Raw genomic sequence first — 135263 nt, 5'->3', positions numbered from 1 at the left:
TTTCTTGGCATCTCTGTATGAATAGAGAAAGCCAAAAATATTTTTAAGCAGGAGATGGTATTTTTGTATCACAGACATTTAATTTCCAAATTAAGAATTCTAGATCAGGCATGTATAATGGCAGGGGAAAGTTTCTATACCAAAGCAGACTTCAAGTAGTTTATTTTTTTCCTGAAACTACCAGACGGCTGAATATGTGGAATCATAGACCAAAATACATTGGCACCAACTTCAATGTTGATATTTTTACAGTAGTAGTATAATTAATTTTTGTAAATCCCATACAGCTGTACCATCAATATAGCATGGTATTTTTAATAGACTATTTTCATCACCTTATTTTTAGATGAAGGGTCTGATTCTGTTCTTTGGTTATTTAAAATTGATTAGATATGCAAGTGAGAATTACTGCTGGTAGGAAGTAAAGGACAGGGTCTTTCACCAGGTTCAGAATAACTTCAGAGCAACCCTTCCCCACTCCCATATTGCAGCACTTAATGTGACTCCTCATTATGCCAGGGTAGGGACTGTTCTTGGTAAGGAAATAGAATAAAATAAAAAACAAACAGAATCCCCCCCTAAACCCTTATAATAAAGCCTAGAGAAAAATTAGGCATACGTCTGAAAGATGAGAAATTTTCTTTCTGCTTGGATCAAAGATAAGTTCATTAAGCCAAATGTGCCTGGATTATCCTTGTCACAGGGAGTCATTAAATCCTCATGGCTGTTTAATTACCCAGCATTGGCTTAGACATAATCAAAACAGTTGAACAACAGATGACACAAGAAACTCTGTACCATGTTGACCCCAAACCCAGCAGTTTGGATTAAATGGATATCATTAAGCTTGAAAAGCCAAGAACTTGTAAGTGCCGGCGCTAAGTTTTCAATGCAGCCGTGCAAGCGCCCACCAGAGCCTTTACCTGGCTGCATGTTATCTATTTCACAGGGCTCCAGCTGGTGCTCGGGTTACACTAGAGACAAATCCGGCTCCTACCAATTCCTTCCCTTGAGCTCCTACAAGACACTTTTACTCAGCCTGAGAAAGGGGGAGAAAGAATCAGACCCTCCTCCTCCTCCTCCTCCTGCTCCCCCCCGAGCCGCACAGGCACCACTGCGGTGCCCATGGGGCGTCTCGGGGCAGTGCTGCGGGGAGGAGACCCGGCAGCGCAGCGAGGCCCCGCCGGCTTTGTCTCAGCCGAGACAGATATTGGCGCAGACCAAAATCCAAGCTTTCCCCAAAACCAACAAGAAAAAATAGATTAAAATTCTATAGTTTGTTCTATTTCTGTTTTATAGCTTGGGGATTACTTAAGTATTTGTGCCATTAGAATATACTTGCAACAAAGCTGCATTTGGGGTTATCAGATGTTTAGCTTTGCTTTAAACTGATTACCTGACACATGTAAGCTAGCTGCTCTTTTCTGAAGTGGAGTATTCTCTTAATAGATAAGTCACAATGATTTCAAAATTATGTATGCAAGTATAACAGCACTTATTTGCCTGTTGGAGAACAAAAATAGTTTACAAAGATTTTTCCAAAAATTGGTATTTTATTCCTTGGCAAAGAACTGCAAGGATAACCTTTCTTATCTTGGGAAGTATTTTTGTAGTTTAAGTACACCTTGAAAAGTTGGATGAATAGCCCTAGATGTTTTCAGAAGATTTGTATTATTCTTGAAGTGACATTATTTCTTACCGTAAAATCATTTCCCTGAGCTTAGTGCTCATTACAACTTAGATTTCTCCCCCCCCTCCCCCCGCCTTTTCTTTTGTTTCGCAGTTCATGGGGGTGGCTGGGGCAACATGAAGTTGATTATAAGCAGACTTCCTGTTAAAATTTGGGAGATCGCTTGGAATATTCCCAGGGTGCTACAACACCACATTTGTCAAATACCAAAGCATACTCCAATGGAAAGTGGCAATCAAAAGGTGTTAAATTTTCTGGGATGAAAGCCTTCCCTCAAATTTATCCAGATACATTTCTCTATATGAGCAGAACTCTCCTTTTTGCCAGTGTCGCCTCTGCCAGGTGGAGTTTTCCTTAGAAAAATCCTAGTAACTGTCAAATGAGGCCATGGGTTTTGCAGAAGAACTCCGAATTTCTGTATGTGCCAGACTGCCAGCAGCTCCTTGATGCCTTTCCACGGCTGTTTTCCACGCTTTGGAGGATGGAGTAGATTTAGGCTCTTTAGTACAATTCTGCTTGGTGACAACAGACTCTTTGCTGGATTGCTGGGGGACCCACACATGCCTCTGACAGCCCGGCACGCTTACCTTCTCCTGTCCTGCATGCAGGGTACATTTCATTAATCCATACAGAGCAAGGCATGAAGCTGTTTGAAGAACAAAACCATCATTTTATTACCTTCAGGATATTCTTGAGGAAGTGCTGGAGCCTGCAGGAGCACTAAAAGATCTCACCGTCAGACCATCACCAGGCAGCCAAGGGATGGGGCAGAGCAGATCTTCTCTTTGACCACTCAAACACATCACCTGAGCTGCAGAGCTGAAGAAATTCAGCAAATACACACTCATTCCCAACTCCTCTGAGGGCACTGATTTACTGGAGCTGTATCACACATTGCACCAACATCCCCCTTCACCCTGGCTGGGGACATGGACAACCCAATAAACCTGTGCCAGCCATCAGATGCACGATGGGCTCTGAAGCAGCCTCATCAGTAGAGCACTGGGGAGAAAAACCAGCTGCTACTGTGATGGAGCTTGCAATGCCTCTGGAAGGGCTTGCCGAGCACGACTGCTGGCAATAGCAGCGCTGAGCCCGGGGCACAGCTCCACTCCCGAGTATTCACTGCTATGCAGTTCCTCATAGCACCAAAGCTGCTCATCCTATGCCATGGGATTTTAGGCACGAGAGACATGTATGTGGCAGTCAATCACCTGGGTTTAAAGCAGGAGAAAACTTGGTTCTTCAGGTGCTCATTTCTCAATCGCTGGATTTAAATTACACACAGGGTCTGTGAGCAAACCAGAGCTGCTCATGGCTGGTGCTCTAGAGCTCAGCACAAGGAGGGCTGCCATTGATATCAAAAGTCCCATGGGCAAACTTGGATCCCAAAGGCCCAAATTAAGTAAGTTTGGCTGGATGGACATGGAAACCAAGTTATACAATCAGTACTGGCATTAGTCCCTCCTGAACAGCCACGAGGCTGCTTGGCAGAGAAGTGCCAAGAAACCCATCGCCTCCTCGCTGAGGGCCATGGAGCACATCGCTGCTCTCGGTCCTCAGCAGAGCTGGCTCAGGGCCTGCAGCCAGTGTAAACATTTTTGCCTTAAAAACACACACAAGCAAAAAAAAGCTCTGATTGCATATAGCAGCAGGTAACATTACTCCAAATTCATAAATAATTTATTAGAGTTGACATATTTACTAACAATGACAATCACTTCCTTGTTGATGTTACATGATTTATTTTCCATTCTTTTTCTCTCTAGTTCAGCTGCTTCGGTCTTTTGACAATCTTCCATAAAGAGATGGAGGAAAGCGATAGCACAAAGCATTTGGAGAATGGAGTGTTTACAAAGCATATAAATAGACTGTGCTGTATCCAGAGTAATTAGTTGCAAGCACAGTGACAAAAAGTGTGAAGCATTTACACCAAACATGCCAGATGACTGAAACTCCACATGTTAGGGGTAGGGATCATATGTATATACATATGATAAATGCCACTTCATAATCTGAAAGCAAATATAATAAAAGCCTTAGCAACCTTGGAATTCCTCTGAATTTCTCCAGCACTGCAAATATTGCTGCTTTCCAGAAGAGTTACTCAAGAGAAGAGCAATCACTGGAAATATACCTTGTTTCTATTGTGGCAGCAGCTGCTTTGCAGTGAAAAACCCTGGGCCTCCTTGCCCCTGCTGTCATGTTTTAAGAATTAGTGCAAAACTCCCATGAGATCTGTGTTTACTTGAGACAGTGAGGTTTTGGCTGGGCTGCAGCTAGAGCCCTTGGCACGTTCCAAGTAGTCTGACCAAAAAGGATTCATCATGATATACCATCTTATTTAGATATGGAAAGTGCAGTGAGGGGACCTTTAAGGAGTAAATCTCCCCTTTGGGAGGCAATTACATGTACCTGTGCAGAGAGATGCAGCTGGGCAGCTGAGTGAATAGCAGCTCTAGGCCATGCCTCTATACACACAGGTATCTGATGGTTTTTCTCTGGTAGGCAGGAGTATTAACTACTTCGCTCTCACCATGTATTTTCCAGAAAGACGTTGTACAGCAGAAAGCCCTCGTAATTGTCACTCAAGCCATTTCTAAGGTTTTATGAGGGTCTAAATGCATGAAGGGCTAGCAGGAGCCTGGTGTCATTTCTAGCCTCAGGCAGCAACCTGGCTGCGTAGGGATGAGCACACAGCCAGGGGGAGGGATTAAGCCCAGCTCTGGCTGCCGCTCAGCTACTTAAGGTGAGTGTCAAACATGTAAAACATGGCAAATGCTGATAGTTGCAAGAAATATAACCGAACAGTGACCGGCTCCCCCTCAGCAGCTGTCTGGCCAGGGGATCCCTCCTCACTCCCAGAAGGGCACTTTTCGCCTGTTCAAAGCAGGAGGTAAATGTGGCAGCAGGAGATGGATGCCGACTACGCTGCTGGAGCTGATCAGGCACCGTCAGCAGCAATGTGGCTTCCCACGGGTTCAGGACTCACCTGGCATCTTTGCAGGCCTCCGCCTCCCTTCCAGGAGCTGCTCTCCCAGGATCATAGCACGTCCCAGCCACCTCCCAGCAGCCCCGCTCATCGCACCGGCGCCGCAGCAGCAAGGTGCTGATGGTGGTCACTGCCCGGCCAAGCTGCTGCAGCCTTCCACATGTGGACATGCAGCGAGCCTGATGGATGCTGGCACTCACAACCACATGGGGTTTTTTTTTTTTTTTTGGTCCTGCAGTCCTCAAGTCTCTGAAGAGATTATCCTCCCAAACAACACCAGCTGTGTTAGTGTAACTTTTCCTAGTTCTCAGTTGTTTGGATTGATATTTCTGCCGCCACGTGAGCCTAAGCAGTATGGGCTTGTTATTGTCCACCCCAGCGCATACAGCTGAAAACTGCAAACAGCCATGTACTCCAATGACATTTCTGCTCAATTTTAAAACCAGAACAGTCTATTCATAGAAAATCATTTATTTTTCCTGTTTAACTCAGTTATATCTGTCCCCCAAGAGCCTGTGAGAATCTCATTCTTTTGCACTTTGTTTTTACTGCAGCAGGTTTGGGCACCTTGCATTATGCCTCTCCCTGCTGTATTTCCACCACTTTTTGCTGTGCGATGCTGTAAAGCCCAGTTACTTTGCTAAGGGTGGCACTGGTTGGGGTGCTGTGTGGTATTCAGCTTTCATTGACAAAGCAGCTTGCCGGGGCTCTCTGGAGAGGGAGGAACGCACAGGGGCACTTGTCACAGCCAGCCACAGCGCTGCAAGCCTGAACTTGGTTAACTCCATAGCAATTCATATAGCTCTGTCCTATATGTGGCATTTATTTTTCTTTAGGTTATATGAACCTTATATAAAAGCCTTATTGGAGTCATTTGATAATCTTTCATAAAAGCTATCAGCACTGCCAAATGAGGAAGGTTTTGGGGGGAAACTCATCCAGTGTTTTATGTTCTGGTTGTATACAAGCATAGGCTTCATCCTTTTTCATAATACAACGATGTGCTTTCCCCTCCCACTAGTAATTCTTAAAGTATATTACATACCCAGCTATCTTAAAGAAAAAGTTTCTTAAAAAATACACTAAACTATATATCAGTGTATGGGGATTTAAGATGGGGCAAAATTATTTTCAGATCAATTCAATAATATTAATTCAATTACTTACATGCATCCCAGTGGTCTTCATTCAAAAGCCGAGATATGCCATCAGCAACTCAAAGGGAACTACAATGATATTTTGAAATCATTTTTTCCTATTATATTAAAAGAAAAAAGTTCTTCCCCTTTCTCCAGCCAACATACTTAAGAGATAAGAAGTCAGCTTAGCCGGCTGGACTCTAGCTGACTCTAGCTCTAGCTTTCAAAATGTTTTTGAAATGTTAGAAACAGCTTTCCTAATAATTCGCTGGTTCTCATGACAGATCATACAATAGCTTCATTCTGCCCTTGTACTTTTACAGTTTGGGGTTTTTTTTTCCTCTTGTTTTTGCAACATGTCCTGACATTTGTTAAATTACTTTTATGCTGCTTGTTGACAGCATGACTTAGCTCAGGAAACATTATAGCCAATTGTATGAATATCTTTAATTGCTCTCCCAATGCCAGGTAATGATATCCCACACTGGAGGTTTATTTTGGGAGGCTTCCCTTTGTCAGATTTGGTTTTATTTTAGTTTGCTGTTGTGCAACCCTGGATGTCATACAGTAGCAATTTACTGTGAGGAACAGCAAATCGTTTATGAATTTCCCACCAGACCTCGTGTCTATCACTGAGCAGGCTGCTTCAAATGCAAAGAAATAAATACATGCAAATAAGTGAATTTTAAGGAATAGATAGCCGGCCAGCAGAGAAAGGCAAGCTGCGCGCTGGACAGCACTGGCAGAAGGAGCTCACACGTTGCGGGCGCTCTCCTCAGCCAGCGCTGTCAGGAGCCCCTCCTGCTGCGTTCGTAGCACACCGCCCAGGCAGGGCTCGGGGCGCACCGGCCACGTCCCCGTGCCATCCCGCAGCCCCGGGCTGCTTGGCAGCTGGTGCACGAGGCTCAGCGCTGCACTCAGCCTTGCAGCTGCCAGCGGTGCCAGCCCGGCTCCTTCCCCAGCGCAGCCCACGCGCGGGGTCCCGGTGCTTCCCGCGGTCGCCGCCTGCCCGCCAGCCCCCTGCAGTAACTCGGAGAGGGGAGGCACATCGATGCACTCGCTTGGAAACTGCGGGTAATGTTACAGCACTCAGAGCCGACAGCAATGCTTCAAACTGCAGATTTAGGAATGGCTTTATCTTACAACACATTACCTTGTTTTACATGAAGTTGGACCTAACGAAGTTGGGCAAACATCCTCTTTTCTGTGATGTGTCTACTTGCAAAAAAAAAAATTGTCTAGTGCCTTCAACATGTATAGATTTAAGAAAAAAGCCTTCAAGCCTATAGCATTTTTTTCCAAAGAGACAGATTTTTAACTGGTTTTCTGCAGAGATGCATCACAGGGACACAGCACAGATCTCTGCACCTGAAATGCCCAGTTTAACATGGAAATATTTACTACAGACTGCAAGTGCTCATTAGAGGAGTGACAGATCTGTGTTTCACTGCTGTGTTCTGGATTCAGCCTCAATGAAACCAAGCAGCTGCAACTACTTCTCCATTTCTTTGGGTCATCATGACTTAGGCAAGAGCAGCCAGTACATTATCAAGGGCCCCACACCACCATCCAAAACCACACAGACATTTGTGGGCAAGGAGATATTTTCAAGAAGGTGATGAATAACTGTCTGTGACAGATATAGGGGAAAAAAATCTAGAAGAAACCATGAGAGAATTGGCAAGAAAGTGCTGGCAGTTGGAACTGAGGTAGTATGACTTTGAGAAGGTCTCAGTGACTGTTTCAGTCTGAATATGGACAGAAAAGAGTATACATGTGAGGAGAGATACTTTCCCTTCTTCAATTGCTCAGGTACTAAGTCAGATTTCATACTTGCTTTATAGTTAAATGAGCCTGCATCAGAGAACAGTTAATTCCACCATCATCCATTAACCTGAGCAGAATAGCCCTTAAGGCCTTACACTTTCAGCAGAGCTGTCAGGCAAGTGGAAAAGAAGTTGTGTGTATTTGCCCAGAGCCTTTGAAAGGGCAGTTTATAGTATCCACAGTTGCTATACAAACAATTTAAAACCTTTTTAAGTCTGGAAGAAGATAGATGCCAAACATGGAAGTCAGCAGTGTCACACACATTTAAGAGAACATCAGTCTCTGAAGAAAGCATTTCTCACCCAGAGCTTGACATCATTTGCTTTCTCAGGGTGAGCACCACATAGGTAAGCTACTTCCAGGACCTTGCCGTCGGGGCTGCTTTACAGCTTCCTTATCCAAAGAACTGGAGATAGACAAACCTCACCCTCAACTGCCTTTGGGCTTAGCTGCGTCTTCACCCCAGAGGTGAAAGGTTTCAGGTTTCTAATGTCATATAGCTATGGAATAAGCACGCAGGCAGCATAACAGCATCAGTCCCCACACACAGGCTGGAGGGGTCGGGGCAGGAGCTCTGCCGAGAAGAAAAGGCAGGGGAAGGTGCAGGCAGTTAGGTGCACACAGACTCCATCCCACACCTTGCTCTACAGCCAGGTCAATCAGCTGCGTTACAGGTGAAAACACAGCCGTGGTATAAGGCATAGGTGCACTAGGATTCGTACCGTTGCTCAATGAACTTAGAGGATTATTCAGTATTACTGTGATACGGAAATATTTTCTAACCCAAGGAGAATGAAAAATCAGAGCTGAAAGAGGAAAAAAATTTAGGATTGTTTCAGGTCACCTTCACACCCTCCTAGTTCTGGGCAGTATAAGGGATCCCACGTGCCCAAAGGATGGCAGCTCACTTTGGGCTGCCCATGGCTTTGCCCTCAGTGATTCCTTCCCCCAGCAACCACCACACTTGCTGTGGGGCCCAAAAGGCCACTCATAAAAGGGCACTTGTGTGGGTGCTGCTGAGGGCAACTCCCAACAGCTGGGCACAGGGTTCGAGTCCTGTGCATCACCCCTGGCAGCAGGGTCAGCTGGGAAGGAGGATCCCATCTGATCAATAGGGCATCGTAGCTGCAGAAGCAAACATGGGTTGACCAAATCCTGCAGTGTTCAGACATCCCCACTGCCTCAGTTGCTTTAGCAAGGATTGTAGTTCTTTGTCATAAAGGGACTTAGCCAATATAAAACTGAATCAAAAGAGCATAACCCACAGCACAGTCACCATGAGTTCAGCTGCTTGCATTTCTCATGTAGTCGATTCTGTTCTCACTTATTTTGTTTTGCACTAACTACACTGACTCCCATGATGATATTCTAGATTTACATCAGTATGGATACAGTAGAATCAAGTCTGCTGAACTTTGCTTGGCAGTGGTCCTTGTTTTCTGGTTTCAGCTCATCTAGTAACAAGACATAGCACTGACTTACTCAGAACTGTTCTTTGGCCAAGTGACATTAACAAGAGAACTGAAGGAAGTATCATGCTTAACAAGAAATTTGTAAATGAACCAAGAAATTCTTTGCTTTGGCATTCTAGTTTAGCCAACAGATACTTTTTATCATTTGCTAGGATGTAATGTCCATCATAGAAGGCTGATAAATGATTTAGCAAAAACCACTGCCATCTATATAGCATATTAAATATTGATGCCTGAGCTTGAGACACAGGACTTGTTAAAGAATAGTGAATTGAAACTGTCTAGAAATGGCTGCTTAGCACAACTTATATAAAACTTGCTTAGCATGAGTGGCTACATTTGCTGAAGCCTTAGGCTGAGCATGGGAAAGGTAACAAATCTTTACTTAGTTTAATAAAAAATAGTGCCTCAGAGCTCGTTCAGGCTGGGAAAACAAGGAAGCCACACACAGTCTGTGCACCTGTGTCACCGACTCCGAGAGGGAAGACGCCAAAACAATTGGGAAAAATAAGACCTTGGGATACAACCGCCAGACCCAACAAAAACAGAAGTACAACCATCATCAGAGACTGCAAAACAACAAAAATAAGAAGAAAAACAGCTTGCCTCAGAATCACGATGAGACCCAGTAAGGAGCAGGAGACCCCAGACCAAAAAATTACCATTGGTCTAACTATCACATGAGGGGTGGGAAATGTAAGTCAAAAAGACTATAATTACCCAGGATTTGTTTATGTTGGGGTCCCTCTTCGGAGGCACCCAGCTCGAGCTGTAATTACAGCACACGCGTGATTAAAATCATCTGATTTGTTTTGATTTGACTCTGAACTTTTCTGCGGGAACCTAGGGTCGAGCCCTGTTATGGAGGCCAACAAGCCTAATTTCCATAACAGACTGAACTGGTGACAAAGCATTCAAAGGAACCATCTCCCAGAATATTAAACAGTAGAAAACACTGAAAAATATCTAACTGATTACTTTTCCATTTCATTTCCTGATTCAACAGCCTCTTAAATGAACAAATGCATCTTCTTGATGAGTTTTCCAGTCTCATTTTAGAAGGGGAAATGGAAAATACTGTGGTTCATGCATTAAAGGAGGGAGAAAGCCATGCAAGTTTTTGTCACGTTTCCTTTTCATTCCAAAGGAAAGTGAACTCTGACCTTGCAATAGGAAGCTTGTTGGGATGGACAAATATTACAGATAGTTGAAAAATGACAACAGGTGGTGGCTGGTTACCTTTCCATGGATTATTTATGGGGAAAAAAAGCAAGTATCTACACAGGTGCTGTAAAAAAGCCAAGGAAATAAGACATGTTCAAAAAGTGTAAAAGAACTGTTTGACTGAAAGCAACCAGGACTCTAAAGCCACATCTTATTGCAATATGTTTTGTGCAGTTAAACACTGCTGAAAGGAACAGGTACAATGAGAAATTTGTAATGATTTCCACTGGCTTTAAAGCAAGAAGTTTCCACTATTTTGCATTGGGCTTGGTCCTCCCCTGGCTTTCTCAACTTACCTCTCAAAACAAGAAAGTGAGATGTGCTTCTCATAAGTCACACTAGCAACAGTCAAGATGACATCCGAGTGTCCCATAGTAATATTATGGCAGTTCCCAGTCATCATGCCTAAAACCAGGACCATCACAACATCTTAACTCTGATGGGTTCCCATTTCTGACACAGTCCCCCAGCATTTCTTTAGCAGAAGATATTATTCATGCTTCAGATTCCCTTCTGCATTCATGTAAAGCAGCCTTACCATAAAGGAGAATCAGTCCCAGATGTCTTTACGGGAAATACTGGATGGGGAAAATGCATAGCCCTACAAATATAGCAACCTTTCCTCTCCATCCCTTTTCAAACCTGAAATTTTCCTTGGACATATAAAGACACATATAATTAAAGACATTGTGCTGGCTGTAGGGGTACAAATATGTAGTCCTGCTCTAAGTTAGGCAATTGAAACAGAAGTGGTGAGACAGGCCATTCATCAAGAGAAAAAATTTATAGAAGGAAGGAGGGGACATTGTGTCTGCCCACAGCCCTTTTCCCCCCATCCCAGCTAGGAAAACTACACTTTTTCCAGCTGGATTGTGCAATGGCCTTACATCCAAAAAACACACCCCGTTACAGAAGCAACACCTTCTCCAAGTTGGTCCTTTCCCTACCAGTATCAGCACAGGCTTTGCCCAGAGTCAGCCTTCATCCAGGTGCCCATTTAGTCGTGTCATTGATGAGGGACAGGAAGCAGCAGCTTTTGTATTTAGACAGGGCAACGAGGAGCTCACGTGCGTTGCTGACGTACCGCAGCCAGGGCCTCTCAGATGATGGGGAGATCAGCCTGGACTTAACTGCAGGACTGATTTGGATTCATACAGCATTTCTGCGTTGGGGAAGGAGGGCTTCATGGCATGTACCTGCTCACCGTGAAATGAGCTGATCCAAGCCACCCTGTGTTTTGGTGTGGGACAGGACAGGTGCCCCAGCTAAGGGCACCACGGGGTCCCAGACTTCCAGGCTGGAGAGAGTTGGGCATGGCACACAGCAGTCCAGGCTGGCAGCAGGTGCCCAGCCACTGCGCCTTGCCATTGCGTGACAAAATCAGTGCCACCACACGCACTGAGAGATAGATCTGGGCCCACAGCCTCTCTGAGCTGACATGAACACACACAAAATCTTCAAGACCCCTGTTAATCTCTGCTGGCTTAGCTAAACACACAAAAGCCCTAGAGGATGTTTACATCATTCCCAAGCACATTCAATAAATCACTACTTTTTAACGTAAGTGCATTGCACAGTAAATACATGCAGCTACAGAGGAGCTGCACATGCTGCTCTCCTTTGAGCACCTACAGCCCTGGCAGGTCTCACCCAAGGGAATGGGGAAATCCAGGGCATTTGCCATCTTGCTCCTTTACTGAGCTGTCTAAACATACCCTGACAAGGCCAGTGGGGAACACCAAAGCTGAGAGCTTTTGGCAATTGCTTTTAGTGGAAAAGCCCTGTGTTACACAGCAGTGCAAGCTTGCAGTATTTGAAGGAAATTGGTTTGGGTGAAAGAGGGGCTTGGTGCAAGCTGGAAGCCTGCTGTGAATCCTGTTTCTGGAGCAAATGAAACATCATTAGTGACAGCTTTTACGTAATTTACCAAAAACTCCAGTTTGCCATGGGATACCAGTTCAGTTCACTGGAGCTCCTGGGAAAGCCTGTCCCCTCCCAGTGACAGCACAGGGAATGTCAGGGTAGTGGCCCCCCAAAGCACTTGCACTCTTAAATTAGATGTGAAAGAACAGGCAATAGCACTGGGTAAACAGACAGGGAATCACACATTTGGTAAAACCCTCTGCTCTTTCGTATTTTTTTTCCCCTTCTTCCCAAAGGCCTTGCTTTTTCAAATCACTCATTTAAACAGAGGGCAGTTGTGATAAAAGCAAAAGCAAACAGGGGCTGGATTTCTCCCCTGGCCGGGGACAGGAGCAGACCACACAGCAGCAGGCAGCCCTCTCCCATGCCGCAGCACAGCTCCCTCCACGGAGCCAGGGCAGCCGCAGGGGCCGGACACAGCAGTTACTGCGGAGCAGCAGAAAACCTGCCACTCTGCTCACGTCATCCTACATCTGGGACAGGTAATTCTGGGTCAGCCCTACAAAGCCCACTGCACTGCAGGGAGAATTTAATCTTGTGTTTGGGCTCTTTGGCAGGAAGTAAACAGAAGGCACACAGTAGTTACCAAGAAAAGCCATCTTTAAGTAAACATTATGATTCAAATCATCATTCAAGACAAAGCTTCCCTTCACTAAAGCACAGCGTTTCAGATTGCTCCCTTTGCCTTGGAGCTCCTTTCTCCAAAGATCACACTCCTCCTTCCCCGCGCTCCCAAAACGATACTCCCAGAACGAGCAAGCACTGGAGCCGCCGTGCCAAAGCAGTGGGATGCTTTCCTCCGTCAGCTTCTTGCCAGCTGATGAATTCAAGGGAGGAGGAGGTAAAGCCACCCTTGCTTCATTCCCTACAGTGGTGGGGGGGGAGGGGGGGAGAGCTGCTGTTAAGGTTTACTAGATCGGCTACTTTGCTGTTCTTCATTGACCACGTCACCTGCCTTTTCAAGAGCATCGGAGGCATTTTTATCACCAGCTCAGTGAATCCAAACACTGTCAGTGGTGAATGGGGATGAAAGGCAACACTAGTTAACGAGCAGTCCGAAGATGCACCTAGGTGCCAGTGTTTCAGCTCATTTACTATGGATTCAGAAGGGCAAATCCAATTATCATTCCATTAAATACTGCCCATCCAGTTGCAATGGTGTGAAAGAAACCTGAACATGTGCCTCATGAGGCGCCCATGCGGGGCGAGCGCATGCGTTGCTGGTCTTGCAGGAAGTCACTTTGTGTCGAGAGCTGTAAACACTCGTGAATTTCTTGTCAAGCCACCAAAACACAAGGCCCTTAAAGCTCTGTGAGCACCGTGCATGATTTACAGGATAAACTTTGTGATCTGACCAGCGAGTAGGACTGCTTTGGCTTGAGTAGCTGTTCCCACATTTACCTCAGACGGTTCAGCCCCGCATGCCCATTCGCACTCTGAAATACACCAAGGACGCCCTGCTTCTGAGAGCAACAACAGCATTTTAGTATTGCACCTACGTGAAAATACTCTGGTTTTTTTTTTTAAATCTGCAAAGAAACCCATATTAATAAATCAACATTTTCTCAGGCACCAGCAACTTGAGCTAACCAGCAGCCAAAAACACAGCTGAGGTAATGAGACATATCTGGAGAGAGCTTTGAGCTATTTAAGCCAATTCGCACTGTGCTGCAGGTTGAGGCAGAGGCACGTTAGATGTGGAAAGCAGGGGCTTATTCCAGCAGGCAGAGGTCCAAATGCTTTACCTGGTAGCACAGCGCTAGGTCGGACGGGGGTGAGCGCGGGGAAGGGCGCTTTGCTCCACGCGCCGCTCCGGGAGCGGAGGCTGCGCTGGAGACGCACGGGAGCCCATTTCTCCCATCAGAGACAGGCTGAGAGACAGACCGCAAGGTCTAACGACAACAAAGAATGTCAATGCTGTGACAAATTGAAGGCCTCACGTGTGGTATAACATGACCAAATTTAATGGGGGAAGCAGAGCACACAGCTGCATACCACCCGAACAGGCAGCAAAAGCTGTCTTCTTTCATCTAATGGACATTTGTTATGGGCCAGGACAGATCATGGGAAGGCTTTAAAAACAACGCTGGGTACAGCATATTCTCTCTATTGGGCTCCCCCCTCTCTTCTTTTGATTTTCACCAACTAAAATCTACATTTAAGAATTCTTTCACACACTTTCTATAATTAAGAGAATAGAAAACAATAGGATATTGTATGCCACAGCATACACAATATAAGCATAGCACTCTTTCAGCTGTTTCCCAAAGTTTTAAAACAGAGTTATTGCTTTGTGTAATTTCCATTGTTTTTATCTCAGGACTACAAGAGAGAAATTAGGGAAAAATGAAGCCCTTGCACAGGTCTGCTATCACAAGCCCATGTAAAAGCATCCAGTGGTACTTGCATATAAAGCTACAGTCACATGAACTAACAGGGCACTGAGATAGCAAAATACTCATTTAACTCCACAGCCTTTCCAGAATGAACTTCCCAACACTCACATACAAATATCACAGCAGAGGAAAAAAAAAAGAAGTAGGCAGAGAGGAACAAAAAAGCACTCAAAGCCCACACCTGCACACTGCTTTAGCAGCTTCCATCAAGGAGCTCTCAAACTAAGGCAGCAAGCACATCCCTTCTCCTCCAAAAGGGAGGACAAAAAGCTAAACAACATCATTCAGCAAAGTAACAGCTTAGTTAAAACACATCAACCCCACCAAGGCGATGCTCCCACCAGCACACATAGTAACAGCCTTACTTACGCAATGCTCCGTACAGAGATGCCCACAATAGCACAGGGCCAACTTTCACTTAAGCAAAAAAAGCCATTTCTGCAGCAGGACATTGCAGCAACCTCACCCCCAGCAGCAACCTGCCACATATCAGACATGGGGGATATATAGCGAGAGCGGCTACTTGTAGGCCTGAGCCTGCTAATTGTAATTAGAGGCAATGCAGCCCAGGTGGAGCTTTAGCCAGGGCTGCTGCTGGGGTCACACCTGGCACAGTGGGCCGTAACATCTGCCATCTGCTGTCTATATTTTAGGTCTTATCCACACCTACATTATTTATGTTGTCCTCCCTCATCAAACTCACAGCACCTTCAAAAGCTGGTGTTAGCCTCGAGATGGAGGTTAAAAGCTCTGGCAAAGCAGTCACCTGCCCCAGCTTTTGGAAAAAAAATAAAATAAAAGAGGATATATTTGTGTGGCCTTTGAACTTCTAAAGCAAGCTGGAAGGGGTTCAAGTGCCCAGCAGCAATTTATTGTAGCTGCTGGGAGACGTGCAGGCACATTGCTATCAACGTGAGGGAACCCGCACAGAGCAAAGCACATCCATCTTTATGCTAGACTGATTTATGAGGTACCAAACCTCTGTCTGTTAGCACATTTTAAAAGCGATTCAGCTGATAAGGCAGCTACTTAGAGAAACAAATACAGACATTGGCGTAAGGAGGCTGGCTGGCACCGCTGAGGAGGAGGAGGAGGAGGAGGAGGAGGAGGTGGCTGCGGTGGTGGCTGCGGGATGGAGCCTGTCTGGCCAGAGTTCCTGCAGGAGCAGGGCACGAGTAGCCTGCAGCCCTCCTCCTCCTCCTCCTCCTCCTCCTCCTCCTCCTCCTCCTCCTCCTCCTCCTCGAATCACGCCAACAGCAGCCACGCGGGTGTTACAGTTCCGAGATGTGTGCGCGTGGCCCTCACCTGCCTCCCGAGCCTGAGGGACGCTCTGCGCTCAGCTGCCGCCGGCTCCGGTGCGTCTGCGCAGAAAAGGGTCTGGCGCCCGTCTGCTGACGCTGACCTTGCCTCGCCAAATTGAGCACAAGGGGACAAATAGGACGAGTGCCCATAACCCCGGTTTGTCTCATTAAAGGTGGCATTATTAATCAAAGCTTATTTAGCTGATGAGATTTCTTTCCTGCCAGGCTGCTGCGCAGCATTCAATACAATTTGCAACAAATGCCGTGCACAAGGGAAGCTGTGCCCGAGTGTCTTCCCTGTGTCTTTTTAAACCTATGTATTGAAAGACCATTTAACGGGGGGGGGGGGGGGGGGGGGGGTACTGCTTTTCTCAGACTTTCTGTGTTCCCGTGTAAATCCTTTCTCCCCGGCCCCAGGTTTCCCGTGGTATCGGGCAGCAGGAGCCGGCCGAGCTCTGCTCGCTGGGTTTCAAATCACGCCGTTCTACGCCAGGTACCTCCAGCTCCAGGGAGATTTACACATTGTATATATTACCACCAGCTACAGACCTGATAATATCTAAACACCCACTTTTCACCTCTTTAGGTGAAATGGGTTAAATCCATATGTTTAGCTTTGACTTTCCCACACTCCACAGTGTATAAATACCCACCAGATGTGAGCGAGAGGAGATAAATCCTTGTCAGAGTGAGAAAACTTGTGTCAGAACCTGCTGCTAAATCTCCGGCTGCTTCCAAGGATGCTCCTGCTGCGGCCGGTGCCCGCACGGTCCCTCTGCGCGAGCGCCGCGATGCCGGCACGGCCCCCGGGTGCCCGGCTGCAGCTGCCCCGCTGGGGCCCGTCCTCCCCCCGCAGCCGAGGGGTCTGGGCACCAGTGGCCCCGTGCAGCTGTCACGGGAGACACAAGTCCCTTCTCTCAGAGAACGCACACCACGGAGGCAGCCTCCGTCCCGGAGGAACATGCTCCTTTTTATCAGGTGCAAGTCAACAGTGAAAGCAGCTGCAAGCAGCGTTTTCCTTGCCAGCCGCGGTGGGTGCACCACGGGTTCATGCCCTCCTGCCCTCGCAGGGGTATTCGAGAGGTGCGGCGGCGTCATTAGCTGCGGGAGACAAAGCGTCATACGAAGTGCTGAAGGCTGAGCCGCGCTCGCAACAGCTGGATGGACGAGGGATGGCTGGGAACAGAGGGAAAACGTTCAACTTGCCTCTCGTGATGAGCCTATGCTCCGTAAGTATGCTCTGCTGTGGGAATTTCGAAAGGGCGGTGATCCATTGCTGCGAGGGCTATAGCTCAAATCTCAGATCACAGCTCAGATCTCCGTGCAGAGCGTTTGCTGCTGCATAAGCCAGCTGAGACGGGATCTCGATCCTTATCTTCCCTCCTCCTCCCTCCTGCCCCAGCAGCAGGCCTATGTCAAACTCACAAGGCGTGAAGATATTCGTGCCCCTGGGGCTCGGCGGCTTGCAGAGGATTCACGTGTGCGAGGACGGTCTGCCAGTGAGAAGCCGTTGGATCTTTTCATCCCTTGAGGCAAGACATTTTGGGGTAGCCAGCTGCAGATGGCACTGAAGCATGGTGGGCCTCAGCATCGCTACCTTCAGGGGTGGCATCAACCCACTCAAGATCAGCCCGCGAGTAAGGCCGGAGCTTGGATATCCGTAAGGCCTAGACTTGCTAACGTTGAGTTTCTCAACCTAGAGCCTTTCAGAGGGCAGGTGGGACAAGCCAGGCTGACCGCGGTCTCAAAGCCTGATGATGACACCAGCAATGCAAAAGTCACATAAATGCTAGTATCTCATGGCAATAAAGTCAACCGCGTGGCACGTCTGGAATGAGGGTGGGCACAGGCAACTTTATGCCTTACAGCTTGCTCAGGCTCTGGATTAATCATCCTAATTGTGACGCTTCCAAGATGCATTTCAGTGCAAGTTGTGCCTTTTGGACTGTCTCCTACAATTAAAATACAAGTAAATTAAAAACTTCAGATACAGAAGACAGAAATAATATGAATATTTTAACCAAAGTGAACAAGAGCTCACAGTTTCATGACTTCTATGATACTTCCATATCTCGCTCTGTTGCCAATAATTACTGATGCATAATACAACGTAGGTGAAATTTTCATGGTAGGTATGATGGAGGCGGAGAACAAGCACCTTAACTCGCAAAATCTGATCTTCCTTTTGACGTGCCACAATTTTTATTTTATAAAATCCATATATGCATTTAAAATTCAGCAATCATTCTTGTCTGCTAGTTTTAAAAGTCATATTCCTACATCAAAATGGAAAGCCAGCTTTCTACGCTACTTCTTTTTAAAGTTAATTACTCTTTGTCTAGAGAAATTATCTTCCTACTCCATTTCAGAAGACTCATAGCATGTTTAAAATTATGAATGGCTTGTTTGGGGGGACCAAATTTTTAAGTATCTGAAGATTTTAGCTTATTTTCTTTTCTGTTTTTAAGCATTAAAAAAAAATCATTTTTTCACATCTCAGATGTAAAAAGTTTTTCTCTGTTCATCTCTACAGGTTACAAAAATCTAAGGGATTTCTTCTGCTATAATGCTTTTGTAAAGGGAACAGCTGTCTTCTATTTTCAGAACATCATATAAAAGTATTGTGCTATGTATGAGATCTTTATTCATAATAAATAACAGTTAATAATGGAAAAAGTACACTAAACATAAGATTAAATCATTGAAAACAATAAGAACTTCAACCTAAATTGTTCTGTGCTGTTTATTAGACAAATATTACTAATAAGGAATGATTCCCAAAACTTCCGTGGAAAAAATCTTCCCTGGGCTTAGTAGATTTCAGTACTGATTTTGCTGAAAATCTAGTGTATTTAAACATAATGCACAGTACAGGTAACGCTCCTGCTTACCACAGGACACACTTAGCTAATCGGGAGTGCTCCAGAAACACTATCCGAGTTCCTTTGTCTGACTGAGGCCAGCTGGGAACTCAGCACAGAGCATGCATAAAATTTGCAGTTAATCAGCAATAGCCGGCTGAACCTGGAGAAAGGTTCCTCTGCACAGTGGATTATCCATGTCCGGTGAAAGTCAAATTTGACTCATAAATGCAGTTCCAGCTTGAACAAAAGCTACTTCTGACTATTTTCAACAGAGCTGGAGCTTAAGCATGTTCTGCTGTTGCACAACTAAGCCTCTTTTTGCAGCTTTTCGGGATGGAGACTGCGCTCTCCGACACGTGCCACCGCACAGGCAGCCTACCTGCAGAGACACCTGCACCAGCAATGCAGTCAGAGTGACTTTTCTTACATAAAAATTATAAAAAATAAATTGTTTTGGTAAAATAATATTTACTGGAGCCATCCGCTTATGCCAGAGAGAGCACAACGTAGCTACGAAGAAGGTCTAACCCAAAAGGATATTTACAGTTCAAGGTTTCTTTAGTGCTTACAGTATAATTTGTGCCATATGTTCTCTTATTTGCAGTTTTCCAAGGAAACCATTTTCTACTCGATGCGGAGTGCGGGAACCTTTCCATAGGGCAGCAGCTCCGTGCCTTCCCACACAGCGTACCCTTTCATTACAGCTGGGGTTGCCTCGCTATGGCAATTCGTAACGGGATAACATGTTCCTTGAATTTTTATCTGATCTCTAGCAGTAAGAAAAAGTTGCAACTGATGGTCCTGATTTGCTGAGATGCGACAGCCCTGGGAACGTATGGAATACGGAACGTTAATTTGGTTTTCTGATGAGCCTCTGTATCCATCTCTGGAGAAGCCTTCCTGCAGAGGCAGACTCCAGCTGTTGGTAGCCTGGGACCCTCGGGAGTTAGTCTTTTAATGGAAATAGGCATGTCCCGTGTTATTTAAAGTTGTACTGAGATTGCAGCAGCAATAATAATCATTAATTGTCTGCAGCGAAGGGTTGAAATTGCCATCCCTGGCAGAAGTCTTCTTGCGTTTGTGCTACGCTCTCTGAAGGGATGGAGTTCCACTCTTCGGGCACACGAGGGAAAACCAGAGGATGAGTCACAAAGGCACGGCGAAGAGAAGACTCGAAATGCCTGAAATGTCAGACTGGCCAAGGAAGTGCTTTTGTCGCATTTCTGCATGCGCTTGCGCTCCCGCGGCACACCAAACCCGTCCCGTTCCGCTAGCAAGGACGGGTGGCTTTCCCTTACTAACAGAAATAGATTTCTGCTGGCCCTTTCTAATCGTTAATGTTTTATCAAATGGTAACGCTGCAGCATGAATAAACATGGAAGCTGGACAACTCCTAGCTTTTATATCACTTGAATTTTAATTAAAGAATTTATAATTTTTAATAGTAATCCAGGAGGATTTTTCTTTATCATATGCGAATAACAGAGGAGCTGAGCTGTCGGTTATTTGGAGGCAATGACAGAAACAGCAATTAGTTTTAAAAAATTAACAGTGAGTAAACTAGACGTACAAGTCAGCACCAATAAACATGGAAACCTCTGGTATTTTTCTAAAGTTGTTCTTCAGCCTGCCTCCGCAGTAAGCGCTTCCTTAGATGCTCGATTGCAAGCATAGGTATGCAACTTCAGCCTAATTAATTACAAGCTTTATATGCCTCCAATGCGCCGTCTTTGTACCTGTGCTCATGTTATGTTATGGGTATGTGTGTGCATGCAGATTTTGTGCCTGTGTGGAGGAAAAGCCCTTTAAAATTTTTCTGTAAGTTTTCTTTGAAAAGTTGGATGCAGCTAGTCCCAAGCCAGTAAGTAATGTTTCCAGCTTGCTGGGCTGATGGTTTTGCAAAACCCCGACTCTACCCTACCCTACCAAAATACTCCTGTTGGCATCAAAAAACGTTTTACGCATGCACGCGAAGGCTTCACCCTCCATCTGTCCTCCCGAGCGGGCTGGATGCCTCCCCCAGCCCCACTCGCGCCAGGCGGGGGGACAAATTTGTAATTGCCAGACTTGCAGTGTTTCAGTTCGTTTCCTGCTTGCTGTGCATTCCTGCTGCGCTCCCCACTGCTGTCCGTCCATAAGCCTCCTCATGCCGAGGCTGCTTCCTCTGCACCAGTCCCCTTACGGGCAGAGGTGGGAGACTGTTTGGGCTGACTCTGCCCAGGGCCTTAGCGAGCACTTTCCCAAGCGGTGCAGGACTCTGCTTTATTGTAAAAGAAATTATTTTTTTCTTCCTGATATTCTTGATAGCAATGTTTGTGAGCTAGTTAAAAAGGAAACAGGTTTTGGTGGGTTTAGGTCAACACAAAAATACAAAAGAGGAGTTAAAAACAGGAAAAAAGTGGTCTTGAGGTGCTTTGAGTGGTCCCTTTTCTTTGTTCTGCCACAAAAGAACGATTGGATAGGGGAAAGGCGCTCTGTGAAAAACGACTCAATGAAAACTTCCTCTGTGCGTTAAGCTCATCTTTCTCGCACATTTTTCCTCGGCTCTGGCTTCAGCAGCACCCCCTCCATGTCTCGTCTCCGTTACACAACTCGCAACCTGAAAAAACACAGCTCTGAAGACAGGAGCATTTCTGTGACTCTATTTCCATTTTGTTTGTTTTAAAAAGCCTCAATACTGAATTTAAAGTTTATGGAGATAGGTAACAGGACGCCTGCGAGCAGGAATAACGGCAGACCTTCAGGAATTGCTTTCCTGCAGCAACGCAGCGCTGTGCGAGGAGTCCCGCGGGAGGGGGGCTGCGATTACGCGGACGCGGCTCAGGTGTGTCCAGGTGTCGTGGCGCCCAGCGCCGGGGCCGGGAGAGGGTGCGGGTGTCCCTGCAGACCGTGCAGGTGTCCCTGCAGACCTGCTGCTTCACCCCGGGCCTCCGCCCCGTCCCTGCGCCCACCAGCTGCGGAGGCGGCACGGGGAGGTGGCGGCGGTGCCCGGCTCTCTCCACCGCCCCGACCCCACGGGGCTCAGACCTTCGCCGTCCGCGAGATCCGGGCCCTGAGCGGCCGACCGTCCCCCCGGTGCAGTGCCGGCTGAGCTGCTGCGAGGCCCCGGGCTTGGAAAGGCGGAGCGGGGCGCAGGCTACGCACCGCACACAGAAACCTGATTTTACACCTTGGAAACGAAGCTGCAGATACCTTCCCTGGGCTGTGTCTCAGGGATGTTTCTACTGCTCCTACCAACCCCCGACAAAGGTCTTCTGGACCTTAGAGATAAATAATTACTACTCAACCAAAGTCCTTTTATTACACAGGTTACAAGTGTCAGTTAATGTAATCTGCAGGCAGAAGAGATCACCTTTAATTTCACAAAATGGAGAAAAGTGAAGGTCCGTACTGAAGTACTGTGTAGCAGTATGATTTAATAAACTGTAATTCCTTTTGATTTTATTACAGCCTATCCTCTTGCAATATATACATATTACTCTTGCAAATATACATACATTTTTAAAGGCTGCTCACTTAAAAATAGATCAAGAGTGGTAATTTAGCTGTAAACATAATCCATCTGGCATCTTTGAAGCAAGTTCTTTAATGATTTCGCTGAAATCAACACAGCTCACTAACTGTTAATTAAGCACTTTTATCCTGCAGTCCATAGTCTATAGAATTAAAACTGTAGATAATAAAGCGAAGGAAACATAAAAGAGCTTCTTTTGATCTGGAACTTTTCCCACCAGAATGCGATCACAAACGCTTCGTTATGTTTTATACACTCACAGAAGTTCAAAGACAACAGCAGACAGAAATCGGTTGTAACCGCTGCATTAGCTCTCTATGATTCAGTGGGATATGGTGATGGGTTGTGGTTGCCGGCCCTGGTACTTCCTGGAGAATACAGCCATGAACAGAAGCAGCAAGCAGGGTAACCATGGTATTTCATTTCAAACGTACTTGGGGTGCAATTACGTCCTTCACTGTTCGCACACATCCTCAGATATCGGGTAGCGGCAGCTGCAGGAGGTGGCTGGTGCCCACGCGAGGGGGCAGCTGCGGGGGCACCTTGCGGGCAGGGTGGCATGTCTGCAGTGACTCGAGCTAGCTGCTGTCATGGACGAGAGCCCAGCTAACGTCAAGGGGAGGACATGACGGTCGATAGCGAGTGCCGCTGGAAATACCTCCAGGCATTCATGCATTTTTAGCATGAAATATTTTATTAAATATTAAAAAGACGACAGGTACCTGATGACCTGCTTTGAAAAACAATCATAAATGGAGAGCCTACAGCTTCCTTGGGAACTGCTCAATGTATTTCTATCCTCAGGACTTCTTGGAAGGATTTTTTTCACATCAGTGTATTCACAGCTTTATGTTGGCCAACGTGAATGAGTTCTGAATATACATATGAAAGTATATATAACTGCCTATGATGGTTAAAGGAAACCTACAAGAAATGCTTGTTGATATTAAATAAATGAAGAATTTTTTTTAATGAACATCTGGTATAAATGAAGCTGACATAAATCGCATCTAGCTGGAATCAGCTTTAACTTAATATACAAAATGCGTTCATATTAGTTTGTACGAAGGATGGAGAATGATCAAGTTTTCTTCCGTTTGCCCTGAGAACTTTCTGAGGATGTTGTAGCAGCCAAACTTTTTGCACCAAAAAATATTTAGAAAGTTCATAGATATGTTTGCATACCTTCATGACAAAAGCACTTATTTATGTCCCTTTTTGGTACCACTGCTACCACAAATTACTATTCATCTGGTATTACAGTTAGTTTCATGGGACATTATGGTACAACAGCCTATGACACTTGTCAGCAGTTGTATCACGTTACCTATAGGAGAGCAAACGTTTTGTCTCAGAGTGCACAGAACAGTTTTAGGAATTTGAACAGGATCAAACCAGTCTGAGTTCACACAGTTTAGAGAGAGAATTAACACTGTGCTTCACTTCATTTCCCCACCCATCACCAGTGCTAGCACTAGCATACAATATAATACCATACTGTAACTGTATATACTAATATTATACTAATATACTAGTACCAAGAATATTCCTTCATAAGCTACAATAAGATAGTGCTCCCAATTTCGCCATGACGTAAACACATTATGCAAAAAAAAAAATGAAAAGTTTGCAGACCAAAGACAAAATAAATGCTTTCTTGCAACTACACAAAACAGCTTCCCCGCCCCGAGGTGTTTTGATGGCATACCTCTATGGCACAGCTGGTAATTTCCGTTATTCCTGCTGTGAATACACGCTATGAATACATCTAAAATGTTTCTCCACCTGCTAATGTTTCTGTAAGAGCAGTGATTCTGGAAGGAAGATTCCTCAAGGCAGGAAGCAAAAGGATGGATATATTTTGCAAGGCTCTGCCAGAGCCCTTACGCCCCGGCTGTGCCGTGGGGGCAGAGGACATCTTTGCCGGGGCAGGACAGTCTCTGAAGAGAGAAAGGGCACAGAGCTAACAAGCCTTAGTGCTGAGCACCAGCGCTGTTCCTGGGCCTGTTTCAGGAGGTCAACAAGGGGGCAGCTGTTCCTCTGCAAGATTTTCTTCTTTTTGCAATATTATGGTCCCTCTTCTCCAATTATAAAAGTCTACTATAATGCCCTGCTTGGCAGCATACGGGGGATAGTAATTGCTTGAGCTGGTAACATTGAAAGACGCATTACATGCAATTTTGCTGAAATTAGAGCCTGTTCACTTGCGGGCCCAGCTTTACAAGAGCTAGCTGATCTTTTCAAAGCAAATGGAGGAAAATGAGCAAAGTCTGATATGCAGCAAGTAATCAGGAAGAATAAAGTAGAATAACAAACAGGTAATTTCCACAGAGGTATTACCAGTAAGTCTAGGATTTAATGGGTGCCTTACATAAAGTTTTACTGTTAAATGTGTAACCAGAATCTTCATCTCATTTTACCAAGCTCAGTCATTACCTCCTTTCTTTTATAACATCAAAATACTGATTAAGAAGAAGGGTTTTAGTTAATGAACTCAATATAATTGAAAGGATATTCAACATCCTTTCTTGATAGCATGCTTCAGAGAGAAAACCCCAATTTATCATTTGGTTTCTTATAGGCTAGAATACGCTAAGAACTATAAAAACTCTGCTTAATTATTTAAAGGAATCTAAATATAGTTTCTTTTAATGCTTTAGGACCTAGTGAATAAAACAGCTGTCAGCAATATGCTCCTCTGAGAGGCGTTCATATGAACACTTAGTCTGTTGTTGCTAATTTCAAAAATATGGTCACAGTCAATCGTCACCCAAAGGCAGGTGTGCAGTCCAAACATAAGTTTTGTATTTGCCGATACGCACATTAAATAGAAAGATGGTAACACTGAGTTTTACACAGTGGAACAATAAGAGCTCCAGAACTAAAATCAAATGCATAGACACAGGTCAGATGGTTACCAGGTGTCATAACCTAGGAATTTTACATTATTAGGGACATATTTAACAAGCATGATTTGTGGTGCAATAACTTACTGATGTTGCCAAATTCAAAAGTTGAATTATGTTGGGTGAAACAATTTCTCATATTTGACAGATTTAAGTGGCCTAACGCATGAAAGTTATCTCTGTCCTATGGGCTAGACTCTGCAGCTAAGAACTGTGAGCATTTAATACAGTTATTTTCAAGTGGGCAAGCTAAGGATCTGAAACATGATCACGGACTAAAAAGGTATGCACTTATTTATAGCCAGGTTGAAACTGGCCCAAAAATCTCTCTAGTATAAAAGAGAAAAAGCCAGCATCAGCTATAAATTTTTACTCCAAGGACACTGAGTAGTTGAGCATACAACAAAGTTCTGGCCATGTTGAAGTCACTGGCAAAACTCCTATGGATTTTTAATAAAACCATAGCAATACCTCTAAAGGATATTATTAAAATTAGAATATCAAAAAGTATATTACGCAGAGATAGAGGCTAGGAGCAGGAGTTGTCTCATTTAATGGACAGCACACTGTGTAGATTGTAACTAAGTTTTTGTTTCTTTTCAGCTAAGAACAACAGCATGTCTGAGGATGTATGGAAAGAGTTGTATAAAGCTTCCAAGAGACTGAAGTTCACAGATTTGTGTGTTTCTTTCCTGAGGAAACCCTATGTAAACATCATTAGTAAAGAAAGAGGGAGAGAAGTAAGTAAAAGAACAAAACCAAGCAGCTCTAAGACATTGCTGCATGTCAGTATTATTTCATTTTAACTAGGAATACCAAGTATACCAGACAAAAGGAGAGTATTTTGAAATGAGGGCACAATAGCTGCAACCACAGCATTCACACTTTCACTTTGTTTGCAAAACTCCTTTTCATGTTTGTGCGTACACCTCAGATACCTCACATATGCACACATGTATTTCTCACACAAATATGGGACTGTGAATCTGCACCACGTGCGCCTTCATCCCTGAGCACCTGGAGAAGCGCTAGCTGCTAGCAGCGGTTAGGAGCACCTTCGGTTAGCAAAGAGAAGGCCATCAAAAGCCACAAGAGAAGCAGAATGAACAGAGCACTTCACTTATTTTAAGGGTGTCTCCGAGGCTGGTACTGACCTGGAAAGCCTTTTTTAAATGACCTATGGATTTTTAATTAATAAAATTTTGGTAAGTCTAAGTTAATCTTGAGTAATGTATTGGTATGGAAACAATCTAGTTCAAAGAATGACTAATCTGTTCCAGCGTAATAAATGTTAAGCAAGGATAATTAACTCCAGACTTCCAGATTCAAGGACTTAAGTTTCTGAATGCATAATCAAATACACACAACAGTAACATAATTCAGGAAGTCTGACCACATATCATAGGCCCCATGAGAGGCCTCATCTATCATAACAGAAATAATCTTATTTTGAGAGCCACTTGACAGCAGAATCAGACATTGTACCCAAAACTCTGTCCATCCCACATCTAGACATCCATCCATCCAAAACAAGATGCTTGAACATTCACCTTGAAAGGATTTCTGCAACCCACATGCTTTCATGGAACTTTACAAGCGTATATGAGTCTTCATTATGATCTCCGTTGTTGGAGTTGGAAGTACTCCATTTATATCACACCAGACCAAAGTAGATGTTAAATCACTAAAATCTGGAACCAAACCTAGCAACCCTGGAGATGCTTTTAAATCCCTCATCCATGTGAACAGTTCTTAGCTGCATCTTTTCATACTTTGGGAAGTGAAGTCTGACACGCAGAATGAAGTATGAGGTTCACTACCATAAACCAATATTTATCCAGGAGGCAATAGTTACAGCAAAATACACTTTTCCCCTATTTAAGTAAACAAAAGTGTGAGACCAATAACCATAACCATAATCCTGAATAACTAAGGAGATTTGTAGAGAATATGTTGGGGAGGACAGCTGCTGTTATATGCCTTCCTTTGGGATTTGGGCTACTTGTGCTGGAGGCAAACAGTAGAAATTCAGCCTTAGAGAATAATTACTGAGTTCACACTGAGGTCTTTTTGGCATGAATTTCTTGTTTCCAGTACTTGATTGGCCAAATTACAGCCGTCACTGAAACATGCCATGTGAGAAAAAATGAAAAGGCTATTCAAAACAAAGTCTTCAATGTAGAGTTGTCCAGTCTCCGAGAAGTATATCATCCTGCATTTCTGAAACTTCTACAGCTAATGTAAATAAGATGTAAAAATGTAAATAAGAGGTAAAGCAAAGACAGAATACAAATGAGCAACAAGTCTATGGGCTAAATTCCATCTTCACTTACACCTCAGCAGCTGCAGTGAATACAGAACTCAGACATTAGGTTCTTATATGAGTAAAGGTATTTCTAATGTAACTTTAATCTGACTTCCAAAATAGAAAATTTATTTAAAAATGTGTTTGTTCCTGCCTGGAGAAAAAGTTTGAAGGAAGGTGTTCACTTCAAACATTACCCAGTGAAAGGACAAACTCTAGAGACTAGTTACATGAAGTAACATGAGTTTGCCAAAAGACACAGTTAGAGGCCTTGTGAAAAACCGGGTGCTCATATTCGAGTTTTCCATGCTTTCTTTGACTGTTCAAAAATGTAGTCAATCTTAGGGAGAAAGCTGTATCTGGAAAGACACCTTCACAAAAAGGGCCACTATTTTGCTGTTGTGTGGCACTAAAAAGGCTCAAAATGAGGCAGAATTGACCAGAATAGAGTTCTCATTGTAACACAGAATTTTATTTTTACTAAAAATAGTGAGAAGACAGAAGGGAAAGGGAATTCTTGATGTTTACCATTCAAAGCCTGATATAATGCCAAGAACAGAGAAGTGATTAGGCAGCTAGAAAGAAACAAGACTTATTGTACAAAAATCATAAAATAGTCCTGTTTCCAGATGTCAGCTTGCTAACTGGAGCCAGAATAGCAGAATCCTAGCAAGCAGCATTTTATAAAAAATAGGAACTGCAGTTTACATCACTGCCCCCATTCCCCCCAACAGAACACAGAATCTAAACATTGCTTAAGCATTAGAAGTTCTGTAGGGAAACTATGGTGAAAGTGCTATCAAAAAATAATACCTAGGAGGACCCAAACAATGTCTTTCACAGAACAACAATGTGGAGTTCTCGTTTTTCTCACTGGGATTTATTGCATTCTGAGGAGCCTGCTTTGTTTCAGATCTTGGGATGATGGGCCTACTAGAAACATGTTATTAGAAGACAACCACATTTCATCTCCATTATTATACATGCACACTGGAAGAGAAATCGACACAACCAATAGCTCTGAATGCTTCTATCTGGAGAAAACTGCCACAAAATACAAGTACAGAAAGAAGTATTTAAATGTCTACTTCCAAGTCACACATGCTTGACAGAATATATCAGGGCTTGAGTCTAACTGCATCGAATTACTAAGGATTGGATCATCAGTCAATACAACAACTATACTGGAGCTCTTTATTTTTTACACTTACAGAGAAATTACAGGGTCCTCTTTGGAAATATCTATGTGAAATTTCTCCTAAACCATAGTCTTAGTAAAAGCAAAACTTAATAAAAGTAGGAAAATTATCTGAAATGAAAAGAAACTTTTTTTTAAAAAAAAAAACCTTATCTGGAGGCAGAATTCTTACAAGATAAACCAGATCATTCAACTTCCATTTAATCATGGAGAAAGGCAAATGTCTAATTTTGTATTACTTAAACACAACTCCTCTCTCTTTATTGTTCCTATCAACCCAGTAGCCCCAGGCTGCCACCAACTACAGAGAAGCTGTCTTCTGCTAACTCCAGGATATTCTGATCCTGCTGATCCGCATCTAGAGCCAATATCCTCGCTTTCCAAAAACATCTCCCTTCCAGCTCTGGGGTTTCATTAAAAAGAAAAAAAGAATGGAGGCCAACAGCCAATGAAGAAAAGAAAAATGATTGATCTTAGACTGCTTTGTCTCCCTTGTAATAGTTCTCAACTAGGCCTCCAAGCAAACTTGTCCAATAGTATTGTTTTTTTTTTTTTTTAATGTAGAGGAGAAAAGAGCTATTTAATCCCTTTGGTGACATGATTTTGATCCTTGCTGTTTTTTAAACAATTAGACAGCCTTGTAACTTCTAAAAAAAATAAAACAGCAATACTTAGGACTCATGTGCCACAGTATCAATAGAAGATAGCAGAAATGAGGTGGCACTTAAAAATATTTTACGTTTTAAATAAAATAATCATAGACATATAGGAACAAACAGCTTTATAAAATATATTGTTAGCTTCTATAAATAAATCTGTAAGAAAAAAATTGGCCTCTGAATCACTGACTACCTCAATGGGGTTATTTGTATGCTTTAAGCTAAGTACATATAAATGACTACCAGATTCGCAGATAAAATTTGCTACAGCAATTTCCATTTAAGTTCAAAAGTCATCTGTGTCAGGACACAACCCAATCTCAAAACAACTAAACAGCGGCATGTAAGCAGCTCTTCATGCCGCTCCCATGTTTTGTGCAATTCATAAAACACAGGGCCTAATATTCTACTGTAGGGTAAGAAATTCAGGAACAAATTGCAAACAAAGCCAAGGAAAGAATCAGCAAAGCTCGCCTGTACTCTGGTAAAAGATTTGCAAAAAGATCTTAAAGCTTCTACATGGGTCCTTCTTCAGATTTCTTAAGACTTGCCACATCCTCCAGAAACAGAAGGAGATGTTGGTACAAAACAGTTCACGTTTTGCACTATATTAACGTACTGATTTTTTCAAGGGGACGGGGAGGGGAAAACACCACTTTGGAAGAACAACCAGTGTTCTGAGAATAACCTGAATGCCAACTTGGCAATTTGCATTTCAAAAATGTCTTCAACTTTCATAATACATGCATGATGGCAAAATTAAGGCTGTTAAAAATACATGGTTTACTTTGGTAGTTTATAATTCACAGTAGCATTTAGTGGGTGGAGTTGTAAATTGGTAAGTGGACCCTGCCACAGCAGGGTATGCTGCTACTCTGCAAAGAGGAACCTTTACTAAGAATAGGAATGTGGTCACAGTGATAATGAACAAGGGCTTAGCATGCCTGAAATGTTGATGGGAGATCTGCAGATGGTTGCTGGATGTATAACAGCTGCTCCAGAAATTAGATGTTATCAAAGATTTCTGAAAGACTGAATTAGGATGAAAAGCATACAAAGCTTAACCAATAAGGCTTAGTTTCAAATTTTAGTAGTACCACTGAAGGGAATAGTGACATAGGAAACATTTACATTCTTGATAATTTGGAAGGCACAATTTTACAGACAATAAAATGAACTTACTCTGCCATGAAAGGGAGGCAAGACTGAAGAACAGTCTCTACACATAAAAAGACCCTTTTTCATATGACTTTTCAAATAAAGTAGATTAATCAGCCACAAAAGCAATGTGATATGTTAATCAGATATTTGATCTAGTCTGTCAAACAATCAAACAAAAAAGGCCTGATTTGTAAGTCAGAGACTTCCTGGAAAGAAGAAATATCAATGTTCTAATGCAATCAGAATTTTAAAGATACCAGATTACTCTGGGCAGGAATAATTTACTTATCACTTGCTAGGAAGATATCCCTTTGGCTTATTAGTAGCTCTGAAAACTTTACCTAAAGGTCACAAATCAATAGAATTATATTAAGAATCCTGAGTGAAAGGTGCAGGGTTGGTAATCTAACACCCTCTACCTTCAAATATTTTGAAGCTTTACTACTGAGTCACAGCTGCTACCTGATTACTTATTCAGCCATAAGTATACAAGAAAATACACTGAATCCAAATGCGTAACAGGGTACTTGAATGACTACCGTAAATTCATGTTTCTGGCTGCCTGAATTCCACAGCAGAGGACATCAGCACAGTAGTTTTACTTCTCTGGCCTTAAGGAACATGCATGAGCTATGTGTGTAGGTCAGCCTTAAAATGATCCACAGGAAGCTTTTCAACAAAAGCAAAAAGAAATCTGCCTGAAATCACTGCATCCACTTCATGCTGTAGCACAACCGCTTCCTATCGGGCCCTGCTTTGATCACTGTTTGTGCTGGCCAGCTCTAAGCCTCCCAGCCCAGCAAGGGTTGTACACAGACCTCCCACTGCTAAACAGTTTGTCAGTGGAGGAAGCCAGGTCACTTCTCCTGAAGGAAGACACTGACAAAGTGATTTTGTCACAAAAACAGTACCTAAAACTTCTAATCTTGCTTCTTTCCAATGCAGAGTGTTAGACAACTCTAGTAGAAGGCATGTTGAGCTGCATGTGAACAGGCCCTCTTTAAAATTTTCACAAAAATCCTAGCGTTGATTTCATTTACCACTGAACAGATAAAAGGACTATTCAAAAGAAATTTTGTGCTAGTAACCTATCACACTGGACTGGTGAGTCATCCACATGGAACTCGATGATCCCTACATGCCTTCTGTCAAGAGACTGCTTAAGGAGGCAGCTATACAGAGAGAAATTAGAGTTTTATCATCTTCCTGGAAAGACTCCATCAGAGAGATCTTACAACAGGATTTACAGCAGTTTTTGCGCCCGAGATAGGAAACAGATAAAGTTCTTCTATCAGTCTTAAGCAGCTAATATTAGGCTACTTGGCAGACAGGATTTAACGGGGTAGGACCCCAAGTAGCGTTAAGACTTACATGTCTGCTTTAAAATTCTCTGTTCCCATACATTAACAACTCTAAAGCATATGATAAGATAATGATCTGCTTAAAATCCTTCCTTTCCCAATAACAGCAAGAAATAAGGCACTGATGTGTTACTCTCCATTTTATCACAGATAAATAACTGCAAGAGTAGGGACTTCAGGCCAACTATTTTAGATCTGCCAATTTCAGCACTCTACATGCTTACAATCCATCCTGATTAATGTTCTGAAATTCCAGCCGGATATGGAAATTCGCTGGCCTGAAAGTGAATCTCCCAACCTCAAGGCACCTTGTTCTACAAAACACTGAAATTCTGTCACATGCATGTGAAGTATACACGGCATTGACAAGGAATACCAAACAGATTTTAAGTGCAGTTACAGCTCTTAAATACATCATAAAAACATAAAATTAGAATTACACTAAGTATTTTGACCTGATATCTTATGCTCTCTCTAGGCTGTTCTGAATTCCAGTGTTCCTTCAATGGAGCAGTGCTACCCCCAGCATCAAAACCAGTCTCTAGCATCAAAACCAGTCTCTCTTAAGTAGGTGTGTCACACTTGTATGCCTGACTGATTGCTCTTTCTAAAGTGCTCAGACTTGGATGTAGTATTCCAGGTACAAGTAGGCTACGTTTTGCATTGATTCCCAAAGTGATGTTCCTCTGTCTGCAATCTAAAACTATGTTGGCCATGTAACATTACAAACTTATGATACTATACAGCAGCAATCAACCTGCTTTTCCAGGCCCACAGCAGAAACTTTTCTAGAGAAGAACTAACATTACAGTGCTCACTCCTGAAAAATACCACAAGTCCTCAACAGCCTTGCCTCTAACAAGTGTAGATACAAATGTTGTAAGGTTTCTTTATTACTAAAATAAATGAAATGAAAGAATTCAGCCAAACATTGTTACATATGAGGCTTTCAAAAACTCCACATAATTCTGCATGCTCTGGGTCTTGTTTTCTGACTTCTGCAGGCTGTTCTCCAGCTCTTTCAAGCACACTTCCTGGTGCTTTTCATTCTAAAGAAAACAAGAGAAATACAATGCAAATTAGAAATAAAGCACAAATCAAAATAATAAAGTTTAGGTACTAATTCTATTACAATCTAAGCTTTTATATGCCCATCTAAAGTATTCATTGGATCTACAAACCTGAAGGCTCCCAAAAGAACCTCAAGATATTGAAGATTTATGACCGTTCATGACCAAAATGAACCTGCTTGAATAGGCTTACAATCCAAAAAAGGCCTGTGAATGTAGAAACTAACTTTTTAAATTTTTATCATAAAAGATTCCTAACAGCTTAATTCTACTATGGACTTACAGCTCTCTCTCATGTTGATTTAAAGAAGATCTGCTGATAGGTTTTCTATCTCCAGCAACTAAACCAGCTTCAGAGTGTAAAAGCCCCAGTCTCCTTCATAAAACAGTAGGTTTTGCCTCCACTCACTTCCTCTCACTTGTTGAGAATCCAGGGGAAGAATAATATACCTTTTTAGTGTCTTTAATTTGATTTTAAATAGTGTCATAGCTTATTATCACTGATCAAAGGACAAATTTCTAACTGTATCAAAACTTTGATTAAACAAACGATATGCTATTACTGGTTTAGGGAATTCAGACAAGTCTTCCATGGTATTAACAGAAAATGTTCTGCAATTTTCTGGATTAGTTAAAAAAGAAATCAGACATAACCAGTTTTAGGTTGGTTTTGGTTTCTAGATTTTCAAAGAATATTAACCATCCAAAACATCTGTTCAGCAGAGCCACAGTCTAAGAAGGGAAGTGTCAACTTATCAAGCCCTAGGCATTTAAAGGCTTGACACTTTCAAAATCAGAACATCTGCTTAGTTAGTAACTATGTACGTGCAACATGCTACATAAAGTGACTGCTTTTCACAAGTTCCAGTAAAATCAGATTTCCATATCAACTCAGAAAAGTACCACTATGTTGTTATGTAACTGTTAACCATTTACTCAAATGTAGGTAAGCTTACTGAACTGAAAGCAGCCTTGCTGGCAAAACTGGATTGAATAAGAGATGTAAACTCAAACTTCTTCCAGTGATTTAGTAAGATAGACTAGTCATCTGGTAAGTATTTTAGATATGTCAATATACAAAACACATTGTCAAGTTGAATTAATTTGCTATTCTCTAATGTATGTATCAATTCCATTAAAAATGTATTTTTCAGTTAATTTTATGTAACTTATTATGTAAAAAAAGCCAGCATTATTTACTCACATGATGAAACATACAGAGAAGTTGTTTTTTCTCCTCTTCTTTCTCTCTTAATTCAGTTTCAAGAACTAGCATTTTTGTCTGTAGGACTTGTTGCTTGTATGATATTTTTTCCATTTCTTCAGATACCTATAATGGTAATGAGAGAGAAAATGATGTATTGTAATGATTAATAGCTCTGTTTCCTATTCAGCTATTTCCCACCATTTCTCACTTCACAGATATTAAACAAACCTGGGAAGCATTCTGACTCAATTGGACCTAGTTTCAATGTGGAATAAAACATAATAATTAATGAGAGGGGGACATCTTGGTAACTCATTTGTAAATAAGCCAAACTTGAGATTTTTTTTTAAAACCAAACAATACCCTCAGATGGTACTGAGAAAATTCAGATAGTTAATTTCAATATGATTAATTTGAGAGAGAAATTACAGCTTCATACATATTTTCTGATTAAAGTCATATAATTCACAGTAATCTATATTCCTACATTTCCTTGCCTGTACGATTTAGTTTGCATCCTTTCTGCAAATGTCATATCTCTGCTTAGTATTAAAAGTGTGCAAAGCCTTCCTCTAAAATTAGAAAGATTTCAACACCAAAGTCCTTGAGGGTTGCATATTCCAAAGAAAATGAGAAAAAGGTAAGATTAAACTCTTATTCTGAAACTTTTTGTTTTATGTGTGGATTTAAATATTAGGTGGTTAAAGCATTTTGTTTGATTTGTTGATAAACACAATGGCAAAATATCGCTCCACTGAACTTTGTCATTAATTTCAATAGGATCAGGATTCCACCACGAAGTCGAATAGTGCAATACATATTTAAACATGCAGAATTTCCAGCAGATAGGCTTTTCAGCATTGCTCCCTATATGCAAAATAATCTTGTCCCATCTTTCCTTCTCAAGCATATTTGTTTTAAGGTTATTTTTTATTTCTAAATAGAAAATCACAAGTAAGATGAACAGACATATTAAACTGTCAATACCATTTTTCTCCCTTCCTCCAAAGCAGCTTCCAGTTGTCTGGCTAAACCATCACACACTGCAATTTTCTCTTTAAGCTGCAATTTACTGCACTGAAGACTCTCATCTTGTTTTGCAAGCTGATTAGCAAGTTCTTCATTTTGACATTCCATCTTTTTTAACTGCCTTTATGCAAAAGACATTAACATATTACACTTCATTATAGCAAGAAATGTGTAAAAAATTAATTGCAATCACTTTAAAAAAAAAGTTACCTTTCAAGATCTTCATATTTCTTCTGAATGTTACAGTTTTCTTCTTCCAAGGAATGACTGCCCAAAAAAGCTATATTGTCTTCCTCCTGTGAAAATAACAATTCCTTTCCGCTAAGAGACCAACATTCAGGATACTACAGACCAAAGCAACCTTGCCTCTTAAAATCCAATCGAATGACATAATTGTAAAAGCAGGCAAAATCTTATATTTAAAACAACTAAAATACAATCAAAGTAGCAGACTTTGGGTGAACACTTAGACTGAAGACCTGCTATGTAAAAAAGTGAAATCCGAACAAGACTCTCATAGTGCCCATGCAATTTTTCGTATTAGAGTTGGCCAGGTCTACCTCACTGCAAACTTTGACTCTTAAGCTTTAAATTCCCTTTTAAAAGGAGTTTCCTCACACTACAGTCACATGAAGCAGAAAACAAACAAACAAAGACATATATACCAGTTGTTATTACAGAAGAACAGCTTAGCATTGGCAAAGGATATCAGAAAGTGGTGAATATTTATAATCAAAAAAGACAATCAGTAGCAGAAAAAAAGGGGGAAGCCAAACTGTCTTCCCCCTATCCAGCATCACAGGATCACATGATCAAGGGCCAGATCAGACTCTCTAAAGGACATCACGAAGATTTAACACCAAAATTTAACTGCTTTTATTCAAATTAGTTGTTCCACCAGACTAGTGGTTACATCCACAATTACTCCATGATACTTAAGAAATTTTTTGCATTTTGTCAGGAAAACCTACAGTTAGATTAAAATTACATACTTAATTTTATATACATACCTCAAAATTGATTGTTGCTTAAGTGCTTTCCTAGGCAGAGATTGATTTATGAGCTTATGAGCGTTCCTGGTATGAGTGTTTAGTATGATACAACAAGAATAGATTTTGATGCTATTTGATGCTATAAAGATGATCTTGACAGGAAATTTAATACAAAAGTCAGAGCTATTTTTTATAGGCATATAAAGCCTGTAGGGACACACAGAGACTTATTCTGTTTCAGCTGAAGCCAAGGTAAATTTTCCCCACTGATTAACCGATACAGGAAGATCAAATCCCTTTCCTCTTCTACTGATTTGAACATCTTCATCAGTTATGCTGGCGGAGTATTCTCTTCTACTTCAAAGCACATTAATAATAATAAAAAAAACTAGCCGTACCATATAAATTGATGTTCATACACAAAACAATCTATTTGAATTCATTTTAAAAATGAAATAGATAAAACATAAAAAATATTCAGATTCAGGCTTCAAAAAGAAAATACAGGAAATAACTAGAAATTAGCTTATCAGAGCATATTTTTGTTTTGTATGTTATCAGTACAATATAAGCATTAAAATATTGAAGTTTCACAGCATCAAAAATATACGATTACCTACAACGATTTATCTGAGCAAATATTGTCTGGTTTATAAATTATGCATTAAAAATCGAATGAATGTGGAATTAAATTATTCCACTAGATATAAATAATCACTAGCATTGCACATCTATTTCCAAGGAAGAATTCTGCAACAATTCTCACAACGCAGCTATTCAAAAGGTCCAAGGACTTACTCATTTAAAAGACATAGAACCTGAAAGCAAATATAAGTACTAGACTTTCCTGTCACATACTGAATCCACCTAAATACACTTGACAATAGCTTTATTTGCATTGTGCTGTTTCTGCAGAAGGGGCTTTTGCTTTATGAAGCAAATAACACAGGGAAGGGTACAAGCACAGAAAGGAAAAAGAAAAGTGTTCCAAAGACTTTCTTCCACATAATTTTCTTACTTATCTTTAAAAACTATGTTCTTAGCACCTGAACCTGCAGCTCCCTAAGAGTTTTGCACCTCTGTGCATGGATCCTTTGACAGGACATAAGGTTTTCCTGATATTCTTGCAGCTTTTCTTCAGCTGCTTTCAGCAAGTCACGAACATGTTCTAACTCCTTTAAGTCAGCCTCCATTTTGCCCCTCACCTGCATGTTAGCATCACAGGAGAAAAATGTAAGTGAAAAACCATAAATTAATTGTTGTAATACTTGATGGCTTTCCATGTAAGTAATAAATCTGAAATTCTACATGTTACATAACATAACCTATTCTATAAAATACTGACAAGGTGACAAGTTCACCATTGGAGAAATTTCTCTCTCTGACTATATTTCAATAAAGAATCAGTAACACTGATGGTAAACATTTACAAATTATGCAAATTTTAGCAGATTATTGAGAAAAAAACCATTTTTTAAAAAAAGTCATAATACATTTTGTAAGAAGGCATACAAGCGAGCTAAGCAGCTTACAGGAGAAATTCAGACCACACAATTATTACAGTGTTTGAAAAGAGGGCAACAACTAATGCCACAAAAGCCACTCACAATGCTCTGCAAGTATGATTTATGGGATCAAAAAGCTCCATTCTACAACCAAATTATGGAAAAATGAATAAAGTTTGTATAAAATAAAATAAGTATGCAAGGCACTTCACTGTGAGGACTGATCCTATTCTATAAAACCATGGCAGGCAATGCAGAACCTGTCCTTGCCTCAGAGTCACTGCTTAAAAAAATATGTATTTTGATGAGCAATGGCATTGAGGAAATTGATTTTCCTAACAATTTTTTGTATTCTGGTGCTTATGAAAGTGCTATCTGTATTCTAGTATTCAGCTCCACCTGCTGAAAAAACTTAAAATTAGTCCATGGATTCTCTGTTTTAACTGCTAGTTCAAATGAACAACTTATATTGCAAAGCAAAGTCTTACAGTAGGTTGCCTTCCCCATCCAACTTTTTTTCTACAGATTTTCTGTAGAGAGATCTAGCTTTAAAACCAGCAACAAAATCCTATTTTTAGAAGCAGCAGAAAGGATTCTCAAATTCTAAAATAACTGTCCTTAATAACTAATAACTTCTTAGTCACGATGCTAGGAAACATTTCTCACCTGTTTGCAATTGTGTAGCATCCAAAAAAACCACAACTGCTCATAAGCAACATTTAGGAAAGCATTTACTGCACTTAAATTCAGCTTTATAGATGGAAAAAGAAAAAAGGAAGACAGACAGTACCTTATGACTCCTAATCAGTGGATCTCAACATATGAAGAAACAATGTTCTACAGAATTGTGCAGAAGCATACTTTAACACTGCAAAACTTACCTTATCTACTTCTAAGCATTTGGTTTCTGTTATTGTTTTGTTTTCATTTAACACTGTTCCATATCTAGATTTCAGTTCTTCTGCTTCTGTTTGTAATTTTTGCACCTAGGACAAAACACATTTTTATATATATTTTCAAAAGTTCTTTTTTTAAACAGTAAAATATAGAAACATAGTTATCAAGTAGAAAGGAAAACCTTTTGTTTCTAAATACAATCTTAGTCTTTGTCATCATCCACCACAGCAAATATAAAATGGGAGACAACTAGCTAGAGAGCAAGAACAGAGCATTTGGAAGCAAGAGTGCAGAAATAAGCTAAATTAGTTAACACACTGATGCCATTACACTAAACACCAACTTTTAGATACTCATATGCATTATAACAGAGTAGACTCCCTAACATGAGCCAAATCAAAGAAGAAAGCACTAGAATCTATTTTGTCATAATGCAATGATAATTGTATTGTTTCCCCCTTTTTTTCAAATGTATCCCAATTTGACAGATTCATGTAACATGAAGTAGTCTGAAAGAAGAAAACTGAATAACACTCCCCACAACCTAACAAGCCCTTAGACCCCCATTTAATTTTCAACAGCAGAGAATGAGCTACAGTTGTGCTACAGAAGTTGCCAACATGACTCACTCTTCTCTCCTAAAATAACGAGTATCAGTCAATGACAGTCCTCACCTGAAGTCACCAAAGCCAGGGGTTAGGGAATTTCAGCCTACTTCCTTGTTAAGGTTGGCTCTTCCCTGCAGCCACAACACCCATCTTGCAGCTGGTAAAGACTAACTGCGGTACTACGTGCCATGGACAAGGCACACCGATTGTACTTAAGAGTTTGTAACAAGTCTTTTCTCTTGTCAGTGATTTCAAAAAAAGAGGTGTAAGGACAGTCAGTGAAATGGGGCCTATAATACAGCAGAAATATATAAAACTTTAAACCATTGCTCTAAAATTGATTCTCTAAAAACAAAGCCAAATACAAAATAGGAATTGATAAAAAGCACATTTTTAAGTCTGTTTTGCATCTATTGCTGGTGTTTTCCTATGTAAATAAGGACACTCTCAGACTGGTACTTGAACACTGTTTTACTATTCTTAGGAATGTAAAATACAGATATGAGTGATGAGAGGTAAAGTATCACTGAAAAGTAACCAGTAAAGACTTCAGACTGAAATTTAATTTTTTAAACTGATTTTACGGTGTTGCCAATTTGCCTATTAGAAAGCAAACCTTTTCTAAGCAAGTATGCAATCAGTTCTGTTGGCTCCAACAAAATCACTCAATTCAATAAGGATTATGGGTACTGGCAAAGGTGCTGATATTACTCTTGGATATGATTTGTAACGGTACTGTCTTCTATGAGCCTCAATGTTACAGCAGTATTACAATCATTGCAACAACAAATCTCTTTTATTACAAGTAAAACCTTTATCATTTCCTCAAAACTGTTTATAGATCTAACACCTATACTTGAACATTCAAATATGCTAGTCACCTGATTTTTATACTGTTCAACAAGGTTTTCCTGCAGCTTTGCTTTTTCTTGCAGGTCTAGCAGTTCAGTTTCAACAGAAACAGTACTGGTTTTCAACACAGCAAGGGAAGCCTTTATTAAAACATGGAAAAAATAAAAATGTTAAGAGTGTTATTAAAATATAACACAATCTACAATATTATATTACTACCAAAAGAACTGCAGACCTTAAAAAGTGTGAAAAAGTTATTTGTCCTGTCAATTAAAATGATAGCCTGCAGTTCATTTGCCAGTTCATGAGGATAGTTACTATGAAGGATAAATACAATACAAAACTGTAAATCTTTTAAAAATTGAAAATAATTATCAAGCTGAACTCAGTTCTTATATTTATAAAACTTTCAAATTAAAAAGAATAGTTTCTAGTTAAGCGATTTTGTAGCTACTGAGAGTAAAATAAATGGCATCCTGGTTAAGCAGATAGTGTTCTTAGCTTTGCCAAAGGTTTCCTCTGATAAATTTTCAATGTCTCATTTTCACCTACCAGATGGCAAAACTTGTTCTTCAGGTTTGGGATCTCTAGACAGAAAGCCAAAAGGGAACTAACGGTGTTACTTTACGAATATATCAGAAATGCAGAGTCATTCCACTGTGATAATAGTCTCACCTTTAATTTTTCATTTTCCAGGTTAATGTTTTCATTTTCAGAGTTAACAGAATTTAGCTTAACAAGAATTTCCTCATTTGAGTTTCTTCTGCACTCCTCCTTTTTCTTCAGATCTTCCAAAAGGCTTGTAATCTGCCTTGTTAGATAGGCAAAAACTTCTGCATACTTCACACATAATGCTTCCAAAACTTGCATTACACAGATTAAATTATACTTTACTATATAAGCCTTCATTGTTCTTATTTCAAATATCTTTAAAAACACACAAAAAATAAGAAAACAAGGGAGAATACATTTAAACATCCCAAATAAGCAGTAACTATTGAAGTAGGAAGTTCTCTGGAAGAGAGATGTGGTACAATTAAAGGATACCCAACAAGTGGACCTAGCTTAATTATAAATAAATTTATTAGCTAGAACACACAAACATATTTCCAAGGCAACTATGCATATACCACTACACAATAAGGAATTTATAGGGGCTAGCAGATAATATCTTACCAGGAACATATTATAATGAGCTTAGGAATAGCACTTCCAATTATCAAAAGCAACAAATACTTCTTTATACCATTTGTCTTTTGAGCAAATAAAGTTAGACAATGAAATCTGTTTTGCTCTTTAGTTAATCATAGACTGCCTAGTATCGCAGGTCTTGTTAGAGACATTATTACGTTTCAAGCAAAGATACATTTTCAGCTAAAATAAAAACAGCAAAAAACAGTTGCAGGTAGAAAAAGTACTTGAGGCAAGTATCATAGTTGTTTCCCTTTTCTTATTCTTCTCTATATTTCTCCTTATAGACCGGACCAACAGTGGGCTAGACAGATTTATGGCCTAACTTCATGTACCTGTTCTTATCTTAAATTTTAAAATACACTGAAAATATCTTCTTAAAAATTAGGTCTTTGAAACAAAAATAAAACCCAAGCCAAATTAATGTGAGCTATTAAGTATTTGAGCACGAATCAAGTTCTTCATAAAATATATATTCTGCCCTAGACCTAGCATAAAGGGACCTATTAGTTTCTTTTGCTTGTTTGAACTGGAATCTGTATTTCTATTCATAGAAAAAATAAAAGGATATGTTCCACTGTCTGCCAAAGAAAATGGCATTTCCTTTGTGTACATTAAGATGTGACTGAGTAGTGGATTAAGACTGGATAGTTTTGTATTGCTTGCCAGTACAAGAATAAATTAACTGAGCATCTGAGGGGAAACCCCATTCTACACTCCAGGGTTAGTGGGGTGAGGCATTAGTGCAACTGGAATATTTTTCTGCCGTTAGCCTGCAGTAGAAACTGGAAGCCAAAGTGAGGAGCTTCTTCTATATTGCTGTAGAGACCAGGATTAACACTCAGGCTGAGTTACTAACACTCAGGTTACTGTTGAATCAGTTAGTAAATAAATGATTTGGAGGAAACAGCATAGTAGCTACTGGCAACCCTAGGTTGTTAGGAAGTACGCAGGGGAAAGAACACATTCCTTACTTGTATGGTAGACTGAAGTTATAGAAAAGTTGTGGAATACAGCAAAGAGAAGGTTAAAATTCTTAAATTTGTTCTAGTTTCCAACTTCTAAATTCTGCTCACAAGTTTAAAATATGAAGACATACATAAACTTGTTTACATGTCAACACTGAGTACTACACAACTAAATATCAAGATCATTATGAGACTACAGCACTAAAAAATAGACCATCAGCAGTTTAACTTACTTCTTAAGATCTTCTGTTTGAATTTCTAACATTGTCTTTTCTTCTACCATCCTTTCATGCTGTTTTTTCCAGACATTGGAAGTGGACAGTATCTCAGACAGTTTGACTTCCTGGAAAATACATGAATTATATATCATGTAACATAAGAATGCCATTAAAGAATGCCATCTAATTCTAAAAAAACTTCTAAACATAAGAAGTATTGAATATAAGCCAGATGTAACTGGATCTACATAGTACAAAGCAATGTAAATTTTTTCTTCTTGTCTCAAGAGAAAATAAACAAAACTATACCAATTTAAAAAAAATTAAGTCTAAATACAGAATTAATTTTAAAGCAGAGCCACAGTTAAACACTGCTACTGTATATCAACTGTAGAACACACTAATATTTCAAAATTTAAGATGAAAATCTTTTCTTACAACAAAAATACCTGTCTGCAATACCTCTCTAAAACACAGAAATTATATAACTTAATACCAAAATCGAATTCTTGCCAAAACTCTTTATGAATAAAAAATAATAGCTAGATAAGAAATGCATAGTTTGGTTAAGTTCCTCACAGAAGTATGGGTGACTAAGCAACACATGCTATCTTGAAAGTACACTAACTCAACTAGCGTATTGTACTTCTGAGCGTAGTCACTGTACCACCACAAAGGTCTTATAGGAAGATCAGGAGAGGTATAACTGAAAGCTGATGAGACTCTTCATATTTACTACAATTTGAAGTGTATAACCTCATGGTTTAAGACATTTTAGCAAAACAAAGACCACAAATGTAGTAATAAATTGCATGTCACTTAAATCAACCTTTCCCTTAATCCGGGAGAAAAAAGAAAAGATACAAGCACAGCATGATCAACCAACTTTTCCTATTTTCTAAAGGTGAGTCTCCTAATTCTTCATTTTAAAACAATACAATACAACATCGTTCACAATGTAGCCACTCACACGTTCTCTTATTCTGGAGGTTATATTTTCCACAACTGCTTCAAAGTGTTCAGCTCTTTGTTTCTGGGACCTGGTTGCTTTTTTCAAAGCAGTCTTCTTTTGCTCACTTTTTTGCCTTAAGGCTAAAATCTGGTGCTTGCATTCACCAGCTTGAAGTTTCCACTCTGCTATTTTCTTTTCTAGGGCCTGCAGTACAAATAAACATCAACTCTGTTCAAAACCTGACCTTATGGATCAGGTTTTGACTTATCATAATCAGGAACAGCAATTACATTTGTGACTTGTTTGCATTAAAGTCTCTGCATCTCAAATCTTGCAGCTGACAGAAGGAGCTAGCCCAGGGATGTACACAAGGAAGAAAGAAGAAATACGGCTAGGGAAACTCATGAGAAAGATGAGCAAGAGAAGAGGCTGAGGAGGTGCAGAAACAGGAAAAGGCAGGAGTAGGAGGGAAGACAACAATCTAACCATCATAATATACTCTTGAAAATGAATGCAGAATTTCAATGTTGAAGGCACAGCAGAGCTGTTAAACTGACTGGTGACGAGAAAAAAAGTGGCTTCATGATCCTTTAGTGACTGATCTCTGTAAGAAACATCTTAATGACGCTACCAGTGATATTCACTGATGTAGTAGCAGTCTGTGCTCTGAACCTACATAGTGAGCATGCATATAACTAAGGCTGGAGATCAATATAACTTCATATGAAATGTGCATATGAATGTTAAGATATTGGATTTAGGTTTTTAAGTCAAGAAGCTAGGAAAGGCTGAGGTCTTTTCTTGAATATATGCATTATGATATGCTCTCTGATTACATGACAATATACTATTTTCTCACAAGATCTCTGACTTCTTCCAGTGCATATAATGGCCTTGCTCTATTAATGAAATAGAATTATATAAAGAAAAAACTATTTCTTATGGAAATACTGCCTTACATTTTGTATTCTATGGGTAGTGAGTGAGACAGGAAACGCAAAAAAAGGATAAAGTGATGCCTTGCCTAGTGATTAAAATTGATTAAATATAATTAATACAGGCTATTATAAAGCTTAAGCACAAGGAGGTAAATCAACCACTGCAAGGACAATTAATATCTACCACTTCCTGAGTGTTTAATTTTGCAGCCTCCACACATTTTTAATGTATTTATTTACACTATCAAATGTATACAATGCAACCTAGATTAGGGCTGGGTTCCACAACTGTCATTACATTACCATTTCTATTGTTTTTAATGTTTCTGACTAACTAGATTTTTACATCTGATGAATGCAGTTGTACAGATCCCATCCAATCCAGGGAGCTGACCTCTCTAACTTCCTGACATTTGTATTTTCATCAGCCTAACACTTTTTATTTAAATGTGAATGCAAAAATAATAGACATTAAAAACCAGTATGATGACATACAAGAAAAGCAATACTGCACCATGCTTCAAGGAGGATCTCAGATACAATTATTTTTAAGGTGCTACAGTTTATCAATAACATGAACAAGGTACCAGCAGACAACTACTTCCATAAAGAGAAGTGCAAGTTCCATTCACATCATCTATTACTCTTCTGCCAAACTATGGCAAAGTAAATATGCCAGCTACCTGTAGCACTGTAAATAAATTTGTCTCAAGTCACTGATAAATATCCTAATTTGTCAGACTGATTGAAAGGTACAATAAAAACATGCATTGGTTTTTTTTCATTCGAGTCTCAGTCTGATACTTAACCTAATGTGTGTTCTATATCAATAAAGATCAGAATGACATGCCATTTACTTAGTGACTATACTGATTCGCCACCCTTATTCATGATGCTATTTGCCAATTGCTATAAAATGTCCATATCATGCATGTAAGAGTACATCAGCCAGTACAGGTCCTGCTAACGGCCCTAAAACTTACCCATGATCAATGCAAAATGTAATGTGAAAGGTGGTCTCAGATTACTGGGACTCAGCAAGAAGGAAAAGTACTACTTCCAGATATGAAAAGCAAATATGTAGGAAACACTTTTCATATATACATGCTTATATGGTATTTAAAAAAACAAAAACAAAACAAAAACTTGGAGGAAAACATGTTCAATGAATGGAGCAAATAGAAAACCTCAGTCTATGCATGGCTTTCTTTAACTGTTGATAAAAGTTGTTGATATAACTGCTATCCCCTGTTATAACCGCAGGAGGTCATACTCACGCTAAGAATGAGTGCTTTGGGCAGTATTCAGTGGGTCAGGAAAATTGAAATTTAGAATTAATTTCATAAACATAAGGTTAAGCTGCCTCAAGTTTCTGTCAAGATAATAAATCATCACCAGGATTTGAGCTGGCAACAAACTTCAGCATTTTTTGAAAAACAAACAAACAAAACTTTTAAATAAAGATTGTGTGAAAACAGTTACAGATCAAGCTACTTTATACAGACATCATTTAATAAAAATGTTGTCCAAACTCTAATAATTTTACTAACTAGAACATGAATGCAATTTTTCTTCAGAAGAAAATATGAGTTTATAGAGACAAAAAGTGATTTTTTTTTGAAATTGAGTTGCTGAAGGTTCCTGAACAGCTTCAAATGCTAACAGCTGTAGGGGATGTAAGCTATTGAAAAAAACATTTAGAAATTAGCAATACATTGTTTTGCAACCAACGCTTTTTCACTTATACCTGTGTTCTTTACAAGTTTCAAATACTAAAATCTAAGGCCACATACAGGTGCAGTCTCCCTGACACAGGATCTGTTCCTTGTTATCTTCTAAAACTGGCAACTGCTAAAAATGAACAAATTTGCCTCTTGCTTGTTAGAACAGAAAAGGGAATTCATTTCCTTAAACCTACCTTAAACAAAGTGAGGTTACACTTTAGTCTTAAGTGTTTCTGTCTGTAGGACAGAAGTTTATTGACTCCTTTACAGTCAATAAAGAGAGACAGATAGTGATTCGTCACTCATCTTCAATCATTATAACAACTCACCCTGATAACATAGCTATCTCTTTCTATGGACTATACATGGAGCTTAGACAATTGCTTCAGAATAGCTATCTAACTCCTAGAGAGTACAGTTAAGGGAGTGCAAATGCTTATATGCGTACATAACTTCTCTTCAACAGAACTACTCGTATGTGTTCATTCAGATGCATTCCCCAGGATGTTCTCCATGAGTCTATAGTAAAAGCTGAGAGAAGCAGAAAAAATAATTTGCAATTAAGATAATGTGTTTATGTAGATTCTGAAAACTATAAATGCTTATGTTTTTTACTGTTTGGGATTTTTCTTTTATTCAGAGTTTGATATCAAGTGATATTTTAACACTTAACTCAAATCTGAATTAACCTCTGACCACAGTACGGCTTCACTAACTTATAAGTAAACTGAAAGAAGGGAAAAAATACGTTGACCTGTATTTTCACTTTTAATTCATCATTCTCCACTTCTTTTTTCTGAATCTGACATTGCAGGTGAGTTTGTACTGCTTTTACTGATCTTGTCAAGTGGTCCACTTTCAGTACATTGACCTAAGAAAGGGAAATGAGCACAAATCTATTAGTCTGTGGAGATATGCCATACAACGCTATCTAAATTCCTTCTACTGTGCTGCACAGTTTCTAACTCACATTTGAACATCCTCAAAAGCTGAAAAAGATAAAACATGCTCTATAAGTAAACTCACAAGCAGTAACTTATTAGTAATGTTATGTAATGTTAGTAATGTTACCAGTATTACAACTGGATAGAAAGCTAACAATAAACCAAAATCACAAACTTAAAAGAATGTATGTATAATTGATGTCTCATATTTAATTTGATTCTACTAGTAGTATGAATGGGGCCTAGAAGCAAACTCAGAAATCCAAGGCTGAGCAAAGGCATCTAGTTAACAGGCTCACTAGGACTAGGCCACACTGATCAGCTCTATCCTCACTAATGAGGCCTGAACCAATCTTCATTAAACACCAAAGACCACCAACTGCTATTAGATGTATTGAGCATCTACATTTAATTCAAGCTCTAATTCCAGAAGGATATATAAAAGATAAGGGAAAGGCAACTTGTATGTCACCAGAATTTACATCAGCTGATTCTATGAAACCCCTTTCAATTGGATTCCTTTGACTTTTTCTGAATGAGGAATAATGAAAACAGGGAAAAAGAAATCATATTATCAGTATAGACTAGAAGCGCATTGCAATGCACTGGTGCAAGTGTTTGTTACAGATACCAGTAAGAAAGCACTCAGACTCCGTTAAGGTAATGATTAAAATACCATTTATTGGAGATAACATGAGAAGAGAGAAGGGATTAGCATAGATAATCTTTCATCCCTTTCTAGTCCAACCTTCTGCTCAAAACAGGGCCAGCTATGAGATTACTCAGGGCTTTATCCAGTCGAGTCTTGAAAACATCAAAGAATGCAGACTATACAGCTTCTCTAGGTCCCTGTTTCACTGCTTGATATCATGAAAAAGTTTCTCCTTATATCCTCCTGCTATGCACTTCTGTGGACAGCCTGGCTCTTCTCCTTCATAACCTTTGCGTAGGTATTGGGGGGCTGTTATTAGGCCCCTCCCAGCCACATCTTCTCCAGGATGAAGAAGCCCAGTTCCCTCAGCTTGTGCTCCAGCTCCTGACCATGTTGAGGGCCCTCCACTGAACTCATTCCAGTTTGTTAATGTCTTTCCTGGTATTGGGTGGGCCACTGTATCTAGATGTGGTCTAATGAGTGCCGAGTAGAGAGAGCAATCACTTCCCTAGATCTACTGGATCCGCTCTTGTTAATACAGTGCAGGCTTTCTTTACTGCCAGGGCCCACTGCTGGCTCACATTCAGCTCGCTGTTCACCAGACCCCTGAGGTGCTTTTCTGCAGAGCTGCCCCCAACGAGCTAGACTCAGCCAGGGGTTCCTCCTTCCCACAGACAGGACTTTGAAGTTGTCCCTGTTGAATTTCATAAGTCATTGCTCCAGCCTGGCTAGGTCCCTCTGAATAGCAGCCTGGCCCTCAAGCATATAGACTGGTCCCCATAATTGTGTGTTATCTGCACACTTGATAAGCAACCACTCCACCTCCTCCTGGAGGTCATTCATAAAGATGTTAAATAGGAAAGGTCCCAGGATAGGTCCCTGCAGTACTACTGGCCCTTAGGTAGAGTTTAACCCATTAACCACTACCCTCTGAGATTGATCACCCCTCCGGGACTGATCATCCCAGCAGCTTTTCATCCATCTGGTCGTCCATCCATCCTGACCACAACAAAACATATTTTATTGGCAATGATTTAAGTTCCAATTTTGTACTAAAGTGTTTAATCCTGTGTCCAATTAAATATAATTGTTTTTTATTTTACCAGGTAAGTCTGTTTGACATTGGAAGCAAGGCACACATGTTAAATCAACAAATTTGGGGTGTTCTGTCTCTTTTGGAGCAGTAAATTGGAATAAAGTGATAATGTGCAGGCAGGCCTAATGGACTTGAACTCCAAGATGTATTCATGGAAGCTAGAGGCTGTAGAGTGCTTTCTCTCAGACTGTATAAGACTAGTGGAGGAAACTGCATTGAGAAAGTGGTGTGTTCTGAAACAAAATTCTTTGTTAAGCACAGAAAATTTCTTAAAGCCCCAAACAGTTACAAAGATCAAGGTACAGCCTTTTCCCATTAAAGATCTAACTGCGCCTACTCTATCCCACACCAACATTGAGTCACATTGCACTGTGTATACCTAAAGCTCACAGTAGGTATATACTACTGTAACACAGATTGCTAAGCTAACATCACACTACTTCTGAAACTGTCGTCATATTCTCTTAGAAGTAATACACTTCTCTTCCCTTGCTGGTTCCTGCACTGAAGCCCTTCCTTTGGTTCAGAGAATGAATGAGATCATCCTAACCTTTGGAGGTGTTAGGTCTGTTGTCAGTTCTACCCTTCCCTGTTTGTTGAGTTTATAGTCATGAACACTAACTGTGAACAGCATCTATTTCTTTTGCCCTGTATATCTTCATGTTATGTACTTTTTTCAGGACTACTACAAATTTGTAAGAAAGAAGCCACAAGGAGGTCCAAATCCATAAGTCTACCTACATGCCTCTCTCTGAACTGTGGGGCATTAGTGTTAAGGGTAATCTGTACTCTTTGCTCCTCAGTAGGTTTGGATACAGTCTTGATGAGTTTGAAATATCTGTGTAGAAAACATGTCTTTCGGGGATTTTTTTTCATTTATCTTTAAAATAATTACTTTTCTCAAAATTTAAAATTTGCAAATAAGAATCTAGTACATTAGGACAACACATTCATTCCTAAGGAACTGGTCACTCACTTTTTCAAGCTGAAGCCTGGATGAAAGTTCTTTAACATGGTTTTCTCTTTCAAGCATTTCTCTCCTGAGATTCTTCATGGAAAAAAATATAACAAATAAATTATTTTAATGTCTGTACGCAACAATTGTACTCAACACAACAGCACTGCACACTGATAAACATTTCAGTTATAAAAATAACTGAGATTTCATTTGTAATGACACACCACAAACATTCCCATGATATTTAACATGGAAGAAATTATGACCCCAAATAGATACTTGAAAATGCGTGATGAAATGTAACATTTCCTGTAACTGCATATATCATCATAGGTACTATATTGATTGATATCACTAAGATTTGTTTTGGAACATTTACCACAGTTTCCTTCAAATCAAATTGTTCTGAATATTTTTCTTGTCATACTATTTTAAAGAAACAGTACTATTTAAAAAAAAATCACATTACAGGCAGTAGGAAAAAAAGGGCAGAAAGAAAATGGAAAAGATGAAAGGAACAAAACAAAAATTTAGGGACCTCTCCGGAGTTTTTAGAAAACAAAAAGCAAATACGATATAAACAGATATAATATACATTTGTGAACAAAATCCAACTAATGCATTTTTTGAGTGGAGAGCTCCCTAATTTTAAGTCTTAGGTTGCTCTATACAAGGGTGTTTGATCTTTTCACCAAACAGAGAATGATTTTCAAATATAAGAGTCATAGACAGATTGTTTTCTAAGCTTTACATTTCCTGGTTATGTTACCTGGAAATCACATGCTTTCAGTTGCATTCTGGTTATCCATTACTGGGTTAACTTTGGATAAATTACAAAGTGTAACTTGAGGGTTTAAGGTGATCAAACCATAGGCTACTGCAGTGACAGTCCTCTCTTCTTATCCCAGGTTACAAGGGATACCCTCACACTGAGAATGCTCTAGTGAAAGGACAGGAACGCGGTTGGGAGCAGAGAGCACAGAATTATCATTTTTGGCAGCAGTTCAGTTTGATCCATGGAGGCAGGCCATGGAACTGCAGGATAGCAGCTCTCAGTGCCTTGATTTTCCTCATCTGTTACATGAGACTAACACCTTATTCTAATCTTAGCACCAGTGTTTTTCATAACATCAGTGTTTAGTCATAACATCAGTGTTTTTAAGCAGAACAGCTTGAGTGACAGATGTCTCATTCCTTTTTGTTCAGAATTTGGGCACATTTAAACTTCCAACCTTTTCATTCTAAAATCAGAAAATTACTCTTGGAAAAAATGTTATATTTCTGTAAAAAAATTAAGTGTAATAAAAAGTATTAATATTTTTCCTGTCATGAAGCAAATTGTCCAGAGTCAACTTTCCTGTTTTAAGCTTCCCATTACTAGGATATTTCTTTCCTCATTGCTGACAGATGACAAATATATGAAACCAAATCAGGGGTTTAAATTCTTCTTCTTCCTTTTGCATTCAAAACTGTCTTACCTGATCAACAGCACTACTGTTTGAGTTATGGTTGTAACTTTGTGGCAGAACCAGACTATAAAATTATTTTTAAATAATCACTTTGGGCAGAGCAAAAAAACAGAAAAGCTACAAGTTCATTGTGTTACCTGCTCAATCACATCAAAATAAAAGACTGGCTGTACTTGCAAGAATATTGCATAATGCAAAGCCAACATGCAATCTTAGGAAAATGTTTATCTTATTTACAGTAACCCTAATAATTACTCTGAGTCTACTCTACATATAGAACAATATACAGTGCATTCAACACTGTAACAGAGGTGATAACAAAATCCAGCAAATATCACTTCTAAACTAGGTAATAATAAAATAAAGTGATGCTGACAGTTCAAGGTTCAGTGTTCATATAAACAGGAATTCAAGGCAGCAGTACACTCCCTATTCTCACCCTTGCCACTGCCATGTGAAATTGTATGATACCACGATCTAGTCATTTTTAGCTGTATGGCATAGAAAACAGAGAGGCAGAAATTTTAATTTACTTACAGTATTTTGGGTTTCATTTTCACTTAACTTCTGCACCAAAGTGTCAATGTTTTTACTGCTTAACTGCAAGACAGAAGCAGGAGAAGTTAATAAATTACTTCAGATTATAATTGATTTAGGAATTTTCAATGGCATTTGGTACATATAAAATCTCTCACACTCATGAGCTATTTAGAGTTGGTGGATGGGTTAAATCTTAAAGATTCAACTTATTTTTGGCACAGAATTTCTCAGAGGGGGAAAACAAACCAGGGTTATTCCATATGCCAGGTTCCTCATATATTTTAACTAAAAAACACTCTAAATGCTATAAATACTTAAGTTTTACTTGAGCAAGTAGTTAAATAGTAAAAGCACTTGTACAATTCAAAATAGTTTAAAGATTAATATCAAGCATTAAAACTTTCCAGGAACTTCACATAGATATGAGAAGTTGAAGGACAAAACAAAAAAGATTGTTTGTGGTCTCCCAAACATCAACCTGCATTAACTATTATTACAAATCCAAAGAATGTATGTGACTATACCATTTTAACTATTATTTTCATTTAAAAAAATCAAATTTTTCAGAAGGGAGGCAGCTAATTTTCAATGAAAAAAAAATTAGACTGATGGGACTTCCATCTTGTAAATGCCAATTTCACTAGTGAGAGGATAAACCTACTGTTTCCAAGGACATAAGATGAATCAGCATCCCATACTATTAGACCTAATCCAAATTCTGAATGACAAGAAGGTAACAATCAGCAGCATGACGTGTCCTGGATCATGGATGTACCAACAATGAAATTACAAGCTGCAGAATGATGGCAGAGCATCTCTCAAGTCAAATTGCATTCTAAGCCTGGCATATATGCTCCAGTATGCACTGTGCTGGCTCTCAGAAATATACTGAGCTTTGTATTATGAATTAAAACAGCTCTTCCCAAGCTACCTGGCTCCCCAGACCCCTGGAGAGCACTTCACCTCACTGATGTCCCAGCACTTCCTTTATCTTAAAGCAATTCCCTGACGGATGGCCCTCTTTCCCTCCACAGCCCAGGTACTCTGAACCTATCCTTGGCACTTTATTTAAGGCTCCCACAGGAAGCTCATGATTGCTTCGGATAATCTTACATGTTTATGTTCTGTTGTTTGCAGTAAAAGCCACAACAATCTTTTTGTGCTTTTGAGTGTTTCTAATTCTTTTATCAGCAAATCCTCTTGTATAGCAATAATTGTCATCTCTGATGTCGAAAGTTTACATACCTGTTAAAATATCATAACCAAAAATATATTATACACAAAGGAACTGCAATATTCCCTCAAACTAACATCTATTACTAATATTTAAATTTTGTTCTAAAATACAGTCACCACAAATGCATAAATGTTTGCAGCTACACAGCAAAAAAACAAGACAAAACAAAAAAATGCTGCCTTATTAGTGTTTAAACAGTGTATGAAACATACAGATTCCTCTCCCGCTCTAACAGAAACAGCAGTGGTGTGCTACATTCAAGTAGAATATCTAGCTACTGCACAAATATTGCATGCAAAGTCTACAATTATAAAGGTAATAAATGCATGTATTCAAATCTGCTTGTAAAGGATACAAAAAACTCTCTCTAATAAATGACTAACAATGCAGTAGCTTGAAACATTGACCATACACTTACGGCCTTAGGGTTTCCGATAACATCTAACTCAGGTTAAAAACAAGAAATTCACACCCCTCTGTGCCTTTCAAAAAGTCTTTTCTGTAGCCTCTGTAAATGTGACAATCATTTGCATTTGATCAAAGATTTAAGCTTTTCTGAAGTAAAGAATAATAATTCTACAGACATTGATAGAAGCAAGAACTTGAAACAGAACACCAACTTATTTTGAATTCAGTGCTTACCATGCATACAAACTTTTGGTGATGTTAAAATATACTTACATTTGTCTTTCTATCAACGAGGTCTTTAAAATTTGGCAAAAACTCTTCTGCTAAATTAACTGCCATTTCTGCTTCCAAAAGCTTCTTCTGCAAAGCAGTGTTTTCTTCCATCTGCCTGATCACACGCAGAATAATAAATACAATTTGACTTCTGTTAATAAATCACCAAATAAGCAAGACGTATATACTTAGTTAATAATAAGAAATTCTACAACTAAATTCTTTTAAATCTGCATAGTGAAACTTAACTCAGGTATGAACCTCAGGCTTCTCTGTGGCATTGTTCTCAAAAATATATTTAAATTTGTTTGCTTTGTACTTACCACTCAGAAGAACACTTGCCTCCTACAGAGACATATTCTATGCCAAAGATGAAAAGTTCCAAATATGATCTCTAGCATTAAAAATGTATTCCAGGAAAGGCTACTATGGCTTCCTCCTAACCATAAAATGATTCTTTAAAAACTGAAGGAACTTTTTACTAATTGAGCTTTTTATGTTTGTATTAGGTGGTTATATTAGCTAAATACACTATCATTCATTGCTGGTTTTCATTCATGAGTAGCACTGCAAGATTTTCACTGAAAATGCAGTTTCTCACAATCAAAAAATGAAATCAGTCTTTCTTCAAAGGGCCTACACAAAACCCAATATATCCCAACACCAAACTACGTCAGCTCTCTATCCAGGCACTCACAGGTCAATACTTAAAGAATGAGCACATACTCTTAGACTTCAAAAACTAAAAAAGCCTACAAAAACATTCTTTATTTCATGAAATTTTATAATCACATTTCTCTTTGCCTAAAGCATACCTTCTCACCTCACTTTCATTCAAATTGTGTTGTACGTGGGGTTTTTGTAATCTTTTTTTAAGCAGTGGTGACGGTTCTGTAAGCTTGAGCTCATGTTTATCCACACATTCAGTACACGGACCCCAATTCTGCTTCCAGGCTTCCTCCTCAGCATGCACTGCAAACTTATAAAAATTTTATTCAGTTATATTTTAATTCTTTCCTGGCTACACTGAGTCAGATCTGCTACCATAAAATAATAAAGTTGTAAACAGGAATTGTAGTTTTTCTGCCCACACAGAAATTAATCAGAGGAAAGGGATATGTTTAGAAGACTTCCCAGAACTGAGAAGTAAAGGGCAACCTGAGGCAGTCACATTATCTTTCAGTTCTCGGATAATTACGTTCCCCATAACTTCTCTATAAGCTCATCACTTCTCTATAAACCTCCTTTCTTTCTCTCTACCAGTGAATAAAAAGCCTAATGCTGTAAGACAACTACCACTGTCTAGGGAACTCAAAGGATCAAGAATATTATCTTCAAAATTAAAAAAAGTTCAGAATAAACATCCATCTGTTAGCTTGCAGGAAGAAGAGGTTAACTTTTGTGACTTTTGAAAGAAAACTATGAAAGTTAGCAATGAAAAAATATATTTAAAGAGCTTTCTATTCTTCATTTAATGAGGCTTCTGTGCAAGTCTGATACTACACTGCTGTTAAACAAGACTATATTGTGATTTACTTCCTGTCTGAACATACATAATCCTGCAAGGACCTTCCATGCAGGAACTCAGTGCACAGGACATAACAAAGAAAACTTTCAAATATATCTAATAAAGATGATAAGACTAAATGTCAGTTTAAGATTTACATAAGAAATTTATATTCACATTGCTTCTACATTTATGTCTTATATGGTTTCTTACTTGGTGTTCTAGACTGTCAGATTCTTTGCTTAGATCGGTGAAATATTTTCCATCTTGGCCAGCTTTTGTAGTGATCTGATCATCTTTTTTAAATGGCTGAATCAGTGAACAGAGTTTTGCTGCTTCTCCAGATGTAACACCCGGCACACACATTTTTCCCTGAAAAAATAATCATAATTATATAACATTTAGCATCATCACTGTTAGGATATTCATCTTTTTACTTCGGGGTATATCAGCACAAAACAAGTCATCTTTTCAGGAGAATTATTTAGGAGGAATTTTAAAAATAAAATAAAACTGTCATGGGTAAAATCCTGTGGTATTATAGGATGCGCTCTCCAACTGATAGCTCATGAAATACACCTACCGCATAAGGCAAAGGCAACTAATTTACCTCCAGGAAGCTGAAGGCTAAGCCTTGCTCAGACACTGGTAGTACGTTTCACAGCAGAGTTTATCCCATTTGGAGGCAGCAATGGCTTTTCCCTTTTCCAGAGCTGGAAAAGGCCCTCACTTTGCAGGGCTGCACGGGAAAACAGTCCTGCCCCAATCACAAGTCCAGACCCAGCCGTCAGCACCCGTTACACAAACGCATCCCACTCCCCTCCCATCCTTGTCGGGCACTGGGAACCTGCCTTCTCCTGTCTTCACCATTACTGCAGCCTGTGCCCACCCCTTCTCCAAACATCTCTCTCTGACCCTCTACCATCACACTAAATAGTATAACTGATGCTCCCCCAAGCACTAGGTTATCACTGTCTGCTCTGCTCCATGCTGCTCTCATCATCCATTTCTCAGTCTTTCTGAACTGGATTTTCTTTCCTTCTCCACTGATCTGGACCTATTTTTTCCAGCTTCCATACTGTGACAGATACATGCCCTCCAAAAAGATCTGTCAGGCTAAGGGTTTGTTTTCTTCCATCCATATCTCCTTAGTAACGTATTTGAAAAGTCGTATGATAGAATTCAGGGAGATTCCCAACTAGAAAATTCACTTCCTCGCAAAACCAGAATGTAGACTGTTCTGCTTCCAACTCTTGTCATAGGGTAAGTAACTACACTCAAATCACTTAACTTCTATTTTTTATACTAATGTTTCTTGTTTTATTACAGTCTTATATTTCCTGGCGGACTTCAATTTGTGTAACACAGTGTAGGTCGCTGTATCTTTTTCTTGGCTACATAACCAAAACTAACTTGTTGAATTTGGTCACATTCACTGAAAGCAGAATCTTAGAAGAGTAAACATTGTATTTAGTTTATCTTAAGTCATCTATATAGGCAGAAATGAACAAACAAGATTTTTTCCATAGTTTCAATACACCATTTTTATATCCACCAGTCTCGCCCATTTTTTGAAATATAGTCTGCTTCCCATCTGTGGTCAGGAAGTAGTTTTTGAAAAAAAATGGTTTGAATCTTGGTAACAAACCAAATAAAAGGAAAAAAATCAAGTTTAACAGGAATAGAACAAACTTGCCTCAGTACCATCTGGAAGGAAATGCCTTTTCTGAAAATCAGAGTTCAATAAAGGAACAGTGCAGTTACGTGCAGGTAAGGAGGATGATGATGGCGATGATGACAACATTTTGTTCTAATTCTGTAGGAGAAGTTTGTATATGTTAACAGGTAATACTATTCCAAGAATGAGTAACCGAAAGAGGAGGGAGTGGTATCCCAAGTCAGTCTCACTTGAAAATATGCTGTACCAGAGCAATTAAACCCAGTCTCACGACAGACTTAACACACACGTGCATACCCGGTGAGGCTGTTCGCTTAGTAATCACGTATGCAGTACAAAATTCGCACATTTGTGTCAAGAAAACTTAATCATCCCCCACATACAGAAAACTGAACACACATGTCGGAGAGGGCGAAGCTTGCCGGGGAGATTTCCCCCTCCCGGCGACGGGCCTGGGGAGTGGGGCACAGCGGGGCACGGGCACCTCCAGGGGCGGCCCGGCCCCGGCCCCGGCCCCGGCCCCCGCCAAGCCCCCAGCTCCTGCCCGGGGCTGCGGCCCGTCCAGCACCGCCCCTCGGCCCTCACCCATGATCCCACGCAGGGCCCCACGGCAGCGCCCCTCAGCGTCCCCCGCCATGGGGCAACGTCTCCTCAGCAACCCCCGTGGGGCAGCATCCCCTCAGCACTACCCGCCGTGGGGCAGGGCCCCCCTCAGCATGCCCCCGCCGTGGGGCAGCGCCCTCGCCCCAAGCCCAGGCCCCGCCGCCGCTCCCCTCACCGGGCAGCGCCCCGCCGCCGCGGCCCGCCGGGAGCCGCTGCCCGGGCAACCCGCGCCGCCCCCACGCCGGGCCCGGAGGCGGCGCCGCCGCGCAGGCCGCGTCCTGCCGCTCTCCTGCCGTGGGGGAGGCGGCGGCGGCGCCGCGGGGGCCCTGCCCTGCCCCCAGCTGCCTCGCACCTGCGGCCTCCCCTCGGCCCGGCCCGCCCAGGCCCCGCAGCGGCGGCCGTTAGGGCTCAGCACCCTTTCCGGGGGGGGGGCGCGGCGGTGCGCGTGCTGCGGCGGCGCCGTCCGTTATCACCTCGCAGCTGAGCAGTGAGTGTAGTTACACAGAAGCTTTCACTCCTGTTCATCCAGAGAATCTGAGCACTTTTTAAGACTAAAGATTCATCAGGACTTCTAGGATACCTCTCCTTCCTCTTTCTAAAGACATTTGTATGGCTCAAAACTAGATTTCATACAAGCGTCTATAAAGAAACACTGAGTCTACTCTATGCAAGCAGAAATTTCCCATAAACTTGAGTAAGCTAATACCAAAGAGAAAATTGTACAGTGACCTCCGATGTAGGAAATTCTACATCCTCCATCCTCCATTTCTGCTTGTTTAGTTTCCTTTTTTTTTTTTTTTTTTTTTTTTTGCAAATCACTTACCTACACATACTGTAACTTCTATAGCTACAGCTTGCACGTACCGAATGAGTTTTAACCAGGTACTTCAGTCAGTTGCTTGTTTGAATATAGTGTACAAAAATGCAATGTGCAATATAAAGACCATGTTACGAAAATTGCCGCCAACACTTGGAACACACATTGCATTGAACAGAGCATGAGCAAAGAGAAATGTATCGTTTCAGCTTCCCTGCCTGCAGACAGCCTTGCATTCATCCACATTCTCCAGGTTATTCTTACAACAAAAAGGACTAGAAACCTGAAAAGCCCTGGAGATCTTTGCAATGGAGATCCTCACTTGCTTCATTGCCTTTGTTTTCTGTCTGAGTGTTTCAATTTGATTTTTAATCTGAGATTAAACAATAATTATTAATCACAACTGTATGTAAATCTTTTTTGTGAAACACTGTTCAATGCTGTTGAAAACCCAAATACTTTTAAGTAAACATGTTCTAATGAAAGATAAACCAATTACTCTTGGATCACCTCACATGACAAAGCATTAGTGATGCTTTATAGAAAACCCAAGACATTGCAGCGGATGTATGGATAGATAGCTTTCAAATAAGCGTGCAAATGGCATATCGCAAAACGTACTGATCATGTGATATAAATATGATCGTATTTATAGATACAGATGATCATAAATAATGATAATCTGCACATGAGTGTTGTTTTGGAAAAGTTATACATTAAGTAAACATCAGTGTTAGCAACTTAAGTTTTTTTAAAACTTGGGAGAAATAATCAAAATAAATATGAACCACATTCTCTGACACCATTTGTAAACATTCCAGTACAGCTGTATTTTCCGCTCTTGCTGGCAATGGAAGTTTCGAACACGGAACAATTTCTCCTTGTATGCACTCTTTAAATGATATTATCTAGCCTTGTGTGCACTGTTCTCCATATACATACTGCAGAGACAATTCTAATCCAAAAGTCTATTGAAGTCTATTTTTCCAAGAGTCTGTTCTTTAGCTACATTTTCAGCAGGCCATTCTGTTATGTTAAGGCCAGATGATTTACTTAAAATTTAGTAATTGTTAGATTTTCTTTTTCAAAAAAAAGGACTTCTAGAACATTAACATGTTTATGAGGTCATGGCACTGGTGAAAACAAGGGTTTTATGGCATTATCACTAGTTTATTGCAGCTCATGCTGTTCAGTGCTACTTACAATGCATGCAGATTCCAGGAAACCTCCTGTTATTCTGCACAATATTTAAAACCTTGGAACATAACTAGTAAAATAATTTCTGTATTGTGAGTCTTCAGTGACGGGCAGACAGGGGCTGTGAAATGAGGACAGTGTAGCAACTAGGACTGTGCATATGATAACTAAGGACGGCGGGCAGCGTAGATCCAGCCTGCAGCAAGGTTTTGTCCCCTGCGAGTAACAGCTGGTTGGGGTGCCAACCCAACCGCAGATGTTTCTGCATGTACGTGTTGCTGGGTGGAGAGCACAGAGCCACCAGACAAGCCGGGAAAGCTGAGCAGGTCAGGAGCAGTACTGTGGAGACTTCCATATTGCTCTTGCCCTGAGTGTGTGGCTAGGAATAAAGTGGTCACAAGTTTACATAAATTATTATTCTTTGCTATCGATCATTATCCAGAAGTGAACCTTCGTGTTTCAGCTCCCATAGTCACTGACCTTTATCAACAGGCATTTGAAACTTGTACACGAAACATGCTTAGCTGTCAGGAAGTGGTAAGTTGTGACAATCTTTAGGACCAACATTAGATGGAAGCACAATCCTACATGCTTAGTTAGCAGTGTGCTAGGCCAGCAGAGATGAGAGTTGCATTCATTCAAGCTGACCTCCTTCTACTGTAGCCTGGTGTACAAGCCTCAACATACTCCTGAATGTGCTGTGGCCTCTGCATAAGGAAAAAATCATACACAAAACTTTTATAGCTCCCATATCAAAATGGTATTGTTTATATAAGATAAATAATGTTTGAAAATTATTTTGATGTATACCACAAAAATGGAATATAGGTAAATATTTTGTTAAAGTATGACATGTTGGATTGTTTCCAACTGAAAGGCCTTTCTCAAATGACATTTAATGCACTTTCACAGAATCACAGAATGACGGAATAGCTGAGGTTGGAAGGGACCTCTGGAAAGGGTCAGCTGGAGCAGGTTGCCCAGGATCATGTCCAGTCGGGTTTTGAATATCTCCAGGGAGGGAGACTCCACAACCTCTCTGGGCAACCTGGTCCAGTGTTTGACCACCCTCACAGTGCAGAAGTGTTTTCTTGTATTCAAGTAGAATTTCCTATGCTTCGATTTGTGCCTGTTGCCTCTCGTCCTGTCACTGGGCACCACTGAGAAGAGTCTGACCCCATCCTGCTTACACCCTCCCCTCAGATGTTTATGCACATTGATACGATCCCCCCTGAGCCTTCTCCTCCACAGGCTGTCCAGTCCCAGCTCTATTCTGAGCACCCATCCTTATGAACTGGGACTGAATAACAATGAAACATGTAAGTTTATGTTTATTTAAAATAATTCAGTACATTTTTTATTAATCATACAGAGAGTACCCACTGTGACTGGTTTGTTTGTTTTTCAAAATTTGTCTTGGTAGTTTAATTTTAGAGCTTTAATATTTATGTCCAAGTTCATTCTAGGGCACCTGAGGTACTCAGGTCAAACTGTAGTTCAGGCAGGTAAACCTTTTCCCCAAATACAGTTGCACTTCCTTCCCTGCTGTTCATGTCCTTTTCCCACCTTTTTAAATAACCAAGACTTTATACTGCTGAGAATGAGCCTATCAGTGACTCATGCACCTGTCCCGGTTCCCATTCTTCACAGAGAATGCCACGTACCGCAGGAAGATTGCTCTGCTCACCGTGTGGTGAAGCACAGCAACCTCCAAAGTTTGCAAATTTGATCCTAAGTATGCATGACAGTCGGTATCATAGCATACTTCATTGGTGTTAAATGCCATTCCAGTGCCACTTGTTTGTCAACACATTGGTAGAGTTTCAGAAAAAATGAGTGACTATATCCTAATGTAGCTATGTTACTTGGAACATGTATTTGAGCTGTGTAAGAGAACGTGGCAAGAAGAGCTTAGGGAAGGATTATTCTTTCCTCTCTCCACAAATGCTATTTTGAAGAAAATGAGGCACAGACTTTTAAGCAGAAAAGAAAATTTCATATAGCCCCCCCAAAATGGCAAAGGCTGAATTTTGACCTTTCTAACACTGTTGGAAGTGAAGTTGCTCCTTATCCCTTGTGGAGGGAGTGCCCCTTTATGCCTGTACGACAATGGAGACTTTGTCTCTATATGTGCAAAGGCCTGTTCATTATAGCAAACAGCTGTGATCAGCTTGAATCATCTCAGTAAGACCTTTGCTTTGGCATGGCAGTTTATTAGCTATGGCCTTGATGGCTCAGACAGAATTCATAATTTTAGCTTATCAGAACTTGCTATATGATCTAAAGAATTGACTTAATTTTAAAAGAAAGCAATAAATTTTTGCAGTCAATTAGAAGTGAGGTGATTATTTGTCTAATAAAATAACCACTATCTATTGGCTGAGGGCTAATTAGCATGATGTCTTCATCAAAATCTAGCATGTCGAGCAATTCATCTGAGCAGGCTTGTTAAAACAAGAGAGAGGAAATGGGGAAAAAGTGGAGTGAATTTAGCACTACATGCACCGAATGTGGGGGCAGCGCTGCATTCAGCACCTCGGAGACAATGAGAAAACCACAAGCCTTAGTCCTCGAAGTTGCATTTAACTGACTCTGTGGCACAAGCTACAGAGTGAAAAACAATTAAAGGAAATGTAACATCACGCAATTCAACTATCACTTAATTAAAAGTTTAATAAAAGAGGTGTGCTGGAGAGAGAGGCTTCTTTAAACCTTACAGAAGCTCTGCCGAGTGTTTATCAGAGCTTGTGACTTAACCTGCTTTAAAGGTGTGACAGAACTTTTTGTTCCGGGCTCAGAAACTGAAGACTCCAAAGCCTTACTCTGTTCATTGTTTAATCTTGGCAACAGCATCTTATCAAGAGAAGTCTCCATTTTCACTTCTCAGCCATGGAATTGGCTGCTTTTTAACTGTACATAATGTGCTCACAATATTGTGCTAGTGCTTCTGAAGGCAGCTGCTTCATTTTTAGTTAATCTTTCAGAAAAGGAACTAGCAACCTTTAAAAAAAATTAGGCTACCTGCTAATAATACTAACATGGGAAGATGACCAGAAAATGGGAAAAAAACAAACCTGGTTTAGCCAGGAGATAAAGAATTTACTGAAAAGAGAAATGTACTTTCAGTTCCCCGGCCTCCTCCCCACATTAATTAGTGCATTCATTCTCTGGGCTAGCACATCATTTGCAGTAATACGTTACACAACAGTCAACATTTCATGACATGTCTGCAGGAAGGACAGGGATTTCAGATAAATACTTTAACAGCTCCCAAGTCCAAAGCTCCTGAACGTGGGACTATACATTTGTAATGAATAGCAATCAAGTAACCTGTTCATCAAGGCACCTGCCTAGTCACGTTTTCTGATTCAAGCTGAAGGATTTCCTAACATTTCTGGGATGAAAGAAAATACAAAACAGAGTTATTCCCTTAACTGCACCACCAGTGGGTCAGTTTCTTTTCTTTTTTTTCACGACTTGATGCTGCCTTGTTTATAAAACATGATTCCCCATCCTTTTATGCACCATATTTTGCAATATTTACCAGAATACCTTTCTCTCAGTGAGTCCTTCTTAGACAATCACTCTCTCTTGTAAAAGAGGTGTGCTGCCCTCGCCTCCTTGCCACCGGCAAGTCCCGCTTGCAACGGTGCGTCCCCCTCTGCTGCAGCCTGCCAGCGTCCCACGCAGGCAGACCAGGAAGCTGGTGTCTCAGCAGAGCAGGGGGAAGCTGGCGCCTGGAAGCTGGGTTATGATGCTGTGATGCTACTGAATTCTGCAGGCCCAACTAAGGAGCCTCCTCGCTTCCTACAGAAGTCTTAGCAGAAGTGGTCGATCGTCTTCACTTCTTACAGAGCAGCAGTGGGTGTTTCTGCACCCACGTAAGGGGTGGAAGAAGTAGGAGGCAACCCCAAGGCACAGCGAAGCACGGTTCTCCTGAGCAATGTCTCACCTTGCTGATCGCTCTGGGTGCCCTGTGTTTGGAGGTCACCAATTCAATGTTAGCTTTGCTCAGTTTTGACTAAGAGGCATTTGGGAACATCTCACCATAAACACAGCAGCTACAGCAATGCAGAACTTCCCTTAGTACATGTACTCACCTATGTGGATCAGGGTTTCCAGTCATCTTCTTGCTCACCATAAAACCAGGTGCCACTCCTCACTTCCTTATGAATCATTTCTAGCTCTTTGGACTCCAGCCTTCAAGATTATAGAGGCATACCGAGAAGTGATGTATGATGACTCAGCTAGACATCTCAGATAATTATTTGTAGGAGACTGTTTAGATCTTCAAAGGAGACAAAAGTTTCTTTAATTTATTTCTCCTTTACTAAGCAGTCCTTAAATCCACTTGCATTCATTCCTCTATCTAGACTTTCTCCTGTGCAGCAAGCTGGGGGCTGAGTGCTGTTGCTGCCCAACTGCTGCTCCCTGGGCCAGGCATCAGCTGGGAAATTGCTCTCTCCCATTCCTAAATTGCTACAGCTCTTCTCTTTACACTGCAAAACGCCTGGCGAGCGAGGTGAGGTCCCAGAACTAGGGCAGGTGCTACAGGAGGCTGTTGAAGACTTGGATACTGGTGAGACCCTAGGGTGAAGGAAAGACCATGAGGACACCTTACAGAGTGGCATTCCCCAGGCAAAGGAGTAGAAACAACTGAAAGAGCACTTGTGTGTTCAAGATGCAATTTGTATAAATGTAATTTATTTTCTGTAATTCCTTTTCAAGAGAAAGGGGCACCCCCAAGCATACAGACTCATGGAAGACCTGATTCTTTATCCGGCCAAAGTCCCGCTCTTGTTGGTGATACGGCCCACAGACAGGTACAAATCCTGGAAGTCCTGCTGCCCTGGACATCCTGCTCTGCAGGGAGCGGAGGTAGCGGCCCCCCTTGACGCGGGTCGAGCACGCCCCACAGCTGGGGCTAGCGGGTACCAAACGGTACCTGCTGGGAAACGGAAAGCTGTCTGAAAGTGAGTAATGAGGCCAGCTGGAGCTGTGAGTAGGAGCCTGGATGGATGTAATAAGCCACAATAAACATCAAGTTTTTCTCGCTGTGTCACAGCACGGTGCCATCCCAGCTATTGATCTGTAGTGTCGCTCAGGGAAGACCGCTCTTGGATTTCTCAAGCTTCTGCTTAATCCCTGATAACCTGGGGGCTGTGGGGCAGCGCCGGGCACTCCTGGTGCCAGCAGCAGTCCCTGCAGCTCAAAACTCCTACTTTTCCATGGTGGGGTGGCTGACCCCGCTCGCCCGTGGTAGCTCAGGCTGGCCGTGCTGCTGCAGAGGCCAGGCCCATGCGTGGCACCAGCGGGCTCCGTCCCTCGGGATTTCGGCAGCGCTTGCCCGAGGACGCCTGCTCGCGAGAGAGCTGGGCCAGGCAGGGCTTGGCGCATCCCACGCTCGGGGGCCGGGCAGGGCCCGGGGCTCGCTGCCAGCCGCCCTGCCTCCGCTGCCGGCCGGGGCTCGCCGTGGGGCCCGCGCGCCCGTCGGGGGGCTCCGGCAGCGGTGCCCAGGCGGGGCGGGGGCAGCCGGCAGCCGCCCATGCTGTGGAGGCAGTGCGGCGGTGCCGTGCCCCTGCCGACTCCGCGCCCGCTGCGCTGGTGCTGCGCGGGGCACCATGGCCGGTGGCGTCGCGGCGGGGGCCGCGCTGCTGGCACTGGCGCTGGCGGCCGCGGGGGAGGCGGCAGTGGTGCTGCGCGACGGCGACTACGAGGGGCTGGTGGCCGCCGTGCACCCCCGCGTCCCTGAGGATGCGGAGCTCCTCGCCAGCATCCAGGTAGGCGGCCCGGCAGCGGGCCCGCGGAGCGCGCAGCGCCGAGCACCCCGGGGCAGCGGCAGCGGCAGCGGCAGCGGCAGGGTCGGGCACTTGCGGCTGTGGCTGGTGGGGCGGCCCCTCGGCGAGCGGGGCGGCTGGTCCCGATACCGTTTTAGCCTCCGCCACCCTTGATGACTCGTTTTATGCATCTCCGAAGCGACTGCCGTTAACGTTTACTTCAATGTCAAAAAGAGATGGGAAAATTAATGAGAGTTTCTAAAGGTTTCCTGAAACGCGAAGTGTTGCCGAAGAGTAAGGTGGAATCATTACATTTCATTTACCAGGTCATTTAGTGCTTTTCCTATGAAATTTGCTGGCAACTGCTCTAATAAACACAGATCACTGAACAAACATACCATTAACCCGAGCAACATGTTCTTGTCCTTGCACGCTTGCAGGAGATGATCACTGAAGCTTCCTTCTATTTGTTCAACGCCACGAGAGGCAGAGCCCACTTCAGGAGCGTGAAGATCCTGATACCCCCGACGTGGACAGAGAAGAGCTACGAGACTCCAAAGCACGAGTCCTATGACACGGTAGAGCTCAAAGCCTGTCTTAGGGGATAGAGCATGATATGGTCTTTTATACACATTTATTAGTGTACCCAAATGTACCTGAGATTTTAAAAAGTGACATAAAAATGTAATCATGTGAGAATGTCCCTGAGAAAAAGCAAAACCATGAACCATTAATAAATGTGTAAGTGATGAGCATCAGCAAACAGAAAAATTTCCTTATAGTCTGTACTGTCTCAGTAGTAGCCACCCTCTGTTCTAAGCTATAGTAAATTATCATGTATCCTAGGGGTTGTGTCATAATGGTGTTTATCAATAATATCATAGGGCCCTACCATGCTCTTGGTTAAAAATGAGAAACAAGAGAGTGCTGGGCTGTAAGAGCACCAGGTTAAATCCATCACAGTCCATAAATGAGGTCCTTGTCAGCAGTTAATCATTTTAGAAATCTGGTCTGTGACTGGCAGACATCCTTGTTGATATTCGGTTTTATTTCTCCACTTGGTTTCATATTTATTACAGGTCAGAAATTTTTACTTGTAAGTTCCAGTGTTTTTCTTTTCTTTCTGTTGCTTTCTTAACCTGTCATCCCTCTAATAACTCCTGGCTCACAATTGTGCTGAAGACAGCAGGAATACTTGTCTAGGTGGAGTTTCAAAGACTTGTTAGGGAGGGCTTGGCAAGAAATCCAGGGAAATCAGAGGAACAAAGACAGCCCATTGCTACAGACAGAACAGAAGTGGAGGCTAGTTCATAATAGTTGGTCAGTTTTCCCCATTAGTTCAAAACTTCATGTAGCTGGAATCCAGGAAATAGGATGCAGAGTAATATATCTTTTATCTACTTGCAAGGCCACTGTTACTTACTGACCAGCCCCACAAGCAACAGATATTCGTAGCAGACATGTTACAAAATATTCTTTTACAAGACTGTGTAATAATATCAACAAAAATTTACAAAAATTTATTAGTCATCAGAAAAAAGCCTGTTTCCACTTGAAAGGCAGTCAGAAATCAGAATGGTTCCTCAGCTTATGGGTGGCCACTGGAGATCCCTAGAGCAGGGCAGAAGCTTGCTTTGCTTGAACTTTGTCCCAACATATTCTTCCTATACCAGTGTTGACTTCCACCATGAGAGAACAACAGAAATTATTTCAGATCTGGCTAACCTGCCTTATTGTGAGAGACTAAAGTAGCTCAGCTGAGCTACTAGAGGGAATCTAGTAAACAGTAAGATTTCTGGTAAGAGAGTCTGCTTAATTTTTGCAACAGTTCTTCCTAGGCGGTTACATTCATACTAGAGCAAAGGCACAATTTTTAACTGAAAGGGCTAGTGACTGGTAAGGAAAAATGTGTAGAACTGGTGGATTCTTTTGTTTTGCTGCTCATTTGCTGCTTTTAAATCAAAAGAAAATAGCCCTCTAAAAGACATACCATGGGTTCATATGTGTATTACAAGTTGGATGGAGGAGACCTCAGCTACATGCATGGTAGAGAATGCATAGAATTGATCTTTCTGACTTTAAAGATGAACAGTCCATTAATTTTCCTGACCCAAGCTTTTCCTTGTTCTTCTCACAGTCAAACCTTGGGAGGCAGAATGAACCAGAGACCTAACAAATTTGATTTTTATGCCCTGGCTATGACATATTCCCATTCACTGTGCCAGACTAACGTCTTGGACCCTGCTATATGTGCACTCTTGAACACATGCAGCCTTGCTTCTCTGCTTGCTACCTTCCTTCACTTGTAGCTGTCAGAGCCTGAGCGGAAGGATAACAGAGCCATTTTCAGATTTGCCTTCCATTCTGCCTTGATACCAAACCCTCTGATTTTTAAGCACCAACTCCCTTTTCTTCCTCCCTCCTTCAGAGGCCGGCTGTTCCCTATATCCTGCTGTGGTTTGGAAGCGTGCACCTGACAACACTAAACCTTGTTTCTGTTTATCCCACCTATCAGTGCAGGCAGCCTGCCTGCAATCCTGCACAAAATACAACTTTCCTCTGTTGGGGAAAAAAAAATGTATTTAAGAAAAATGTTGACAAAGGTACTTCTGACTAATTCTTATCAACATGTTACCAAAATCTGGCAACAGCTAGCATGAGAGTAAGTCTGAAGTAAGTTGCTTGTTTTTAAATTCTGAGATGTGAAATAGCAGTACAGAAAGGAAGAAGTTGGCTAGGTATCAGAAAAGGAACACTCCTTTCAAGAAAACTCTGCCTCTGGTAAAAGTGCTTGCCGAATCGGTGGCTTTCTATTTTACCACTATAGTTAAATGCCTCTTTACTTTTTCTAAGAAATGAGTCTAATATGCAAAGAGCTTTAATAGAGGAATAAATGTAATATTCTTCCACTTCAAGGCTTCGTCATGCTGCTGGGAAATCTACCTGCAATGTTGTTGTTAGGCATACTGTGGCAGAAGTAGGAGCTTGGTCATGGGTTGGGTTGTATTACATGGAGCAGTGCACATAACCCACAAAATATTGCTACCCTTAATCAAATTACTGTTGTGTATTTTTAGGCAGACGTCATAGTGGCACCTCCTTACTGGAAACATGGAGATGACCCGTATACCCTGCAACCTGGAGCATGTGGAAAGATGGGAAAATATATCCATTTCACACCGAACTTCCTAGTAAATGATTATTTGATGGATATCTATGGCTCACGGGGTAAATTCCCTTAAACATTTAATTTTCTGGTTTGTCCTCAGCTGTGTACAGGAAGAGACTGAAGAATACTGAAAACTGCATCCTTTAACACTTTCCTGTACATTTTCTGCACGCTTCTCTGTAGAGTACTGCTGTGCAAAACCTTTGTTAAATGCATAAAGACAGCAGTTTGCTCCTAATCCATTAGTGTTGTGTGGAAGGAAGCACTGGTTCATTGCAGTTGGTTCCACCTACAATTTTAAATGTTTAATTACAATTTGATGTGTGCTTTACTCTGATATAAATTTATATTAAAAAGAATCACCATTTCACCATACATTTCTATGGACTGAATTCCAGCTCAAACACATTATGAAAAAAGCCAATTTTAAAATACATAAAAGCTAAGACTTTCAAATGATGTTATTTAAAGTTAGTCACACTTAGCCACCAAAAATTTAATTACCTGATACTAAAAAAGGCTGATGGTTGCTGGATAGCTGCTGTGCACAAAGTCCGCTGTATAACTTTGCAGGTTGATTTTGCATACACTGATATAACAGATGACTACAGTTACTGTGTATTTGCTCTCTGTATTTGTACTTCTCCCTGCAGGCCGAGTCTTTGTCCATGAGTGGGCCCACCTTCGCTGGGGGGTGTTTGATGAGTATGACAGTGACAGACCTTTTTATGTAACTGGGCAGAATCAGGTTAAAGTTACAAGGTAATTCAGCGTTTTATTCCTTCTACGTGCCGATTCTGGTGGGCTTTAGAAACCTGACTGGTGTGCTTCTATAAACCCTTCAAGTGTCCCTTTTTTCCTTTCTACTTTATGAATAACTTTTCCTTTCTACTTCTGCTGAGCCGGTTCCTTGCATCTGTAGCCAAACTTCTCCATCTCTGTGTAGAGAAGAATATTTCTAGGTATCTAGTGTGTCTGAAAACATAATATAGAAAAGTAAAATGTGCAATGAAATGTATCTACTTTCCTACTTTATGAATAGCTCATGTGATTTTCTCCACATCCATCTTTACACATTTGTGTCATTGATGGTTCAGCAGTGATGCTGAAAATTACCTTTTTCTGAACTCACTCTGGAGGCTAAAGCACTTCTGTACTCTGCCACTGGGAGGAAATGGAGCCTGTTCAGAAATGCTCCTTCCCCCTTGCTCATGGTGTGTGTTTGTCTGAGCATTTCCTCTTCCTCCCCCTGCTCTGAGTACACTGCAAACGTCGGTCTTTCTCACCTCAAATTCACTTCTTCAGCTTTGCTGCCTCTGCACAGCATCACCCATGCTCTCACTACTGAGCACCAAGTGCCTGGCTCACTGTTCCCTTTTCCTCCCCGCCCGTACGGCCAAGTGGGGCCTCGAGAAACAAAGTTGTTAGAGCATATTTGAGGTGGAACCCCCTGAGCGAGCACCCGTACCTAAGGTAAACCAGGAGGCCATTTAACAGCTTTCGAGGGTGTAGCAGCATTTTGAAGTGTTAACCACTGACTGAACAAGGCTACTTCTACAATTGTAATACTTTACATCTGTAACTGTAATATTTCTTCTCAGTCAATAGACTAAAGTGATGGAGAAGTAAAGAAATCAATGTTTTTTCCTTGAGTCACGTTGCAGTGTACATTCATGTATTTCCACAATGATAACTTGTTTTGCACAGGCAGAGTGCAGAGCACAGTGCAAGCCTCATTAATGTTAGTGCTATATCCTGATGGGGTTTCTAAGTGGAAATACATTCTGTTTTATCCCTAGGTGTTCCTCTGACCTTACTGGCATATATGTCTGTGAAAAAAAATCCTGCACTGAAGGTAGTTGTGTTATTAATAAACTAACAGGGCTTTTTAAGGAAGGATGTGCATTTATTCATGAGAGAAATCAAACTGCAGTATCATCAATAATGTATATGCAAAGTTTATCATCAGTAAGTACAGTCGCATAAAAACAATTTCTTTCAATGTTATGCAAATTTATCATCCTTCTTCTAGAAATGTTAAATTTATTTCAACTTTTATCTAAGTAAATACACTCTAATATATACTGTTATCAATGTAAAATGAAGTTTAGCAATAGCTGATGTCTTAACTATATACAAGAACCATCAGCAAAGATTCTCTTCCATCCCTATTTTTATTTCTATTATTCTTTTGTTGCTTACTTTTGATTTTTGTCTATTTGTTTACCATTTGAGGTGGCTGAATTCTGTGATGAACATAACCATAACAGAGAAGCACCCAATCTGCAGAATCGAATGTGTGACTACAGAAGCACATGGGAAGTAATTAAAAACTCTACAGATTTTAAAAATAACTCTCCAATGACCAACCCCAGCCACATTACTCCTCCCTCCTTCTCATTGCTGCAGAAAAGAGACAGAGTGATATGTTTAGTGCTTGATATTTCTAAGACTATAGCTGGGGTAAGTTCATACTCAGATACATTTCATTGCACATTTTACTTTTCTGTATTATGTTATCAGACACACTAGATATCTAGAAATATTCTTCTCTACACAGAGATGGAGAAGTTTGGCTACAGATGCAAGGAATCAGCTCAGCAGTGACAGAGTTCAGGGTTTTCTTTTCTTTCGGGAGCAGGGGAATCAAGATCTCTCCTGACATGACTTAGGCCAGGATAGGCTTGCTGAATACTGACCAGTTGGATACTGGTGGCAAGATTTTGAGAGGAATAAAGGACATTGCTTGTTACACTCCAAGCGTATAGGTGAGGGAGCCAGGAACATGAGGAAGATGGATGTGAGTGGGAAAGGCAAGAGCAGGATGGGAGGAAAAAAAATTCCAGAAGAGAGATGTCTCTCTTTCAAAGGTCTGAAGACAACTGCTAATCAACCGTGCAAGGTGTAAGCATTTGACTACCTAGAGCTGATTTTCAGTGAAATAAGCTGAAGAGCATATTTAGGGTTTTGTATTCTAATCAAAATTAATATTGGAATTTGCAAAAAGGAGTATTTTAGGTGATTTTTGTCTCTCAGAAGTTGATATTTTTGCAGAGGAAGTTTAGCTATCAGTGCATATCTTGCAGCTTTCATTGTATATACTTACAAAACTGTTCGCTTTTATCTCCTTTTATATGTAGGGTAACTGGATCAATCGACTGCATCAAGCAGCAGAATTGTATTTACTGCAAATTGTGGAAGAAAATTCTTATGTTGGTATTGTCACGTTCAGTCACATAGGAGAGATCAAAACTCATGTGCGTCAGATAGTCAACGATGATGTACGGAAACAGCTTGCTGCATACTTACCTGCAGCTGCAGGGAGTGAGAGGACAAATGTTTGTGCAGGCCTGCAGCTGGCATCTGAGGTGAAGCACTGAGAGCACTATTTCTGTTTGTACCTCTTGTGTGGATACTTTCATTTTTAATTGTGAGGATTTCTGTTTCACATCAAATATCTTCTACTGATTATCGTATTGTTTGGAAAGAATTATAGTAGTTTTCCAGTGTACTTATTGGTGAACCAAAATTCACCACTAAAATCTTTATATCTTTTAAAAATAACATTATATGATCTTTGCAATTATTTTAAATTTTATATATATATATATATATAAAACTTTAATGATACTTTTTTTAAACTTTTCAACTTTAGCAGTTCATACTTTTATGAGCTATATAAGCTTTATTTTCTACTGTTCAGATTGACATTTCATTTCTAAATTCTAAAAAAAATGATGCGGGCTTACTCAGCAGTTCTGCTGCCTGTGAGTAATCAGGATTTTATCTGCTAACTTCAACTAACATCTTCTAAAATCACATTTTTATTGGTTTTTTTAGTCTTGTTTTGCAATATCAATTCATTAACATGCTCTTATTGTTGCATCTTTTAGCCTTTTTGATATTAAGACCAAATGTTTCAGTTTACCTCTGCCTGACTGAGTACTGCAGCAGCTCAGCAAATACCTCACAAGAAATTTAGTCATCCTGCCACCAGGGCAAAAACCTTTGTCAGAGAGATGAGGTAGAAATCTGAGAGCAAAAATGTTCTTTCTCCTCTGATTTTAATTCACTTTCTGTGTTAGTGAGCATCTGTAGTCTCAGCCTTCCCCCATGAGGATTTCTGTACCAATACCTGAGGGGAAGGGAAGTAAAGGAGGTGCCGTTCACTGTATCGCTCCCTGTCAAGTACACATATACAGCAAATTCTGATTTTAGTCTCTGTTATTTCTGTACCATAGAGTGGTTAAATTTCATGGCATTTGTTCTGATTAACTTTCTTTTGAGGAAAGTGCCAGAGTTAATTACAAGGCAGATCATATGATATTTATTGCTTCTGTTAATACCTGTCCTTCTGCCTCAGGTCATCAGGAAGAAAGATGGAAATATATATGGTTCTGAAATTATACTGGTGACAGGTGGACAAGACAGTAGTATGAAGAAGTGTTTTTCTGATACAATTAACAGTGGATCAGTCATTCATACAATTACTGTTGGGTCTTCTGCTGCTGAGGAAATCGAACACTTCTCCAAAGAGACAGGTAAATATTGGAACAAACTATGACTCCAATCCTGAAAACATTCAGCTCAGATGTGTCTAGTAAAGCTCAGTATATGTGTAAATGTCTGTGAAGCTGAGAACTTGCCAATACATTTCTCATTTGAACAATCTCAAGCAGAGAGTCTCAGCCATATAGTTTGTTGTCCATGAAAGGTACCAAAGAAAAGCAGTTGTAGTGTTAATAGAGTAAAATTCCTTATGAAGAAGTCTCTGTCTCCACTCAGTGATGTTAGTGGATCCATAGATTTAAAAAAGGATTGAAAACCAATGATATAGGCAGCTAGATTAAACAGAAGTCATCTAGGTCCTAGACTTTAATAGGTATTAGGATGTAGCAAAATCAATGAGAATTAAGCATCCAAATTACTTTTAATTTTGCAGGAGAAACTGCTATGTACGAACAGCTTTTGCTTAATTCATAACTTGAGTTGTTAATTTCTAAATAATACCTTTCATACATGCCACTATTTCTATCATAAGTGTTCACATATTACATCAATATTCATAAATTGCAAAATTCTTAGGTGTAGATTTTTTTCTGAAATGCTTGAAATTTTTTAATGTGCAAAGAACTCTAACGTTTCATTGCAAATATTCAGCCTTCTTTGTCTTGAATTGATTAGATACTTAGATCTTATAGTAATATCCTCTTTTTATTAGATGCCTTTTCTAAATAATTAAAAAAATTTGAAAGTCTACTTTGAAAAAAAAAAGCTTAAAAATCCTTTGAAATATTTGAAAGCAGTAGGATACATTATTTGAATTTATCCTGAACAAAACTTACTTTAGCTTATAAGGCCCACGTGAGCATTTAAGTGGGATTAAAAGAGACATTTATAGGCCTAGTTTCTTGTTTGAACAGGGCTGAATTTTACTCTGTAAATGAATGTGTATTTGAGGGTCAGAACTGGAGATTAAGGCACAAATTTTCAAATGTGTCTGCTAATTGTTCTTTTGGCCCTCTTTATATAGCTGGATAAAGAACACAGCTCTTATTCACACACAGGCACTTTTAAAAAGCTGGCCTTGAGTACGCTTGAAAATGATCTTCATTCATGCAGGTGGCCTAGACAGGTCTTCAACTTGATAGGCTGCTCTACTTGGTTATAATTGTAGTACTGGATTTGCAGCATTACCAGCATGTTTTCTTAAAGCAATGTGAAATTATTTTTTAAAAGTCATTACAGGGTAGTAAGCTCATGTTGTCATTCTGATTCAAGAGGCATTTTGAAGCTGCTGGGAAAACTCTTCCTAACAGGATGGTTAGTGTCCACAGGTAGGGGAGGAGGCTGTCCTCCTTTCCTGATACCACTGCAAATTTTGTAGTAAGACTTACATCTTGTGAATCTGATTAAGACTTTTGTATCATGTATAATATGAAATAACTACATTTGAAATAAAACCTGTGCTCTGTTTCAGGAGGGTTGAAGTTTTTTGTCCCAGAAAGACTGCACTACAGTGACTTACTGGATGTTTTCAGTGGAATTTTGTCCAGAAGTGGAGATACTTTCAATCAATCTATTCAAGTTTGTCTTAAAAGCACAGCTAATGTTTTTGTTTCCTGTTTTTTTTTAGACAAAAACAGAACTTAGCAAATTTATCTACGTGTCCTGTTCCCTATTTCCTGGTGAACACTTCAGCTTGATTTATAGTCCCTTCTTCACAGGGCCTATCAAAGTGTTGATAGGCTTGCTGTATTAATGCTGATTTTTTCTCTATAATCTGACAAACTGTAGTAATTTACCTCAAATTCTACTGTGTGCTAGAATATGTAAGCCTTTTTCTATAGTGTTGCCAGAAAGAATTTTAACCTCAAGCAAGGCAGGGAGTTGCATCTAGCAATTTGATGCAAGGAACTCATGAGGGCAAAGTAGTGTCTCCATACAGAGTTCTGTTTATTTACTGCTGCTGTTTTTCTTCATGGAAGAACATGTAAATGGTAATCTACATTCATACTAAATTAGTCTGCAGTCTTTTCAAGGATCATTTCTTCTAGCAGTAGAATGGCTTTTCAGCTGGGAAAGTAATAGTATCCCATGTAGCTGGAATTCTGTCTGATAGAAATTCAGTGTTTTAAGAAGGCCATTGGGCCTAGTTTTTCTGTTATTTCCACCATTCAATGGAGCTGTTACTAAAATCTACTACCGTGCAAGTGAACGGGACAATAAAGGCCCAAATCATTATAGAAGATTAAAGTTAGTATGTATTTGGGGGCTTTTTAATTTATCAGATTTGATCATTTAAAACGGGAGAGAATGCCCTTCTTTGTAAGCATACGTGGTTTTCAGAACTAATGGACTCATTCTGTTCTTTCTGGTAGATCGAAAGTGCTAGTGACAGTATTGGAGGGTACAAACAACTGCGTAGGACAGTGACTATTGATAGCACAGTGGGAAGAGAAACCTTCTTTGTAGCCACTTGGCAAACCTCTGAACCGCCAGAGATCACACTCTCTGATCCCAGTGGGAAAAGCTACACCAACAAGGACTTCGACATTGATTCCATTTTCCATGTAGCTCGTCTCCAGATTGCAGGAATTGCAGAGGTAAAATTTAAGATCTCTTTTTACTTTTTAAGCATGGGAGAGATATCCTAACTGCACATTGTTTGCATTCTATTAAAGTTATGTTAAGTAGAATCATTTAACAGCATGAGATAATGTTATTCTGCCACACTATGATATCATGACTGCTGTGTGCCAAACAATTTCCTGCTAGGTTCAAGAGCACTACCTGAAGATTTTATCGCTCACTTTGCACTTGATTTACAACTCATCTCCAAATTTCTGAACCCTATTAGTAGCCAGTGGATCAATTTTCTCTCTTGTTGTCACTCTAAGCAATATATAACCTTACATGGGAGTTATTTAATCTGTAAAGTCCCATTTAAAATTACTATATCATACATATGAACTTCTTTCCATTATAAAAGTTGGATAAAAGGTGCCATAGATTTGACTCTGGGTCTAGCAAGTAATTTAAAATTGTGGTAAGCAGGCCTAAATTAACTAGATGAGATGCACTAGTTTAACATGGAGGGGACAAGTTTTATAAAGATGTGTCCAGTAGATATTGCATGTATCCAGTATCTTCTCATCCAGATCAGCTTTAGGCTGCTTTCTTATTCCATCAGAATCTGAACATGAAAATTTATACTATATGTAGATAGATATAGATATCTGAGTGATGGATTTGAAGCAGTATCTAAAATGTATGGATTTTATTCATTTCTCACTTAGACCTGTTTCAACTCACTATTCACTATGCTTGTACCAATGAAAATGTTCATAATGGTGTTACCTACCATTATGGACAAAACCAAATACACTGAACTTTCAGATGCTCTGATCTAAATCTCATTAGAAAAGTTTTAAAATTTTGGAATGTACCAAAAGTCTGAACTGCAACCCCTTACTCAACCCCAAGAATTTTCGTTAAGACTTCTCTCTCTCGATGGTAATTTCTTCATCACTTTTCCATTTGAAGAGTTTTGGGGAATCTATGTTTAACAAATGAACGTTAGTGAGGAAGAAAATAGAAATACTAACTGAAACGAATACCTTGACTTTTGTGAAGTATAGGTTAATGGGATGAAATAAGAAGCATTTACAAACATAAACAAGGTATGTGGAGCACACTAAGGCCTTTAGAAATATTTACAAAAGGGATTCCTGCTTAATTTAGTATACTCATTGTTGTACTGAATGAACTCCAGTGCTTCTGCTTTATATTAAAAATACGTACATTCCTAATTATTTTTCTGAGTGCCCAGAAAGTAGGAAACTAGAGTTGCTGACTTTTTCAATGCTACAAGAAGACGCTTTTTCGTAAAAGTAATCCTTAATCTCTTAAGTAGTCCATGGAAGTTAAAGAAGTAAATACAGATTGCTCATTTTGGTCTCATAGGGAACGGTTTCAGAACAACAGCCTGGAGGACATTTTGCAAAACAGTTTTTCGTACTGAGTCATATTTATGAGTATTCCCACTGACAGAAACAAAGCTACTCAGAGGATGTTACTTAGTTTAAACAGGCCGTCAGAATTTAAATAAGCACAAATTAAATTATCCAAAGGAGAGTTATTTTATTTTAAAAGGTTTGAATTCTTCTTTTCAGACAGGCGAATGGATATACACACTGACGAATATTCACCCGTCTCCTCAAGTTCTAACAATGATAGTGACTTCTCGAGCAGCAAATTCTACTATACCTGTCGTGTCTGTGAAAGCCCATATGAGCAAAGATACAAATGACTATCCCAATCCAATGGTTGTCTATGTACAAGCTAGTCAAGGGTTCTCACCTATTCTTGGAGCAAGTGTGACTGCCATTATCAGTCCGGAGAACGGAGATCCAATTTCCTTGGAACTTTTTGACAATGGAGCAGGTAGTAAGACTCTTGAAATACATTTGAAAATATCTAGAAAATAAAATTAAAGGTCTCACCTAACTGCAATTTTTACTGAATGCTGTGTAATGTAATGCACTGAGACAAAGCAGCCACAGCTCTATGGTAATGTGCATGAGTGCAGCTGACCTTATTGGTGTTATTTCTAGGTAAGTTTTCGTTTGGTAAATCATTTATGAGCATAAATTTAAATGCACAGAACCATTCCAATAATCAGAATTGTGCTGTGTATCATTAGTTATCAGTTGTCATTCAAGCTAATCAAACTGATGAGGTTCAGCATATTGGAGGATGAGGCCTTCAGAGCTCAGTAACTTAAAATGTTCTCAGTAGGTAAGCAGGCCCAGAGCTTTGAACTATAAGCAGTTTCAAGCAAAACTGCAGGCCCTATGCTTCACTGCATTTTACGGTTGTCAGGAGAAGGTGTAAATATCATTATTTGGATTCAGGAGCATTTATATACCTATGCATTTGCTTTGCAAGAGTAGAAATTATTAGAAAAGGTAAAAATGTGAAGTTTCCCCCTGGTTATTTAAACATGCTGCAAGGCAACATGGTCCTTTGTCCCCAGTCCGTCATATTGTTAGAAAGGATTTTTATACAGAGTAGCTAATTATCAAGTTATTTTGGTAATTTTTCATACTATTTTGCTAAATTGTTATTTTTGTATTGAATTTCATGAAACTATCAGAAGATTGCAATAATGAATCTTCTCCTTTTTGCACCACCACATATTTAATACATTTGCTGTAATTTTTGTTTCATTTTCATAGTGACAGACAGAAATCTGCAAGGGTGGAAATGACTCTCACACAGCGTCCTATTAACATTAAAGTGATCCCATGTGGGAAAAAGTCCATATTTGAGAACTGCTTTTCAGGAAGGAAAACCAAGCACTTCAGAGATCCAGTTGCCCTGTTTCACCTAAATTCCTGGGCAGTTTCCTAGAGCTCAACTCAGTGGCCCAGGCATGAGTGAGTAGTGGCAGCCATGGTGCCCAAAGGTATCTTGGCTGGCCTTCAGCTGTTGCTTTGGAACACAGCTCTTTCCTTGGTGGCAGCCACATGTGCCAGCCCCACGCAGATGTCCCATATCCCTGAGGGCATCCTAAAGCACCATAACCCTGCATGTGGGCAGCTCAGCCAAAACCCTGTTGTCTCAGCATCTCTGATGGTCTGGAGACAGCCAGAAGGAAGTGCTAGGCACAGGGCGTCAAGAAAAATTTAGGGCAGCTGAATATACTACACCTCTGTTTGTAATTTCTACCCCAAAACTTCCACTTTACTCTTCCCCAAATGAAAATAAATTTCTTCAGAAGATTTCCAGCTTTCTTGGTCTACCTATATTATTGGCAATGCAATTTGTATCAATAATTTCTGAAAATGCCTTTTGTCTGAGAGTGTTCCAGGAAAAGTATTATCTCCTGGGATAGCACGCTTGTGTTGCCAAGCTACATTCACTTGTGCTTTAGGCAAGCATTTGGCTTTTTTGAGATCCATACCAATTTTTAAAATATATACCACAAGCTGTTTTATAATGGAAGCTGCTTTTTCAGCTATGTGGATTCCTTGTTGTACAGGGACAACGATGATACTATATGCCTCAGAGTTTATATTAGGTCAAGATTACCAATAATGATGTGTTGCCAGGAATTTGCAGTGGTGGTTATAGTAAATGAATAATGTGTATGAAGAAACTCTTTTTTGTGTGTGTTGCCAAGGAAGGGTTTTAAGGAAATAAGGTATCTATTCTTTTGCTTTATAATAAAATAACAGATGATTTTGCTAAGAAATTAGCTATTCCTTCAGTTAACGCACAATGAAAAAGACATCTTAACTTCAGACTGCAATCTTCTTGAACACTTTTAACACATCATCAAATTCAGAGGAGCTGCACAGATTGCAAGTCAGAGGAGAATGTGCTTACTATTTCTACATTCTGGTTTCCATAGATGGATCTAAATGGCTTACATAAGCACACCAGTTTTTGCATGATGTTAAATTATGTCTTTTATATCTAGGTTCTGACATTGTCAAGAATGATGGTATCTATTCAAAGTACTTGTTTTCTTTCCCTGGGAATGGCAGATACAGCCTGAAAGTCCACGTCCAAGCTAACAGAACTACCGTACCACAAACGGCAATGCTGTGGAGTCATGCCATGTATATACCAGGTTATGTAGAAAATGGTAAGGCAAAGTAACAATGGAGAAAAGCATGTAGCTATTTATTCCAGCGTCTGCATACATCAAGTCCCTTTGCAAATGCGAATAGTAGGCATTAGATCAATGATATCCCAGCTAAGAGATACTTAGTTCTAAATGCTTTTCAAACACTGAGTGTAGTTGTTTCCCTTCAACACAAGAATAAATATCTATTCCCCAGAACAATGTTTAAAGCAGACTGTAAACAACTATAATACAGCAGTATCTATGTAATACAGGTAGACTTTAGCAGCCAGTAAGGCACAAGGATTTGTGTTTTGCCTGTGAAAAGAATAGCTGTAGGTTTAGTAACTAGAGTACTATAATCAATCATCTTAAATTAAGAACTCTTAAAGTTCTAATTGAACTTAAAAGAACTATTAAAGTTCAGTAAATGAAACTCTCCTGTAATCATTTTATAGCAAATCATACTGACTTCAATTTAATATTATCTCAGTAATTAGTACTCTTGAAACTGTATTGAAGTAGATACTGCTCTGGAAATAACTGTACTTAATTGAGATTAATGGATTTTTCAGATTGAAAGCAATATAAATGAGATGAGATTCAGGTTACCTGCAGAGTACAATAATATGCAAATAGTTAAGACTGATCAACTTTTTGTTAAAATGCTTTAGGTAAAATCAAGATGAACCCATCGAGACCCTCAGTTATTAAAAAGGATCTTCAAATCGGAAGAGGAGGTTTCCACAGAACAGCTGCAGGAGGCTCCTTTATAATATCTGCAGTTCCAGTGGGACCTTATGCTGATGTGTTTCCACCATGCAAAATTATTGATCTTGATGCCAGAATAGAAGACAATAAGGTCGTATTATCATGGACAGCACCAGGAGATGATTTTGACAAAGGCCAAGGTATGTTTCTTCGCTTGCTAGCCTATCTCCTGCCCAAGGTGAAATTGAAAAATGAGTAAATTTTCCATGGGCATTTTAAATGAACTTCCCCTGTATTTTGTTTCACCCAGAAGCACCTTTATAAATGCCAGCTCAAGTTTTGCGTGTGCAAAATAATGGTTCCAGGCTTTGTAGCAGTAACTGAAGACTCAGCATTTCTCATTCTTCATTGAGAATCAAATGTTTGTTAATTATAAATAGTTTAAGTGTTCCATTCTAGTAATTCAGTGTGATATATATCACACAACACAATATCTGTAATGCATTTTGTCTCACTGACACCAGTGGGATTTTGTTATAAACTACAGTGGTTCTAGGCTTTATTCCTGCTCTACTCTTGCAAAGATTTTTAACAGAATTAATTAGCCAATGTGTTTTTTGAAAAAACTTCAAAATCCATGCTTGCAGTTTTGATGGAAGGCTCGCTTCTACTAAATTGTAATATTTTGTTACTCCAGGAAGGGAAGGACATACTCTATGAATGTAAAGAGAGTGGAAATAAACACATCAGAGCTGGATCAGATATAGGAATTACACTTCATTTAGTGGCAGGTTAAATTCAGTGAAGTCAGGAATAGCGAGAGACTTCAGTGGGGTTCATGATGACCTCCATCATCTGTTCATTTGAATACTGTGCCACAGGGAGAAGTTTAATTATCCAAGCAGTCAGTTTAGGTAGCAAAATAAGTTTTTTCAGATCTATCTACCATGCAGTATTTATTTTTCCCACTAGCTGAACTGAATAATGAAACACATGTTAATAAGTATTTCTAAAGAGAGATCAAAAGTTTTAATATCTAACACACAGATGACAATATCTTTTACTGTTTGTATTTTCAGCTGCGGGTTATGAAATCAGAACAAGTGAAACTCCCCTGGAATTAAGGGACAACTTTTATAACACTACTTTTGTGAATGCTTCAAGTCTCTCACCTGAGCGTGCGGGTTACAAAGAAATATTTGCATTTAAACCAGAAGCTTTTACAACAGAAAACATCACCATAATTTATGTAGCTATACAGGCCATTGATGAAGTCTTTCTTCACTCTGAGCTATCTAACATTGCACAGGCAGTAATGTTTATTCCCCCAATGGATTATCCTACTTCTAATATGGATTTTAGCATTTCAACAATATTGTTATTAGTCTTTGGATTATTAGCAGTAGTTTGTCTTACAGCAAGTACAACCCTTTGTTTATTAAAGAAAAAGGACAAAAAGACTGCTTTAGAAACTACAGCTAAGTTGCTTTAACAGAAAGTGCAAGCTTGTCTGACCTCCATCCATTTTTAAATTTTTGTTTAGACGCTTTCCCATGCAAAAATAGGTGTCCTACCAGAAAAAAGAATAAGCAGATAATCACATTCCAGATATGTATGAAGTCACAGTGATTTAATAGTCATATCATGTTGTGTATGAATTTTATAACTGAAGGGCAACTTACATTAAAACAAATCATATGTAAAAAGTTTGTACTGAATAGATGCAGTATATGTTTACCAACTTATATGTATGTCAGGCAATGTCATAACCTATTCTTATAGTGTGAAGACTGTGATTAAATTGAGCAAGATACCTTAGATAATGTGCCTTATTAAAAAATACTTTTTTAAAAAAAGCAAGTATGAGCTTCTGCAGCTCGTATTTTCATTTCTATAAACGTGTTTGTAATTCAGATCTCTGTGTGTGTGTGCATACCTACACACACATATATATATATACACACACACACAAATATAAAAGAAAGATCTTAAAATGCATAGTGTGTGGGGTTACATTTGTTTCCTCCTTAATGTGAGATTGGAAATATAATGATTATCTTGCAATAAAACTCTGTGTAAAGATAAGGCACTATAATACTTTATATCAGGAATCTAGGTCACAATACCATTCCTCTACCTAAGAAATAAAAAATACCTGGAAGCTCCTAGAACATCTACTCTATGTTTTGTCAAATTTGACTTGTTCCTTCAATATGAATTGGCTATTGAGTTACAGATAACAAAGCAGAACAGACTCTAAATCACTAAATGGATCTTGTTCTGAAATAATACAGAACATTTTGGAGCAGGTACAGTCTTTGGCAGTTTGCATCACAGTGCCAAAATCTAATATTTATTTGCCACCATCTCCTTATCATGTCTCTATCAGGTGTCAGCGGCTGCTGCTACTCCACCTCAACAGCATCCCAATTTTTAGAAGCTGCAGTTGAGAGTAAACATGCTCTGCTGAGAAACATAGTCTGATGGAAAAGGGAAATTTCCTTTTGGTGCTTCAAGCTGTTTGGTGCTAATATAGATGGGAAAGAACAAAAGCACTGAAGGCAAAGGAAAGGAAAGGACTGACAATGGAGTTTTAGGACAGAAGGGAGTCTTGTGACCTCTTCATCACTGAAGAATTGAGGGCAAAAAGGTGAAACAAAAGAAGACAAGGGAATCTGTGGTAGGAGGACAGAAGCTGTAAAGGGAATAAGCATGAAGCCACCAGAGCTAGATAGCACTCCTGAATGTTCCTGTTCCTTATGGAGTTGTGAATTAGGGAAGTCATGTATTTCCACTTTATCTGAGTCTTAATCCAGGGACAGGTACCAAAGGGCTTAGAAAAGTCCTCTGCTAATGTGAGAGATGAAGGAAATAAAATCCTGGGTTATTCATTGAATGTAGAGTTGGAAATAGGCAAGATAGGAGGGAAAAGAACAGACAAAAAACAGGAAGTGATCAAAGAGAAGGGAGGACACAGGGTGGCATTTCAGTGCTGGCTTGGCCTGGGGGGACATGGTGCTGTAGCTGGAAGGAACAACCCTGCTCCCCTGCCTGCAGCTGCACAGCTTCCACCTTCCTTCTGCTGCCACTAAGTGATCTCGGTAAATCAGATCAGGTTTCCGATCTCAACTCTGTTGAGCTTCCAGTAAAAGATAATAAAAACAGTGCAGTGTTAGATTACCTTGTGAAACCGCACCCCCAGAAGCAGGTGAAGCATTGCAGATTGCTTAGGAAGTTTTCTCTTCTGCCCTTTGAGATCCGTCACAAGCTTTTTTCCCCCTCCTCTCTAATCGAACTGGGGAAGGAGGAGAGAGGGGAGATACTAGAGTCAGCAGAAAAAAAAGAAAAAACTTGATCCAGGGAAAAAGCATAAATGACAGGGATAGAACAAGTATAAGGTTTATTATGGTCAAAGTCAAGCAAAGAACAAGCATAAGCTTTATTATGGTCAAAGTCAAACAAGCAAAGAAAACAGGGAAAAAATCAAGCAGACAAGCAAGAAAGTAAGGCATAAAGAAACAAGAATAATAAAATAATAAGACTCCTAACAACTTTTTCCCTTTTTAGTTCTCTAATAATAGAAAATGGAATGTGTTCATGTGATTACAGAAACAGGATTTTTAAGACATTGTGACCATTCCTGCAATTAAACTTTGAAAATCGGATCTAGAGAAAACACTTTTGTTCTCTTAATGGTGCAATTAGATGTTTGATAAGGAACAATTGTGTCTGCAAAAGTAAAGAGTAAATTACAAGTTAACTAAACACACTCAGACTGCAGCTGCAATATTTAAGGAGGCATATTTATTGTCCAAATGTAATAGAAACTAGAATTTATCAGCTATAAATATAGCCAGCTTCACTTACTAAATTGCAATAAGATTGCTTTTTACACTGGACCAATGATAGTAAGTGTTACCTGCTTACTCCATGATGAATGAAAATTGAATTCTGAAACGGAAAGGTTTTTTCTTACAGAACATCAGTTTTCTTCCTCTGCATGTGATAGCAGAACAGAACTACTAATGGCATGACAGGTATAAGCTGTGAAGATGGTCATAAAAGGCTACATGAAAGTATTTCTCCAGCATGTTCAGCCTCTTAACAGGTGCGTGGTTTTGTATTTTGACCATTCATCATGAGAGATCAAGATCACTCCAGATTCCCCTTAAATGCTGTCATGTCACGTTCTTTGATCTTTTGGCATCTGGTAGTACTGAGCTGAGTGAACAACTGGAAAAGTACTTGAAGAATCCTGCCCTTTATAGGCTGTTCCCCGAGGGCAATGATGAGTAGTGTTCTAAAGGAAAGAAAATACCAAAAAACAATAGCAAGACCGGACTTTCCAATAAAGACTTACGGAAACAATCTTTCCATCTAAGTCTTTAAATACTTTTCACTCACTTACATAGGTTCTACCAAATACCGTAAAGGTCAAAAAAGGGGACATGACTGGACATACCAAGGTGTCTCCAACTAGGTGTTTGGTCTACAATGTTTCCTTGGTCTAAAGTCCCATGTTCTTACTTGGCTTAGACTTAACAAAACAACTAAAAGTGTTTACAACTAAATGTAACAGGAAAAGTTTTCTCCAGGAGGTAAACCAGTATGACCAGATGGTTAAGTTTAAGAAGTTATTTGAGGCAAGCTGACATTTCAAAAATCTGGAAGTCTAACCCAAGTGAAGCCAATTAGAAGGGGCAATAGACAGGAAGAAGTTAGGAAGATGTGGAAAAAACTGTTAGGGAGCAGCAAGAACAGGCAGCTCCATGGGGTAGAGAAGGGGGGGAAGCTGAGAGTGACTGCAAGGCAGGCAGGGCGGCATCCTCACCAACAAGGGATGCACCTGGGCAAGAAAGACAGATCCAGGGGCAGTCACCCACTTCATCCAGCCACCAGCAGTCACAAGGCAGGCCAAGCAAGGAGGTCAGGTCAGCAAGACACGAGGCCAGGCACAACATACTACAGTGCAGCTCAGGGGGACCAAGGGAGAGGGCTAGAACTGAAATGCAGCTCCCAAGCCAATGGCAGAGGTCATGGCTGGAAGCCCCAGTGAGGCCTCTCCAGGCTCTTTCTCACAATTTAGCTCTTTTCTCAGAAGATTGATCTAAGGTTACACAGCTGCATCAAATCACAGCAGATCTTGAACACAGGCACTTGAGGAGGTTGTCAGAGGATTACAGAGAAAGATTGTTACGGGCTGGGCTGGGCATTAGAGCCTGTTGGTGAACTCAGGACTTTGAGAAAAGGAAGTAATAATAAAGACATGAAATTGGAAATGCAGAAAGTTAATAAGGGACTAAAATATCAGGGGAAAATACTGATGCTGGCAAAAACAAGTGCATCAGGAACAACAACAAAAAACTTATGACAGAATAAGACAAATATTAGATACTGTAAAATTGTTACTTATGCAAAAAAGCAGAAGTATTTAGCTCATATTTCTGTCCGGTATTTGGGAAAAAGTGGAATAATGTAATTTCATCAGGAAATTTTTCAGTCTACTGGGAAAAGAGACAGGAATAGATCTTCAACTGGAATTATTTTTAAATGCGTATGTCTGGATAAATTTCACCTAGTAATTTTAAAAGAATTGTGTAATACCTTCCGCAGCAGTTTACTCTCTTGATTATTGATGACTCTTGCAATATCACCAAGAAGAAAAAATACTTTCATAAGGCAAAGGGAGTGACCTGGAAAATTATCAGAAAATCTGCTAAACATCTATTCCACACAAATAATAGAAAAGCTGATACAGAATTAAATCAGTAATGATTAAAAGATGAAAATGTAATCAGTGCCAATCACCACATTTATTCCATTTTTTGTTATTTAATTTTTATGCCATTACAAATTTAACTAAAAATATAGATATATCATGAAACATTTGTTAGATGAGTACTATGTGATATTCCGATTTAAAATACAGCACTCTATTGGCTTGATCAAGCACATCCTTAGCAAATTAGGAACTGCCTAGCTGACAGATCTCAAAAAGCAGCAAGTAGAGAATCATCACCTAATGGACATTTCTCAGAGGATTGCAAATCAGTGATAGGCCTGATGCTATTAAACATTTTGTCAAGGACTCGAAATGAAATGGAAAATCACTTCTGCACAAGTTTCTTAGAGCACAAAGTGAGACATGAGAAGGGGAGATAAGGCAGCCACACAGAGTAATCTAGATTGCTGAATAAACTGTTCTCACTTGAGAGTGATATATTTTAATACAAACGTGACAATCATACACCTAAAAGCAAAGAGGAATATTACATACCAAATAATACATACAGAAGTTCTTCGGACCCCTACTCTCTCACTGAACAGCCTTTGCCTTCTCTGTTGTTTCAATTCTATACTACATAGTTGTGTTGTTCAGAGTCTTCTCAGGAAATTCCGAAGATCTGGGCTTGCACGATTATTATTTCTGCTTACTCAGGAAATGGTCCAGATTAAATTTGACATGAACTGAGTAACAGAACATAGATCACATTAAGGTGCATCAAGGTCACAAGGAAATACATACTGTTTTTTTAGGTCATGATAACATTCAAATATTTCCTCCTAAAATTAATACATAATTAAATGAAGTCAGTGTATCCAATCACATTTCATCATATTTGCATAAAGGATCAAAGTCCTGTCACTAAATGTTACATTTTTTTGGGTACAAAGGCAGTTGTATAAATAAGGCTGATAAGCCATCACTCTTCTAACCAAAAACGTGGGAACAGGGACAAGTAATGGCGGTGTTTAGGAGCTTGATTTTTTTGCTGGCTTTTCAGCTCCTGCATGTGGCAAGTGGTTCTATGGTATGGCTAAATGAGAGCGGCTATGAGGATTTGGTTATTGCAATTAATCCCAGGGTACCAGAAGATGCCAACATCATTGAAAACACAAAGGTAAGAACATTTATATTTACATGCTTTCTTTCTCAGTGTTTTAGAATGCCTTGACTTTTTCTACTTGTAATATAGCATGAATCAGGTCCAGGTCCCATTCATGTCAATGGGCATTTTTCCTGTTGTTTTAAATTAATTATTGATTAATCCCATAGTTACTAAACCAGTCATTTCTAATTTGTCTTGCCATCTACTATTCTTACTAAGAGCACCACTCACCTGTACGAGACAACACTGTAATATATTCTTTTGGGAGGCAGACTGAAATTCCTGTAAGCAGCTTTCCAAATCTTTACCTGAAAAAATACCCTATGAATAGTTTTTTAAAAGCTACTGAATATGCTACTATCCTAGCACTTGTCATTAGCTAGTATACCTCCTAATTTACAAAAAAAAATGCTTAGGTTTAGTGATATTTCTGGGCTTAGCTTTTATTGCAGCCTTTGTAGACTCCTGAAAGGCATCCCACATAGATGCTTCCACAGATCAATTCCCTTAATGTAGGATGACAGCCAGATCTCAAAGCAAAGAGTATGTTTTTGCCTATGTGAAATCATTTTGGAGAAAATCTGATTAAAAGCATGCTTCTTCGGACAGTTACCCCAACTTCTGCAGTATGTCTAATGTCTATTAGACCCTGGTGTAGGATTATCTCAGTCCCATATCAGTTCCAAGATCAGGTACAAAGGATACCATCCTTAGGTCAGCCAAATAGTTTATAACATTTCCAGATTTCTCTCACTGAACAAGAGGATTACATGAAGCTAAACTGGATGTGATAGTTTACTTTTTACCATTTTACCATTTTTTACCATTTCTCACTGATTGCAGGGGTGGGATGGGGACAGGTGAAATACTGTGTCTCACTAATTCTCAACCTGTCATGGGGTTAGCACTCACTATCACTCCCAGTCCTGGCAAACTTAATTTCTTCAAGAAATATCCTTTAGCTGACTTTTTAATGCACGTGTAACATAGATGTTTGACTCCAAAGCCTCTGTCACAGCTTGTTTCTTAGATTATCAAAAGCCTATGGGACAGATTTCAGCTCCATCCTTCGTTTTTTTCCCCATTGAACAGCTAGTTGTTACTGGAGAGAAAATAAACAAAGGGAATGATTTTTCTGATGTCTGTACTCAAAGAAAGGTGGTAAAAGAGCAACATGAAAGGAACGTAATGGCAGCATATACTAGCCATAATAATACAAATAAGAAGAAAACAGTGAATTTGACAGAAAAATGCTGACATTTTTCAGATAAATGAAACAGTCGGTGCAGTACTGAATCTTTACCACACTTACTATCAAGCCTGTATTACTTTAAGAAAGAAATTCTTATATTTAGTAGTTTTTATATCATATCAAAGGTAGAGTGTGAATTTTATCACAGTTTCTGATTAAGAAGGGGATTACAGAGCAGGTGCAGGTTTCCAAGAATTACAATTTGGCTTCTTCATTTTTTCTTTTTGTGCTGAAGATGGTAGTACTTCCTTTGTTTTGTGTTATGTACTTAGTGCTCTTTTATTTTACTACTCTTTCTTGACAAGTCTAAATTATTCCTTGCACTTACTTTTAATTTTAAAATCAATATTAATATTTTATTTTCTTTCATTCCCTAGGTGATGGTAAAAGATGCTTCTAATTACTTGTTTGAAGCTACAAAACATCGATTTTTCTTCAAGTCTGTAAAAATCATAATTCCTAAAACATGGAAGAAAAACACCAACTATTCAAGATTAAAAACAGAATCATATGACAAGGTATGACCTATAGAACTCTTTATGATTAAAACTAAGGAACAGCTGGTTTCATAATGCTATATTCTAAATTACTGCAAGATGTAGGACTAATCCTGGAAGTTCTCACTCAAGAGGAGAGTTGATGGGAGCATTGGTAGAGTAAAAAATTTGAGGACTGAACTTTTTCAGAAAGAATCACCCAGCTCTTCTCTATTCCCACTGTGCATTTCTTAATGTTATTTATGCCTTTGGTCTTACTGTTGTAGGCAGATGTCATCATAGCAGATCCTTTCTTGAAATATGGAGATGATCCGTATACCTTACAGTACGGAGGATGTAAGGAGAAAGGAAGATACATCCATTTCACTCCTAACTTCCTATTAAAAAGCAGTTTGCTTAATATTTATGGAGAAAGAGGTAATACTGATTTTTAGTTCAATTGCCTGTTTTAATGTTAACATGCAATGAACATGATTTTCCAAAGAGATTAGTGAATCAGTGAGTACCTCAGTTTGCTTGCCAAAATTAGAACACTTTAAAAGAGACAAATTTTTCAGAAGTAGTAAATTCCTGTAAAGTGTCTGAAGCTAAATATTCAAACACTGGATCCAAAAGTTATCTCTTTGAAAACCTTAAATGGTTATTTTTCTGTACTGTAACTGCTGCTATTAGCAGCAGCCTTCCTTTTAAGCTTGTGTATCTGATAAAATATCCAGTGCTTGTGTATCTGATTTTATACAACATTAGGGACAAAAAATGCAGAGGTTTGCTGCCCTATGGGACAGAAACCTCACAAAAACTAAAGTTCCTCACAAGATTTTTGCCAACATAGAAAGCTGCTTTAGAACAGCTCCTGAATTTCTGAGAAGGTCAAATATGAATTAAAATTCTAGTCGTGGTTACTAAATTGAAGCCTTCCTTGTTTTACCTCAAGGTAAAATTATTTTTCCTATTGCTTAAGCATGTCACAATTTTCTTGTATTACATGAGAGAGGAATTATTTTGTTAAAATGACTTACTAAAATGTTGAGCTGGTTTTAAATGGTTGTGTTCAGAATGTGTATATGTTACTACTTTTCAACAGGCAGAGTTTTTGTGCATGAATGGGCTCATCTTCGGTGGGGGGTATTTGATGAATATAATAGCGATGCACCTTTTTATGTGTCCACAAATTCTGGAAAAGCAAGTGTTGAAGCAACAAGGTATTATTTTTCATATTTCCGCTTTTACCTTACACAGTTTTAAACATTTCAATAACAATTTCAATAATCTTGCTGTCTGTGTGGAGTTTGTACTTTGAGCTCTGGAGAATCTCTATGAGCTGTTCATATGATTAAATGATGTTTATTCAACAACTGTCTATTGCATGCTTGCAGCCCAGAGTCCAAGCTGGCTGAATTGCAGCGTTGTTTTGTAACAGGTTCTATAGATAAAGCTACACAGATTTTTGCTCTGTGTGCAATTGTAGACTTCAGTTACCATGTTACATCTTATTTAACAAAACTTTGTCAGATAGTAGTTATCAACAACACTGAAATCCCCTACTGAAGCCACTGTGATTTTAAGTGGTTTCTACAAAGAAACCTTGCCCTTTTTTGCAGGTTGGGCATTCCAATAGTGTTTTGTGTTGCAACTCCTAGCAAAACATCTTTCCTGCATTGCCTGTAAATACCACAGGATGCTTATCAATTGCATCAACAAAAGACAATGGTTTTATGATTTTAACCATTTCTAGATTAGTGTGGGGACTCTGCAAGGCATGAAGAATGCCTACCTATGTACTTGTGCAGTGTCTCGTACAGTGGCGTGTCAATGGCAATTTGGCTTTGGGCAGCCAAAATTCAAATAAACAACAAACCCTATCACAGAATATATATTGGGGCTCCTAGCCAACCCTGTCTATCTTCTCTTCCTCTAGGTGTTCAGCTAGTGTCACTGGTGTACCTGTTTTCCAAGAGTGCAATGGAAACAACTGTGATGTGAGGGACTGCAGATATGACGGCCAGCTCTATGAAGCTGGATGCACATTTGTACCAGACAAGCAACAAAATGTCCAATCTTCTATTATGTACATGCAAAGCTTAGCTTCTGTAAGTATTGCTACACCTTTCCAAATTGAGAGTTTAATAACATTTGAGGTCTTGTCAATTATTTCTGCTGGATAAAAAGATCACAGAGTCAGGCGTTTCTTTGACTAATTTCTGTCTATTTCAAAGAATATGCACAAATCCTGCTTCCCTGAATAAACTCAAACAACAGGAGACAATTTTTGCTCGTAATACAAGTCACTTTTCAGCCAGCCTCCCTCTGCTTTAGCACTTCTTTCCCCTGCTGTCTGCCTGACTTTCTGGAAGGTGTTTTCTGTCAGTTTGTTACTGCCCCCACCACTGACATGTCAACCAAACAATCTGCAGCAAATTCTCTGCTATTTTAGCTCAGTTTCCAATTGATACTACAGGTAAACCAGGGCTTGTTTCAACAATCTTCCTTCTAAATGAGCTTACTCACCTCCTACATTTGAAACGGCTATCATTTCTTATTTTTTATGACTTTTTAGGACAACTGTCGCCCAGTGAAGATCTTTAATGTAGCCTTGACCGCCATCTGCCTAGGAAGAACTGTAATAAGTATTACTGTTGGTTGTACTTAATACCAACTTGGACAAGTGCCGTAATCTCTAAGACTAGAAATAAAAGCTTTACTAGGAGATTTCGTATAACAGAACTCCAGCCAAGTTACAACTCCCCCCTCGCTCCCTCTTCAGGAGGAGCAGCTGCACTCTAGAGAGGTCAGTCTCTCTAGGACAGCCTCTTCTACCTACTGTCCTCTTTTGGGGAGAAAAAGACTGCAGAGGCCTCTACAGCAAGGATAAAAACATACTCAAGCATCTCTACCTAGGTTTTGTAGAAATCTGCTTTTCTGAGTCCCTCAAAGGCCTCATACCTCCTATTACATTACATTGTACACTATCACAGGTACAACAGTTGTCTGGCAAATCTCCAAGTGATGCTATCAGTTCTATTATAATCTGTTCAAACAGGAAGATGGGAACTAGTGGGATTGATTTGAAAGCTGTTTTGTGTCAATAAGGGTGGGATGTATTGAGATCTCAGCATTCTTTTTGCTCCTTGTTTAGAAGTCAGATCAACAGGCATAAAAGTGAAGTGCTCCTGCCAGATGCCTTACATATAAGATACAGATGATTTTAGGTCACTCTCTCTGTAAGCTGCCACCTGAACTGTGTTACCTCCCCTGCAGAACACACTTGTCAGTCTATCCCCCACGCAGAAACAGCAGCCCACCTCTCTCATAAGTGGCCAGGCTGGTTTCCTCATGTCAGCTCTGCTTCAGTGGTTGTGCAGGGGTTCTAGGACAGGGGGTAGCATGATGGACAGTCTTCTGGAAAGCTAGATCCCTGTAGTAAGGGACGATAATTCATTTAGTTATTTATTTCTATTTCTTCGGTCAAGCTCTTTCTCAGATCTTTAGGGCTCATGGCTTTCCCTCAGCAGTACTCTGCTGACATCTCTAGACATCTAAGGGCAGGAGCGGTTTTTTCTTGACTCTGTCTTTTGCATCTGTTTCCTTATTCTACCCAAGAAGAGTTACAGGAATTAGTTCAAGACTATCAGCTTAACCCAAGAAGTTGGTTAATTATGCAGGCTGCTAACTTGTGCTGACCCTCATGCTGGGAGTACCTTTCTCTGCTTGCTCCTTCTAAGATCCTGGCTGGAGTGGCATCATGACACAGAAGACACAGTCTCTCATGAAAAACACCTATATTTGTCCATCTCTCATCACAAACCTCTTATTTTCTGAGATATTTTGTTATACTCGCACTGTTGAAGCTCGGAATTATTATCATCTTCAATCTGACTCTTTAGGTGGTTGAATTTTGTGATAAAAGCACTCATAACGCAGAGGCTCCAAATATGCAAAATAAGATGTGCGACTACAAAAGCACATGGGAAATAATTACGGAATCTGCTGACTTCCAAAACTCCTCTGTCATAAGTAGTCCTACACCCCCTGTTGAGCCCACATTCAAGCTACTGCAGACCCAAGACAGAGCAGTCTGCCTAGTACTGGATATTTCTGGAAGCATGACATTGGTAAGAATACATATTTTATATGCCTTTTTTGACAAAAATTATTAAAAATGCAGATATAAAATAATTTAAGGACTTTCAGTCAATATTCCAGTAATTAACTTTATTATTTTAGAAAAAAAAGACTAATTTCTCCCTGCTAATCTTAGAATTAGAAATTCCTACAGGAAATTCCTTCAAAATACTGAGTGTGGTCAAACTTGGTCTCTTTTTTCTTGTAAAATCTCGAATTTAAATACTTTCTTTCCTTTGTTTCAGACCTAGAATGACAGTGCCATTGTATTTCTCCCAAATGGAAAGTATGTTATAGATAGAATTTTACTTTGTATTAAGTATGATTGTAAAATTATTTAAAACAATATTTAGGTATGTACCAATAAATGAGATGTTCTTCTCTCATCATGATATTGCTTTTTGGAATCAAAAATGTGAATTATCTTAGTGCTATGTCATTTTAACATGACTGAGGCTTTTCCGCCTTAATTTTTTTTCACAAAATTTTGCATAGTTTTACTCTTTCAGAACTTTCTGTGGCATGAGTTACTAAGCTTATTTATGGACACAGGGTTAAGTAAAGATCCCTTAATATGTACTCATTTGCATAAATATTCTAACACTTTTATAAAACTGATATCAATGTGATCAGCTGCAGAAAGGTGACAAAAGTATTTTGGATAGACAAGGCCATTTTTCCATGCTTTGTTAATAGACTTCAAGCCTCTATGCAGATTCTAACAGCTTCTAAAAATGAGCCTATCATCTTTTGATGACATACAACATTTCCTTATCCATAACCTACTTTTTCTAAGATCCAGTAGTGCACCAATGACAGTTTATATTTTCTCAAAGATATTACAATTTTGGACTGTCATGTCTCATAGTAATTCAAGATTAAAAATCAGAGATTTTCACTGGTTTAATAATGGGAAGGTGACCTGTATTTTTTGCATGAAGGACACAGTACTTACTGTGCCTCAGAAAATACAAATGCCAAGAATAATGCATAGCATTTATATCCATCTCAAGGAAATAATTTATAAGGCTCAGGCATGTTGAGAAATATTATTAAATATTTGACAGTTATGCCTTAAACCAAAAGGTACACAAAGAAGCATAAAGCAACAAATGCTCTAATTCTCTACATACATACAAATAAGTGTGGGATTCTCCCATAGTGCTCCATTAACAGACCTATTTCCAGATGTGCCATTCCACTGCAGTGCTGTTCCTGGGGCTGACCTTCAGCAAAGATCTGCAGTTGTAATAAATTATATAATGATTTTTATAATATGGATGGATGTCTGCCAATCATTATATGTTTTATGAAATCAGTTGGTAATTAATAATATAATCCTAACTCAGAAAGTGAAGATAATTACGAATCCTGCAATAATAGCTAGCTTCAGAGAGAAATATTTTCAAGTTTAACTTTTTTATTTCAGTAATTGCTTCAAATATTTACATTTAAGAGATAAATTCCTTTACTAATATTAAATTTCCAAAATACTTATTGTCTAGGCTAACCTACCCCATGGGTATTAAAGATGCTGTACTTTTGGACTGACAACATGCTATCAAAACAAAAAAGTAACAAACAGTTGATTAGAAATGACGTCATAACCTCAGAAGATGAAGTTTGGTTAATGATATCTTTCCTGAAATATGCAGTTTGCAAACACACTTTCTTGATACTAGAACATGATACACATCTCCTCTGTTCTGTGACTGAACACACATATGAGTTGTCTAATGTACCTTATAGCAGATAGTTATTAATTTTTCATTACAAACTGAACATCAATAGTTGCTACGTTTTCAGAATAGACTGCATTCTAATGATGTTTTCTGTCTCCACATACAGCGTGAACGCATTAACCATCTGTATCAGGCTGCAGAGGTATTTCTGCTCCAAATTATTGAAATCGGTTCCTGGGTTGGAATTGTCACATTTGAATCTAGTGCATATGTGAAAGCTCCTTTGCAACAAATAACCAGTGATACAGTACGCCATAGTCTTACTCAGTATTTGCCTATAACTGCTGGTGGAGGAACAAATATCTGCGCAGGTGTACAGACAGGATTTCAGGTAAAGTACAATGTGGAAATATCCTCCAGAATGTAGGGAAGCTCATGAAAAATCAAGGAACATACTTGATAGTTCACTGAACATGGTCTTCCTGCACAATCGTGTATGTTCATTGCAACGAACATATAGAGTAGACAAATATTGAAATGGGAAGTGGCGCAGCAGTAGTATTGTTAATTCCCAGGGTTCACAAGTCATGAATCAAATCCCTAAAATTATGAAACCACATAAAAATCCCAAGATCGGAAAATAGTAACAGATAGATATTATTCTTTCCTTGTCTATTTTACTTCCTGGGGTTGGCAGTCCTTGAAAAACTGAGCAGATGTCACGTAATTCAGTTGCATGTCTGTGAATCAGTAGCAATGTGTAGGAGAAAGGAAGGGAAAGAAAGAAAGAATGCTACAGAGAATAACGAGACTGCTGTGGTTGCCGAGGGTCCTAGACAGAGGGGAGGCTCGGGACAGGGGAGACCAGGAGGCAGGAGGGCATCCAGATAGGGATAGAACAGCCAGAGACAGAGGCGTCCCTCACGAGTGCCCCCTACCCTGCCAACAAGAGTTGCTCCACCTTCACTACGCCAAATCCCCCTTAGGACTATGTTTTTCCTTCTCTAGTCCTGAAATTTTGGTAGTAGAGTAGTAGTTCCAGATATCGGACATAAAGTTTTAATATGTTGCCCTTAAACACTCCCACCCTGAACTGGCAAAGCATACACAGGCAGGATATTTCTGAGATATCACGTTGGGATGGGTTTCTTTTCCAGGAAAATATATGATAAATATTTTTTTATTACAATTTAAAATTCACTAGTTATAAGTGATTAAATGTTTCAATATCAATTGAATAATATCATAACAGTGTTAAATAAAACCTCAAACATTTATTAAAGAATAAATTTGTGTTATATTTGAAGTTAACACAGTTCTGAATGCATACATTGACTGTGTCCTGGGATAAACTAGGATTTAAAATTATTCTGCTGCTAACATCTTGAATTCTCTTCTTAATTCAGGTGATTACAGACAAATTCCAAACTACATATGGTTCTGAAATTGTACTGCTGACTGATGGAGAAGACTCCAATATTGCAAGTTGCCTGAGTAACGTGAAACAAAGTGGGGCAATAATTCATACCATTGCATTAGGGCCTGATGCAGCTGCAGAATTAGATCAGTTTTCAGAGCTGACAGGTAAATATTCTAAATAAACTGTTTTTCTGACATGCATATTCAAGTATGAAAATGTAAAACAACAGCAGTTAATTGCTCTAGAAAATTAAATACATTTGATTTTAATAAATATAATTTTTATAAATTTAAAGAAGTTCCATTTTCACAACTGGCTTTCTTAATGCAAGCAAACAACACTCTTTAGACACAGTTTTGTTTTAGCTGTTTTGATTTAAAAAATATAGTAACATGATAATACCTTATTACTAAAGAGATTTAGTTATGACATTGCTATATAACATACAAAAAGAAGTGTTCTGTAATGACTAGAATTTTATTTGTGGCATTGCATGCAATGGCTAGAACTCCCTCTATTCTTTAATTTATAAGTATTTATTTATTACATAAATAATAATTTTCTCTAACAGTTGCAGCTGAAGTGCACTATTAGGAAATGTTAAACACTGTTATTACCCTTGTTGTTAGCAAGCTTAGCTCTTATATGAGCTGGTGCTACACAGTTAATTTTAAAACAGCTGTTTAAAACCTATCCATCAGGGTGTTGCTTCATGCTACAGTACCTGCAAAAACTGTGGGAGAATGCAAACTCCCCGGGGAGATCTAGAATGCAGTTTGATTCTAAACAGATATGGTGAATAAATCTCATCTTATTTGAGAGGTGTGCATGCTGTGTATTTTCAAACTTATCCACTTGCCTTAGTAATTTAAATAACTTGGAATACCTTTGTATACTTTTACATCTTTGGATCAACATGACTATGGGAGAGTCCAGAGCTCAATTCTGTTCTGGTCTGTATTTTAAGACAGAATCAGTTATTCAAGTTCCAATTGCAGAGTATTTATTAACAGGGATGTGTGAGCCAGAAAGAATCCATATGGTCCTTCAGAATGTAGCTGCCAACTAGCAAGTCTCCCTGCTTAGAAACAAAAATCAAATTTCTAAAGATACTGTGTAGATCTCTGAGCTAATGCCTCCACCAGTGTGTACAACTCCACATGAGACAGAGCCATGCATCTGACATGAGCTACCGGCACACATATGTCTGCGTATGAGGGATGGAGGTGAGGTGAGCAGCGCCACACGGCATGCAGGGGCTGTGAGGGCAGACACTACATTTTGGGTATCTCTCCAAGGTTCAGCCCAGCACAGCAGCTTCTCTCCCACATGGGGATTCCTGTGCTCCCCGTGCTCGGTGCACAGTGATGGCTCAGTTTGTGTCCAGCATGTAAGATCCCAGTCTGAAAGAAGGTTCAGTGCAGCAAATGCATGAAGTGCAGATGCTTCAGTAGAGCACATGAAATCATGCACACTGAATTCATTAACAGATCTGCACTGAGTACCAGAACCTCAAATGGACTGGAGTTGTGTGAAGTCCGTATGCATGTAAAGAGATCCCCACTTTACACTATTAAATAAACAGAGGTGATCTGGATTTCAAAGAGCCACAGATCAGGGAATGCCACAATGTCATTTTTACAGAGATATTATCAGAGCAGAATTTCATTTAAGGGATAATACATGACTCAGAATCCAAAGGTAATACAAATAGTCTAAAAATGCTGTACTTGACGAAATGCAGCAGGGGTGTGATTTTTAGGCAAACTATGCCAATGGGAGATAAAACGAGTTTATTGCATAAGTTGGAATTGATTTTTACAGGAATTTACTGTGATGTATGTATTAAAGCATTAAAAAAGGTAAATTCAGTTTTTGGACTTACTATTGTTTGCTTTGGACTTACTAAATTGTCTTGGTAAACCATTCAATACCAGAAGTCACATAAAATTTACCAATTTTAGAGTAAAAATTTGTATTTCTAATTATTTTATTCTTGTCTTTCAGGAGGTTTACAGCTTTATGCTATAGATGAAGTCCTCCCCAGTAAATTAATTGAGGCATTCAGTGGAATTACATCAGGAAGTGGAGATATATCTGAACAATCTATTCAGGTCTGAATATCAACACCTATTTTCCTCCTGTGTTCTTAACTGATTAGTAACTGATTGAGGTTAAACACTAATGATCCTAATTGTCAGCAGCTGACCTAAAGGTGCAAAATAAACTGCAATTTGGAAATAGTGGTCTTCCCTAGTGGTCTTCTACCTTAAGTGAAATAAATTGAAGAGACTTTGACAGAAGAAAGCAAGCACAGCTCTTTCAGGATGCTTAGTTCACTCTTATATGAAACATTATCTTTTAGAGCATTTTAATAGCCTAACTCAAGGAACAAAGAAACAACCAAAAATATAGTTTCTCTCTTAAATCGTATGTAACATCTGTAAACTTTTAGACTTTTCACGTAAGCAAACTGTTACTTAGAATTTAGCAACTCTCATTCCTTACTTTTTTAATATTTCAACATACACCCAGTTCTGTGTTTTATCCAAAATCTACTACTGGCAAAGACAGCTAGATTATAAGCAATAACCAATGCAGATTTGACAAACAGGTCTAGTGTTTTTTTGAATTACTATATTGCCTTTGATTGACTCTTCTGCCTCATCTACACAGAAGAGAAAAATTTCTTAAGTTCGTGAAGGGCTATTTTCTAATTGCAGATTTAATCATTTATAAAATAGGAGTGAGGAAATTATGTAAAAATAGCTACATATTTAATAAAGGAAATCTTGTTTGTTTTTCTTTCCTATATGTTTTCCTTTGTTTTGTTGTTATTTCTCTCTCTCTCTCTCTCTCTCTCTCTCTCTCTCTTTACTTTTAAGCCCTACAGTCATATGAGGAGACACTTTTTTTTCCTCTGAGTGACAGACAAACTACAGTGGAAATATAGTGATGCTTTCTTGCACTAGAAAGATCTAGATGCTCTAGATAAGTACATAAATAGATTAGATACAAAAGTGAAGGACTTACGCTTATCGTAAGTTATTATGTTTACCATAATCTTTGCACTTAAAACCAGTGTTGCTATGCAAGCTACCATCACAGAAAGTGAGGCTGTGATTTTATGGTTCTTCTCCATCCAGTAGTTGTGCCAAATGGCTCTGATTTCCCTGTAGGTAGAGACAGCAGCACTAGAAAGCATTCTGTTTTCTCTGTACAAGTCTGAGTTATAAATAAAGCAGCAGAGACATCTTCACGTTAGCTTCCTTAAGGCAAAAATTCTTTTCAATGCTGGTCCAAGACTAGTCCATTTTAAGTCTACAATGCATGGGTACAATATTGCCCAGCAGTTGATGAATCACTCTGAAAAGATGTTATTTTAAATGTTTCCCTACTAACTAGCAATAAGACAAATTTTATTTCTCTAACAGCTTGAAAGCAAAGATCTAGAGGTTGCAAGTAACCAATGGATAAATAATTCTGTGACTATTGACAAAACTGTGGGAAATGACACTTTCTTCCTCATTGCATGGAGTCTACAGAAACCACGTATTGTTCTAAGGGACCCCAAAGGAAAAGAGTATGGAGACTCAGACTTTACAATTGATAATTCAAACCTCAAAACAGCTAGACTTGGTATAAATGGCACTGCAGAGGTAAAGACTGAACATTTTCTTTTATTTTCTGAATACACCAATATTTCCAATAGACTAGCATACACCTTTTCTTTAATTAATTTTAATTATATAAGGGGGGAAAAAGGTGCTGCTAGAACAGGAAGCTTTTTTACTAGATTTTTATATTTTTGTTTTTGTTTTGCAGGTGGGAGACTGGTATTATTATATTGAAAATTATTATACACAAACACAAACTATATCAGTAACAGTTACCTCTCGAGCAGCATCTTCTGATGTTCCTCCTGTGATTGTCAAAGCTTACATGAATCAAGCAAACACGGCACCTAATCCAGTTATTATTTATGCAGAGGTTAGTCAAGGGTTTTTGCCTGTTCTTGGTGCAACTGTGATAGCAACCATAGAGAAAGACAAAGCTGCAACAGAAACCATTCCACTCCTCGATAATGGTGCAGGTAAGTTTCCTCACACACAGTCAAAACCTTTGCATTTATGCATTTTGGAATCCAAGTCTGCATGGTCTCTTCAGATTTAGTGATAACTAAGGACTGAGTCATGACTATGCCCAAAATCAAGAAAAAAATAACAAGGCGGGCAGAGAACCCTACTACTGTAGGACAGAAGTAAACTACAGGATTTTTGCTTGGTTTGCTGGACATTATTCTCAATATTTCTATACCAAGGTGCTGATACAATCAAGAATGATGGAATCTACTCAAGGTACTTTACTTCTTTCCAAAACAATGGAAGATACAGTCTGAAAGTGAATGCCTATGGGAGAGAAACAACTGTCAGACTTGGCCTCAGACAAAATCGAGCCTTGTATATACCAGGCTACAGAGAAAATGGTAAAGAACATCTTAAAAAAGGAGATTGTGTGATTTGTGTTTGAATGTTGGTGTAAAAGTTTAGCAAATGGGATCATTTACATTCAAAAAACTGTATTTAATGTTAATAGTTGTTCCATCTACCATTTCCACAAAACAAAATAAAACAAAAAATAGGTGCAACTATGGTATCCTATGTAAGGGAGCAGTGCAAAATGTTGTCTTTAATCTAAAAATTAATTTACCTTACAGCCATGAGAAGGATGAATATTGCTCAGAGTCTGTATTTCAGCAACTGATGACAGAAATTTTAAAACTATCATTCTTAATGAGACTTTAACATGAGAGTTTTGGGTAAATAAGTTCAGTATGCAGAATTAGTATACAAACTAATGGTGGTAGAAAAATTAGCTTCTGAGATTTCTTGAGTTTTGAGTACTTTTTCTTCTTAATGCCAAATAAATGTTAATTGTTGCATTTAATATTCTCACATACATACATTGTGAGATTTAGAAGAATCAATATAAAAATTGCCTAAACACCCCTCAAAGATATGGCCTACAGAACTGAAATTCTCCTAGTCTGTGATATGTAGGAAGACATGGATAGAATTGCCTTATTGCAGCCAATACCAACTCCCGCAATGTGTTTTACTGATAGTGGCATCACTTCCAATTTTCTGCACTTCAAACTTGTTCTGCTTTTTGGGTTTTCTAAATTTTATGTTGAGAATACTGAGATCACCTTGTTTTCTACCTTCACCAACTTTTCCACTAAATTTGAGTAAGCTAAGGAAAAAATGATAGAATAAGAGATCATGAGAAATAATAAAAAATAATAAAAATTAAAAGAAAATGTAAATCAGAATTTTGTAATGGTAAAAGCTGAAAAATTTTCCAAACAGGTACAATTCAGATGAATGCACCAAGACCTGAATTTTCTGATGAAGAAATCCAAGCCCAGCTGGGAAGTTTCAGTAGAATTGCAACAAGCTCTTTTGTACTGAACGACGTTAGCTCAGGAGCTGCTGCTTCTTTTCCACCCTGTAAAATTACAGACCTTAATGCTTATATAGACAATGAAACAATTATCTTGACTTGGACAGCTCCAGGGGGTGTCCTTGATATTGGACAAGGTAAGTCAGACATTTTATATTAACAAGATGAGGCTGATACTTTATTGCCTTTTATCTGAAAGAACATGGCCTAAAGACAACCAACATCTTTCCCATACTTATCTAAAATCTTTAATAATCAGCCACTCAAGGAACAAATCTGGAATAAATAAAAAAGTTGCAGATGCTTGTATGTAGTTATTTTGCAACTATACTTCTACATCAAAACAGACTGATAGCTAAAGTGGCCAGTTACTGCAGTATAGGTTGGGGTAGCATGTTCTGTACTGGTGTGGAGCTGGGCATATCATGCATCTGTCTCTACTATCTAAACCGAGGGAAAGATATTCATAGGAGGAAGAAATGAAAGCAAGTAGAACGCAAATAAAGAGGAGAAAGTCTTGAAAAGCTGCAGTCTTGAAACAGAAGCAGCAGTATCCCCCAAAATTAGGCATTCAAACACATTACAGCAATACAACCACAAGGTCTCTTGATTACAGACAAATGAGACAAACATTTAGTATATATCTCAGTTTTTGCTAGTTTCAGAACAGAGACAGAAAATGCAGATCAGATGCAAGGCCCACACCTGCTATATAAATGTATATTTTAATTGCCAAGCAAATTTGGACAGCATAATCTCTCATTCGGCTACATTTTGCACAGCCCAGACAAGGCTAAGTGTTGGTAAAACAATGTTTTTAAGGCTAGTGAAGGGAAGGAGTTCGCAGACTCAGGAACAGTACACTTTTGATCATGTAAATTAAGGTTCTAATAGCAATCCTGCTGAACCTCCCACCCCCGTTCCCTGAACATTGTTGATGGTCAATTGAGCCAGGCAGTCCGTAGTAGGACAGGAAGAGAATCATCTGTATTTTTACAAAATTGTTCTGAAAGTCCTATGTTGTCACCACAAGCAGGGACATTAGAACATGTGCATTAATTTGTTGTTATATATATTCTTTTTTTCCTAGCTGATCACTACATAATAAAAACCAGTGAAAATCTTCTGGACCTAAGAAATGACTTTGATAATGCTACTTCCGTGAATTCCTCTGATCTCATACCTAAGGCTGCTGGTACAACAGAATTATTTACAATCAAACCAGAAAATCTAACAATAGAAAATGGCACTACAATCTACATTGCTGTACGTGCTGTTGCTAACACAACCTTGACCTCAGATGTGTCTAATATTGCACATGCCACATGGTTCATTCCTCCAAAAGCAGCTGTGCCTACAGAGGCGCCCTCAGAGGCGCCCTCAGAGGCACCCTCAGAGAGGCCTTCAGATGATGAAGGCAATAAAGGTGATCTTAATCACCTTACAGCAATAGTGGCAATAGTAGCTGGGTGTGTAATTGTTGTTTGTATTATTATAAGTTCAACTCTGTGTGTTTTACAAAGAAAAAACAGAAGAAGGGATCCTGCAATCAGAATGTAAACGTATCTGTAAAATAAAAGCTTAGAAGGAATTTAGTGTAATTTTTACCATAAGTTCTCAAACAGGAGAAGAAGTATTTGTGTGTTTAAAGATTAAGTGCCTTGATTTTAAACAGATATGTATTTGTCTTTTTTGATATGCTTACAGATGAAGATTTTTAAAATGTCCTCCACGTACACTCATTAAACATTAAACACAAAAGCAGGCACTCAGAAATGTAATATGTGTACTGTTGTTTGTTTCTACGCAATCTAAATACTTCAAATCATCTGTTGCAAGATTTTTCCCATGTAGTATATTTTTGTTTTCTTAAAAAAGGCAAAAAAGACACTTTCCTCATTTTTACTCTCCACATAACAATCAAGATGGAAAAAGAGATCACAGAGATTATCAAGCAGTGCAATATGATTTTCTGTGCATCTTCCACATGTTTTCAGATAGGCTTAGTGAGCCAAGAACAAAAATATCTACCTCCAAGGTGTTTATTTTCAAAAAAATACTTAGGTATGTGGACACAGATGTGTGTAGAGCAGTATAGGATTTAAATACTTGCAGAATGAGAGTTGCACAGTATATGCAAATGAGCACATGGAAAATGTTCCAAGGAGGAGATTAAAAAGAGCTGTAAATTAGGAGCCAGAATGAGCCTTTATATAGCTTAAAAGCTGCTAAAGGAGAAAGAGTGTGAACCGGGATCTATATGACTGTATTTCTATTGCTACTGTATACACAGTTTGGTAGGAACTACATCATACAATCAGAATAAATGGGTTGCAGCACTGTTCCTGCAACTACTTGCTTGAGCTATATAAAAATATGGCAGACCTAACATATACAATATCCATGATTCAAGACAAATGATGCATTACTCTGAAGACACCCCGTTCCTACCTGACTAGTGAGCAGAGCTGCAATGGTCTACTGTGTGGTGACACTGACATCTAGTGGGCTTCACACAAAACACTTCCCGTTTTCCAAAACTGTTCCAAATATCACTTTATATCAAACCATCTCTTTCTGGGATACTCTGACCTTAACATAAGGGCATAATTACGGGTAAAATCAAATATGATTAAACCAAAGTTTAATTTAGTACTTACGGTTGGCTCCTATTACTATAGGAGCATTTAGAGGATTGATTTGAAGTAGAGGCTTCATTTTACTACGTACTGTATATATTCATAATAAAAGATCTGAAAAACTCGGTTCAAATAATGCAGGATTCACCTCCCTCCAGAACATCTGTGCAAAAGGCAGACATAATTTGCTCATTTGTGCTTCCTGACAAGTAAGTTCAAAGTGAAAGGGCAAGACTGTTTTACTGATTTCACTGATTATGTTTACATTGACAGTATACATGTTCAAATGCTATGTGGGCTGGGATCATGGCTATTGATGCAACTGTCACTTGCCAGGTCAGACTAGCTAGAAAAGCTGTGCTAGTTAAAGTCAAAATAATACAAATTTGTTCCTAAGTATGGTCTTCCCAATGCTCTTCTCAAAACGATTGCATCTTCCACCTTCATTCACAAAGCTTTTCCAGCAATAGATTCCACAGTCTTCTACAAAGATTAGTTTAATTATTCCTGTATCTCAGATGGAGAAATTACAGTACCATGTGATAAACTGGCTTTCCCCACAGTCATCAGCAGGTAACACATAGAGCTGCAAATACAGGTTTGGTCATGAAACTACCATTGCACAGTAAGAGGGTGAAAACCAAAAACCTTGCTCCAATTTTCATTTCCATAGGGGCCAGTTCTGGCCTGCAGAGTTTTCCATATGATCTTCTGCTGAGTATAGTCTTTTCTAAGACAGAGAGCTAGGGGCAGGTGGGACCAAATTGATATGCAGCTTGGGTACCAAAATATCCCACTGTGCCTCCGGGAAGTATGAAACTGTAGGAACAAAGGTTATCACAAAAATAACACATGATTTATCCAGTCCAGGTCCCTGAAAATTCAGGACCTTTGCCTACTGAGCGTTTTGCCAGTTCCTCTATGCAGTTCTAGTACAGCTCCAGTTGAAGTGTCTCTGGGGCATACAGCAGCAGCTGCAGCACAATCAGTAGAAGACTACACTAATGAAAAAAGGAGCATTAATTCCTACTGAGAGAGTCAGTTTCTGGATCAAAGTATGGTGTTGAGAACAGCCACTTTCTGGTTCTGTAAAATCCAGTGCTCAGATTTTTAAAGAAAGTCTGACTGCACAGAGACCAAGCAGCCGGCACTACTCATTTCATATTCTTTGCCCAGTTATTACAAAGCTCAGCTCATATTTGTTAATGTTGGCATGGAGGCTATATACTCATACCCAAACAAGTGTCCCTACCTATTTTAGTAATATAAGCTTTGATTATTAAAGAGAGGGAAATACTGAATACATTTCTTTAGAAAGAATACATTCTGCTCCTTTTATGTCTTTATGCATTTTAATTACATTAATGCGTGTTGAACCAAATTTACCTTCAGATTTTCATGCATATATATTCTCAACATCTGGTTCAATGACTGCTGCTATTCTTCGCAGTACTAGTTGGAGTTCTGCACAGTTATGGCTGGTAATATGCTGGCAGCACTCCTCATTTCCAGCTGTTTAACTACATTAAAAGAGGATATAAATCCATATTCATAAAACAACTCTTTTATACAAAACATATGTTGCAATTGCATAATCATAAGTGGGAAGGGAAGTAGTGACAAAAGATGTAACCCATGTAACTATTTATATTATAGAATTAAGTTAGTATGAATTTCAGCACAAGTACCATAGTACTGGTATTATTCATACTACCAGAAGTTATTTGTTTATTTTAATGTGTTACCACTGCAATATAAACTAAATCATGGAGTCATTTTTGGGTGGTCTTTATTAAATCTTTGACCCCATAGTCTTAAGTTTAAATTTCTCCTTCCCATAAATTCAGAAAGCAATACTGGGAGTCAGCTTATAAGCATTTAATTTATAACTTGTTATTCTTTATACCATAAGTATTTCATACTCTTAATTATACCAGAAATATTTTAAGTTAATATAAAATGTTCATAATTACTATTTTGTAGGTGTAAATCTTTAAGGCTATGATCAAAGATTCATTAACATCAAGAGAAGAACTCTGGAAGCACTCCCAATGGATTCATTAGATGTTGATAAGTGATATACAAAGGATTGCTTTAAAGCTGAAGTATTTTTAGACACCCATACATTCCTCAAAATTAAAGCACATCTTACTGACAAAGTCAACAAACAAAATCAAAAGTGACTTTATTGACGAAGCCATTCTGAACCATGACAAAATCTGCTAAACCAAGAATGTTTTTGCAAAGTGATTTTCAAAAATGCTCAATATTTCGTACATTTTCAGTGCTTTGACTTTCATCAAGTTTGTCAAGAAAAAGCTACTAGACAAGAAATAAAATTAAGATTAGTTTCTTCATGGTTAATCTGGACACAGAAGTAAAGTTAGCACAGCATTAGTAAAAAGGACTGTGCTGCATCCTATAGTGATTCACACCTACAGATCCCAAGTTTCATGCCCTATTTTACAGCGTATTCAAAGGTAAAATTTTGTTATAAAACTTTATAGCTACATAGTCAACATAATAAAATAAAATAAATGAAATGATCTACAGAGACATAAAGGACTAGAGCTACCACAATTCTAACTATTAGTATTTTTTGCCTCCTACTTTAGGGAATCTTAATCAGAAATCCTTAAAGCCCTCACTCAGTTATTATCAAGTAACAGTAAACAGTTCTCTGTATACATTCCATTTCTTACCATGGACAGTGATGTTCCAGGGTGTGTTTATACACCACAGTACAAGGTGTAAAGGGCTATTTCTTGGATCTTTTTGTGTGTTATATGCAGTGCTGAAGATCAGGCAATAGGAAAAATACAGTGTTCACTGGTGTGATCTTGAAAACGTATCTACCAGTGCATGGGTCATCCACCTTTTTTTCCAATAGTCAGAGATGAGAGGACATGCCATGCTTAGATTTCTTTTTCAGCCTGAGACAATTCAGGAGATTCTCTTGTGGTTTATATTTCAATATACAAGTTGACCATCCCTGCTGTCCACCCTGTACTTCTGGAGGAGATTAATGCTCCTCTGGCACTGGTGGCAGAAGCAAACATGCTGACTCCTCAGCCATTTCCAGCTGATTAGATCAGAACTAGTTAGAGTACTGCTACACACCATACATTCTACGAACATACCTTTAGGGCGCTTTAGCTCAGTATCTGGTTCATAACTAAGCCCATACACCAGAGACAGCTCTCCTTACCTGAGCCAGACGTATTGGTTTAACCTGAACCCACCCCCCTGACAATTTGTTTGGTTCTGAATAGCAGCTGTAAAGAAGGACCACATTTGCCACTACGAGCCCCTGCTGCAGGTATTGAAGCTTCAAAATAAAGACAGGACAGACAGCCTGCAGGTGGTAATCTCTTAAGACAACAAAAGGAATCTCCAAGCTGTTAACACCCAAATGCATGTTTCTTCCAGGATGTCCAAAAACTTTCTAGAGTTTGTCATGACCATTAGGTTATAGGCTTATAGGGTATGGAGAAAGAGAACTTCAAGAAAGCAAGTAACTCCATAGTGGTTTAGTGGATAGTAAAGTACTTTGGAATTCAGACAGGCAACATGGAGTTCCAGATTCTGTTCCAATGACTGAATTTAATTTTATGTTAAACAGTTGTAGGGTAAAATGGTGAAAAAAAGTCTTTCAAACAAGGGCTGCTTAATATGAAATATATAAACATGCATTAGGACAGAACTCCTTCCTCTTAGATAAGTGTGGTAACCATTTGCCTGAAGAGTTATTTTCTCCCTTTCACTCACCCACTGACTGCTTAAACATTCATGAAAAGAAGAAGAATGCTAAAAAAAGCCTGAACATCCCCTGCCCCACACATGCCAAATAGCCAACCTGTTAAAGGTAGAAATACTGTGTAGTTAAGGCATCTTCCTAAGAGGTGGGAATCTTGTGATTAGGCCTTAGGAAGGAAACAGTTAAAAGTAGGTCTTCCAAATCCTACGTGAATACTCTAACCTATGAGGGCTAAAAAGAAGGGACTCTTCCTCCTCTTCCATCTGGGTTATGCTAGAAAGAAGTGGTATCTACCCACTCAGGAAAGAGCCGAGTGTTAAGGTTATCAATATACCTTAGAAAGCAGCACCTTTCTCTGGTAGGTGAGGTCCATAAGCCCTGGTAGCAGCAAGGTGTAAGGCTCAAGGAAGAGCCAGCAGTGTTTTGGCCAAGGCTAGACCATGCTGGCCGTTGTGAATTCCAGGCTGTACATGTCAGTCTCCCCAGGCATTACTGAGGTAGCCATCTATCTCACCTGAGAGGAGTACTTCTGCCTCAAGGTCACCAGGCTCAGTTTGACATCTCAGTCAACGGACTTCATCAATGGGAACTGCTAATGGTTAACACCAATGAAAGCTATAAAACAAAATAATTCTATTTATGTGTCCTAATTTTAAATATTTGATGTTGCTGTCTTTTCACATATCCTACACTGGTATTACAAGCAGCAGTAATTGTTTCTTATATGACCACATACTATTCTCTGCAAGCGCATCACCTCCTTTAACACCTGGGACTCTTGAGACATTATTATGCCAGTAAAACTCATTTCAGTGAAATGGAAACAAACTAGCCATGTAGTTTTTATATACAAATATCTATACACATATGTATTATGTATGTGATACAATAAAAGCCAAAACAGGTAAAACACAATTCAAGCAAAGCACACACATACACAGAATAGCTTTCAGGCCCTCTCCTTATCACTACTACTTGTAAAATGAGAACTTCATACAGTTGGGGCTTTGTTTTGTTTTTTAAATCCCGGAATATGAGCAGCATACAATACTATGAGCAAGACTGTGTTGGCTGTTACACTTACCTCCTTTTTCTGGAATTCACTTCCTGTCCCAGTGCCCTAGGATTTCCCTCTGACTTTATCAAGTTTAGCTAAGGATTACTGTTCATTAGCAAATTACTTAACTGAATCACCAGGATCATTTTCAAGCTAGGGATATTAATTTGTTGCCAGTAATGCCACATTGTAAATCTGTTTTAATACAACCATCCATGTCAAAGGGCCTCTTTTCTTCTTGAGCATTTGAAAATTGTGTAAGTTAAAATAATGCAAAATTATTAAAATTAGAGTGTAATTTCATCTTCTAATTTGCTTTATCAGTGGCATTGAGTTAGGATAGAGTAGAGCTATGACACTTCAGGTATTTTTAAAGACTACTTCTGTGATATTTTGGTGGCATTTTACAATTGTGCCTATGTACATATTTATCTGAACGAATTCTTTTAACAAACAGCCTTTTTCTAAGTGACTTCCGACAAATTCTTTCCCGATTTGCGTTGCTATGGCCTATGCTAAAAGTATTTTTCACGAAGACAAACGAGATTTGACTCACAAAACCCCTGGACTGAACAAAGCGGGGGTGGGGGGAGTGGGGGACCCTCGTCCTTTCCCAGTCCTCCCTGAGGATGCCGGGCCCCGGGCCGGGCTGACCCACGGCGGGTGGCGCAGGCAGCCTCGGGCCCGGGCCCAGGCCCGCCGGGGACAAGCGCGCCCCGAGCGGGGCGCCGCCCGGCCGCGCTCACACAAGATGGCCTCCCGGCTTCCGCCCGGCGCAGGGCAGCCTTCCTCCCCGCGCGGCGGACGGGGTCCGTCACGGCCCAGGCGCTGCCGCGCGCAGATAACGGCCAGGGTCCCCCTGAGGCGGCGCCACGCGCGCCGCAGCCCCCCGAGCGGCCGCGGGGCGGGGCCGGGGGCGGGGCCACGCCGGGCGGTGCCGCCGCTCCGCGGGCCGGCCCGGCCAATCAGGTGCCGCGCCGCGCCCGGCACCGCCCCCCGGCGGCTCCCCACAGGGACGGGCCGGAGCGGCCGTCGCCGCCGCGGGTGTCGGGCTGAGTCAGCCGCCCGCGCCCCGCCCCGAAGATGAACATCATGGACTTCAACGTGAAGAAGCTGGCGGCCGACGCGGGCACCTTCCTGAGCCGCGCCGTGCAGGTACGGCGGCGCCCCGGGGCGGGCGTGGCGGTGGCGGTGGCCGTGGCCGTGGCCGTGGCCGTGGCGCCGGGCCGTGCGGCCGGGGGAGGCGGGCGAGGCCGCGGGCCGTCTCCCGCGGCCGGGCTGAGGCTTGGGGCACGGGGCTCGGGGCGGCGGGCGGCTCCCGCGGCTCCGCCCCAGGCCGGCGCCCCCTCCCCGGGGCTGGGGGAGCGGCGGGCGCCGCGGCCTCCTCCGGGGCGGGGAGAGCGGCCCGGCGCTGGCGGCGCCGCCGCGGGGCGGGCTGAGCCGAGCCGAGCGCAGGCCGCTGGCGCGCTGCCCCGCGCGGGCAGGCGGCGGTGCGCCGTGGCGGAGGGCCGCTCCCAGCACCCGCGGCCTCCTGCGCGGGGAGCGGGCCGAGGCCGCGCGGGGTCGTGACAGGTCCGGCCCGGGGAGGGGCAGAGCGGACGGCGCCAGCCGCGAGGATACGCGGTTGCACTTCGTGTATCCCCGCGCGGGAAGGCAGCAACAATGTGTCTCGTCCCAGATAAGCAGCTACATTTCTAACAGCCACTGGAAACGTTTTGCTGTCTGATCGTTAAAATTGGAGCGTTTATGTGGCACATGAGCGCGTCTGCCCGCTCGGGCTTTCTGTTAGTGTTTCTTTGGGTTTCAGTGTCGTCTTTAATCCTGTTTGATAGCCCATTGTTTCTGAGTCAGTTTTTCCCTTTCTTCTCACTGAGGGCACTGGGAGCTGTAATCCGCTTGCGTTATGTAATCAAACCTGAGCAGATTTCCTGTAGGGAGGTGGACACCCAGGCGGCGTGCAGTCATCCACTCTGCTTCCTTGTGAATTCCTTATGGGTCGCCGTCAGGCCTGGAGCGTGGTTAAAGTTACTCTCTAGTCTGAAACCAGTCTGATGTATTGCCCTAAATGTTGATATTCTAGCAAAACCGACAGTCAGCAGCAGAGCTCTGAGAATACAAACTCATCTGAAAGCGTTTTTGTCCAAATTTAAATGAACTCAAAGCAGTTTTTTGGATTTTCTTTGTGGTGGACGCAGTCCCCCCCACTACCTTCCAGCACTACGTGTTTCCCAGGCCATCTCTTCCTTTCCAGCCTCCAGCCATTTTGCTTTCCTGGCTGGACAAGGGAAAAAGGGATACAGTTCACTCTTTATTGTAAGATCCTGTGATGCGACCTTGTGATTTCTTTTATCTTGACTATTTACATGTAAGTGCTTATTGCATTAAACTTAATATAGGCTTTCTGCAGCCTGTCGTGATTTAAAGCTGATATGAAGTATGGTTTACCCAGTGTGCTCTATCAGCATTGGTGATTTGTGTCTGAATAGCTACATCAGTGGTCTGCTTAGTGTAGACTAAAATTCAGTGGAAATGTGGAAGTAGTAATTTTCCTCTGCCAGCTACCACTTTCCCCTAAAATGGGAAGTTTAACTGGGGCAGGGGAGAGGCAAATCTTTAACATGTTCCTGTCATCCAAGTTGCTAGTGTTCTGTGTACTACTGCTGCTCCCTGCTATTTTTTCTTAGGTTACTTTCTATGTAAAATGTGCAGATGGTATTGAGGGACACTCTTTTTCTGGATTTTTTGTTTATATCATCTGGCTGTGGATTTTGTGTCCTCAAGTAAAAAGTACAGCCTTGTGAATTGAGTTAAACTCTTACATTCAGGCATCATTGGATGATTTAGTATGACCTGACAGTAGTTGCTTTGTGATATTAAAAACAACAACAAATGTTGTGAAACAATTCAGGGCAGTGTAATATTGTTTGCAAGAAAACCACTTAACATTTCCATTTCGGCTTGCTGCTGGTGAACATCTTGTTAGTGTTTCACAGGCTTACCCAACTTTTCTGTTACAGGTGGATTGGGGTTGTTTTACCCACAAGCACCTGGTATTCATGTTCCAAGGAACCTGTTTCTCCTTTGGATGAGATTGTACTGTGTTCAGACTACTATATTCTAGTTAGTAATCTATGGAAAGCTGCAGAGAGAAGTATTTTTATTTTTTACCTTGGGTGGGAAAAACCCGTAAAAGTACAGCTTAGTAAAATTGAGCCTCCTGGCCATCTTTATCCAAAGACTGTCCTTACATCAGGTGGGTGGAACCTGCTTTGAAGCAGTTCTCAGTGAAGCTTGCAATAGTTGCAATTTGTGCAACGTGAAAAGTGGGTATAGGCAGTGGCATCTGAGGTGAAATAAATATTGCCACAGAGTGTAGTAGTAGCAATGAGGGTCCTTCCTCTTGCCAGCCGCTGTAATAGACAAGCTGCCCATACAGCACTCAGGAATGAGGAGCTGGGCTTTTCCTCCTTAGCAGCAGAGGCACTTTTATTGTTAATGACCACTGCTTGAATTTAGAGGCTTGAATTTAGAGTTAATGTAGTTTCTCCCTCTGATCAACTTCACAATGTAGACTTGGTATGTTTGAGCTATGGAAACACAGTTTATTCAAAACAGGACAATTTCCTTCTGCATAAGCTGGTCACGTTCAGGCAATTTGGATATGTATTTTGAATTTAACAATGATAGAGGGCTGGATTAGATGGCTTACTGGTATGGTTTGTTACAGTAGTGCTTGTATTTAATATGTTTGTGTCAGTGTATTGAGCTTTAATAAATTTTTTTTGTTTATTTTAAGAGTTCTAGTCAAAGTAGAAAATCAATAGTATCTGCCTTCTCTGGAGCAGTTTTTCTTTTTTTTTCTTTTTTTTTTTCTTTTTTTTTTTTTTAAATCGGAGGAAGAAATCGTGATGTGCCTTCCTGCTCACCTCCCACCCTCCCTTAAGAAGGGACTGAGTAAAATCCGAAAAAGAATATTTTTCATAAGTTTGAACTGGATAACCAAGGTGGGAAATCAGAGTGGCAGCATTGCCGCATTGCGTTCATGCTGAAAACCATGCTTCTGTCAAACTACTGTTTACTATGCTGCTCAACATTACTAAAATTAGCTCTTTCTTTAAGAGTATACTTGAAGTCTACAATATTGTTGGTTAAGCATTTTTCACACTGCTGAGTAGATTTACAGAAATATTAACAAAAGCCCATTTCAGAAACTAATGCTTTTTGACTGACTAATTCCAGGCAATTGTAACTTTAAAATCATTTATACTGTATTTTAATAAATCTGTAAAAAGTTTTCATGAACAAATTATAGTACAGAACATGTTTTAAGAGCCCTTTAAACATGAATAATAGTGGATCCATGAATACGCTTTCTCCCTGTGCTGCAGCTGAACTTTCTCACAGAGGCAGCTTGCCGGTATGTAGAACCCCCAAAGGCACAATATTTATCCACAGTTTACAAGTGCACAGTGTCAAAGTTATTTTTAGTCTACGTATAATGGAAATTAAAACAAGCTTGGCTAATATAGTTCTATTTTTGTTGTACTCTTGTTTCTTACAGACAGTTTAAATATTCCACCCGATAACTTGTTAGGAATAAAGTTGGACAGTCAAAATGCTTCCAGTCCTATTATGTTCTTAATTAAGCTCGTTAGGCATTTACTTGTAAGCCATGTTCTTCTAACTGAAAATGCCTTTGAACAGACTGTCAAATGCTGAAATTGTAATCATGAGGAAGCTACTGTTTTCAAGAGAGTGGGGCAAAACACTGTATCAGTTCTGGTTTGGTTTGGTTCCCTGACATGGAACTTCTGTGTGTCTTCCCCCTCTCACAGAGACCTGGGATTGAAGTACAAACTGGTTGTGTGTTAATAAGAGCTGGCATGGATTAAATATCAAGTGAAATGAATAGTCTGCTAGTTTTTATTTAGCTCAATGAAGTTTACATTGTATTTCACTGTCACTGAAATTTAGGGGAGAACATTAGAGGTCATCTAACCCTTTCTGTAAAGGATCAATTATATCTAAACAATTCCTGAAAGATTTGTTTAACCTATTCTTAAAAAAAAAGCCTCTCCCCCACCCCCAAAAAGATATATATTCCACATCCCAGGGCAATCTAATTTAGCACTTAATCCTTGTCTTTAAAAGCGTTATCTAATGTCTAATACTAATTTAAGTCTTCATACTGTAATTTAATGTCACTGCTTTTTGTCCTGTTTGTTGTGGACAGGACAGCATTCTTTAAATACATTAAAGGTAGCTACAAAGAGAATCTGTTGTGTCTTCTGCTTTTACTGTGGAGAAGAGTCAGCTTCAATTACTTCCATCTTTCCTTGTGTATTTTCTGGTCTTTTAATTGCCTTAATTACCTCAGCACTCCTTTTATTTCATGTTTTGGGAGAATCAGAGTGCTTCAAATGAGAATTCTTAGCACCAAATAGAGCAGAGGATTTCTTCATAGTGTTATAAATGGCCTTTCCTCATCTCAATCTGATTAATGCCATCTCCACCCCCATTTTCTGAAAGCACGAGTATGTGGTCGACCTTACCAACTTTCAAAATTATGCTTAAATCTTTATTGAAGACTGTATAATGTTTATATCTTTGAAAGCATGATTTGCAACTAATACGAGTTACTGTCCTAAAGTTGTACTTTGAATCTATTTCTATGAACTTAGTATTCTCAACTTTTCTCTCTGACTATAGTTCACGGAAGAAAAGCTTGGTCAGGCAGAGAAGACTGAACTGGATGCTCACCTGGAGAACCTTCTCAGCAAAGCAGAATGCACTAAATTGTGGACAGAAAAAATAATGAAACAGACAGAAGTATTATTGCAGCCAAATCCAAGTAAGAAGTGCTTCAGGCTTTTGTTTGCAATTTCTGAATTTTTGCCATGTAACTGTTTACTGACATAGGTATTTTTGTAAGTTATGACTAAATACAGCAGTCCTAAAACTCTAGGGCTGGTGTTAGGGAAGGGCATGTTTTGAAGAGCCACTCAGAATCTGAGACACCACGCCAGTTGCATTCTTCTCGGTTCTTCCTTAACCCTTCAAATGGAGAAAACTTTAGGGGGAAACCTCCAAACTATGGCATTATTTCCATACACTGGTTAAATCTCTAGTTGGCTGATCCTTCTGAGTTGTTTCCTGTTTAACTGAATTTCCCACTCTATCTCCAGTTGCTTCCATTACTTGTTTTCTGTTCTATGCTAGAACATTCTCTTCTCATAACCAAGTTAATTAGAAAAATTAGAATTATAAATTAACTTGGATGTAACTATAATAATATAAATGGAACACCTTGAAGGCAAAAAAGGCTTTTTGTGAGGAGAAAGCTGCAATTTCTGACAAATGGAATTTGAGGGGAGTTCTTTGAACCAGCTTTCTGTATACTTAAAAAAAAAAAAACTTAGGTGGCTGTAAAAACTCTAAAATTCTTTCATGGAGTACATGAAATGGTTCAAGGACTGTCATCATGACTGAGTTTCAACTTTCTGTGCGATACAATTCAGTTCGAAGGAGGCAAGATGTACTGAAATATTTGACTTTAACAATTCTTTTACTAAAGAATTACTTTCTCCAGACACTTTCTGTGTCTTTATCATTTGCAAGCATTGCAGCTTTTTATACACCATACATAGGCAATGAAATAAGTCTCAAATATGCTTTCATCACTGGCAAACCTCTTACTATAACAATAACATAGGTAGAAGAAATTTAATTTTCTGGTGTGTTGATTTTGTTTGTTTTCAAAATTGCTGCTATGAGTAGTGATATTGAGGAAATCAGTTTCAGACTCCTTCAGTCAGTGGTGCCATCTGTGGCAGTTATACTAGGGGAAACAATAGCTGTAGGGATTTTCCTAGTGCTCAGATCTAGGTTTCAAATTAGGACCTGATCTGTAGCCACTAGGCAAACTACTATTACCAAGAAATCTAAACCTCCTTCATGTTCACTCAAATAAAATTACAATACCTCTGCACTGAAAACAGAAGTATTCTCATTGCGATGACATACTGAGTTAGGATTTGTTAGTACAGGAAAATCATACACTGTTATTATCTCTCTAAAACCATCTAGATAAATTCTTTATAATGCTGATCTTTGAAGTATTATTCTGGAAATCTGTTGCATCCTTTAGTTGTCTAAAAGCGATGTTTAAGAAAAAAAAAAAAAAAAAAAAAAAAAGCCCAACTAATTCTGTGGGAAGTCTGCAATAGGACTTAAAGAATTTCTGCCTTTATATAGGCCAGAGGAAACAGTTGTCTTGTTCATTTAATTTGGAAACCCTATTAAATATTTCTATTAGGTATTCACTTTTTCAGAAACTTATAGTCTTGAATCAGTAACTGGAGGCTAATAGAACTGCATGAGGCAGTTTCAGTAAAAGGATAATGTATGGTAGTATCTCAGTTATGCTGACCAGTCAATTTTTTGATGTCTAAAAATACTCAGTGTTAAGTGGTGATCTTCATCTGTGAATGTAACTTCAACTGCTTAGCAGCCTACTTGGGAGGACTGTCACCTGTTCCTGAGAGCTTCTTTTGGTTGTAGTTAGTGGAGCAACCTGTCTGGGTGAGAGAGAAGAGGCTTCCAATCCAAAATTTTAATAGTATCTTTAGGTTAGACCCATGCAATAGTCTAGTAATTTTAAGTGACTTTTCAGATCCTGTGTCATTTAATTCATCCAAAATAAAGTTATGGCCAGAGTAAAGAAAAAAGATGAAGTTGGATTCATCTTGGTTCATGCTTGGCACCAGGAAGTGAACTAACAACTGTGTTTTTCTGTGTCAGGCTAACTTTTGTGACATTGACAAGGGAGTAGTTATTTAATCCAGCACTGATGAAAGTTGTCTGTCTAACAGTATATGTTTTGGTTTCATCCAAGTGGGAGGTTTGTTCATTGGAGAACAACTTTGTGAGTTGTCTGTATTACTGCATGCTGTATTTAGTTCATACGGACTGCATGAATGAAGTGAGCTAATTATGAAGCCAAAACAATTGGTCAGAGAAATCAGGTTTTGTATATGAGGAGTTTAAGCCATTATAAATGACAGTGTTCCTGTTAATGTCTGTAGAGGCTTTTTTGCCTAAAAGAGCATATTGTGGCTGAATATCGTAAGTGGACATTAATGATTATATAGTCAAGACAACTTTGTCTGTAATTCTGTCCTCTGACCTAAGGAAAGACAGGAGTATGAAATGAAATATTTTTTGAATATCTTTAGTGACTTGTTTCAGACATTCTCAAGGAGCTGGGGTGAGTGGGGAAGAGAGGGTGTAATTTCTGTGGTTACTCGATTTTCAGAATATCTTAAATCAGAACGTAAAATAGTTGTTTAACTTAATTCCTGTATTGCTAATCCTGGTGATAATCTTCATTAGTTTTTTCTGGGGAGAGGAGGGGAAAGGATTTTTTTTTTTTTTTTTTTTGTTAAGCAGAAGTGCTGTTATGCTCTTGGAGTGAAGAATTCTGGACAAAATATTGAAAAACTCTATAAATGTGCTGATAGAGTGATGAAAAGTGTGATTTTTCAGTTTTACAGATGGCTCTAAGAAGCACTTGAACATAGTATGACAAACATGGAATACAGTCGGTCCACAGAGTAATATTTTTCACTTAGTATTGTTAAGTTACTTGAGCTTAAATATCTGGATTTTTGAAAATTCTTTCCTTTTTCTTTTCTTTTTATATTTGTAAATTGTGCTTTGAATAACAGTAACTCAGTACAGTATTTTTTGGGTTTTGTTTTGATTTTTCTTTTTTTTTTTTTTAAGATGCTAGGATAGAAGAATTTGTCTATGAGAAGCTGGACCGCAAAGCACCGAGTCGTCTGAATAATCCAGAGTTACTAGGCCAGTATATGATTGATGCAGGGAATGAGTTTGGACCAGGGACAGCCTATGGTAAGTGGAAGCAAAGAATATGGCTTATGTGTTGCAAAAATGGGAGGGAGGAAATGCACAGATCTAGTTTTTTCTTAACACTGTAAAGTGATATTTCTTGCCTTCCTCTAGATAATACAATGGTTTTTGTAACAGTTTGAGATGACTTGTTGTATAGCTTTGAACATTAAGAGATCACTGATGAAGCTTCTATCATAATCTAAAGATTATGGAAGATAGGAATTGCTGTTGGAACAGTAACTGTCTTTGTGGATTGGTTACATTCTCACCTGAACAAATAATTCTAGAATTTAGTTTCCTGATTAGAATGAACTTATTTTCATTCTGTTGTAGCACATTTGACAATATTTATGCATGGTATATGTGATGAGGACTAGAAATGTTACCTGAAATTAATTTATTTAGTAAGGTGTTTCTCTAACTTGACAGTATTCCTGGTTTTCTTAATATATAATGTTTTGCTGTCAGTGAGAGAGAGTGTAGAAGATCATTTCCATTTTTTTTTTCCCATCTTCACCTATATTCTATACCTATGATAGGAAGATTGGGGGTGATATTGTTTATAATGTTTTTCCACTGGCTTTTAATTATATGTTATATATATTTTATAGTTATAATGTAGTGTTCTCTACAACTCTTAAAATTGGTGATAGTAGATTTAACTGTTAATTTAGCTTAAACAACTGGAATTCATAGTTGTTGTGCAGTCTGCAATCATAAACCCTGATAGTTAGCTCACTTTAGTTGCTTGCTTCAGAGTTATAGTAGGAGGGAAATTCTTGTTCTTGGAAGAATTAATTCTTTATATCTGGAAATAACGAGGTTCCCTTCCTAAGGAAGGAAAGTACACTTAAAAGTCAAGTAAATGTTTTGTAGAAGATTTATAGATACACAGCCAATAATGGTAAGCTTTGTTCCTTTAACAGTGTAAAAAATTGTGAAATTTTCTGTGGTCCTTTTTTTTGATCATCAGCCTTATGAGTTTTTTCTGTTTGTTTGTTTTAATTGAATAGAATTGAACTTACAGGCAGACAGTCCTTTAGCTTGCATTTGCTGTAATTTTTATAATTCAGGTCAAGCTGCATGAATTGTTAGCATAAAGTTACACTGTTATATTTCATGTGTTGTCACGAAGTATTTAAATATTCTGAGAACTTAGTGGCTTTTGTAACTCACACTTTTCAGTTTATTGAAATGCAGTAATGAGAACTGTATTCTTGACGTCCTAACTTCAGTTTCAATACCTAATTCAGAACCAAATTTCAAACTATTGTTCAGTTAATGTACAAATGCTACATTTCTTCAAAGATGGAATATATTTAGAATTTGGAGTGGATGGGGAAAAAGCATTATCTTCCAATAGCTAGGCAGGCTTTTTCCTTGCTACCAGGTACTCATGACTAATTACTCGATCAAAAATGTGGTAGGATAGGAGGCTGCTGTATTAATACAAATGGGTACAATGTCTGGGATTAAAGTAGGTGTTTACAATGGAGTTGCAATAACAGGTGCCACTACTACAATGTTGTATCTATTCTTGTTGAAATCTGGCCTTCACCTGAGATTTTTTTTTAATAAAAAAGGCTAGTCCAAAAAAAAAATTTTTAAATAGCTCTTTAAGACTTCTTTTAACTAGTACTGTGGCACTGGATTATCTTTTAAACTGCTGACCTAGACTCTTGTACCTGTAGAAACTTTTTTTTTTCTTTTTAACCACCTGCGTGGATCACTGTGAAACTTGAATATTTTTTTCCTTTCCAGGAAATGCACTCATTAAATGTGGAGAAACGCAAAAACGAATTGGGACAGCAGACAGAGAATTAATTCAAACTTCTGCTATAAACTTTCTCACTCCCCTAAGAAACTTTATTGAAGGAGACTACAAAACTATTTCTGTAAGTTGAACTGTGCTTTCTTTGTCATTTCACAATAATTGTAAATATAAATTTTTAAAATCAAGTGATAGGTAATTGTGTATTATTGTTTTCTTTAAAATAATGTAGAAACTCAGATAGGATTTGTGCTGTCAGTTTATACTCTCTTCCTTTGACCAGGCAAAATAAATCATTTTAGAAATTTACTTTTTGTAACTATTGTACTCGTAAAAATCCTTACCTCGAGTATTAAAAAGCATGAGAAAAATTAGGATTTAGTTCTACCTCTTATTTCAAATTAAGAAAACTTTTTGTATGTGATATTTTATTAAAAAAAAATTGCCAAGTAGACAGGATTTCGCATTTGAAGATGTCCGTTTTCATGAACTAACCTAACTCACTTACAGAAAGAACGTAAACTATTACAAAATAAACGGCTAGATTTGGATGCAGCAAAAACCAGATTGAAGAAGGCAAAAGTTGCAGAAGCTCGAGCTGCAGTAAGTAGAGTTTTTTGATGTCGTCATTGTTTTTTAACTTGTCCATAACTTTTAAGCTTGTTTTATGTATTTATAGACTTGACTGGTTGCTTAGGTTTCCAGCTAGCTTCTTGGCCTTGCTCTTTTTCTAAATGAGACATTTTATAGGAAATGCCTCAGTGGAACATGAGGAAGAGAAAGTGGATTGCTGATCAAGGTGATGTTTTATTTTTAAATATTCCATCAAGCTTAACTTGCTTGACCCAAGTAAATACTTATTCTCCCCTTGTTCTATACTAGATAGCCTCTAGTGCAAGCATGACTAGCCACGTGGTTTATTTTAATATATAAGTACAAATCATTCAAAAGTGTTGAGGAAATCTTTAATGAAATACTTTGTCCTGTAAAAAATATCCAAATGTTGGCATTTGGCTCTCTGCAAATGTGCAGTTACTTCCAACTGATGAACCCATCTGGACTTTATTTCTCTGTATTAAAAATGTGTAGTTTACTCTTTCTATATTGTTTACAATTTCACATCTCCAAATAGGGCAGGACTCTTAAACTCACATCTCCTAACCATTCATGTTCTCTTAGTAAATGCTTGTTCAAGGAGATTGAAATGTTGGTGGACTAAAAAGCTGTTGCTTTTGAAACTCTTTAAAATACCTCTAAATGGAGGTGTAATCAAATGTATGTAGTTTCAGCAGAGTGTATGCTTGTAGTGTTTTCATAGCTATCTGTAGACTGCTTTCCTAAAACTTCAGCAGTTGGTGAAATGCTGGATAGTCACCTTTTTTTTTTTTTTTTTTTTTTTTTTTTTTTTTTTTTTCCCCCATCCATAGAAGTTAATGCAAGAGAGCTGATCCGCACGGACTTAAGAAATACGGACAATTTAAACACAAAGGAACAATGTGCACGATGTGGAGGATGGAGAGGCAGAAGCAGGATTGTCAGATTTTGCTGGCTTTTCTGACTGGATCACTGTCCTGAAAGACCAAAGATGCTTCATCTGTCAGGCTGAGCTTCATAGATGAAGCAGTTCCCGTCTTTGATATGGTGAACCCTTCTAAAAAGCCAGCATCTCTCCACTTGATGATTCTGCTTCTGTCTGCCATCCTATGCGTCATGCACACTGCTTCTGTGTATTTAAAATGTACGTATTTAAGTTTCTGCATGAATTTTCCTCTTTATTATGTTAATTTTTATGGAACAAATGACTTTGCTCTATGTCAAACTTTGCTTAATTTGTGAAACCAACAATGGTGAGTGGAGCAGGGTATTAGCCAGCAGTGGAATTTGGAAACACTGGAGAGAGAGGCAATGGATAGTGGGCTATGCCTTTACGTAGATTTGTTCAAAAGAAGAGAAAGTGTTTTGGTTATTAGCTTCCTAGTGGTGTGGTGGCAGGTATATATCTTGCTTTCTAAAGCAGTAGAAAGACCATAAGGAAACTGTTTCCACTAAGCTTATCATTAAAAGGAAGGCTCTACACTTTGGTTTATTAGTTCCATCACCAATATAAAATCTTAATCATCCAGTGCTGGATGCTCTGACACATTGCTCCCAATTGCTGCTGCTGTTACATGACCAGTCTTAAATACTCATGAAGCAAATACTTCCTAGCTTTATTCAAAAATAATTCAAAATAATTCAAAAATAATTCAGTGCTGATAAAGCATGAAACCCCAGATCTCTTATATCACTTCAAAATGCTTTAGTTGCATTTTAATAGCAGTGTGGTTGTTTGAGATTTAGCAATGCAGCAGATTTTAGAATTCCCTGAGACAAGGGGAAAAGGACCTTGCTACACTCTGCAAGAAGTGAGAACTCACATGGGAACAGATGTGATACAAATGGCTCACCTTCTGCTGGATCACGTATTTATAAAGGAAGATGTCTGACCAAACTTGCTGAACTGGTAGTGTAGAGCAACAAGTCTTGAGTCATGATGCACATTCTTCCAAGCTTCACTGCTTTCTTTGACATGCTGGAATAGAGTGATAAATTAGTATGTACATTTGATTTTGTTGTAAAAGTACTTAAGATTTGAGGAAAATACATCCTCCCATGCTTATTGTACAAATGAAGTAGCTTAGATCAGTATTTAAAATAGATAAAACTGTTTAGATATCTGTATTTAGTTCACAGTTTTGCTTAGCTTAAACTTGCATTGTTTTGTGTCAATAACCTGTTCACCTGCTATATTCATAGTATAACTTGGTTTTGTCTTTATCTATGCACTTAAGCAACTAAACACCTCTCAACCTGAAGAGAATAACATTATGGTAAATGTCTCTTACCTGCTCAACTTGCTGCATGTAAAATGGCTAAAGGTTTGTTGGCCTCCTGTGTTCATTCATTTCCTTACTAAGTGTTTCCTCTTGCTATCCAGCTTATGTGGTCCTGTTTAAGGTGTTTTTCAAGAGCAAATGAGCTTGTTTGTTATAACTTGCTATTGCAACCTTTATGCACATTTCTTCCTACCAAAGTCCTGTTTGTGTCATCAGCAGCTTACAATTGTTGAAATACGAAAGTTAAAGAACTGCATTGCAAGAAGGAACTGGGACAGCAAGCTAGACTAATTAATTTCTAGATAAATTCCTTGCAGTTTTTTGAGTTAGCTCTACTAAGTGAAGATTCTTGTGAAAGTGGAAACTCTGAGTGGAATTAGCAAGAGAAATCACTCATTTGTCTGTTTCAGTCATTATTTAACATGGTGTTGAAACGAGAATATCTTTTCATAGTTTTCCAATATTCTAAAACATTAAGATAACTTAAATTCGTTCATAACATAGTTTAGTCTGTCTGGTTCATATCACTTTCTAAGTAGTTATGTTTGTTGTAATAGCTTGTTTTAAATATATTTTGTAAGAATCTAAGTTGGACGAGTCGTACACTCTTAACTAACTACTTTGTTTCATAGCTGTAGTACTATGCATATTGACTTTAGTTTCCTTGTACATGAAGGGCAACTGACTCATTCACAGCAATCCTCAAATTTCTTTTAAGTCCTAAAGAAAGATAGGAAAGTACTTAAAACCTAAAGTATGGTTGCATCTTATATTAAAGCACCACAACTCTCTTCTAAGTGTGTATGTCTTTTATTTCCCCCCCGCTTCACTTTTAATGCTGACTAGATATGGGCTGAGGAAGTGACAAAAGTAAGTAAACAGTTTAGAAACTGCAACATTCTGAAACCATAACTTGTGCTGGTGTAATGTAATATAGGATATTGCATGTTGTTGATTTCAGTCTAATGTTGGCCATCTGATGTGTTACATCAGAATACGCTGGTTCTCTCCAGGGACTTTGAAATTTCAGTGGCAATGCGAAGCCCATGGCTTGTTTTATAGCAAGCTGTTTCTGGCTAGCTCTCCCTTAGTACCATATGATTTTCATGTGACAAGATGTAATAGAGAAAGAATTACAGAGCTCATCTTTCAAAAATTACCGGCCTACTAAAAAAAACCAAACTCCTAACAGGGAGCGTATATGAAAATTTTCAGAAAGGTTGAGGTCTAGTACTCTAACCTGTTCTGAAAAACGCTGATACGAAGCTACTACCCAGGCAACAGAGCAGTTCCTAAAATGCTGGAGCGCATGCCAGCAGCTCTAAGAAAACCCTGTTTGTGTGTGGGTTTTTTTTTTTTTCCTTTTACTCCTGCAGTTCCACCAAAGAATGTAACGCTTCTTTTAAAAGACTGAAGTTAGGAGGTAGACTAGTCTAAAAACTCTACCTGGGCTTATAGGTGTAGAAGGCTGCAGCCCCTGCCCAGAAGCAAATGCTCTCTCTTGCTGTGCCATGCCTTGGAAGGAGCACAAGCTCAGTGGCGCTAATGGAGTGTTGGGTGTTAGCTACTCCTGCGCCGTGAGTGGGACTCTTCTTGGGATCACTGGTTGGGACAAAGCAGTATGGGAACAGGCTGCACAAAGCTGAACTACTGGTTAAGAGTAAATTTCTTAGGGGATTTATGTGGAGAAAGTGAAATAGAAACTAAGTCTAGAAACAGAAAGTAAGGGTAGCTGGAGGGCTGGGGTTTTGGAGCATGGTTTTTAAGGGGGACAAGATAGGCAGCTGAGGGGAGTTGCTGTTAGAAGCTGGGTTACAGAGCTTTGGGTGAAATTTTGGGGGTTTTAAGAGAAATGAAATTAAGGCTTCTTATATTCTAAATTTGTGGGGTGCAAACAGTTTTAGGTGGGCTAGAGAATAGAATTTGTGTTAATGTGCAAATTTAGGGGGAAGGAGGAGTTACGAGAGAGAACTGTAAAAAGAGGATTAGGTTAACTTTGATTCCAAGTTTTAAGAATTATTGTATTATTTAAGTAAAGAAACAATTTGGAAGCAGCAATCCCATTTGCTGGAGTACTTGGTACTGTTTTGGGGAAAAGGTGACAGGACAGCAGTACTGCTGGAAAGAAAACTAAACTTGAAGTTTAATGGCTATTAGGAACAAAACTATTGGCTCTTCAGAGAGAATGGCGAGCAACTTTAAGAGTAGTGAGAACTAAGAGATTGTGTCTTGAAGAGGAATAACATGAAGTACTTAACCATGGCATAAAGGAGACTAAAAGCTTTAAATCTCACCATGCGTTAGGTAACTCTAGGTTCCTTTTTTATTAAACATATAAACCCCAGAAATTATTCAGGACAAACTGCAACACATACCTTCCACTAAAGGAACAGTAATCCAGGTTTTTAAAGGCAATCTGTCTTTCCGTGTTTAAAAGTCAGAGGAAGAGATTAATAGGCCTGTTAAAATTCAAATATGAGGAGATGCTGGGATCTGTAACTATGGACTTCAGCCTGTCCAGTAATCTTTACAGCAGTTACAATCTTTTTGAGATAGGACAAAAGATCTACCTGCTGTTAGTGATAAACTTTCTTAAGTTTAACTTCCCTCCTGAAATGTGTACAATTGGAGTATATGAAATTCTGTACTATGAAACACACTGGGTAGGTACTTGTGTTATGCACTTTGGACACCTAAGTTTTATTAAGACTCTTTCCCAGTGTCCAGTGTAGTCAATGGAAAGAACAGAGGCTTTTAGTGCATGGGCACTAAATTTAGGGCATTAGCCCATTGAAGTTAGGCTATTGTTGAGCATCAAGAGGATTTCTCATCTTTCTTTGACTATAGAGGAGACAAGGAAGGTTAACTATACTGGGTAGTGTGATTACATCCATTGTTACTGTTTTAGTAATAGTCTCTGTAATAAAACAAGATTAGGAAGTTGATTGTGTTTTCCTGTGCTCTTATGATCCTGTGTTTCTTAGCTACAGGCTTGTACAGTATTTCCAAGGATCATATATGTGCGTGTGTATATACATATATATTATATATATGTTCATAGTCTGAATTTGGGGAGTTTCTGAACTTGGGGAGCAAGCAACATTTTGAGGGATCTTCATGGGAGATACCTAGTGAGGCCTTCTAATTGTTGTTTAAAAAACAAAATACGACTGTAGCTGAAGGCTGCAGGAAAGTTTAGCCTTGCATTTTGAAGCTCTCTGTTCCGTTCAGAGACAGAGGTGGTCTGATCGTAAACTTCCTAGATTGAAAAAGTCAGCTGTTTTCAGCCTTTACCACAATGTGTAGAATACACATGCTGTACTGCATTGTTCACCTAGCAGTAGTGGAAGATAGGGAGGAGCAAAATAGATTAAGCATCCTATCACATACTTAAATTTATGGAAATCTCTAAAAATCCAGTACATCTGGGTCTTGTAAGGCATGGTTCTATTTAAAGTCACTCTGTGAACTACCTTAATTAATACATGTTACCACATTAGTCATTATGCTTTTTTTTTTTCCCTTCTTTCAGGAAGCAGTTGTTTTGCTAACATATCGTTGAAACAAATAGCATTATTCTGATGCAGGTTTCCCCCTTTTATATTTTCCTATTCTCATGTGTTTTCTTACCTGGCAGGAAGAAAAATATGCTTTAGCAACTGCTGACTTCAGAGAAGCAAGAGACTAGACTATTTCCATATAAATGGTTAAATGGTTTACCTATTAATTTGCTTTCCTTGTAAAGGAATTGAAGAAGTTGGTAATAGAGAAAGGAATGTTTTTCTTCCCTTCTTGGGTATCAGACTTCCCGTTATTCCCCTGCCCGTTATTACATTTCTCTAAGGGTCTGCCAGATGGATTTTACTGATATTAATTCAAAGATTTAATAGCAAAATTCCAAGCAACTATTCTTGCCTCAACAAACTTGGAAAACTTAATTAGTCTGTAACTTGATATATACACTGTTATCTCAGTTTTAAATAAGGAATATACAGGACTCTGTAGCTGCTTCCTCACTGTCTTTATTCTAATTAATGTGTAAGCCTTCACAGCTGCAGGGACTTCAGTTGAAAAGCCTTTCTTGGGTAACTGCATCATTCTTCTGTGCTTATTTCTGAGATTAAGATCCTTCTGTGTTCCATGCAGCTTTTCATATTGATTAGTTTTAATGCCATGCAAGAGCAAAATGTTTGCAACCACATAAAATCCTTTTGAAAATAATGTGTTATTAAGTTTCCTCAAAACATATTTCTGTACTCCATTGTGTTAAGAACAGTAACTGCTGCATCTCAGGCTTAATGCAGAGTTTTGCCTTTGGGTTCTTTTTTAGAAACAGGGTACTAAATGTATTTAAGCATTGAGGCAAGGTAATCTGGATTCCAGGGTTGAGGATGCTCTGTCTTGGAACAGTAAATCTTAGATCCTACACCACATTTTTTTTATGTATTTGTGCATTTTGAGTAGTTTCATTTTTCTCAAAATACCATTCAAAATAATTCAGAATTTTGCCAGTTGAAGTTGTTCAAAACTGCTAATAGCACTATTAGATTTATTTAATAATTGTTGATAACTATAGGTAACAAGGGGGGAAACTTTGGAATTGTTTACATATCAAATTTAAATCCAATCATTTTTACAGAAGTTGTGCTTCTAACTGGAATTAGAATATTTGCTATGGTTTGGATATATTTATTTTTAAAGACACCTCAATTCCAAGCTCCAGAAATAATTGTAGTAGCTTGGCAGCCAGTAAGAGACATTAATCAGTAAAATATTCTGTTGAAACTCACTGTCAAAGTTTTATGCATGGCTGATTGCTGTGCAGTTGCCTGACAAAAATAATGTCAGGTTTACAATAAGTTCTGTGAGCAGAGCTCTTTTAACTTGAAGTATGGAAAAAAAATTACATTGTCCTTGGCTGCCACAGCTATGCTAGCAGAAACTCTGGTGCAGACACTGTGTTATGCCAATGAACGCTTGGTTTGTTAGGCAGAGAGGTGGGATAATATTGCTGGCAGAAAAATGCCTTCCTTTGGGATACGTTGCATCTACGTGGTAGAGGTCTGCTGATATAGCTGTCTGTTGTGTAGACAGGGCCTCAACAGCTCTGAACCAAATGCAGCTGTTCTCTTTGTATAGTAGTTCAGATCTCCAAAGAAAAAGCACAGGATTTAAACACCTAAGCACATGATTAAATGCATTTGTATGAATAGTGCTGAATACAATGGGACTGTTGCAGTAGGAAGGTATAATAGAGTACATTGTACAAACATCTAAGGGCATGCATACTTTTAGTCTGAACAGGAAGTACGAATTACGCAGAGTGAATTTGATCGTCAAGCAGAGATTACCAGACTTTTGCTGGAAGGAATCAGCAGTACACATGTGAGTACTCAAAATGGGGTGGGTGGGAACAGTCAAAAACAGGGCACTACAGCAATAACTACAGTAAGTTACTTGGGAACTTCGGGCTACTAGCTTTCACTTTAATGCCTTAGAGCATCAAGCAACTATGTTTATTTTTGAATTATAGTTTACTATCCTCTGAATTTAACTTTAATCCCTCAGTTAACTCTCAGGAGTTTTCATTTTTATAACTTAAACTCAGCTTTCCACTGAAAGTTGAAACCACAAAAAAGTGCTAAAATATTTATTCCATTGTGCAAATAATACAGGTAAATAATGATATGATGCCTGTACAGTACTTGTTTGAGGGGCTTGATGTGTTGATTCTGTGACATTTTATCCCAGTTATCTGGTACATGCACGCACTGCCTGTGTGGCATAAATCCCTGTGTGCCAATGTTGTCATTACCACTCAATTAGGAGACCAGTCTTTCTAACGCAGTGTAACGCTTTTACAGACTAAAAACTTGAATTTTTTGCTATATTATAGGCACATCATCTTCGCTGTCTGAATGATTTTGTTGAAGCTCAGATGACCTATTATGCACAATGTTACCAGTATATGTTGGATCTCCAGAAACAGCTTGGAAGGTAGTAACACTGCAAAAACCTTTCTAGTTAAGGATTTTTTCTAAAGGCTTATGTAGAGTAGGAAAGCTTACACTGCTGTATAGCAGTAGTACACACCCCAGCACAGGAATCCTGGAGTAATAGAAAATAGATATGATTTGTGTAATGACTCTGGAATTACTCTGGTGTATCTACTTCCTTTAGCTTATAGATAGGACTAATGCCTTTTGAGGGTGAATTTAGTGAGATTTTGCATATTTTATAATTGAGGATGGGGAGACCATGGTAACCTCATTTGATGGCACAGAGATGGATTTTTAGAGTTTGGCTTGTAAGTGTTCAGTTGTCTAATACTTCATGCTAGAAAACCACAATACAATGTGGGAGAAGTTGTTTTTCTTCCTGTAAATTCACTTTGCCTCTTAATTTGACCCTGCCCAATTTGAAAATGCAACTGAATTCTCTACCATGTAAGTTGCTAGCATATATAATATACTTGGGGAGAAATGTACTTCATAATGTGTGAAAAATCAGTAATGCAATGGAATGGGCAAGCTTTTCTAGTTTTCTAGTTATCTAGCTTTACTCTTTAGTGGCTGTAGCAGTTTTTAAACTAAGAGCAGAAACTGTCAAACTCATTATTTTGTGCTCATAAGCCTTTTCTTGCTATTTGTTATACTATAAAGAGATTTGCATGCTTACTTTTCATACAGTTTCCCTATTCAAATTCTCCTTTACCAATTAGAGTCTTTCTAAAGGTTATTGCAGACCATGTTATTCAGGTGAGCAGATGTTTTGAAGAATGGCCTGTGCTTAGAAGTTTACTGTAATAGCTGTTCTAAATAACTGTCTCTCTAAAGTGTCTCTACTTATTTTTTTCATGAAGAGGAAGTAAAAACAAAACTGTGTTCTTGAGTCTTGTCCTTGTACTGATTTGCTGCTTCCTGTGGCATTTGATCTCCTTTCCTTGGTTTGTTTAAATAGGTAGTTTGAAGGCTTTTCCAAAAAGACTCTTTGGAAAAAGTTTTTCCAAAAAGTCTTTAAAGGTATTCTTTAAAAATAAGCTACATCTTTAAAGCTACATTCCACTGAAAGAAGTACACAGCTATAAAATTTGGTAGCACATAAATGCAAATAGTGGAATTGAAAGCTTGAGAATAAACATTCACTGGAGTAGTGAAGTATATATACACAACTATTCTGAGAAGAGGGTGTTTTTAAAATCTGTATTCTTATCCTAGTTTACTTACCAGACAAAAATTTAAGCTTAATAGCTTTAACCTAAAGAAGATAATATTTCTCTTTAAAATCTCTTGCTTTAGGATGTACAACATGTCCAGATCAGCTGTCTTTAAGTTGCATGTAAATTGCTATCAGGTATAAAATGTATATTTGAAGTAAATATTGCCTTTAGGAAAACAGAAAGATACATTTTTGTGTGGCTATTTTCTGATTAGTATTTTTGATAAAATTATTGTGACTGCTATAAGACCAAAAGCATGGAAACTTTTCAAAATCCCAAATACCTCAAACAGCTGAATGAAATTTATCTGCCTACATAGATTAAAACAGTAATGGTGTTAAATCTTGGGTCTGTCTTTCCTTCCTTCCCTGAGCAAGGAAGTCCCACTGAAGTATTAAAGGAGAGCACTGGGACAGGTTCTCAAGTTGCGCTCCTTGCTTTGGAAGAGTTTCTCAGTTTATAGGCGTGTGCTGCATAGCACTTCCCATGTTATACATAGGCAGACATAGCCACCAAATAAATAGCTTAGGCAGCTCAGCTAGATGCTGGTTATATTTGCCAGCACTCGGTTAAAAAGTGACATACAGTGCTGCATGCTCTTACACATGCTCTTTTCATACATCTATGAATGACATTGTGTCATATTCTCATATGAAAGAGGAGGAGTGGGGGATTTATTTTTATTTTGCAATCTTCAGTGACCCAAAGGTATGCAAGCTCCAGCTGGGATAGTTTGTTGCTTGAAACAGAAACCAGGTTCTTGGAGTAGATTCATGTTACATATTTTACCTCAGGCAGAACCTAGGGCTTAAACCCGAACCCACTTCACACTGAGACTGTTTGAGTTCCAAGTCTGAGCGTTGGTTTTGTTGATACACACTGCAGACTCAGCTGTATCACAAGGTGGTGGAAACTTGTGCTCAGTTCTCTTTATATAAATAGACGTGGTTTTATGGATGTTTCTCTTCAAGACAGCACCAGCTGCTTATGCCTCTACTGCTTCCCCCTTTCTGTGGGGTTGCTTAAAGAATCAAATATCCCATGTTAAAAAGAATCTCTTCTCGTTTTTTCTTCCCCAGAATGAACTAAACAAATCTATTTCAAATATCCTGGTTCTCTGGCTTCTTTTTTTCTTGCTGATAACTGTTTTTGCTGTGAATTTTCTCAGCTTTTCTGCCAGCCAAACCTAAGCTTTGGCAACATTTAGTTTCAATTTTGCCCATTACTAGTCCCCTACTCCACAAGCTGTGAAACTCTTACTACTCAAGTGTTTAAAAAAATCCAAGACAGTCTCTGTATAGCTGAAGATCTTCAGTAATGTGCCTACATATGGCTTTGCGTATGAGGCTTTACTGATCGACAAGAAAGTGTCTAGAAAGTTTTGTGTTGCTTTTTCACTAGTTGTACAAACCAGTGACCCTTTGAACTGAGCAAAATGCTCTTCAAGTAATTGCTGTGTTAACAGACAGGTTTAGCAATATATTAAACAGTAGTTTAGCAGTATTCAGAAACAGCTGATTGTCATTTAAAATGAATTTCCTCTGTTTGAATGGCAGCTGTTAAAGTAATAAATATATCCTAGGGCATGGCTGAGTTTCCCTACCAAAATGTGGAGGTCTTGCTCTTCTCTTGTTGTTCTGCTGAGGTGTTTTGCTCAGGGGACTTGGTGAGCTGGTTCGAAAAATTAATCTGGCAAATAAAAGAAACTTTTTTTGTTGTTGTTTTTGCTGGGCTTGCTTTCTCTTCTGTGTGAGTTGAACTAGCGCTTTTTGATCAAATAAGGTCAAGGTGAACCAAAGGGGAAAGTGGGACTTCATCCTTTAGACAGCAGTAAACTGCTAATTAAACTCACAGCAGTCTCCTGAAACTGTATCCAGATTTTTATGTATAATTTGGTCTAAATGTATAGGGGATAGTTCAGTCCCTTAGACTGTACTCCTGCTGTTTCCCTTCAGACAGCTATGACAGTTACATGGCTGCAAGGTGAATCTGTTCAAGAAGCCATTCTGATGGAAAGTTATGAATCTTCTTGATAATTTTTGTTGAAGCAGATTGTTGAATCCACTCGGAAGCAACTGACTGCTACATCTGACTCAGATCCCAGAGAAGGAACATTTCTGCAATAAAGGGGTAGAGGAGTAGGACCATCCTGTTTAGTGGCTATAAAAGATTAGATACAGTGTGAAAGTGTAAACTTAGAGTGCAGTACTGCTGCAGCTGATCTAGATTGGGGCTGCCTCAATTCCACCTATGTTCATGGCCATGTAATCCAAAAATTAGTCACTGACAGATTTAGTTTTCACCTGTATCAGCTCCCTAAAGCAGCTAATCTTATGACTGTATGAGCAGACGTGGGTGTGGGAATATACTGATCTTGATTTAAATGGTTGAAGTTGCCGTAGAACTGCATCTTTAGGAAGAACTTAACTGGGGAGCGTAGGTGGGGAGAGATGAGATGAAACAGTGCCTTCTCATAGGCTCAGATACACAAAATGAATAGATCATCATTATGTCAAAAGAATAAGTTAAAAAAAAAAAAAAAAAGTAACATGTCTGCATCCAGGATGTTAATGAAAAAGCATCTGTGTAGAAGGACTAGTGAGGAAAGTTACAGGTCACAATAGTATTGACTGACTAGTTGATGTGTAGATTGGTCAGAAGAAGAATGCAAAGAAATAAAGCTACAGTTCCACATCATCTTGACTCAGTCTAGTTCCTGGGTGCTAACTCTCACCTTTTTCTGCGTATCAACTCTGACACTTTCCAAACCCTTCACTGACCTGCTTTTAAGGTAGAATCAGGTGAGTGTTGGTACAAAGTAAGGCAGCAAGGGACAAAGTATGACTGCATCAACTGCTAAATAGATTAGTTTGGGCTGCTATGGAACTGCATCCCAGGATGTACATCAAAGTTACCTGAGCCAGTGACCCAGTCTCACAGCTCATTGTTGCCCCCTACATCTACCAAAAGAAATCTCTTGCTTCCTTGCTGTCCTCTCTACTCCTTCCACTTTTCAGCCATGTGGTTCTGTCCTTTCCCTTGTGTCTTCTCTGGCATTCATCACATTCTCTTCTGATTCAGCTCGCTAATTTAGTAGACGATTATACACTTTTTCACTGGATTAGTTTTCAGCCAGGTAAATGAGTTGAACTGACTTTATGGAAGGGTCTGGCTAGCACTAGAGCTGGCACAGAACAAGCAGCAGTCTGACCTAGAAAGGAGGGACTCAATTTAGTTCAAGTTCATCTTTAATGAAACAAATATTTTTGTTTTGCAGCCTGCAGCAAGCTAGATCAACAAATTGATTTGAGTTACAAAAATTTTACTGTGGATTACTGTGGTTTTTGTTTTCTTTGCAGAGAGAGGGGGTGTTTTTAACTTGCATTATTTCCCTGATCTGGTTCACCAGCACAATCTTTTGTGTAGCCACATAAATGAGGAATGAGCAGCAGGGGGTGGAGGCTACTTTTACTGGCAGAACTGCCAAAAGAAATGTTTATTAAACTACTGAATTGAGTCTAACCAACAGTGCTTTTCTTTATTTCTTTTAAGAGGTATATATTGAGTTTTTTAAGGAAACAATCTTTCTTTTAAAGTATATTGGCTTGGTTTATCCTACAGGTTCAGAGAAAGTATATTTTTTTAGGTCTATACAAGTATTAGGGCTATTCTGCTGCTGTCTACTGGTGCTTATTCCATAGTTGCTGAGAAAGGTAAGAATACTAATTTAGGCATGGAGGCATGTATGATTCTCCATGTAGAACTGATTCACCCGCTAGTCAACTTGTTTTGTTTTCCTCCACAGCTTTCCATCTACCTTCCTCTCTAACAATAATCAGTCTTCCTCAGCCCCTGTGCAAAACGTTTCTGCTCCCTCGGTCTTGGCCTCAGCCTCTGCTTCATTGCCTTCAGTAAGCAATTCAATAGTTACTTCAGGCTTCAGTGAACTGAAGTCATTAAGTGGCAGCAGGAAGGCAAGAGTTCTGTATGATTACGATGCTGCAAACAGCAGTGAATTATCACTACTCGCAGATGAGGTAAGAGTTTTCTAAGTACCTTGATCATTTAAGAGTAAAATCAGAATGCTTGTGACTAACTGATAAAGATGCACTACATCTATAAATCTGTGTAGCTGACTTTTTAATAAAACTTCAGTAGTACTCTGATTCAGAAGCTAAAATTGTCTTGTACCTGTATATTATAATATTCTACAGTGAGAGTTGACTTTTTTTTATGCCTGCTTAGCTTGCAAGAATGTTTGCTAGACAATGAAAGCGCAGTTCTGCTGTCTTCCTTTTACTGCATCTTGTTCAGTGAGAAGTCCCAGCATCCCACCCAACACCATCCGTCTTTCTATCGTGCACTTGAAGATCCAGGGAACTTGCTTTTAGGTTGCCTGTTAAAATTAAAGTTGATAGTGATATATCAGATCTATGTATAAAATCTAATAGAAAAGAAATAGCAATTAACAAAATTTTGTCTGAAAAAGGGACTTTTTAAGAAGGACTTTATTTAAACTATGCTACCATATCTACTTTTCCATGGACCAGCGAAGTAATTGTTATGAACACTAGTTTATTTTCCATGGATGCTTATATTAAATGCTCTGTTTAACTTGGTTAATCTCAGTTCTAAGATCTTGTAAATCACATGAAGGTAGAGTGCAATATTTCCAGGCGATGGCAATGTTGTAATAATCTGTTTCTGGTTTTTTAGGTGATAACAGTGTACAGTATCCCTGGCATGGATTCAGACTGGCTGATGGGTGAAAGGGGAAATCAGAAAGGCAAAGTGCCTATTACTTATTTAGAACTGCTAAACTAAATGGTTGGCTTGAATAAAGACTGTCAATTATGGTGACAACATATTTATATACAATTAATGTAATGTAAGCAGGTTTAAGTGTCTTCCATGTTATTGTCTTAAGGGACAAATACCAGCCATTACAAACTGGCTCTTCTGCCAGCATGGTTGCATAGTAAATACTCTATTCAAACTTAATGTGTTTAAAGCTTTTACTTCATGTGCCAAGGACATGTTTCCTACAGTTTTGTTTCTACTGAAGTTTTCACTAATACAAACTTCTACTTTTGAGTAATCTAGATTGAAAGCAGGAGGTACTGTTTTCTACTGAAATTTTTCATTAATGGCAAGCTTTTCTTCACATAAAATAAACTTATTGTGAATTGATGCAGGTGTAATGCACATTATTTGAATAATCAAAAACAAATGTAAGACATAAACCTTAAGGAAGTCCTTATGGTTCTGTTCTCTGACATATGTGGAATACAAATGTGCTGAGATGTGTATGGCTATCCACTGAGTAGCTTGTGCATTTAATCACATTTTAAAAATGGAAACATTTGTTCTCTATTGAAAATCTAAGGGAAGTTCCTCATATGTTGAGATTTAAAGATGCATACAGGTGGATTGATACAAGTTAGTGAAATAA

The 135263-nt window shown here is 39.3% G+C and overlaps 4 protein-coding genes and 1 long non-coding RNA gene across 11 annotated transcripts; 3 read left to right on the top strand and 2 right to left on the bottom strand.

The window, feature by feature from the left end:
• Window positions 1-32807: 32807 nt before the first annotated feature.
• ODF2L (outer dense fiber of sperm tails 2 like) lies at window positions 32808-57757 on the bottom strand. Of its 2 annotated transcripts, XM_026116552.2 has the most exons (18): window positions 57624-57757; window positions 56864-56983; window positions 55381-55539; window positions 54476-54639; window positions 53661-53775; window positions 52856-52987; window positions 51740-51802; window positions 49752-49823; window positions 46838-46954; window positions 43440-43625; window positions 42485-42594; window positions 40768-40903; window positions 40122-40232; window positions 38617-38721; window positions 35449-35534; window positions 35197-35359; window positions 34207-34332; window positions 32808-32981 (listed from the first exon to the last, which is right to left on the bottom strand). In XM_026116552.2, the coding sequence occupies exons 2-18, from the start codon at window positions 56969-56971 to the stop codon at window positions 32853-32855; spliced, it is 2082 nt and encodes a 693-aa protein (XP_025972337.2). In that variant the 5' UTR covers window positions 56972-56983; window positions 57624-57757; the 3' UTR covers window positions 32808-32852. The 2 variants fall into 2 exon arrangements, 1 of the variants encoding a protein (XP_025972337.2); XR_010390223.1 differs by lacking the exon at window positions 35197-35359.
• A 7291-nt stretch (window positions 57758-65048) lies between these two features.
• Window positions 65049-82194, top strand: LOC112993110 (calcium-activated chloride channel regulator 2). Its single transcript, XM_026116457.2, has 14 exons — window positions 65049-65242; window positions 65680-65817; window positions 68317-68467; window positions 69062-69170; window positions 70208-70376; window positions 70644-70871; window positions 71549-71776; window positions 72772-72949; window positions 74389-74495; window positions 75290-75514; window positions 77084-77354; window positions 79396-79563; window positions 80217-80453; window positions 81333-82194. Exons 1-14 carry the CDS (start codon window positions 65084-65086, stop codon window positions 81743-81745), a joined length of 2781 nt encoding a protein of 926 aa, XP_025972242.2. The 5' UTR covers window positions 65049-65083; the 3' UTR covers window positions 81746-82194.
• Window positions 65731-110012, bottom strand: LOC112993171 (uncharacterized). Of its 3 annotated transcripts, XR_010390221.1 has the most exons (6): window positions 109060-110012; window positions 86531-86721; window positions 85858-85946; window positions 83435-83548; window positions 77271-77387; window positions 65731-65835 (listed from the first exon to the last, which is right to left on the bottom strand). It is a non-coding gene; the product is annotated as an uncharacterized LOC112993171 (long non-coding RNA). The 3 variants fall into 3 exon arrangements; XR_010390222.1 differs by lacking the exons at window positions 65731-65835; window positions 77271-77387 and adding an exon at window positions 80365-80482; XR_003261668.2 differs by lacking the exons at window positions 65731-65835; window positions 77271-77387; window positions 83435-83548 and adding an exon at window positions 83804-84553.
• On the top strand, window positions 86949-103360 carry LOC112993170 (calcium-activated chloride channel regulator 1-like). Its single transcript, XM_026116558.2, has 14 exons — window positions 86949-87155; window positions 88773-88913; window positions 89159-89309; window positions 89977-90094; window positions 90811-90982; window positions 92777-93004; window positions 94863-95087; window positions 96103-96280; window positions 98124-98230; window positions 99551-99775; window positions 99942-100209; window positions 100438-100602; window positions 101486-101716; window positions 102670-103360. The coding sequence occupies exons 1-14, from the start codon at window positions 86997-86999 to the stop codon at window positions 103137-103139; spliced, it is 2838 nt and encodes a 945-aa protein (XP_025972343.1). The 5' UTR covers window positions 86949-86996; the 3' UTR covers window positions 103140-103360.
• On the top strand, window positions 110013-135001 carry SH3GLB1 (SH3 domain containing GRB2 like, endophilin B1). Of its 4 annotated transcripts, none has more exons than XM_064515963.1 (11): window positions 110013-110187; window positions 114742-114883; window positions 117817-117945; window positions 119707-119840; window positions 120227-120319; window positions 122548-122586; window positions 123439-123462; window positions 127888-127977; window positions 128489-128589; window positions 133617-133848; window positions 134528-135001. In XM_064515963.1, exons 1-11 carry the CDS (start codon window positions 110116-110118, stop codon window positions 134633-134635), a joined length of 1164 nt encoding a protein of 387 aa, XP_064372033.1. In that variant the 5' UTR covers window positions 110013-110115; the 3' UTR covers window positions 134636-135001. The 4 variants fall into 4 exon arrangements, with proteins under 4 accessions (XP_064372033.1, XP_064372032.1, XP_064372035.1 ...); XM_064515962.1 differs by having other exon boundaries at window positions 122548-122634; XM_026116477.2 differs by lacking the exon at window positions 110013-110187 and adding an exon at window positions 110689-110816 and having other exon boundaries at window positions 122548-122634.
• Window positions 135002-135263: the final 262 nt, after the last annotated feature.

This window comes from Dromaius novaehollandiae, chromosome 8 (genome assembly GCF_036370855.1).
Source record: "Dromaius novaehollandiae isolate bDroNov1 chromosome 8, bDroNov1.hap1, whole genome shotgun sequence".
NCBI lineage: Eukaryota > Metazoa > Chordata > Aves > Casuariiformes > Dromaiidae > Dromaius > Dromaius novaehollandiae.
The sequence above is the reverse complement of the archived record's forward strand: the minus strand, read 5'-3'. Positions and strand labels throughout refer to the sequence as shown.

What these genes read in the sequence shown, in the direction of transcription:
- ODF2L (XM_026116552.2), bottom strand. Translation starts at nt 56,971, where the DNA reads ATGTTGTCATCATCGCCATCATCATCCTCCTTACCTGCACGTAACTGC. An exon ending in TCGTTGATAGAAAGACAAAT is followed by an intron (nt 52,988 to 53,660) that starts GTAAGTATATTT and finishes ATATTTTAACAG; the next exon opens with GTATGTAAACTTTCGACATC. An exon ending in CCAGGCTTCAGCTTGAAAAA is followed by an intron (nt 46,955 to 49,751) that starts GTGAGTGACCAG and finishes TCCCTTTCTTAG; the next exon opens with GTCAATGTACTGAAAGTGGA.
- LOC112993110 (XM_026116457.2), top strand. Translation starts at nt 65,084, where the DNA reads ATGGCCGGTGGCGTCGCGGCGGGGGCCGCGCTGCTGGCACTGGCGCTG. An exon ending in ATATGCAAAGTTTATCATCA is followed by an intron (nt 70,377 to 70,643) that starts GTAAGTACAGTC and finishes TTACCATTTGAG; the next exon opens with GTGGCTGAATTCTGTGATGA. An exon ending in TGATTTTGACAAAGGCCAAG is followed by an intron (nt 80,454 to 81,332) that starts GTATGTTTCTTC and finishes TTGTATTTTCAG; the next exon opens with CTGCGGGTTATGAAATCAGA.
- LOC112993170 (XM_026116558.2), top strand. Translation starts at nt 86,997, where the DNA reads ATGGCGGTGTTTAGGAGCTTGATTTTTTTGCTGGCTTTTCAGCTCCTG. An exon ending in ACATCATTGAAAACACAAAG is followed by an intron (nt 87,156 to 88,772) that starts GTAAGAACATTT and finishes TTCATTCCCTAG; the next exon opens with GTGATGGTAAAAGATGCTTC. An exon ending in GTATAAATGGCACTGCAGAG is followed by an intron (nt 99,776 to 99,941) that starts GTAAAGACTGAA and finishes TTTGTTTTGCAG; the next exon opens with GTGGGAGACTGGTATTATTA.
- SH3GLB1 (XM_064515962.1), top strand. Translation starts at nt 110,116, where the DNA reads ATGAACATCATGGACTTCAACGTGAAGAAGCTGGCGGCCGACGCGGGC. An exon ending in GAGACTACAAAACTATTTCT is followed by an intron (nt 119,841 to 120,226) that starts GTAAGTTGAACT and finishes ACTCACTTACAG; the next exon opens with AAAGAACGTAAACTATTACA. An exon ending in TTGCAGAAGCTCGAGCTGCA is followed by an intron (nt 120,320 to 122,547) that starts GTAAGTAGAGTT and finishes TATGCACTTAAG; the next exon opens with CAACTAAACACCTCTCAACC.